The sequence below is a fragment of the Python bivittatus genome, unplaced genomic scaffold, assembly GCF_059951505.1.
Source record: "Python bivittatus isolate LINGU-HERP-01145 unplaced genomic scaffold, Pbiv_v1 ctg000070_np1212, whole genome shotgun sequence".
Classification (NCBI taxonomy): Eukaryota; Metazoa; Chordata; class Lepidosauria; order Squamata; family Pythonidae; genus Python; species Python bivittatus.
In genome coordinates, this window is record NW_028277034.1 from 7011548 (window position 1) to 7133574 (window position 122027).

Consider the following 122027-nt stretch of genomic DNA (forward strand, 5'->3'; position numbering starts at 1 on the left):
AGCTTAAACAAACTTCTTTCTCTGAGTTTCTTAAAAATGTCAAATATCAATAAATGAATATACACTTCTAAACAGAAATTTGATGATGTTATGTACCTACTCCAATATCTGCTTAGAAGTCAAGGAAAGGATTGTATTGTTCAGGAAGCATGTTCTATGTAATTTGGAATGGTTTTAGCATTCTTGGTTTAGCTTTTATTTGCTACTCCAAGAGAAATATTGTTAGTGTTCTATAAGATCTAGAGCCAAGTTATGAAAGTGCTTTTAGGATCTACTTTAAAAAACAACTGCAAACATTATTTAACCATTTGATTGTGCTTGCTGGGTCTTAGTGCCTGCATAATGCATTTGTTTTAAATTTATAGAAGTATTTGGTAGTCTACTTCAACAACATATTATTCATAATGTACAAATTTGTAATGTCCCATATTATGTGAAACGTACTTGGGCATACATTCCATAAATACTGCTTGCTTCTTGTTAAATAAGTGTAATGGATTGGGATGAGAAGGTTCAAGGACAGAAGCATCTCCTCAGCCCACAGCTTGAGCATGGGAAGGTGAAGAGGATGAGACTGGCACCACCCTAAGGAATTCATAGTGTTTAATTGCTGGCTTGGGGAGTTTAGAGTTAGTCTGGAAAGATTCTGTCTAGCAGGTGTCAGCTAATAAAGTAACTGAGCTGTTCCAGTACTGTCTCCTGGAGTTTCTTGGGCTTAACCTGACATCAATCTCACCAGACTCCTACTCCCATCGAGAGGGAGGAATTCTGAAGTATTGCAACAGATCCCCAGGGGGCTAATTTGACACCACAGCTTTTGGTGGTAGTGTTATTACAACATCAACAAGTCGATGCCCAGATAAATAATTTACAAGCAGCAATGGCCCAAATGGCCCAACAGCTCGGACAAGCTGGGCAGAATGTTGCAGCAGCCCCTCCATTGTTGCATTCTCCTGGAAGCATGCCTGTCAGAACCTGCATCAAGCAATAATTGTTAATTTACAAAGCATAGCAGTCAATGGGAGTTTGTTTGATTTGCTTCTGCCAATTGTGACTGGGGAGGGGGGCTAGTAGTTAAGGGTTGTAATAGGAGTAGTAAGGGGAGATGGTGAGGAGCTTAACCTTATATGGGCAATGAGGCCGGATCAGACTGCAGGCAAGGCCAGTGGGGGCTGGATGGCCAGGAAAGAGCTATGTATCCATGGGAGGAAGGGAAGAGGTCACCACCAGGTGAAGAGGAATTGAGGCACCAGGGCAATTAGGGGAGGGGGGATAAATAGAGGGAAAGGCTTTAGTTTTAGCAATGTTTTGTTCAAAGCTACATGTACCACAAAATAAAGGAGCATTTTCTAAGCCAGGCCTGGTTGCATGAGAATTCTTCGGGATTGGGGCATGGACATTGTGGACTTGACAATGCCTGAGAAGTATGGAGGTGAGGTGGAACAGATGACAACCTTCCTGGCACAGTGCGAGTTGTTCATGGATGGCAGACCAGCAGAGTTTCCTATGGACCGCACGAGGATGTCTTTTGTACTGAGTTTATTGAAAGGAGCTGCTGCCAAGTGGGCGACCCCCCTCATAGAGGCAGGCGCTCTGGTGCTCAACAATTATCAAAATTTTGTTGGTGCCTTTAGGGGGCATTTCAGGGACCCAATAAGGAGATTAACTGCCTGTCAGGACCTTTGCAAGCTCAAGCAGAGCGGCAAACCGATAAGGTTGTTCACTGCAGATTTCAAGTTGTTGGCGGGGGATGTCGAGTGGAATGGTACGGCCGTCATGGACCAATTTCGGGAGGGGTTGGACCCTGAGCTTCGGTGTGAGCTGATAAAGCAAGGCATTCCAAATACGCTGGATGATCTATATCAGCTCTGTATAGTAACTGATGCCAGGCTGGAGGACTTAAAGCAATATTTGCCTTCCAGTCCTCTGGCTGCCTCGCAGTCTCCTCTGGCAGTCCTCATGTCGCAATAGCAATAGCAGAATTGGCAAAGGGGGAGCCAATGCAAATAGGAGCTGCTAGAAGGGCAGTTTTGGGAGAGGAGGAGAGACTCAAACCTCTGTTTTTTCTGCAGAGCCCCAGGGCATATGGTGAGGAGTGCGCCAGCAGGGGCCAAGCACACGCAGCAGGCATCCACCAAGCATACATGTTCAGTCCCAGCGCCACAGCAGGGAAACTTGCTGAGCCCTTCCCTTCAGAGCCAGTGGGAGGGGCCATCACGCAATTAAGGAGAGCTCATTCTGGAGATGACAGGCAGGCATTCGTACTAGTGCCCGTCACAGTAACCTTGGATTCTGGCTCCAAAATTGAGTTGGAGGCTCTTATAGACTCAGGGGCTACCACAAGCTTCACTGACATTCAAACTGTGCATAAATGGTAGTTGCCTATGGTGGATTTGAAGAAACCCATGGAAGTAGAGACTATAGACGCCCAACCATTGCCGGCGGGTCTGGTGGTGCAGTCTACGGTACCCCTGCAGTTGACCATCAACGATCATACACAACTCTTGCCCCTGTATGTTACGGCATCTTTGCAGGTGCTGGTGGTGTTAGGTACTTCGTGGCTTAGACTGCACAACCCTAGCGTAGACTAGGCTGCGGGAACAATCTCATTTTCCTCTCCAGACTGTCAGCACCACAAGGCAGAGGGAGCCATCCTCCCATTTCACAGGGAAGCATCCAGGTGGGGGGAGGGGTTTGCTGCCAAGTATGCTGATTTTGCCGATGTTTTTGGAGAGGAGGAGGCTACAGTTCTGCCCCCCCATAGAGCCTGAGATTGCACAATTGATTTGAAGCCAGGAGCAGAGATCCCAGCCAAGCGGCAATATCCCAGGTCTGCAAAAGAGTTAGCTATTCTCAAGGACTACCTGGATGTGAATTTAAAGACAGGGTTTATCAGACCATTGAAGTCTCCAGCTCCAGCTCCCACTTTTTTTGTGCCAAAGAAACCAGACCCACAGACCTCGGGGACTGGTTGTAGCGGAGGAACTCCCATGCGCACAGTCCATGATTACAAGGAGCTAAATACAGTGGTACCTTGGGATACGAACGCCTCTACTAACAAACATTTCGGGTTACGACCAGCTTCAGCAGGAAAATTTTACCTCAGGATACGAACTTGCCTCTACTTACGAACCGGATCCGCGGCCATTTTCCCTGCTGCCACACGGTCGCGGCTTCCTGTGGGCGAGGTCGCGGTAGCAAGGAGACGTTCGGTGAGGCTTGTGGTGTGTTTTGCGGTGTTTTGCGAAGGTTTTTGGTGTGCGTGTTAGCATGGCTCCAAAGAAAATGCAGAGCAGGCTTGGCGGGAGTAAGGCTCTGAAGAGAAAATTGCCTCGGGTTGCGACCAAATTCAGGCGGAGGGCGGAACGGATTAACCGGATTTACATTGAACCCTATGGGGAAATTCGCCTCGGGTTGCGACCAAATTCGGAGGGCGGAACGGATTAACCAGATTTACATTGAACCCTATGGGAAACTTTACCTCGACTTGAGACCAACTCGAGTTGCAACCAGAGTCACGGAACGGATTAAGTTCGTATCCCGAGGTACCACTGTATAGTGACCATAAGGGATCATTGTCCACTGCCATTGATATCAGATCTCTTAGACCGGCTGCAGAAAGCCCGCATTTTTACAAAGCTAGATCTTAGAAATGCGTACAATCTCATTCATGTCAAGGAGGGGCATGAGTACCTGACTGTCTTTGATACAAGGTATGGAAAATATGAATACACAGTGATGCTGTTCGGGCTTTCTAATTGTGGGGCAGTGTTTTCCAGATTTATGAATCAGATTTTTGCTGACATAATTGATTCCTATGTGGTGATTTATTTGGATGACATTTTGATATTTTCCAGGGATGCTGAGTCGCACACGATGCACGTTAGAAATGTATTGCAGAGACTGAGAGAAAATAAGCTTTTCACCAAACTGGAGAAGTGTGCGTTTGACTTGCCTCAGTTGGATTATTTGGGGTTCAGAATTTCGACAGAAGGGCTGCAGATGGATCCAGCTAAGGGGCAGGCAGTGTTGTCTTGGCACCCACCCCGTAATGTGAAGGATGTGCAGCGTTTTCTGGGCTTTGCTAATTTCTACAGAAAGTTCATCCCAAATTTTGCAGAGCAGGTTAAGCCCCTCACGCAGCTGTTAAAGAAAGGGAAGAAATTTGCTTGGGCGGAAAGGGAACAGGCGGCTTTCCAGCAGTTAAAGCAGCTTTTTGCCTCCCAGCCTCTCCTCCTTCACCCCGACCCTTCCCGCCAGTTTGTCCTGCACACGGACGCTTCCGACATGGCGACAGGGGTGGTCCTGTTGCAAGCTGAAGAGGGAAGCGGGGGGAGGTTGCTGCCATGCGCCTTCTTCCCGCGCATACTCTCTCCCGTGGAGAGAAACTACGATATTTTCAACAAGGAGTTGCTGGCAATTAAAGCAGCCTTTCAGGAATGGACGTTTCCCGTGTGAGTGTGCACGGACCCTAAGAACTTCGAAGCGATGCAGAGCTCGCAATCTCTCACTCCTCAGCAAGTACGGTGGAGTCGGTTTTTTTCACGTTTTGGCTTTTATATTACGTACGTTCCGGGATTGCGTAACCTGTTGCCAGACACGCTTTCATGGAAGCCAGAGTACATTGCCGAGCAACCACCACCGCTGCGTGCCGCAATCTTACAGCCTCGCAACTTTAGACTTGGGGGGTGATGGGGAGGCATTGGGAGCTACTCAGCAGGCAGAGGACTTACTTGTGAGGGTAAAGGAACAACAATTACAAGACTCTTTTGCAAGGGCTCAGATGGATGACCTCCAGGGCCCCCAATGGGGCGCAGATTCCCCTTTTTCAATGGAAGGGGGACAACACTGGCACAGAGGTAGGTTATATGTCTCTGCGGGAGGAGGACTTGCAGCTTTGCCACAATAATGAGACAGTGGGCCTTGGGGGCATTTTTAAAACTGCATGGGACTCTGAGAGACTATCGGTGGCCAAAAATGGCTGAAAATATTAGAGATTATGTGGCATCTTGTCACGTGTGCAGGCGAGCTAAGCCTTTCCATGGGAGGCCCACTGGGATGTTGCAGCCTTTAGACACCCCCCCCCCCCCCAAGCCTTGGGATACAGTGTCAATGGACTTTATTAGTGATTTGCCTCCAGTGAAAGGTTATACATCTATTCTGGTGGTGGTGGACCTATTTACTAAGATAGCTCATTTTATACCATGCAAGGGGCTGCCTTCTGCTCAGGCCATAGCACAGCTCTTTTTGGATCATGTGTTCCGATTCAGAGGAATGGTTAATAGGATAATAAGTGACAGAGGCAGTCAGTTCTCTTCTAAATTCTGGAGGGCTTTTTTTGGACTGTTGAAGGTCTGCATCAACATGTCTTCCGCACACCATCCGGCTACCAATGGAGAGGCGGAGAGGACCCACCAGGTGTTGCAGCAGTATTTGCGGTGCTGCACCACATACAGGCAAGACAGTTGGACTGCACTTATTCCTTTGGCTGAGTTCTCCTATAACAATTCAGTGCACTCATTGATTGGAATGTCCCCTTTTCAGGCTTTGTACGGGGTGAACCTGCAGGTGTTGCCAGAAACTGTGCCACAAGGAGGGGTGCCAGGTGCAGTGTATTTTCTTAAAGAGCAGCAGGCAGCACAGCAGCTCTTGAAGGACCAATAGGCAAGGGCGAAAGAGGCGTATAAGAGATCTGCTGATGCCCACAAGAACCTCTATCAGGTTCTTAAATTCCACCAGGCTGTCTGAGTAATTGGATGACTGGTTCATCGGGCCTTTTAAGGTGTTGCAGCAAGTGATCCAGGTGGCTTTCTGCTTGCAGCTGCTGCCTTCAGTGAAGGTCCATCTGGTCTTTCACCACTCCTTGCTAGTTAAGGAGGCTCTGCCAAGTCCCTTGAGAACGCAGCTTTCCCCACCCCCTCCGGTTGTAGTCGAAGGAGAAGAGGAATACAAGGTGGAGGCGATTTTGGACCCTCACAGGAGAGGAAAGGGGCTTCAGTATCTGGTTCATTGTAAGGGCTCTCCTGAAGCGGAGCATTCTTGGGAGAATGCAAGGAATGTCCATGCCCCGGAGCTGGTCATTGACTTCCATAGGCGTTTCCCCAGCAAGCCGAAGCCTCAGGTGCTGCCTGGCATGCCAGCAGTTAATCAGCAAGCAAGGGCAGCGACAGCTTCCTAGAGGAAGGTTTGGTGGGGGCTTTGGGGGAGGGGAGGGGAGGGGAGGGGAGGGCTGGAGCAAGCAGCCCCCAGCCTTCCACTTCTGGTTTCCATTTTGTAGGGGGGAAGGGGGCTGATTCTACTAATGATGTAGCTGTTTTGCAGGACCAATTAGATGGATTGTGGGAGGAGCCAAGAGATACAGACAAACCATCATCACCTGCTCTTTCATCTCTGCCGCCTCTGCCCAGTTCTCGTGAGAACTCAGAGGAAGAGGATGAGGGTGGAGGGAGGGGTGATGTGATGGATTGGGATGAGAAGGTTCAAGGACAGAAGCATCTCCTCAGCCCACAGTTTGAGCATGGCAAGGCGAAGAGGATGAGACTGGCACCACCCTAAGGAATTCGTAGTGTTTAGTTGCTGGCTTGGGGAGTTTAGAGTTAGTCTGGCAAGATTCTGTCTAGCAGGTGTGAGCTAATAAAGTAACTGAGCTGTTCCAGTACTGTCTCCTGGAGTTTCTTGGGCTTAACCTGACAATAAGGGACCTATTCTTTATCATTAGATAAAATGTGTTAACTCTTTATAGCCACTTCATGTCATAAATATAATTCAAAAAAGGAAAATAGTAGGTAGAACTGGGTACACAATTCCTGTTTTGCTGTGTTAAGTTACAAAAAGCTCACAAGTTTATTCCAGAGAACCATGTACATGGAAAGAACACACTCCCTGTTGATGACTAGCAATATGCTAAATGTTACTTTAATAATCCAAGCACACTTCCCAATTACAAGGTATAAACTTTGATTTTATACAGAGTGGGAAGAAAAACAAACCAAGTGGACAACAGTAGTACTTGCTTAACAATCACAATTGAGATCAGGATTTTTGTCACTAAGCGATGCAGTCATTAAGTAAATTATCTCGTGACTGGACCCAATTTCACAGTCTTTTTTGCAGTGGGCATTAAGCAAATCACCCTAGTCATTAAATGAATCATGTGGTTTTTAAGTAAATCACACGGTTCCCCATTGATTTTGTTTGCCAGAAGCTGGCTAGGAAGGTCACAAATGGCAATCACATGACCCTGGGACACTGCAACCGTTGTAAGTATGAGCTGGTTGCCAAGCGCCCAGATTGCAATCACATGGCCACGGTGGAGCTGCAACGGTCGTAACTTCAGGCACCAGTTGTAACTTTTTTTAGCTATCATAACTTTGAATGGTTGAATGAACTTTAAGTGAAGACTATGTGCATGTGTTGAAAGTAAACAAGTATTGGGTAACAGTAGTCTGAATCCTGCAAATCATCCTGTAAATCATCACCATCATCTGTGCACACATGTGTACAATTCATACCATATGCTCTCCTTTCTCCCTAACATAGCAAGTAACTTCTAGAAATATATGAGAATTACTGTATGAAGTGTCACAAAAATATGCATAATCATCAGATGGTACAGAGAAAATGGAAGGCTCTGACTCTTCGATGTCATCAAGTGATTAACTGGATTTCTGTACCCCAGATGGTACAGTTATGCTCCATGATACAGTTCACTCATGAAGGCCTTTCTACATGCATTTCCTATTTTTCTGTATCACTTCATCAGCTTGCCTCTAAATATTAAGTTTTTTCTGGAAGATCTGTAAGAAGCAAAAATAAAATTTTAGGTACCATTAGCAGGCTTGACCTCCAGTTAGAACTTCCAGAAGTGGCATTTGCCCTGATCTTTCACCAGCCCCCAAAGTTGTCCTCCTTGGATCCAGCTAAGTGCATTTTTCCCAGCTTGGCTGCAGCACAGATGAAATCACAGAACTTATATTTTGCAGTTTGCATGCTGGAATTATGCAATGCTTGAGAACACGATATTTTCTATTCTTGCTTCATCTTGCCTTCCACTGTTGAATTCAGAGCAATTTAATTGCCAGTTTGTTTGTTGTTTGTTCAGAGCAATGAAATATTTCTCAATCATTTTAGTCAGTTTCATTGTTCCAAGAAAAAAATATGTCTGGGTTGACATTCCCTGATTATATAAGCTGCCCCACTTCTAGATTCAAATGAACCAGTTCTCCCCACCTCTACCTCCCCCATTCTCTACATAAGGTTGCAGATCTTCAGGAAAGTTGCAAAAATGTAAATTGATACTGATTAATTTTGCAACAGAGGGAGCACTTACTGGCACATAATGTTTCTTTCTGTGCCACCCAACTAGCTTCAAAATGCTTTGCAAGGATTGAGGGCCACAAATGGTGCCATGCAAAAGGCCCAGAGTTAACTTTCTACAAGTTACATCCTACAAGAACATAAAAAATTCATTTCCTTATGGTGCCATGATGTGAACAACAGCACAAAAGAGCTTGGATATGAACAAGGGACAAGTTGACTGGTAGTTTTTATATTTAACAATAGCAAGTTCATATTACAAACTGGCAATTAAGAGGCTTTATCACTGAACTTAACAGGTGTTTTATCATTTCTCAGTAAACAAATATATTCTATTTACGTATTCTCTAACATATTATTTTTAACTTTTGGTTTTTATCCTGCGGTAGCACTGAAGCAACACATTCTTAGGAGCATCTATGTAAAATCTTCCTACTTCATAGCAAGATTTTAGGATTAATTATGTTTTTACAGCCACATCCACAGTTTTTAGAAACAGACTTCTGGGATTATAGAAGGAAACATTAAGCCTCCCTGTGCGCTGTAATCCCTATGAAATCTCTATCCAATTTAAGTAACAGCAACATGCTATTAATTGGTTCTCTGTGTCTGTTAAATGTGACCAAAGATCTGTTTTTCTACCTTTCATGTGAATCTCCTGTTAATGGAGATTTGCATCAAACTCTTTCTTAGACAGAGTCCAGAGACACCCCTCAGTAATATATCTCTTGAATTTAGCCATCTCCATTTTCAAGATGAAGTATTTTTCCTCTTACTGTTCTGCTGCCTGGGAACTTTTTTCAAGGTCCAGTGATACAAGCCAAGTGCACAGCTGATCGAGGGAAAATGCTTTGCGCTCATTTCTCTATACCAGTGTTGTCCACACTTGGCCACTTTAAGATGAGTGGACTTCAACTCCCAGAATTCCCCAGACAGCATGGCTGGCTGGGGAATTCTGGGAGTTGAAGTCCATTCATCTTAAAGTGGCCAAGTGTGGACAACACTGCTCTATACAGAGATGAAAAATGCAGTAACTTACCATGTCATATTATTCTACTGGCAGTGCAGACAGCTTGATTTTCATTTCTGGGCAATCAGGAGATCAGAAGATGGAAGAAAAAAAAAAGAATGATTTCGAGGGAACTTTCCATACAGTAGTCTAACCTGCAAATTAACACACTCTCTTCATCACAGTGCTATAGGGGAGTAATCCTATTTCACCATTTTTGTCAAAACAGAGATAAAACATAATCAAGGGTATAGCTTTTGCAATCAGGCTGTTCCCTGAAATCAAGATGATGCTATTTTCCTTTTTTTTTCTTCCTCTTGGGTTAAGAAAATAGCTTCCACAAGCAAGTCCTGCTCTTTGTATTTGTGCATCCACAGAGCTCCTGTTCCATCCCTTGAACGTATTTCTCAGCCAGCCCAGCCTGCCCTCACTGAAATAGTTTCAAGCATGGGGGGCTGCAATTCACCCTCCTGAGGTTTCAAAGAGTCACAAGGTGACCCTGTCAAAAGAGGTAGGGCTGAATTTTTAAAATCTTTTTTTTTCATTTCTGATTTTGTCGTCTCAGATGGATGTGGGAGGTGTCGCAAGGTAACTGAAAACCACCATCTCCATCAACTTCCTTTGGGGCTGATAATAGAAATTGGGATATTGGGAACTTGGAAAAAATCCCAACTGATAGTCTGAAGTTGGCTTGCAAAAATGGCTGTAAATGGGGTTCTGAAGCCAGGGTTAAAAATGGGAATGGGATAGGAGCCTCTACTGTATTTTAATCATGAATGCAAAGAGAGAGATTCACATGCAAAATGTGTCTTTTGGCACAAAAATTCAGCGGTGCAATCTTAACGTATTGGGGGGGTGGCATGTGGCCCAGAGATTTTGCTCACTCCTAGTAAAGCAACAATTATTAAAATATTTTTTCTTATTTAAGAAGGCGTTTATTCCACAGAGAATGTAAATCTTATCTAAAATACTGTTACCTGCTGCAACCTTCTGTTTATTATTTATTTATTTGATTTATATAACCACTCATCTCACATATGTGACTCTAGGCAGCTTACCATTATATATATATTTTTAAATTATATCATTTTGTATCACTTTTGTTATAAGGTCCTCTGGATGCTATCAAACAGTCATTTTTTGAATCAAGATTTTCAAAGAAACACATTAGTAGTAATAGTGTATACTAAATTCAACGGGGGCTTATCTGTTTGTTTAATCAGTGACTTCAGGTTGTGCCAGAAGTGACATCATCAGGTCGCGATCGATATGACGCGCATAACCCTCCTCCCCATGTGATGCAGCCCTCACAAGGTCATAACTCTAACCAGACATGACATGTTGAACCTAACCCCATCACCAAGAAAGGTGTGACAGTCAAGCCTGGGTATTGAGCAGTACGAAGGTGGCCTGAAGGAGTAGATTTACCACTCCTTGGATTATTTCTGTGGCAGATAGCACATTGAGCCACAGCTGTTTGGCAGAGGTGCCTCAGCTTCTTGTTACTGTATCTTTGAGAAAGCCACTTGAAAAGAGGTTTGGGGCCACAATGGGCCATAGCATGACTTCTTTTGACAACCATCCATAGGATTTGAAGAGGTAACTGAACACGATTGTTAACAATCCACCATCCATCCTTCCACTTTCCTTGTGGATCAAGATGATCTCTTTGATCATAGAGAGGGGGTAGTGGGTGATCAGGCTCTATAGGAATGAGAGGTAAAAGCTGGTGAGTTTCTGCAGGCATGACATCACCCTTACGAGCAGCTTGTTTGGCCCAATAATCAGCAGCACGATTGCCTCGGGAGATTTCACCTCGATCAGTCTGGTGACCTCTGCAATGAACTATAGCTAATTGAGTAGGCAAACGCACAGCCATAGCTAGTTCTTCAAGCAGTGGTTTCATCTTCAGAGCTTTTCCATCTGCCCCCACATAGCCCCGGGCTTTCCAGAGAGCTGCGTGTGTGTGTGCAGCTAAAAAGGCGTATCTGCTGTCTGTGAAAATATTGGCTGTCTGCCCTTTGGCAAGATAACAGGCTTCTATAAGGGCTAACAGCTCAGCTGCCTGTGCTGACCAGTGAGAGGGCAGCTTACGTAACAAAATAGGTCCATCAGTGGTGACCACAGCCAAACCTGTCTGGCGGACCCCATTTTCAATAAAGGAAGAACCATCAGTCCAAAACTGACATTCTGCCAAGTTAAAAGGTTCAACTTGGAGGTCAGGGCAAATTCCAACAATAATCTCTAAAACCTGATGGCAGTCATGGGGGCCTCCCGATGAGCTAACCTCCTCTGATGGTCGAGGCAGGAGGGTGGCTGGGTTGAGCTGCTCACAGCGAAACAGTTTAACTGAATCATTTTCCAAGATCAAGCTGGCATATTTAGTCAATCGGGCTGAAGTGGCCCATGCAGGAAGTTTTTGTTCCAGTAATGTCTGTACAGAGTGGGGTGTATATACATCAACTGTTGCTCCTAAAGAAATCTTTTCTGTCTCTTGAATTAAAAGCGCTGTAGCTGCAATTGAGCGAAGGCAAGCAGGCCAACCTTTTACCACAGCATCCAGAGTTTTGGATAGATAAGCAACAGGAACCTTTTCCGGGCCTAATTTCTGGGTAAGGACTCCTAGTGCACATCCTTGCTTCTCAGTGACAAATAAATCAAAGCCTTTAGACTGATCAGGAAGAGCAAGGGCTGTAGCTCTAGCAAGAGAGTTCTTTAATTCCTGCCAAGCAGATTGATGTTCTCCAGTCCATTCCCAAGTCATATTTTTCTGTGTGAGTTGGTACAGAGGCTTGGCAAGGAGGGAATGCCCAGGGATCCAAAGTCTTGCATATCCAGTTATGCCTAGAAATGTTTGGAGTTGTTTGATGTTTGTTGGCACACTTAGGGCTTCTATAGCACTCAGGCGACTCTGATGAAGCAGCCGAAGGCCCTTCTTGAGTACAAATGATGCGTTGAACAAGATCCACATATTGCTGTGGAGACTCACGATAAGGAGGCAATCCTACTCTCCAGTTAAATAAATCACTGGTAGTGAAAGGAGTGTGAATAAAAGCCAATTGGTTGCCCATTGGTACTTGTCTAAGAGGGGCAAGGAGATTAGGGTCCTGCCCCCGTAGTGGAGCAACAAAAATATCAGGAGAGTCCGTGTTGTAAACAAGTCCTGTCCTGGTATGTGAAGGGCTACTCACAGCCACTGGTGACTGTGAAGCTGCCACTAAAAATTCTTGAGAAGCTGGCTGAAAAGCAGCTGCAGAGGTTAAAGGCAGTGGGGGGGCAGTCCCAGCTGCGGGGGTTGCTGCAGCAGCAGAGCCAGTGGGGGCTGGCGATGGAGATGCCTGAGGAGCTGATGCAGGAAGCGGAGGAGGGGCCATTGGAGTACAATAAGGGGGGGGAAATTCCTCCTCCTCCTCCTCCGTTTTGTGCTTTAGCTTTGTTTCTGTGTCCTGCTCAGCTCTCGGCTGCAGGGAAAAAAGTTTTACAGGGTTGGTTTTCAGCCCACATAGAACTTGAAGGTCTGGGCGAAGGAAGAGGTTAAAGAAAAATTTAGCATATATCTCTTCCTCAATTCTGCCACTTGAAGCCAAAAAGCTGGCAAAAATATTTATGAACTCTCCATCAACAGTACCTTCTGGTGGCCAAAATCCTCCATTTGGGCCAATATAATAATGTGGCCAAACGAGTTCACAAAAAGTTTTTAGTTTATTCTTTTTAAAACTCAATTTCATTGCAACTCTGGGTTTTAAAATGTCCCAGTGCTTAAGAACACGCTGCAGCGGCGTAGGGCTTTTTGCCGGCATAAAGCTTTCTGCCGCGGCTTCCTTCCTTGCTGTTTCACTCAGGCGGCTGTTGCTGTTCCCCATAGTGCCACCTAGTGGATTTTCTTCTTTTTCTTTTCTTTTTCCTTTTTCCTCTTTTTCTTTTTCTTTTTTCCTTTTTAAGCCTTCTATTGCTGTGAGTTATGGTGCGTGCTGCCTAGAGGATTTCTCGGGTCTTTCCATCGACTCGGGATTCTTTGAGAGGCACAGGAAAATTTCTCGGGCTGCCTACTCCCTGTTCGTCTTTCCCTCGACGCAGGGCCTCAGCTCGGGATTTCTAGGAATTTCTCGGGCTGATTTTTCCTTCAATCAGCTCGGGGTCTGGCCAGAGTACCCTCCCTAATGTGAAATCCTTTTCCATCTAATAGTGCACCCTCCTACCTTGGAATCCTCCTCTAGGACAATATATTCCAACACACACACAAATCAACCACGCGGATCGTCGTGGCCTCTATCGCCTCACATGGGTAATAAGAGGAACCGCACTAAGATCCTCACACACTCACTTCATGGGCAGATCTCTAACAGAAGTTTCCCATGTCTCATTCACGCACTCACAAGGCACCACTCCCCACCTAATAAAAGCATACTCACCCTTCCCAATCCGTCTTTATACAATGGAAGGGAGAAGCCTCAATTTTGGAGCATTCAGGCCCAGCAGGAGCGGAGTCTGCCGACGGCGATCAGCACAAGGTCACTGGAAAACTTCCCAGGCGCGCGCTTGACATTGATGGATGGTCTCCGTCGATTTTCCCCGTCCGCTGTTGTGAAGGCAATGAGGGGGGCTTAAAGCAGCCTCCCCAAGGAATCCCTGCCTTCGGGACTCCTGGCTGGCTCGCCAAAAATGTATGGCACCTTTTATTTCCCAAGTCTCAATAAAGCCAAATAAAAAGACTTGAGACGAGGCTTCTTTAAGATAACAGATGTATTTTGATCAAGACACAGCTGGGTGACCCCAATCAACACATTCACAAGAGAGGTTGATGAAATCACACCTTACAACACAAACATCAGAGACTTTATAGACATGTAAATCTGTAATCAGATAGTACATCCCCTCACACCCATACAAGGGATTTTTGGGACGGTCTGAGCAAGTGAAAGGTGGTTCTTAGGAAGGTAAACTTAAATGTAACTTATTCTTCTGGTTACCAAGAGAATGGCATACAAGATTTTTCTTATCTTTTCTCTGGAATGCAGGGCCCCACGACTGTTGCAAAAGCTTGGTAAAACAAACAACTTGTATTCATCTAATTGTTTCTTCGAAGACAATCGAGCATTCAGCAAAGAGATAAGGGGGGGGGAAGAAGAAACCAGTGCTCTTTACAAAGCAAAAGCAAGTTAACCCTTTAGAAATAAAATAGAGTGCACTGTTACAGGTATGGTTAAACATTGTGTGAAGCATATATAAAATTGTGTATATATATAGAATATAAAATTGTGTATCAAAATAATGCCCTTCATAAATAATTAATAGAACCCTAGGCTGTGCTGTCTTTGGGAAGCAAACCCTGTTTGGGCCTAGTGAAATAAAAGCCTCATGATGCTTTTAATTTTGTGGAGTTTTAAAATCAGTGCCTTGAATGCAGGAAAAGGAGATCCTAAAAAGGCTTTATTTCTATGCAGTTTTAAAATCACCCCTCGAACGCAGGAAAAAGACCTTTTTAAACCACAGCAGCCCCAGAGTGATTAACCTAACCCTAACCCCTAACCCATATCCTAAGGGAAGTGACTATCACCTTTTGTAAAAGCTAAAGACACATAGCTTGCAAATTTTAACCTGAAATACACATGCATGCGTGCATGTGCACGCACACACACACACACAGCCCCAACCCTGATTCTATATGTATTCAAATAAAATTTAAGTGAAGTGAAAACCACAGACAGCTTTACCTTTTGTGAAAGTTAAAGAAAAACTGTTTGCAAGTTTTAACCTGAAATACACATGCGTGTGTGCACACACCCACACATTTGCAAATTCAACCGATAACACAAATACACGAATACACACATACATGTAAACATTTTGAAGCATGACCTTAATAAAATTTTATTTCCACACACACACCCCAGCAAAGCCAGGAAAATTTAACAGAGGAACCAAATACTCACACAAGCAGCAGCCAACCAAGCAGCAAGTGTTCCACAGTGAAATTCATTATTGATATGTCTAGACATGTCAGAGCCATGATTCTGGGCATGCACAGGCATGTTTGCAATGGATGGGAGGGAATGTATGCATGTCCAGACATGTTCTAAGCACATGACTCAATGACTCAACTTTTAGCACATTATGGCATTCATCACTTTGTCACTCATAGTGAGACTAAAGCAGCTATTATAGAGAGGTTTAACGGTACCCTGAAAAATAAACTCTGGAGATATTTTACAGCTAGAAACACCCAGCGGTACATAGACATTTTACCTGCAATTCTTCAGGGTTACAATGACACTTACCATCATAGCATCCAGACTGCTCCTAATACCGTAAACTAGTCTAATGATAAGACTGTATGGGGATGTTTTAAAAAGTAAAAGAATGGAAAAACATCTTAAGGTGGGTGATCACATCAGGTTATCCCGAGTGAAGGAGAACTTTGAAAAGGGCTATCAGCAAACTTATACAGACGAAACATTCATCATCAAACAACTGGGGACAAGGGGGGAAAGAGTGGTATATAGAGTAAAAGATTACACCAATGACCCTGTAAAGGGGTCTTTTTATCCAGAGGAGCTCCAAAAGGTACCCGATGACCAACAATGCATATACAGAATTGAAAAAGTGATCAGAAAAAGAGGGCGTGGAAAAAATAGAGAGATTCTGGTCAAATGGGCAGGCTGGCCAGAGAAATTCAACAGTTGGGTTAAGGAGAGTGAAGTATGCCATCTCTGATATGGCGGGGTTTTGTATCACCCTTCCCAGCAACGCATCGGCTGCTGCTTTTCCCTGAAACAAAAGTTCTAATTTTACTATTCAGTTAGCGAGGGCATTGGATCTTCCAGGTTCATGGGAAGTAGGAATAGTAGAGATACAGTACCCACATCGTTGGAACACATTAACTTCAACTGGACATTACTGAGAGAAAGAGGTGGTATTTTTCTTTGAAAAGTGGGTACTATCCCAGCATTGAACAGCTGGTAGAAAATATGAACAAGCTTATATCAGACATCAAGAATGGTCCTGCAGTATGATCTAGTGGTTCAAAAAATTAGTCTTACAGGAGGTAGAACATATAGCAATCTAGTTGGTGAAGAGCTTGGTCATTTATTAGGTTTGTTCCCAGGATTCCATGCCAAAAAATTCCCCTTTGCCGCAGATGTGACCAGAGGATTCAATACCTTATACGTTTATACAGTACAGACATCGTAGAACCCCAGATAGTGGGTGACTTCCATGTACCACTACTGCATTGCGTGCCTGTGCGGGGGCAAGACAACGATTTCATTATGGTGACCTATGATCAACCACATTATGTTCTGGTCAGCAAGTATTACATCGACACCATTACTGTAGAAATCAAAACCGATCAAAACAAAAATGTCCACTTTTATCACGGGAAGATGGTTGTGAAGCTTCATTTTAGGCCTCAGAAAAGCAAAGGATGGTTATGATCAAGGAGCATGGGAGCCCCCAAGACTATGTGGCCTACTAGACGGCACAAGCTGGTCATGGCCTTGCAGGCTTCCGAGGAACCTCTGTCATGTATGGGACAGGTTTAAGGGGGCGTGTTCCATGGACTTTTTTGAAAAGCAATGCCATTTCTGAGGAAGGAATTAGAAATCATTAAACCACACATGAAATCTGCAGCCCAGAACATTGTCAGAGATGTGGCAGGGCAGCTTGTATCTTGTGTTGTTGAGAGGTGTAAGGGGGGGTTCAGGTATGGTCGTGGCCAGGAAGAATTATGCAATGGAGTCACCTATTCCAGTTAAAACTAGAAAGATTGTGAAAAAAACCCAGCATATAAAGAGGAGACGTGCATGGAGGAGGAAGTGCTGTGGCAAACGAGACATATTCTTATATAAAAAGGCATTTATCCATGAGGCTTCAGAAGAATGTATGAAAACAGAACTGGAACTTTTTCAACTGGCACCTACACAAACCACTATTGAAAACAGCATGTATGTCAAGATCTCACCTTTATCCACTCTATCACCCAACGTACCCTTGGAATTTTTTAGCACGGGACATGGTGAGCATTACACAGATTTAAACAGCACCCTGCTGTATGTGAGTTGCAAGATTGTAAAGGCTGATGGTACAGGGTGGTGTACCAGGGTGGCACTGGCCAACTACCCTATAGCATCACTGTTTAACCAGCTAGATATAACCTTGGAAGATCATCTCATTACACATTGTTATTCATTACATCATTGTTATTCTTACCATGCCATCATTGAACTGGTTCTGAATTTTGGCGGTGATGCCCTGGGAACCCAATTTACAGCTGGGAGGGTTTTACAAAGATGACTCAACCCTCATGGAGAGCACCCTGCTGACACCTGCAGGCAATTTGGGCTTCAGAGTGAGAGCGGGACACACAGCTGGAAGTCGTAAATGGGACCTGCCTGGACCTTTGCATAGCGATCTCTTTTTTCAAGACAAGCTGCTGATTAACGGGGTTGATGTGAAAGTCAAACTCACAAGAAGCAGAAATGAATTTTGTCTGATGAAGGATGGCAATGAGAATTACAAAGTGTAACTCCTGTCGGCCTCTCTCTTTGTAAAATGTGTAAAAGTAGCACCAGGAGTGCGCTTGGGTCATGCAGAAGCTTTGCTGTCCTCCAATGCCAAATATCCCATTGATTGAGTGGGAATGAAGGTTTAAAGCATTCCAGCAGGCAGCCTTGTGTGTAATCAGGAAAACCTATTTTGGGGGCAGTTACCTAAACAATTAGTGATTGGTTTTGTGGACAATGCATCCTTTAGCAGGGATTATGAAAGAAACCCATTCAATTCTCAACACTGCAGTGTCCATTTTTGTGCCCTGTATTGTGATGGTGAACAGATCCCTGCAAAGCTTCTTCAGCCTGATTATGAGCATGACATTTATGTAAGAGAATACATGCAGATGGTGCAGGCGTCAGGCAAAGGTATGAAAGACAGGCCTCTGTTAATTAGCCGGGAAGAGTTTAGCCATGGTTATACTTTGTACTGTTTTGACTTGAGCCCTGATCAGGGGTGCTCTGAGCACTATTCTTTGACCAGGAATGGTAACCTCAGAGCAGAAGTTAGATTTGCACAATCTCTCCCCAACACCAACAACATGATTCTCTATGCAATCTTTAAAACCTTATTGAAATAAATCACACAAGGAACATGCTTTTTGATTATATGTGAGAATGGACACCCTGCAGCTCCTCTGTTTGTTCTCTGGAAACACATGCTTTCTAGGGGTCTACCCTTGTAATCTGCTACCCAAGAGACAAATCTCCAAAAGACCTTTCGGATTAATTGTAAACACCCATCCTCAAACTCTACCTGGTGAACACTGGCTAGCCCTCTACTTCCCATCTCCCAGATATGGTGAATTTTTTTATTCTTATGGAAGATGCCAGATAGCCCCGACTTTCCTGGATCCGTAGTGAAGTTTTTAGAGCTGCAAGCTGAGAAGTACACATTTCCCCAACTTCAACTGCAACACCCCCATGTGGTGACTTCTGTTTTTTCTAATGAATCAGTCTAAAGGTGTGGATTATGAAAATATTTTAAGGCTGTATTCTGAAGACAATATTAAAAATGATCAAATGGTAAAGCTGTTTATAAAAAGTATAAAGTTGGGGAGGGGGGACGGTGCCTGTACCTGTTACAATTGTACACAGATGTGTCTGCCTTACTGTAAAATAAAGACAACGACTTAAACTTTTTTGCTTGTTTCATCATGTTTTTATTCATTTTACAAACTGAGCCAATCACCAAACTTGAGCATGCTTCTAGGATTTAGTATCCAAGGTCTAGAGGGGGTGCCAGGAAACAATAGTATCCATGGCCCAAAAGGGTCAGTCATAACAGAGTAAGGGGTAGTTGCGGTTTCCTCCTTAGGAGCTGTAGACTCTTTCAGTTTTTCTAACTGATCTTTAGCAGCTGTAGACTGCAGCACAGATGTAGGTACATTCAACTCTACCATAGCTTTCATAAATTCATCCCATCCTTTAGGTTTTCACTTCTCAGTAAGTGGTTGGTGTTGCGAGGCCCCTTTCACCAAGTCTAAAATATTAGTACCAGGAACAGGCACGCCCTTGTATAAAAAGGTGCTACGATTATCCCAGGATGAGATGTTCTGATGCTGTTTCATTTTGTTCAGTGAAAGTTCTGCATTTTTTCTGTAACGTGTGCTCACACAGCCTAGGACCTCATGCATTGTCGCATCCTGTGGAGATGGTCTTTCTGGCGATGTCAGAGGTGACTGAGGCTCTTCTGGGGGGTAAATGAGATTCAGCCTGTTCTTTTCAGACTCATTTTGCCTGGTCAGTCTTAGAAACCTCTGCAGCACAGAATTGTAGAGCTTAATCTTGTCCTCACTCAAATCAGATCTCTGAAGAATGGGATGCACCTCATCATCCAGCCGGTTAGTGGCCTTAGCCCCCATAGTAAGCACCCTGCCCTGTAGTTGCTCCATCTGATGACGTGACACCAAATACATTTTCTCAGCATGGTCCATGGTTTATACGGTTAATAGGCTGATCAGCAATGGAATAGCAGGCCCTAGAAAGGACCCAATAAATCCTCCTGACTGGCGAATGATCTGTTTCTTCTTTTTAAGTGAGACCTTTCTTTCACTCAACTTTTTAATGACACCTTTCTTTCTCTTTAATATGCAGAATTGTGAAGGTTTCATAGAAAGGTTTCCTCTTAAAGTGTTCAGGGCTATTTCTGCTATTGTGCCTACCAGATCATTATTAGCACTGCATAAGATGGCCTCTCTCTGTTCTGAACCAGCCATTACTAAGATTTTTAAACCCACCCAATTTCTGCGCACCCTCTCTGACATCCTGGGTGAACTAATGCTATGATGCCCGAGCTGTTGCTTTTTTATTCTTCTTTTTCTCAGTGTAAACAACAGGCCAATCAGGCAGAAAGAGGCCTGTTCTCAACCTGTAGGTTTCTGGAGTAGTGGCTGCTAAATCTACCAGCAAGTTGCATCTTGGAATACCTCTAAAAAGTACTGAGTGTTAGTGGGGTACATCTGACAAGCCAGTGTGATAATTTGCATCTGATCGCGGGGATAGTGGAATAAAACCAAATATTTGGAATTCAGAGCTATTGTTCTCATAAGGAGGAGTAAAGGTGGGTCCTAAAGAAAAAGTTAGCTCAACTCTCAAGTTAGCTCAAGTTTGGCAGATGTTTGGGCTTGATTTCTGGGGGCTGCAATTACAGTTAAACCATCAATCGTGGAAACAACAACATTTCGTATAAGGGGAATTAAATAAGGTAAAAACAAGAGTCCAACAAAGCCAATAGAATCATTAACCATATGTTAATGGTTTTCAGTCAGAAAAGCGATCACCAAACCATCCAAGATTTAGCCCTCCTGTCCAGGTCTGAACTGGAACATGGGCAATTTTACACATCTGGTCTGTAATTTTCTCATCTATTTGGAGACAATAATAAATAAGATTAAATTTACCACACACATCTTCTTTTCCTTTCCTTTCCTTTCCTTTCCTTTCCTTTCCTTTCCTTTCCTTTCCTTTCCTTTCCTTTCCTTTCCTTTCCTTTCCTTTCCTTTCCTTTCCTTTTTCTCCCTCTCTACTCCTTCCTTCCTTCTTACACACACATATACACACTCTATGGCAGTTAGCAGTCCACAGCCATTGCTCATCACACATCCTGTTGCCCGCATCTGCTTGCTCACTTGCTCTCTTTCCCTTTACATCCATAAACCTTTTCCTGTGAGCTTTCACTAAACCTCCCAGTGAAAATCTCAGTCAAATACATCCCAACCAATGGTTGCACCCCTTGTTGTGGGCTCACAGGGGCTTCCATTGATTTGTTTACTACCACTCCTGCCAGTGAAGGGTCCACAAAATATGAGGAGTCTTCCCATTGTCCCTCTTGGGACCTTTGGGGAATAGGGAAACAATTCTTTCCCTTCTTGCTCTTTAAGAGCCAAGGGGGGAGATTGAACTGGGCGTAGGCAGGTTTATCCAGACACCAGTTCTCTCTCACTTTTCCTTGCACAATAGTTACTCTGGATCCTCTAGTTAAATACACATCTTTGATCTGTTTTGTAGGTGCATACATAGCTTTCATCATCGTGAGGGTATGATTACAAACCATCAAAACCACTATAGAACAAACATTCACATCAATTCTTCAGACAAACACTCTTTGATCTGTCCCTGTGCATCCAGGGCATTGAGACATCCCCCCTCCAGTAAATAGTAATTAGCCTCATCGTTCTCTCTTTCCCAAAAGGTGTGGGGAAACCAACAACAAATGAAAAGTATTTCAAAACAAACAATCAACACAATGAAAACAATATCAGTTTCATAACTTGGTTTGTGACCAAGCCAGCACATCTAAGGATTGTGTGGCTGGTAGAGTTTATGATTTCAAATCTTCTGGTTGTTCCTAAATTAGGTCACTATCAGTGGACCTAATTAGTCCTTGAAAAGATCTGCTGGTGAAGCTAGAGAATGCTGCAATTTTAATTTGAGTCCATCGACTGAGGAAACTTGCCAAATGTCTGGGGGTTCCTTCACTTGATTGATCCTGGATCCGTGCACCCAAGCTTTGATGCCCTCGACTTTCACAGCAGTTGGCATGTTCAGTAGGACTTGCTTCGGCTCGGACCACTTCGGATCAGTGCAGGATGGGAACAGCTCCTTCACTCTGACCCACTGGCCTGGCTGGGCAATGGGTGGTACATCAGGAGCGACTGGCAAGGCATCTCGGACCTGCAGGGAAATAGAGGATAGAACGTGCACCAGCTTCTGCAAGTATTGAGAAATGTTCTTTTCACCAATCCAGGCAGTTTGCACTTCATGGGATACAAACGGTCTCCCATAAAGCATTTCAAAGGGGGACAGTAATAGTGGCCCTCTGGGCATAGCCCTGATACGTGTTAAAGCAAGGGACAGTATTTTGAGCCACGGCAACTGAGTCTCCTAACAAAGCTTTGCAAACTGAACTTTTAAAGTACGATCCATGCCTTCAGCCCGGCTGAAGCCTGAAGCTTGTAATTAGAATGTGAATGCCGAGGGATGTCCAGGAATTTACTGACTTGCTGAGTGGCTTCAGAGGTGAAGTGCCGGCCGTTATCTGATTTAACCCTTTAGGGACCGAGAATCTTGGAATGATGTACTCCACTAGGGCTCAAACCACTTTTCCTGCACGCTGAGATGAAGCTTCAGGCCATCCGGGGAACAAATCCACAAAGACCAAAAGATGATTTTTGGGTCCCTTTTTGAGAAGTTCAGTAAAGTCCACTTGCCAGGCTTCTCCTGGGTATTAAGCAGTACTAGGCTTCTCCTGGGTATTAAGCAGTACTAGGGTTGACTGTCACACCTTTCTTGGTGATGGGGTTAGGTTCAACGCATCATGTCCGGTTAGGGTTATGACCTTGTGAGGGCTGTATCACGTGGAGAGGAGAGTTATGCGCGTCATATCCGGCGTGACCTGGTGACATCACTTCCGGCACAACCTGATGGCATTACTGATTAAAGAAACAGATAAGCCTCCACTGAATTTAGTATACACTATTACTACTCACAGAATCTGGTCTGATATAAAACCTTCTTAGTAATGAAGCTGCTTAGGAGATTATTGATCAGGCACTGTCAGAAATGAGTTCATCTTAATTTCTGGTTGCCCATTTTATCACTGTATCTTTTTTTTAGTCACTTTTCACATCACTATGCAAATTTTCTTTTAAAAGTATCTATGTAAAAGTTTTATGTATTTTTATATGCATTAAAGCTAACATACGCATTTTTCACACTATATACAATTTTGAAAGCACTTTTTAAACTAATAGATATAAGCATTCATCACATTATAGCACTTGACATTTTGAAAAGCTTTTATTTCAACATATAAATTACACATATATATTTGGGAAGGGTAAATTGGGTAAGTTTTCGTGAAAATACAAATTAAAGCAGTTTTAAAGTTGAACATTTTATATACATTTTCACAGGTCCATTGGATTTTGAAGCACATTTTTAATTGGGCTGCTGAATGAGTGGACAAAAATATTTGATTTTACATTTGACATTAAAATTTTTAGAAAAGAAAAATCTGATAGTTCGGCAACAGGCTCAGTTTTTTACTATCTGAGATGTTATTCTGCATAAATAAATCCATCTGCTATTCTTTAGCTCTTGACTTATTAATAATAACTGGCAATAAGTGAAGTTGCTCTAAATCATCCTTCAATAGTTACATGCTGAATAAACAGCAAAAAATGTTCCCAACTAGGGAATACATTTAAATAAATGGCAAAGGAAATTACCTAGAATAATATGTTGTTCTATATATCTAATGAAGAATAGTGTGTTTGAAGACATTTTGCACAAGTGGTATATAGATAGGTCACAACATTTATAGCAAGGGGACTATACAGCAGAAACAAGAGGCAGGGAAGTTTAAAGAATTCTAATTCTATGTATTTAGGGATTTCTGTTTCCAAAAGGTACATCAAAATGTTTGTTGATTTTAACACTCTTCAGGAAAGAATCTTCATTCCTTTTGTGCTGGCATTTATTTATTTATTAAATTTATATGCTGCCCATCTCCCCCAGCGGGTGATTCTGGGCAGCTCACAATGGAAGTAAAACCCACAAACAGTTAAAAAATAAATACCCCCATTAATTAATTAAAATTAATTAATTAAAAAGTCAGACTACAAAAACAAGCCCTGTACATAAATTAAAAACATTCAAGATGACTGGGGAATAAAATCAATTACCCTACAAGCCACTTCCACTGGTGCAAGCCCCAATCCGTCCCCCAGGCCATCTGGCATACCCAAGATTTCACATTCTTCCTGAAGGCCATGAGAGTGGGGGCACATCGCACCTCAGGTGGTAGGTTGTTCCACAGAGTGGGGGCCATGGCAGAAAAGGCCCTCTTCCTAGATCCCATCAGTCAAAATTCCTTGCCTGGTGGAGTCTGCAACATGTCCCTTCTGCCGGACCGAGTGGGGCGGGCTGATAAAATGGGCGAGACGGCTCCTCAGATAACCTGGTCCTGTGCCATGAAGGGCTTTAAAGGTGATAACCAACACCTTGAATTGGACCCAGAAGCAAACCGGCAACCAATGCAGCTTGCGTAACAGTGGTGTTATATGGGCTCCCGGGGGGCATTCAGAATTGTCTGCGCCACTGCATTCTGTGCCAGCTTTAGCTTCTGGATACTCTTCAAGGGTAGTCCCATGTAGAGCACATTACAGTAATCCAACCAGGAGATGACCAGGGCATGAGTGACCATGCAGAGGGCCTCCTGATCGAGGAAAGGGCGTAACTGATGCACAACATGAAGTTGTGCAAAGGCCCTCCTAGCCACAACTGCCACCTGCTCTTCAAACAAGAGTTCTGAGTCCAGGAGAACCCCCAGATTATGCACCGGGTCTATCTGGGGTAGTGCAACCCTGTCAAGAACCAAAGATGATAAACTCCTAGATCTTGAGGCTCCCCGTACCCACAGCACTCCATCTTACCAGGGTTCAGTTGAAGCCTGTTGTCCCCCATCCAGGCCCATACAGCCTCCAGGCACCGTGAAAGGGTAGCCACAGCATCACTTAGGTCACCCGGGATGGAGATATATAATTATCATCTGCTTACTGATGATACCTCATCCCATGGTGTCAGATGATCTTACCCAATGGTTTCATGTAGATAGGAGCGGCGAGAGCAGTGAACCCTGAGGCACCCCACAAAGTAGGGGCTGTGGGTTGGACCTCTCGCTCCTTATCAAAACCGATTGGGTTCAGCCTTGGAGAAAGGAGCTGAACTAGCACAGAACTGTGCCACCCAGCCCCAACTCCTGCAGCCGACCCAAAAGGATACCATGGTTGATGGTATTGAAAGCCACCGAAAGGTCAAGAAGAGCAAGGATGGATGCACTACCCCCATCCCGCTCTTACCAGAGATCATCTAAAAGTGCAACCAATGTTGTTTCTGTCCCGTAACCAGGCCTGAATCCTGACTGATAGGGGTCCAGCTAATCCGTTTCCTCCAGGATCCTCTGAAGCTGCTACGCGACTACCTTTTCCACCACCCTTCCTAAAAAGGGAAGGTGGGAAACTAGACAAAAATTGTCCAGAAGGGTGGGAACTAGTGATGGTTTATTGAGGAAGGGGTGGACCAAAGCCTCCTAAAAAGGCTTCAGGAACACCCCCTCCTGCAAGGATGAATTGACTACCACCAGTGCCCACCTTAAAGTCACATCCTTGGTAGGTTTGACTAATCAGGAGGGACAGGGATCTAAAATACAGGTAGCCGCGCTAACAGCCCTGAGGACCCTGTCCACTTCCTTAGGGCCAACAGGTTCAAACCATTCCCAGATAACTGTGTAAGACCACTCCCCGCGCATCTCCACTGGACCCGCCTCAAGTTTGGCCTCCAACTGAGAATGGATCTGAACGATTTTATCTGTTAGGTGTTCAGCAAATTTCTCTGCAAGGCCCTGTAGATAGTCCTCCAAGCCCTCCCTACCCAGGAGGGACCAAGTGACCCTGAACAGAGCTGCTGGGCAACACTCTGAGGATGCAATAAGAGCAGAGAAATTTAACACTTAACTTACTAACAGAGGATCAAATTATGTCACAAGACAAGGTCCTGGTACAATGATAGGATTTAGTGCTGTGTTTTAGTCAAGATGCATGTGCTCCACCTAGGGAATCTGGAAAGAAACCGTGGCAAATTAAGCACACCCAATTTTTAATGATTGTTAGGGCTCTGCCCATAACCTCTTATGCAACCTCTCAAATCAAATCTTGGCATTGCACTGCAGTTGCAAAGGGCAGCTACACAATTCAGAGAAAAGATGCCACTGCTTTAGCAAGTGGCTGACTGGTGCTCTCCACATCAGTCATCATAACCGTAATAATTACTACTGAAAAATCACAAAAGGTTACAAAGGTGTCAGTGGGCTTGTCTAAGGGTATACACAACAGAGTTATATTAACATATTGAGTTTGGATTTTATTTTTATTCTTGTTCAGGTGTGCTTTCAGTGTATGTGTGCGTGTAACTTTAAGTGCTCTTCAAAATTTAGCTACATTTTCTCTAATCTTCGAGTCTCAAAGATGTTTAAAAGGCCCCCACAAGCATGTTTCAGGGGCTTTTGGAACAAGGGAGCTATGCAACCCCAAAACTTTCCTATCTCACGGTTCTTTTTCTGCAGAAGCAAGCTACATTTTAGCTAAGGATTCTTTGTATTAGGGCTGGACAATATTTTGTGGTAAGGGACACATTTTGTTCTGTTCTTTGTTTTCAAAAAGGTGTGTTTTGTTTTATATCAGAAGGCTTTAAGAAATACAGTGCTGTGAGATACAGAAATGTTCAGCTCTTTCAGGGAAGAAAAGCTGGAGATATTTAAAATGCAGAAGAAAGCAAAGGACCATGTCGCCAACAATAGATAGTTTCAAAGGTGCTCTGAGAGTCACAAAATGAAGCCTGGGGCCTGTATATAATCTGGCTCAGCTGTAATGGTGAATTGCATATGGTCCACATAAGAAAACAGGAATATGAAGGACACTTTCCTATTAAATTTAATAGAAATTTATACTTTTAGAAACCAAATGGCACTCCACATTCAGGCAACATGCACAGATACTGAACCCTCAGAGGCAACATTTCAGTATTCCTAAGGTTTGCTGAACTATTGATGATTCTGACTGAATGCCAATCATTTCTTCTCCTCCTCTTCCTCCTAAATGTCATCAAGCAACTTGAAATCTCCTCCTAGAGAGAGATGGATTTTTCTGGAATGATCTGGCATGCAACTGTGAGCCTGCAAGGAAAAAAGAACCAGGCAATAAAGAGATGTAAGTAGATGCAGTCCGCTGCAACCAGAAGATTGAACTCTGATTTTTTTTCAGTAGCTTACTTTCTAAAGCTAGTTCTGTACTGCAGACAAGGCCAGTTTAAACCAGGAAAGACAGCCAAGTTCTGTAACTGTTTGTCACTGGTTCTGTCACCAAGAAGCACGTTACAGGTAGTCCTTGCTTACCAGTCACTCATTCAGCGACCATTTGAAGTTGCAATGGCACTGAACAAGTGGTACTTATGACTGATCCTCGAAGTTCTAGCCATCCCAGCACCCCCGCGGTCATGTGATTGTGATTTAGGCTCTTGGCCACTAGCTCACACTTACAACAATTGTCATGTCCTGCGGTCACGGGATCACCATCTGCAACCTTCCCTGCTGATTTCTCCCAAGCAAAATCAATGGGGAAGCCAGCAGGGCTTACTTTGGTAAGTCCCCCCCGCCATGTCTTCCTGCACACCACATGGCAGGCTCCTTCCCTCAGCCTCCCTGCGCTCACATACACCTGTGGTCTCCTTCCCTCAGCTGCTGCATGCCCCTCCCCCAACTCACAGGCAGCCTGCACCAGGCCTCCCAGGGCCTTCCCCACCCCCCTGTGACAGCCCCACACTCCTTACCTGGGATTCCTGCCACTTCCTACTTAACAACCTGCACATCCTGGGGTAATGGGGATTGCCTGAATTGCTGTTGCTAAGCAACACGGTCACATGACCTCATGCTTTACGACCGCATTACTTAGTGACAGCAATCCCAGTCCCAACTGCCATCATAGCCCAAGGACTACCTGTACAGGTTTTCCACTGCTTTTGCCATACTTTTCCTGTTTTTATTCCTGGGGAGGGGGAAGCATTTTGCCTGCTAGCTGGGTTACTTGTAGGTGTTGCTGACTCTACTCCAGTGCTAGTTGCAGACATAGTTTTTCATTACTGATTCCCCCTGCACCCTCCTCCATCCCTGTAAGATGGAGAGATCACAGGTGTGGAAAAGTGGTGCAGGTTGAAGTGGACCAGAGTGCCTCTAAAGGTGCTCACAATCGCTTCTCTGTACCCCTGACTTTAGTTGAGCTATTTCTGAGCATATGTCTAGTGCTCTTTCAAAAGACCACTAATCCTATGTTTAGAAATAGCCCAGGAAACAGGTATAAAGCATCTTCTCTCCTGATACCCGTTACCGGGGCAACCTGACAGGGGGCTGAACTCACCCTGCCCTGCCCCACCCCTCTTTAAGGAGAGCAACTGAGGACTGCTTTTCCCACCGGGACAGGACCACCTGCTGGCCCCTCACTGAGACAGAATAGGGCCCGGCAGCAGCAGCAGCAGCAGCAGCAGCAGCAGCAGCAGCAGCAGCCGCCGCCGCCGCCTACCCCTGAGCCCACTTTCTTTCCACTTCACAGCATCTATTGAAAATCTTGGAGGAGAGATTCTATACAAGCAAAGGTCAAAAACACTAGTGATACAGGCAGTCCCCAGTTTAAGAAGGAGTTCCATCCCCAAGATCTGTCCTTAAGTCGAATTTGTATGTAAGCCAGAACAGTATTATTGTATAATACTGTACAAGTAGTATTGTGTAATGAACTCAAACCATTGTGTATTTAACTCGAATTTTGCTACAATAGGCTCCGTTCTTAATTATGAGTTGCCCTTAAACCGGGCGTTCTTAATCCAGGGACTACCTGTATTTTACTGTTACAAACAGACTTTGTTAATATAGAGAGACCTTTCATAAATGAGTTTATGTTTTCCTAATTATTTTTCGGTTCATTTGAGTTCAGGAAAATATGTCGGTCACATTACTGTAGTAGGCTTTCTTGGTAGCAGCCCCCGCATTACAGACACAGAGGTAAGTCTGGCCACTTCTCTTCCCACATTTCAAAGGGCTACAAAAAACATTTTGTTTCAGGAGGCTCTTGGCCTTTAATGAAGTTTTTCATTGACCTTGGCCTTTAATGAGGAAGTTGACCATCCAGTTTTTGTTTCTGCTTTTTAATGGACATAAGTGTTGTTAAATAAATAAATAGCTAGACAGAATGAGAAATACCATGCACGTGTTCATCTATAAATATTTACTTCAGTATTGCAAAATAATGGCATCTACACGCCTTCTCATCTTTCAGCACGTTGTCAGATGAATTTATTATAAAAGGAATTTTGCAGTTCACTTATTCTTTTATTTGGAAAATTGTTTTCATTTCATATATGTCTCACTAACTGGGGAGAATGTACAGTACAGTACTGGAAGGTATTCTGATGTGGTACCAGTTACGTTGCACAGATGGGCAGCTAAATTTAGAAAGTTTTAAAATAGCATTAATGAGTCTGCGGGTAGAAAGGGGAGGCCATTGTTGCTTTTCCTTCAGTCTAATCCCTAAAAAGAATGCTATTTCTGTCCAGGAGCTACAGTATGCAGAAATCTATGTCTGGTCTCAGCTTCCCTACATCAGAAAACCAACAGTTTCTCTGGAATGCATGTATCACACAGGTTCTTCTGGCTAGAGGAAGTGGTTCTGCCAGTACCTCAGCTGGTCTATAGGTTAAAACCAGCACTTTAAATTGCACCTGGAAGCATACCAGCAACCAAGACAGTGACTGCATCACAGGTCTAATGTGTTCCTGGCACCTGGTGCCAAGTAATGAGTGGACCGCTGCATTTTGCACCAATTGTAACTTCCAAATAGTCTTTAAAGGCAGCCCCACTTAGAGTCCGTTGCAGTAGCCACCCAGGTAGTGAATCAGGGCAGGAGATGTCCGTGTGAGATCCTTATTAATCTTCAATAAATGTGTGTCGCACTATAATTTGAATGGATATTGAGCTGGTAAATTGATCAGTAGTTGATGATTACACTGTATTCCTCAAACATGTATCCTTCTACCCTAAAGAAATCCATTATTGTCAGCCCTTCGAGGTAGGCAAGGTCAGGAAGCTGGAGTTGCCAAGAGTCTTGGAATGTACTTCAGCGAGGTTACAGTATTGCAGCAGAAACTTGAAAACTTGTCAAATTCTGTCTCTGCTTCACATTTCACAATCAGAGTGGAATTATTTGAATTTCTTTCTCAACTTCTCTACTTTCCCAGGCCTCTGATATCTTTTCTGTAACTGCCCAGCATTTCTCTCCCTCTTCTCTGAGTCAAAACCCCATTCTACCACAATCGTCAAAGAAATATTCCCTTGACTTAGAACTCTAAAGTGCAACATTTCTGGCTAAGGTCATCAAGAAGGTGTTATCCCTGTAATTCCCAACACATCTGAAAGAGCCTAAGCCATTTCAATCAAACTTTTGGCCAGCATATGAAACCAGGATTGATTTGGTCAGCATAGAAGATGACTTATACAAGAACTGAATGTGGATTACAGTAACATCATTTTACTGGACCGCCTAACAGGGCTGGGCCTCTTGGCACTATTCTAATATTTACCACCAGAGGACAGTGCTGGGAAATGACTTTTGGCATCTAAGCCATTGGTCTTCTGTGTTCTCTTCCTGCTGTTCAACATTTACCTAAAATCACCGATAGACATCATATGGAGCTCTGAAGTAGATGGTATCAGTATGCAAATGACACACAGTTCTGCTACACCCTGTCATTTAACTCCAAGGAAACAGCCAATTCTCAACTGATGCCTAAGTTCAATAATGCTGGATGAAGTAAACAAGCTGAAATTAAATCCAGAGGATATAAAGTTATTGTTTGTCAGATCAAGGTCCTGGATTAGAGTTCAGCTTGTACTTCCTCTGGAAAAGCAGGTTTCTAAGAGCAGTCCTTGACCACAAGCTCTCTCTAGATTTCCAGATGTCAATGGTGGCAAAGTTTGTCATTGCATAATTACATCTAGTGCGCCAGATGGACCCCCACAGCCATCGTCTGCATCTCAGTTACATCTAATTTACCTAAAGCAATGTGTTCAATGCAGGAGTAAATTTGAAATGTATTCAAAAACTTCAAGTGCTGCGAGTCATATGGCTAAGCAGTGCATAATACCAGAAACCCATGTTGAAATATTTGTATGGGTGACCACCATTTTTTTTTTCCACTTAAAAGTTTTGAGTCCTAAAGAGTATTGAGCTTGGCTTTCTGAGGGACCACCTATCTCAGCATGAACCTACCCTGACGTCAGCAGAGCAGGCCCTCTTAAACTTGCCTTCACTTTCTAAGGTCCTTTTGCTGGGCACACAGGAAAGGGCTTCATCCTGTGTTGCCCCTAATTTAGCTGCTCCACTTCCTCACGAGTTGCTCCCACTCTTTCAGCTTTTAGGAAAAGAGTTCTTATCTTCCTTTTCAGCCATGTCTTTGCAATCTGAACTCACTTGTTTTTACCATTTTAATCAAATCTTAAATACAGTGGTACCTCTACTTATGAATGCCCCTACTTACGAATTTTTCGAGATACGACCAGCTCCGGCTCCAAAAATGTACCTCTACTTATGAACTCACCTCGACTTACAAACCGGATCTGTGGCCATTTTCCACCCGTTCCACGTGGTCCGCGGCCATTTTCCGCCTGTTCCACGTGGTCCGCAGCCATTTTTCCGCCTGTGCCACGTGGTCCGCGGCCATTTTCCACCCGTTCCACGTGGTCCGCGGCCATTTTTCCGCCCGTGCCACGTGGTCCGCGGCCATTTTTCCGCCCTGCCGCATGGTCAGCAGCCGTTTTTCCGCCCCTGACGCGTGGTCCGCGGACGCCGGAACGGATTAATGGTAATTACATTGAACCTTATGGGAAAATTTACTTCGACTTGCGACCAACTCGACTTGCGATCAGAGTCACGGAACGGATTAAGTTTGTAAGTAGAGGTACCACTGTACTTCTTTACTTATTACCTCTTTAGCAAAGTGTCCTCTGGGCAGGATGGTGGGATACAAAGGAAATAGAAGTCAACAACAAGCTTGTAAAGAAAACTCAGAATTCAATTCGCTGCTGCAACTTTTTCATCTTTAGGTCATTCAGTATTAACAACTATGTGCCATTTGTTATTTGCATTTAACTTAAACATGGGATAAAAATAGATTCCTTAATTTAGACCATTCTTCAATAAATGCCAGCATGTTAAATGTCAGAATTCTGAAATCACTGATTTCTATAATCCTATAGCCTATAGTCCTATACTCATTTTTGAAAAATATATTTAATGAAATAGGTCTTACCTGTCACTACCCCTTGACCTGTCCACAACTGATTAGCAAGATCCATAGAAATCAATGACCTTTTATGAGGTGTATCTGACTGAAAGAGATACATAGATGCTTTAAATCAATCACGTTTTGCTTTTTTTGAGAATCAGTGTGGTGTAGTGATTAAGATGCCAGACTAGAAGCAGAGAGACCCAAGGTCTAGTCTTCCCCTAGTCACAGAACCCATCTCTCACTCTCAGCCCTAATTAGCAATCAGCTCTGTGATAAGTCAGCTGGTAAACAAGCGCCCTTGTCTCATCATGCTTTGATATCTTCATGGTAAGAAGAAGATTGGGAGGCTCTGGTCATGGTCTCCCATCCCTGGTCACCTCCCAGATGGACTATTGTAATGCACTCTATATGGGGCTGCCCTTGAAGAATATCCGGAAGCTTCAACTGGTGCAGAATGCAGAATGGCACATTACACTTCTGCTCCACAAGCTGCATTGATTGCCAGTATAATTCCAGGTCCAATTCAAGGCTTTAACCTTTAAAGCCCTTCATGGCATGGGGCTGGGTTATTTGAAGGACCGCCTCTTCCCGACTTCTTCCGCCCATCCCATCAGGTCGGGCAGAAGAGGTATGGCGTGGGTCCCATCTGCTAAAGAGCTACATCTGGCAGGACCCCGGAAACGGGCCTTTTCTGCCATGGCGCCCACCTTATGGAACATCATCTCCCGTCCCTCTGAGGCGAGCCTGGCTCCATCCCTATTAACTTTTCGCAAGTCCCTCAAGATTTGGCTATGTCATCAGGCTTGGGGGCCCCAAGGGCATGATTAGTTGTTGAACTGGCTCCACTGTTGTTAATATCTGTTGTTTTCTCCTTCCCTTTTTTTAAAAGTGTAATATTAATTTTTAATTCTTGATTGTTTTTTGTATTATTGTTTTTTAAATTTTTTATTGTGCGCCACCCAGAGTCACATTTTATGAGATGGGCAGCTATATAAATATGATGAATAAATAAAGATGAGTGCAGTACAAAAACAAGTAGACCCTGCCACCATGTAGGACAAATGCTGAAAACAGCAACAACATGCTTTGCTTCTTTCAAACAAATCAAGGCTAGACAGTCTCAATGCATTCACTCATAATAGTAAACCATAACATCTTGACTGCCACTGCTTACAATCCAGGGCTTATGGTTTATCATAAACCACGATTAACCATAGTTTATTAATATGCTTTGTGAACCCTTTATAAACTGCAATCAAGGGTTAATACACAATGACAAACTAAGATTAGGAGAAAATTAAGTGAATAACTGGCAAGTCCCAGTCATGTGGGAGAGAACGATAGAAGGGGATCACATGCACATGCTGAAATGTGCATATTTGTAGTCCATTATCTACCTCCAGTTTCTCATCCCACCCCACCCCTCCTCCTCCTCCTCCTTCTTCTTGTGCCTTTGAGTCAGTGTTGACTCCTGGCAACTGCCTGGACTAGTCCCTGCAGTTTTCTTGGCAAGATTTTCAGAAGTGGTTTGCCACTGCCTCCTTCCTAGGGCTGAGAGAGAGTGACTGGCCCAAGGTCACCCAGCTGGCTTTGTGCCTAAAGTGGAACTAGAACTCATAGTCTCCTGATACATTAGCCACTACACCAACCTGGCTCTCGTCCCATGTTTACAAACTTTCAGACCTACCCGGAATGTATGAGTCGTGTTGGGCCTTGAAAATTGATCTATTAGGACAGTTTGGTCTCTAAGAGGTTGTCGTTCCAGACCATCAGGTACTGCACTGGATATTCTGCTGTGAAGATGTCTTCCTCTATGCTGAAAATGGAAGAAGGGGGGGAAAAGCAAAATGTAAAGTGTTATTACCAGTTGAAGTAAGACTGTAAAACCTCGTATCCAGGGCTATGAATTATGTAACATCTGTACATCTCTTTATCTGAAAGCTTAAGGAAAAGATGCATATATACAGGTAGTCCTCGCTTAAGGACCACAATAGGGACTGGAAAATTGGTCATTAAGTGGGGCGGTTGTTAAGCAAGTCACTACATGACTGCACCTGATTTTACAACCATTTTTACGACAGATGTTAAGCGAATCACTGCAGTTGTTAAGCAAATCACATGGTCATTAAGCAAATCGAGTTTCCCCAATGGATATTTTTTGCTAGAATTCACTTAATGACCATGTGATTCATTGAATGACTGTGGTGATTCGCTTAATGATCATTGTAAAAAAAGGTCACAAATTGCAATCACATGACCGTAGGGGGGATGCAACAGTTTGCAATGGTCATAAGTGTGAGCACAGGTCATAAAGTACTTTTTCTGAGGCCGTCATAACTTCAAACCATTGTTAAACAAACTGCCATTAAGCAAGGACTACCTGTATAACATTCAGATAGATTCTATGTACAGTATCCCTTCCTGTAATACCTATCAGGGCCCGGATAGTTCCTAAAGCTAATGCACTGTATATAGTCATCTAAAACTGCAAGCTGATGAGTTCAATTCCCAAGAGAGGTTTTGAAGCCAATAGAATAAGCTCTGGCTATGTATGTACGACTATTCCTAATAAGGACAAAGCTGGTCATGTCTTGCTTCCTGGTGGTCAATGTAATCAATGGACTTTTTATTGCCTTGCCACAATAGCTAATTTTTCAGCTAGCTTCTGAGCACCTAGACAAGAGGTTCTAAAATTACCTACTTGGGCTTTTTCAGAAGGGCTTCAGATGAAGATGCCATGTGTATTAGCATGAAAAAAAAGAACTTTAATTGCATAGGGTTCTGTTCAAGACTAGAGATGATAACTGGGGTTAAAGAGTGCTATAAGTACCAAAAGCTGTGTAAATGGAACATACTAAAATCCTAATGAGCTTTTTTTCCCTCAAAAATATAGAAGTGTCACATGGAGGAAAAGACTTCTCATTGTTTTAAATTATAATTTATACAGGTAGTTCTCACCTAACAACCACAATTGGGACTGGAATCTCAGTCGCTGAGCAAACTGGTCATTAAGTGAGATGCCCACATGACTACTTCGCTCAACAACTGCAATCCAGGCACTCCCGGTTGCAGTCATTAAGTAATCTCCTGGGCCGTTTAGTGAACGGAGCAAAAGAGCTGTCTACTGAAGGATTTCAACTCAGCGCAGAGCTGAAATCCTCCCAGCAGGCAGCCTTTTCGCTCTCAAATATTCCTAAAGCCCGCCGAAGGGTTTGCCCTTCTCTCCGCAGATGGAGGGGAAATTCTTTCTGGGGCTGGAGTAACAGAGCTCAAATCTTCAGGATATGAGCTCCATTCCTGCACACTGCTGTGTCCCCTCTGCTTGCAACCTTCCCTACCGGCTTCCATTGGGGAAGCCAGCAGAGAAGATTGCAAACGGTAATTACGTGATCATGGGGTGCTTGGCAACCAGTCATAAATGCAAGCCAGTTGCCAAGCGCCTGAAACAGGGCCACATGACCACGTGGCCAGAAGTGCTTTCAAGCCCTAAAGCACCCTTTCTGAGGCCATTGTAACTTCAAACCATCATTAAATGAACGGTTGTTAAGTAAGGACTACCTGTACTTGCATCTTCCTGATTTCTCACCCACATAGCCTATTTTGCCAATGGAATAGTGTTACAAATACAGTTAAAATGAAGCAATTTGAAGTTGAATAATCTACCCAGTTTCACCACCATCCAGATCTACTTTCAGTTGTAGCTCCAAGTCCCAGCCTTTTTATTTTCTCTTTCAGAAGACCAGACTGGAAAGATAACTCTGCTGTCTTAGGCTGCACTTTGGCCGAATTTACAGTTCATGAGATTAAGGTAGTTGGCTTTTTAATTTAGACTACAATTAACTTTCTGGATTTCATAACTACAAAGCGTAAAATGCACTCCAATATTTGGCAATATGTTTTTAATGCAAAGCGTGTTGGCTCACTAGTAGGAGGAATAACAATCTTGATCTTTAATTCAGATGTTGTCGTAGGATTTGGTCTCTCTTCAATTTTTCTTTTTCCCATCAGAGAGGCTTCTTTGAGGCTTTAGCAGATCTGTTTTGTAAATCCAGTACAAAGTCATTATCCAGGTCATTGTTTTGGTTCGTCATTTGTATTTTCCCTTTGATTTTCAAAGCTTCAACCAGCTTTTGTATATCCAGTAAAAAGTCCATATCAGGGCCATTCTCTTGGCTTTTCATTTGTGACTCGACTTCAACTGTCTTCTCCATCTTGTAATCCACACTTTTTCCTGTTACTTGTATTTCTAATTTAGATGCCTTGTCTGTTTTGTAATCCATACTTTTTTTTATCCAATATTTCTGATTCCACTATCATGTACATGTGAGTGATCCCCCATCCTCTCTTTCTCCAGAGAGGTTCTGAAGAACTGGTCTACATCGTTTCTTCAGTCTTTGCCATGGTCATTGTCTCTGCAATCCATGGAGACATGTTTAGCTCGCCATGCCAACCCAACCAAAAGCTTCTCAATGAAAAGTGCATTGCTTCCTTGTCTCAGTGAGAAAAATCATGTAGCTTTGTGACGTGAAATGCTTTATCAAGGCAAAGCATAATTGCTATACATAGGTCTATTTTACATACCTGAATATTTTATATATTAGGCATAGGTTTTAGCTACACATCAATCCTATCAGGCACAGGGAAAAAGTGAGTTGTGTAAGATTACTCAAGGAAGTTTCATAACTGAAAGAAAATACAGTGGTACCTCTACTTACGAATGCCCCTACTTATGAAATTTTTGAGATACGATCAGCTCCGGCCCCAAAAATTTACCTCTACTTATGAATTAGCCTCGACTTACGAGCCATTTTCCGCCCGTTCCACGTGGTCTGCGGCCATCTTCCGCCCATTCCACGTGGTCCACGGCCATTTTTCCGCCCGTGCCACGTGGTCCGCGGCCATTTTCCGCCCGTTCCACGTGGTCCGCGGCCATTTTTCCACCCATTCCACGTGGTCCGCGGCCGTTTTTCCGCCCCTGACACGTGGTCTGCGGCCATTTTTTCTGCCCTGCCGCGTGGTCAGCGGCCGTTTTTCCGCCCCTGACGCGTGGTCCGTGGACGCCAGAACGGATTAACGGTAATTACATTGAACCTTATGGGAAAATTTACTTCGACTTGCGACCAACTCGACTTGCGATCAGAGTCACGGAACGGATTAAGTTCGTAAGTAGAGGTACCACTGTACAAATGCGTGGGTGCACGTATACCTTTTGGAATTGTACAAAGATTTGATTAAAATTTTTGATGGCATCAAATACCTGTTCACACTGAATTTGAATCAAACTGGTTTTATTTATACATTCTAGATAGAGAGAGAAAGAGATATAAAGACAAGTATATACATTCATTCATGCACACAAATAAATTAGTTATCTTACAAAGCTTAGCCGTAATCCAGGAACTGAAAGATATTGATCAATGGTGTCTGAATTTATGGGTGGCAACTTGTTCCGGACAGCAGGTGTAAACGGAGATGACAAGCGATCTAAGGTAGTGCATCTGCAGGGAAGCAGTGTGGACATAGGAGTTAACTCTTATTTCAGTTCCTTAAACTGCTACAAGAATTGTTCTTCTTAACACAGTTGGATGAATGAATAACAGTTCTGCTGCGTACACAGAAATATTAAGTCAGTCTTCCCCAATACGGTGACTTCCAAGAAACTGCACTTCTGGAAAGTCTGGATATTGTAGTCCTAGCACATCTGGAGGGTGCCAGACTGGGGAAGGCGGATTCTCTTTGAAGCACAAGACATCCACTTAAATTACACAATCTTAATAATATATATCTTCCCACTTAAAAATCTGTATCTTACTCCTTTAGTTACTCTTACCTGTTATACAGAATTCTTTCATTACTCTTACACATTCATTATTCGTCACACATCTACCCTGTGCTACAAGTACAAAAATAAAAAAACCTGCATCGAGCCAAATTTATTGCAGCGCTAAAAATGAGTAAATTTTGCAAACTCACTTATACTCTTTAGATTCATTTCTGTTTTCTAAGATCACAATGAATCTTATTTTCACACCTTGACGGATAAAATAAATAAAATTTTCAGAATATATAGTTCTCTTCCAAATGCAGTGTTTGTGTCACGTAATCACAAAAGTTTCTCAGTCCTGTCCACATCCTATCATCTGAACTCAACATGCTAATGAAGCCACAGTAGCAAAGAACAGAAATAAAGCCATACAATTTTGTTCCTCGCAGGACCTCATCACTGTAAACATTGGGAGTCTTTAAGCGTAGTTGGTCTGGAGCTATTGATGGTAACCTACGATGGCCCACTGTTTTCTTAGAGGATCCAGGTAACACTCGAGATAATGAGAAGACACTGCTGTCAGTCATTCGCCCCACTCGATTCCTTGCTGAATTAATACGGGAGCCCATGCCTTGTGGCTTGTCTTCTTGTTCAGGCCTTAAAAAGAAAGACAATTTCAACCAAACATCATTCCACCTACATAAGATTAAAGTCTTCAGCAACCAGAAGCTGAATACCAAATGGTTTAGCTTTCCCAATAAAAATGGATCATATTCAAGTCTGGTGCAATGATTCTGGCATCTGAAATAAGAAATTCAACAAGTGCCTTTCTCCGAGAGTAAAACATAACAATCATAAATTAAGTAAGGAATGGCTTCCAGTTCTAGTTATGACTGCTCGTACATCTCCGTAAGGATTGCCCCTTGGGCGGAGATGACATCCCTGCCCCTAGCACTTACTGTTATATTGGTAAAGTGAACCAAACCCCTCTGGATTAAGGGGGGGACATAAAACTTTCCTCTGGAGCCCCATATGACCACTCCTTGCAGGTAAAGCGTGGACAAATGCTCCAACATGCCTGTGGGCTGAGCAGCCAAGGGAGGAGGACTGCCATCTGTTGCAGGCTGGGATGCAATCTTACGATCATTAGAGCTGCCTACCGGTGTTTCTTAATCACTTTGGAACCACAAAAGTATTAAGATGAGAGGCTTTTCTTATGCAAAGGACAGATGCTGTCCCTTGTGCAATTTGCTTTTCCAGAGGATTACAATTGATCCTGAACTAAATAAAAACTGGCTCTCTTTTCGATAAGGGCAAAAATAAGATATATAAAAAAAATCTGAGACCAGAACTTTAACAATCTAGAAAAGGAAAAAAGAAAGGATTTAAAAATATTTCAGGGAATTATAAATAAATATTATAAATATATGTGAGTTTACTTTTGATGAACCTTTAGTCGTCAACCTTTAAACAGTTTTACTTCAACTCCCATGAGTCACCTTGCTTGCTGATATAGTGAATCTGGATAAGAATGAAAATATGTTTTGAATAGTAAATAGTGACTTTGTTTAAGACTCTTTGCTGACACCTAGTGGTGGTAGTAGCTAAATAGCAAGGTATATTTTACAGTATTTTTTTTTCATAATGGCCACACAGAAAGCCCGAATAGAGATGAGACGGTCCTCCATAGAACAGCCACTAGAGAAGAAGAAAGAAGAAACCTCAGTCACTCCCACATTGATTAAAGCCATGTCTGAGGAATTAGAAACTAAATTAACCCAAACACTGGATACACAATTAGATACTAAATTTCAGATGTTTGAAAAACAGATGGAAAAGAAATTGGACAAGATGGATAAATTTGTAAAACAAGTGAATGAAAATGTTAAACAAATATCAGGAGAAATAAAGAAAACCAACGACAGAGTCCAAACAATTGAGAACAAAATGAGAGCTACAGATATGGAACTGGAAAGAGCCCTGGACAACCTAGCAATACTGGAATTAAGACAGAAAGAATACTCTTTGAGGTTGAGAGCAATCCCTGAAGACCCAGAAGAAAATATCTATGATAAAGTAGTCCAGGCTCTGGCAGACTTAACAGATGTACAGGCAGTTGGCCTGGAACATGGCATTGATAAAATATATCGGGTGAATACACGTTTTGCAAACATAAGGTGAGTCCCAAGAGATGTATTGGTGCATTTAAGGGATCAAGTGTATTACAATGCCACTATAATAATAAATTAAAAATTGATCAAGTTGATGTAATTGTAATGAAAGAGATCCCACTTAGAATTCTTCTCAAAAGAAAAGACTATTTCTTTTTGACTGACTTATTGAAACAAAAAGGGATTCCATTTAGATGGGAGAAACTAGAGGGGATAAATTTTTTCTTTCAACAAAGGAAATATTGTTTGAATACAGTACAAAAGGCAAGAGATTTTCTGGAGAAATTTTAAAAAGAGTACATCAGACACCTGAAGAAAGTACGAGACAAACCAAGAAACAAACTGGAGAAATATTAGAGGGAGATAACCCTGATACAGAACAGGGGGATACAAGTACGAACTTTTCAAAACTATTCAAATAAATATGCATTACAGATTTCTGACATGGAACATAAATGGGGCAAATTCTCCTCAAAAAAGGAAAAAAATATTTCATCATCTGAAAAAACTAAAACACTATATTATTTGTCTCCAGGAAGCACATATTAGAAACAAAGATACAAAACATTTAATTTCTACAAAGTTAAGACAGGAATTTATCTTGGTGGGACCAAAAAAAACGAATGGAGTAGTTTTATGCATCAATCCCCTCGGTTAATAATAGTAGATCCAACTGGTGGATTTGTGGAGGTAGAAATCGAACTTCAAGAACAAAAAACTTATTTTGGGACTCTATGCACCAAATGAAAATAAGGGATCTTTTTACAAACATTTGATGGATCAACTACAATTTTCCTATCAAAGTTATTGTTTGACGGGCGACTGGAATGCTGTTGTTTTTCCATATTTGGATAGAGAAGAATATCCAAAATACTCAAGGAAAACTACCAAAACCCTTCTTTGATTTGACAGACAACTTAATATTAATCGATATTTGGAGGCATATATTGTGATGGATTGGGATGAGAAGGTTTAAGGACAGAAGCATCTCCTCAGCCCACAGCTTGAGCATGGGAAGGTGAAGAGGATGAGACTGGCACCACCCTAAGGAATTCGTAGTGTTTAGTTGCTGGCTTGGGGAGTTTAGAGTTAGTCTGGCGAGATTCTGTCTAGCAGGTGTCAGCTAATAAAGTAACTGAGCTGTTCCAGTACTGTCTTGTGGAGTTTCTTGGGCTTAACCTGACATCAATCAAGCCAGCAACCAAACATTACGAATTCCTTAGGGTGGTGCCAGTCTAATCCTCTTTGCTTTCCCATGCTCAAGCTGTGGGCTGAGGAGATGCTTCTGCCCTTGAACCTTCTCATTCCAATCCATCACATATATATAGTAATATTACAGATTATACATACTTTTCCCAAAGGCATCAATTCTTCTCTAGAATTGATATGATATAGGCTTCTAAAAATTTAGCTACCCTGACTTCAAAAGCAGAAATTCTCCCAGAGACATTTTCTGATCATAACCCTGTTAATCTGATCCTTAAAAAGAGGGCTACATTCTTTATATGGAAACTAAATGAAACTCTATTACAGAACGATCAAATAATCAATGATTGTAAAAAGTAATTAAAAGAATATTTCAAGGATAATTTAAATAAAGGTACAGGTATAAATATAGTTTGGGATACAAGCAAAGCTGTAATGAGGGACCACTTTATAAAATATAATAAAGAAGTGAAGAAGAAATCTCAAGAAAAAACTCAAGAGATTTTACAAGAAATTAAAAAAAAGAATTTAAAAAGTCACTTACTAAATCAAATATTATAAACCAAATTAAACTTTTACAACAACAATTATCCATGTTAACAATAAGTGAAATAGAGACTAAATTGAATTACGTAAAACAAAAATATTTTGAATCTGCAAATAAACCTGGAAAATGGTTGGCCTTCAAACTGCGGAAGGAGAGGGAGAAAAGGACAATTTTCAAACTTCAAGAAGGGGATACAACCATAACAGATAATGTAACTATACAAAAAATATTTCATCAGTATTATTCCATCTTGTATAAAAAAACTGAAGTTCCTACAGAAAAAATAGACTCTTATCTTAGAAAACAAAACTGACAACTTTACAAAGACAAACCTTGAATGATCTAATAATGGAGGAGGAAATTATGGAAGTTATAAAACAGATTAAAACTGGAAAATCACCAGACCCAGATGGTCTGCCAGTATCCTATTATAAACATTTTGAAAATGAAATTCTACAACCACTTCTGACTACAATGAACCATATTTTAAAATGAGGGATGATGCTAAAATCATGGAAAGGAACAAATAATGCATTAATTCCCAAAGATGGCCAAGATTTAAGTCTGACCAAAAACTATAGAGCAATATCACTATTAAATAGTGAGTATAAAATACTTACAACTATTTTGGCCAAAAGACTGAAAACAGTTCTACAGGACTTTTTCTATTTAGACCAAAGTGGGTTTTTACCAAAAGATGAAAGATAATGTGAGAACAGTTTTGAATATTATTGAATATCTATAACAACATAACGAAAAACAGGCTGCATTAATTTTTCTAGATACAGAAAAAGCATTTGACAATCTTAATTGGTCTGTCCTATTTAAAGTTCTAGAAATTATGGAATTTGGGGATAATTTTACAAAATGGGTGGGGTTAATATATAGACCACAAAAAGCTAGAATGATAGTGAATGGGGATCTAACACCACCATGCAACATTAAAAAAGGAATGAGACAAGGATGCCCTTTGTCTCCACTCCTATTTATATTGGTTCTGGAAGTTCTGAACAGAGATGTAAGAAGAGAAGATGGGATAAAAGGAATTAAGGTAAAAAGTGAGATATATAAACTAAGAGCATTTGCTGATGATGTGGTATTGATGATACAAGACCCGCTGAAAGGGGCAGAAATATTAATGAATAAATTAAAGGAATTTGGTTCATTGGTAGGCTTCAGAGTTAATAAACATAAAACAAAATTGTTAACAAAAACTATGGGATCACAAGGCCAAACTGAATTGCTGACTAAAACTGGCTTTAACATAGATTAAAAAAGTGAAATATTTAGATATTACTTTAACAAATATGAATTGTATATTGTATCAGAACAATTATGTAAAAACATGGAATGAAGTGAAAAAAGATCTTGTTAGATGGGAAAAATTACATCTGTCTTTATTGGGGAGAATTGCTGTGATAAAAATGAACATCCTACCAAGAAGGTTATTCTTATTCCAAACGATACTGGTATTACCTACAGAACTACCACTTAAACAATGGCAGCAGGAGATATCAAAATTTATTTGGCAAGGGAAAAAAACCTAGAGTGAAATTTAAAATTCTGTATGATGCAAAAGAAAGGGGAGGTTTAGCCCTACCAAACTTAAAATTATATTTTGCAGCATCTTGCTTAGTTTGGGCAAAAGAATGGTTAACATGAAGAGATACAAGACTATTTAACTTAGAAGGCTGTGACTTGAGATTTGGGTGGCATGCCTATCTGTGTTATGATATGGTTAAGGCCAATGCGGACTTCAGAAATCATTATATTAGATGGGCCATCCTAAGAATATGGAATAAATATCAATCTAGAATATATCCCAAGCTACCTCTATGGTTATCTGCACATGAAGCATATCATAGAACAGAGATGACGGGGAATTACAATTGGATAAGATATAGGGATTTGTTGAAATATCATCAAGGGGATATCAGATTGAAAACTAGAGAAAATTTGACCTCATTAGGCTTCGAGTGCCACTGGTTTTTATATATGCAATTATCAGAAAGATTCAAAGTTGATCAGAAATTATATGAATTCGAAAAGGATAAAACTACATTTGTGACTGAATTATGTTTAAATGACCATCTTATAACTAAAATGTATAAATTACTGTTAACTCTGGAAATGGAAGAGGAATTTTAATCTTTGTATATTTTTTTCCTTTTGTTTTCTCAATTTGTACATTATGAAAAATAAAAAAAATTGGTAAAAAAAAATTAAGTAAGGAACAATGTGTTATCCTTTCATGATAACCAAGATAAAAAGCTTGAAGCAACTGTGTCTAGAGACACGATTGGCCATGCATATTTTAAATCCCAAATTACTTTCTTCCCCTCTCCCCAAATGCAACTTAATCATATTTTTAGTTCAAATCAACACATTTCACCAAGCCTAAAATTAGAGAGCTGAAATTGAGAAAGCACCTATACAGAAAAATATATTGGGATAGAAGTCAAAAATGAATGTAGCCAGTTAGTTAGTTAGTTAGTTAGTTAATATTTATTGTAATCATAGACCATCAGCATAAAATGAGTAAGTTTATCCAGCAGAAGTCTACAGGGTGACCCAAAGGTCAGATCCCACGGACAATTTATTACTGTATATAAGTTACATTAAATATATATATATATATATATATATACACACACACACACACACATATATATACACACACACACACACACACACACATACATACATACATACATACATATACATGTAAAGGAAAGTAAAGGCCAAAGTGGTCCCAGTGGTGGTAGGAGCACTCAGGGCCATGACTCCTAAGCTGGGAGAATGGCTCCAACAGATCCCAGGAACTACATCTGAGCTCTCTGTGCAGAAGGGTGCAGTGCTAGGAACAGCTAAGATACTGCACAGAACCCTCAAACTCCCAGGCCTCTGGTAGAGGACCCGAGATTGAGGAAGACCCGTACCAGCCATAGGAGTGAGAATTATTTTTTTCATACATACATACATACACACACACATGCACACACACATTCAATTTATTCTTTGCCCATCTCCCCCCAATAGGGAACTCTGGGCAGCTCACAAAGTATATATAATCCTAACAGTGACTAACAATTCTTACAATTACAAATCTACAGTGCTATATATTACACTATGTGACCAGCAGTGGTCGCTAGGGGGTCATCCAGGCTTTTCCTCCTTGGTAGTTCTTTCGCACTGCTTGCATCGATCATCGCTCGTGCCGGATGCATTCGGAGTTCGGTCCAGCACCGATATTTTGCTCCCCCACGCAGCACCACCGGTTCCTCCCATCTAGACGGGAGTCCCCATTTATCTACTTGCAGATGGAATTGCTTTTGAACTGCTGGGTGAGCAGAAGCTGGGACAAGTGACGGGAGCTCACCCCGTCCCGTGGAGCCGGGCCCGAACCACTGGAGTGCCGACCATTTCTGACCGGCAAACTCCAGCCTCATTAAGCCCTGCACCACCATGTCCCCATGTTCAAATTGGTTGCCATTTTCTTCTAAACACTTCCTTACTTGCCTGACTTTTGGAATATACTGTTTATATCAACAGTGTAAAAGGAATTAAGGATATGGAACATTACATAATTGATTACAATCTGGACTTTTGCTATCCTGTTACTGATTGATGTGGTTATATGATTCAGGTTTATTGCACCATGGGTAAGTTTTATTTGCTCAGCATTTATTTAAAAAATTGTATATTTTGTAGTCTTTTTATGATCTATATTGTTGATGGATCTACTTCTATCAGTATGCTTATTCTTTTTATCATTTTATGGTGCTGGTCTATGATCATAATAAACTATATAACTAAAATAAATAAGCACAGAAATAAATAGACAAATGTAGCCTAGATAAAAGTGTAATTTCATAAAAAGGTCTTTGTAAAGCATACTTTTCTATCAAGGTTGAGTGTCTCTGTTGCAGTGGTTTAGCTTGAATTGTCATGACACCATTTAAATTGCCATGTGAACTGCTGGAGAAACGGTGGACCTAAGGAAAGCAACAGAAACAAACACAGAAGCAGATATTTCATTAAATGTCAGAGTATAATTAATCCCTAAAGTAGTCTTAATATCATAACAAAGAGAGGAGGAGGAGGAGGAGGAGGAGGAGGAGGAGGAGGAGGAGGAGGAGGAGGAAGAAATAAACTACATCCTCTCCAGAACCGAACATGGGGAAAAAATCCAAGCTCTACACAGATGTACGACATTCCGTTGCTAACTTCCTATTATTGTCCAGTTTATTCTTAGCCTTATTCTTTCCCCAAAATGTTAGGTGCAGCCATCAGCTGCATTTGCTCTCTCTGCATTAAGTTAACTACATACAGCTGAGCCTACTGAAATTTTTGATATTCTAAAGGAAGCATGCAGGACCCTCTTCTGGATGTGATCCTCTGTATGTCCCACTGGGAAATGTAAAACTTCTCTAGCAGAAGCTTTCTTCGTAAAAAAAACCCCTACGCTTAGGCACATAAAAAGATTCATGTAACAGTTCAAGACTTTGGGAACAACTTTGTCTTGCGTAATCTTTATGATGTCTCCAGCACTTGGCAAAGATGTTTTTATTTACCTTTTAAATACAGTAATGTGGGTGTTATGGTCTGGGCCTCCTGGTTCTAAAAGCCCCATTTTAAATTGGGCTTTGAGTTTTTGAGCTTTAAAGCTTATGTATATGTTTTATATAAACATATAATATTTATTTATTATAAATAAATTTATTGTAATATAAATATTATAATATGTTTATTATAATATAAAAATAGGTAAAAAATATTTAAAGCTCTAGGGACTCAAATAACTAATTTTCTGAGTACATCATGGAACAAATGTAATAATTAAATTAATTAAAATATAATTATTACATTTGTTCTGTGACATACAATTCAAATGGTGTCATGGGGCAGTTATGAAGTTCAAGAAATTAAATAAATAAATAAACATTTAATTTATTCTTATCTGTGTTAATCTCTCTTGTATGGCTTATTCACACATGCACATATTTTGAGCCTTTAGACATGTTGGTAAGTTATCCTGAATGAATACATTTTAATATTTTTCTTTCATTAAGATATGGATGATCATGATATTATGTAGTAATAACATATCCCCAAATTTCTACAATATATCTATGGCTTAAACTTAATTCAAATTTGGCAGGAAAAAAAGGCTGTTACACCTCCCAGGAAAATTATCAGATACCTACCATGCTCCTCAAGGCAAGAAAAAAGGAAAAGAAAAAGAAAAATTGTCCCAGGCTTAAACATTCAGGAACCGTGGAGACAGAAGGAATAAGGGGAAAGAGAATATTCAACTAAATACATGAAGGAGAGATTATTCATTATTAACCTGAAGACTTTTCATATGTGGATGAGAAGATATTGTTTTACCTGGGATGGGCCAAAATGCAGGCCAAAAGACATGCATCGAATGTCTGACCCTCTGGACGGAGGAACACTTGATGTATCCACCATAGCACGGGTGGTGGGAATATGTAACAACTTATTTCCAGTAACTTTTGATTTCTCCATCTGCTTGTCATTTTCTAGATCATTATTAAATGAAAATAATAAATATACATACATGAATCAGGTAGAGAAGGTTAGAGCCCTCTTAGTTTGCTTCAACATCAGAAGCAATGCATTATTAATAATAATTATTAGTAACCTATCATTCTCTCTACCTGAGCTGCCAGGATGACATGATGCTGGTTCTCAAGGCTGATAGATGGTTTTATTTGGGGGGGGGGGGCAGAGAATCCTGAAGCTATTCTGTCAAGAACAGACCAATATTCTATGACCTTCATGGCTTAAGGGTTGGGTTTTTTTCATTTTGTTAGTTTTGTTTTTGCTCAGATAGGGAGAGGGTGCTACATGTATGAAAGGGTTCAGATTTAAAGTCCTAATATCTCAAGGGTTGGAAGACCTATTAGGAATGGAATATTTTTTTGCTGCTTTGGGAGAATTTCCTGCCACCTCAATTGGCACTTTTGTCCCAGCCCTAGTAGATCTCTAGGGCAGAGATGAAAGGTAGTTGACTCAATAGCTCCTGAGGTCCCAATCCCTGTTTTGTGAGCCAAATGGACTTTTTTCATGGAGCTTAGAGCAAGGATACAGTGGGATGACAGCCATCTGATAAACTCAGGATAAAGCCCATATTAAGGTTTATGCCAAGGCTCTCAAGATGGCAAAGCAATTGTTCTTTGCCATTGCCAATGCATTGGCACAAAGTCACTCAGAAGAGCTGTTGTAGGAGGTCTGTTATCAAGGACCTACTAAAATGGAGAAGACAACTCCATTGCCTTCTGTGGCATGATGGTAGATATCTGGCAAACAGAATCGTTCATGTTTGTCCCAACGTGGATTCCTTGGTTATAACAGATCCTAGTTATGTACCTGTGGTAACTGTTATGGTAGGTTTCATTCTTCCAGCCTAAGGATATAGGCAAAATTCTTGATAGGGTAAGACCAATCCATTCATGCTTGATTCTAGTCCATCCTGCCTGATTAAGTTAACCAGGAAGGGTGGTAGAGAGGTACAGCCTGTCTATAAATGTTCTACTTACCTGTAATAGATGATTCCCAGTACTTTCTTATTAATTCTTCCAATATTTTAATTACGTTCTTCCAGATATGATCAAACACTTCAGCAGCCACAGCTTCTTTGATACAGGAATTGGGAGAAACAGGAGGAATGCCATGTTTAATCTGTTTTTGGGCAAGTTGAGACTTCCTTTGCTCCAAACCCTCATCATCACTAATGAACAAAGGAAATTAAAGCTTTATTACTAAGCACCATTAGTTATTAATAACAACCTAGTCTATCTAATCAAAATCCTTTTGGATCAAAGTCCTGCCCCACAGTTTTATTTCAGAACTTGTCAAATTATGAGCAATGATTTTATCACATTTAATTTCTACCAAGACTCAGTGACACTTTATATACTGAAAACAAAAAAGAATGCATGCTCACATAAAAGCTGCATTTTATACACACAGGAAACAAGATTCGCTTTTTTTTTCTTCCTAGTGTTTTCCCACAGGTGCAGGGTCTTCTTTTTTTGGATCAATCGAATGTTGTTCTGTTGGTTGCAACAGGAATTTACTGGCTGGCTAATCACCTGAGCCTAACATTGTGAGCTAAGAGAGGGTGACTGGCCCAAAGTCACCCAGCTGGCTTTCATGCCTAAAGCAGGACTAGAACTCCGAGTCTCCTGGTTTCTAGCCTGGTGCCTTCACCACCAGACCAAACTGGCTCTCTATGATTCTCACAATTTGTACTGTACAAATTGGCCTTCAGTCCCCATCACTTGATCATGCACTAACAGTACCAATAATATTGTAAAAGATTCTTCCCTCATTTAATTTTGAATGAAATAAATAATAAGGAATCTAATACAAAATGCCTACTATTTTTTTTACAGAAAATACACCTTTGTTACATGCACTGAACAAGTAGTACAATATTAATATCTCGGTTATGGTTAGTATTTCATATATTCTCAACAATTTTCAAGACAAAGGATTTTATGATAAAGGTTTCTGACAAATTCACTTCATGTTCTTTTGTCTTAGTTGACTGATTCCAATAAAAGTAGGAAAACCATGTATGACTGACATGAAATTCTTCAACAGCTTAATTGCTTATAAAGATATGCATAAAACAGAAAAGTGATTGGTAGTTCTTTTTACCACTGCCTTGCTCATGCAAAGAATCTATTGGGGAATAGCCTTTTAATTTTTGCCTACCTTGTCTTAAACACCGCTGTGATTGTTAAATGACAAATGACATTTGCTAGTGTCTAACCAAATGTGTTTAAATTAGCTAACTTTATCATAGAGAAAAAGCAGGTGTGGCTTTCATTTTGAAACCAGCTTCAGTCTAAAACATATTATCAATCTCAATCAGGGACATTCACTGATTAAAAAAAAAAAAATTCACTCCCCCAGTGACATTTTGCTACCAAAGATGCTGTTTGCAAATACACAGCAAAAATAAGTCAGGTATATAGGGATGATTTTATGAAAAGTCATTTTTCCTTAAAGTCATAATTACTTCTCAAGAAAGCAATTAAAATTGAACATTTACAGTTCCTTCTTGTCAAATGCAAGATATTCTTCCATTTTTCCTTCTGCATCATAAATTTCTTCCTCCAAGAATGAATATCCAGATGATTCAGATAAAGAAATCCCTGATAATTCAGAGCTGAATGCTTTGTGCACTGGAAAAGCTGCAGGGACCAGTTTTGATCCTGAGATGCATAACCTAAATTATGATAATTTTGACACACAAGAAAAAATTAATGCTAATTTTTGAAAAGGTAACAGTATAAGTTATTAAGGTAACTCATTAAAGTTACCAAGGCATAATGCAGAGAATTTTTTTTTCATCAACAGAAAAATAAGAATAAAACAACTCATAAGATAACATCCTAATAAAGATTAGCTTATTATAGTATTTAATGTGTTCTGAACACCTTATAGAACCCACCTCACCTCTACACAGATGCCTTCCAATTATATTAGTACAGATGCTAACTCATAACTTTGTTAAGCATCTCTAACATATTTCTGATTATTGTTTTGGTGGTGAGTAGCAGGACTATTCCCCATATTCCTGCCCGATCATATTATCCTGTACTCAACATAATATTTAACTTAGGAATATAATAATATACATGACAACCTTTTGTATGTCTAAGAATAACAGTTATTTCATTTCTTGCAAATTCTGCTATGTTATCACATGCATATTATTGGAATTTAATTACCATATCATCTATTACAAAAGTATCTTCCATACACACACACACACACACACAACCACACACAATTAGTGCATGAAATACCAATGTGCTGCTTCTATTCAGATGAATGTAGTGTTTAACACATTGGTAGTACTGTATATAACATAATTTTTAAATGTCAATCATATACATAAATGGATAAATATATATTAAATTGATGACAACATACTCTTTCATACTGGTGGTGATTTCACTCAAACTAGGTAGAGATTTTGAATACACAGAACTGGCACTTCTGCTCTGATAATGCTGAAAACCCTCATCTTTTGGAAAAAGAACCTGTTTTCCCAAAATCCTGCAAAAAGAATAAATGGTAATGAAGTAAGGAAATGGAAAGATAGGTAGAACAGTTTAATTCAAGCTGATATAATGTCACAGACCAGAATATAGAACCAGCACTCAGTGCCAGCTATTACTGTATAAGCCAGCAATGATTCAAACAGTAAGAGGCTTGTAATTTAAGCATATTGAGTAAAAATACATGTAGAAAATAATAATCTGATGCAGGGACCTCTGATAAAATAAGTTTTATATAGACTTGCCTTAAGTGAAGCGATCTATTTGTCCAGTCTTTGCATTCTGTCTTTAGATTCTCAGTTTGGGAGCTCACTTTTCCTTCAAACAGCATTTCATCCACATCCCAAAACAACTGATACACTCTCTGGGTATTCACTTTATCAAACTCCTATGGATTTTAAAATTAAAATTCTCAAACACTGTTTCCACACAGCTTTGAAGCTGAATAAAATTGCAGTAGATATTGGCCACTGGTGTTATGGAATTGCAGTATCATTCTGAGCCTGATGCTAGCAGCTTCAGGATGACGATACAGTATTAATCACCCTGAATCCTCCTATATGTGTGGCACTGCAATCTCATAATATCCAGTCATACATCTGGGCAGCACCAGGTTTGGATAATCTGGCAAAGCAGTAAGTTCACATAGCAAATGGGAACAAAGAAACAAAGAAGTAATAATAGGAAGGAAAGAAGGTCAAGAGAAGATATCTTTAGGGCACAAAAAACCAAAGGAGACTAGACTAAACTAGAGAAAGCATGCAGTAATGACCATAGATGGAATCTTCTTTGTAATGAAATACAGGTAGTCCTCGTTTAGCAACCACAACTGGGACCAGCCACTCAGTCATTAAGCAAAGCAGTCGCTAAGTGAAACAGTGACGATGCTTATGATCTTACTTCAGCTTTCCTTATCTTTACAGACCTGCGAAAGTCATAATCATGAGGACTGGTCACAAAGTTACTTTTTCATCGCTGTCATAATGGCCTGCCCACGGCCGCTAAACAAGGCAGTTGCTAAATAAGGACTACCTGTAACATGCAGTGTCAGTGTATGTGTGTTTCTGTGTTTTTGCTTCCCCCCTTGCAGTGTGCGTGTTTCTTGTGCATTGGATTTATCTCTGTTCTGGGTCATGTGACCAGGTGAAAGGGGAAATGGTTGAGAATAAAGCAATTAGCAGTATTCCAAGCTGATGCCACATTGCTTCTTCCACAGAGATACACTGGGGTGATTTTTTCTGGTTTTCTCAATAGTCCCAAGCCAGATCTGGCCCATTTTTTAATCTTTCTTTAGTCAGCTTCTGTCATCATACTAAATCTGGCCCCATTCTGCTTATTTTTCAGAGTTAACCTGCTGATAGACAGGCAAACACAGTAAGCCCCATTACATAATTTATTTCCAGCAGTCCATTGAGTTGGGAAGAAAAAGGGGTAAATAACAGAATGAAAGTTAAATTATGTAACATAGAAAGAAAATTAATAGGAACAATGAACTTTAATCTATTTAGAGAATGAAAAAGGGCACAAATATACAAATAGTTTTGGAAGAAGTGGATCAGAACATCAGCAAAAGGAACAAGAGTAAATGAAGGAAATGAAGAGAAGACAAAGCAAAACAAAACAAAAAAATTAAATCCCCTTTAAAAGGGCATTCCTGGAAGAACCCAGTGGTGGTATTCTTCGGCCAGAATCAGAAGCAAACTCACTTGGAATACCAGTTGCTGGGAACCAGAGCAGGAAAAGACTATTGCCTTTGTATTCTGCATATAGATTTCTACAAATTGGCCTTGGTGACAAAATGGTATGCTAGCTTAGCTAGGTCTCAGCTATTGTGACTCTTTCCTTTCTTATAAAGCTAAAAAATAATTACAAGTGAAGGAAAGAGAGAGAGAGAGAGAGAGAGAGAGAGAGAGAGAGAGAGAGAGAGAAAGAAAGAAAGAAAGAAAGAAAGAAAGAAAGAAAGAAAGAAAGAAAGAAAGAAAGAAAGAAAGATTACTGACAAAGAATGACCAAAGAAAGTACATGCACAAGATGAGTGAGATTAATTAGAAGTAGAAAAAATATATACTAAATGGGAAAGACTAGTGAAATGAATCAGCTAAAAAAAATGAGAGAGCTGCTTAGCCAAAAGCAGAATGAATGGAACAAAGTTTAAAATGAGTAAGTTCAGAATGAGTGCAGGACCTGTGCAGAAGAACAGTAGGGAAGGCAGGGATTTAACCAACACTGTGGTGCAAAACACAGGACAGGTGGAGCAAAAAGCTTTTCATCATTGATGACTATGTTTAAAAAAACAAAATTAGGACAACAACAGAATCTAAGAGGAATAATATCAGAGGAAGAAGAATTCATATTCACTAGCAATGATAATTAAGAACAAAGTAACCTTAAAAGCAGAAAGAGAGGATAAAAAAATAAAGAACAGCTCCAAAAAAGAATGGCTAAAATAACCCATTGTTTAGTCTAAGAAGCTCAAACAAGCATGGGACACATACACTCTTCTCTCAGCTCAGTAATCTTATCCTGACTTCAATACAGATAGTCCTTGCTTAATGACACTAACTGGGACTGGCAACTCCATCGCTAAGTGAAGTGGTCATTAAGTGAAACATCATGTGACCACCCCACTTATTGACAGCAGTTCTGGCAGTCCCAGTTGCAGTCATTAAATAAATCACCTGCAGTCATTAAGTGAGATATCATGTGACCATGACTTGCGACCTCCTGCCAGCTTCCCCATTGACTTTGCTTGTCAGAAGCTGTCTGAGAAGGTCACAAATGGTGATCATGTGACCACAAGATGATACAACTGTCATAAACGTGTGATGGTTGCCAAGTGCCCAAATTGTGATCATATGACTGTGGGGATACTGCAACAGTCATAAGTGCAAGGACACTTTTTTTAGTGCCATCGTAACTTCAAATAGTCACTAAATGAATGGTCATTAAACGAGGACTACATGTACATTCTTTTACTATTATGTACTTATTTTATTTCTATTCTATTTTTCTTCCTAGGTAAGAAATAAAGATTTTCAAGATAACCAAAAAAAACTTTAATACTGATATGTATAAACTATAGTCCTTCATAGTTCTTAAACAGCGAACCATGATTTAATGTTGTGGATTTTTTGATTTTGGGTTTTTTGTTGTTGTGGTTGTTTTTGTGCTTTTGAGTCAGTCTCCTGGCAACTGCCTAGACTACTCCCTGCAGTTTTCTTGGTTGGCCATTGCCTCCTTTCTATGGCTGAGAGAGAGTAACTGGCCCAAGACCACCCAGTTGGCTTTGTGCCTAAAGCAGGACTAGAACTAGGTTTCTAGCCTGGTGCCTTAACCACTACATCAATCTGGCTCTCATAATGTTGGTTTACAACCCATATCTTTTACCAGGAACAAACTGTAATATGAAAGATACTGCTTAATAAACCAACATTAAACTAGAGTTTGCCAATTAAACTTAGGGAATGGACCAAGATTAATGTACCAAAGTTGAAAATGCAAAGAGACAGTGTGTGAATCTATGTGTGAATCTAATTTAAATTTTATTCAAACTTTTGTTAAGTTTCACTGTTACTAGAAATCTACACAATATTTTTAACACATTTTACACAAACTTTACTAATGAATGTTGACCTACATCATCTCCCCAAGAGTAAACAGAACTTCTTTCAGTAGATGGGCCAGTGGTACAGCTCTGTATCCCTGACCAAGAGTTATTCAAATCTGTGGGTGTGGTTTGTCTGCTAGGTGAAAGTGATGAAACAGAAACACTGTGGAGAGAAACAAAATTCAGATGTAATGTTATGGATTATTAAAACGTCAGTAGATCCTGTGGCAATAAAACATCTGCATCTACTAGCTAGTATAGCCAATATAGATGTTATTGGCTTACATGGCAGAAGAGCAATGACTATTTCATTGATCCACTCTAATGAAATAAAAGTATGCATTTCCATATACAAAACTCAGTACAGATTAGTCTTAAAGGAACAAATTTACATAAGCCTTATGCTTACATGCTCCCCCAAGCCTCTTGGGCACCAAGAGTGGGAGAGGACCAGATGTCAGTAACACTACTCCCTGAGATCTACATTTTATGGTTCTGTAATTGGAATCATTGTTTTCCCCAATGTGGATGCTTGGCAATTTTTTTGTTGTAAGTTATTATCATTTTTTTTTTCATTTTAAAGCCATGTAGAGCTGCAGCTATGATTGAGGTGGTCTATAAGTTTGAGTAAATAAAATAAAATTCAAAAAATAAATATTTTTGCTCTTATAACATAGTCTAATATTGTCTATTGTAGATTTAAACTCAACAGTCCATATACCTAATCAAGTAGTTACATGTTGCAGTCTGCTCGGGAATAAACTAGCAAAGTTAATGGGACTTATTTCTAAACAGTGGATAGGGAGGCATCGATCCATCCAACTGTTTAGGAGTTCAGTAGGACTTTTTCTGGTAACTGGTTTGTAACTACATCTTCCAAAACAGTCTCTTCCATGTAAATAAGGCTTTCAAGGTCTCTCTTGGATCTACCTTGATTCTTGGTGGTTCTGTGGACAAGTCTGCATTATTTTCTTGACAATAATTTGAAATTGATTAGCAATTATATTCTTCTAGGATCGTTTTTCAACCTCTTAATCCCATCTACAGAAATCTTGGCTGGGGACTGCCACCTCTGTCAGCAATCACAAGTGAAGAGTTTTGTGGCATGTTAAAAGCTAACAGGTTCATGGGTCATAGGCACACATACATATTCAGGACAGATAGGAAAACATAAACATGAGCCAAAAGTGCAGAAGATGTTAATGTGCTGCTGATATTAAAGCAACAGAAACCTGCTACTTACAGGACTGTTACATGATGGAATGTGACATTGTTTTAATTTTATCTTTGTTTCTTCTTGCCTACTGGTTTCCGGGGTTGTGGTGGGGGAGTCAGGATGGGCAGGATGGGGGAAGTGGCATGGCGATCCAAGTCCTGCTGTTTTTTCATGTATCAAAATCACATGCATGTACAAAGAGCAGGTCTTGCACGATTATGCTGCATCCACCATCTTGCCCATTTTGATCCCCACTCCTACTGAGACACTAATGCTTGTACTTACTAAAGAAATGCATACTTAAATGTGTCTTGTTTGAATATTCATAGTAAAATGATATCTTGATTCCAGCACCAATTGCAAGCCTTTAAAATATACTATACATAGTACTATGATTACTCTAGCATGACCCATTTTGTCGAAGTTTCCTTTTAAGATCACTGATCAATTTTCAGTGCTAATTATACAGGGTTTCCAGCAAATGTTTTTCACATACTAACCACCTGCCACCTTTCTTCCCAGGGCTGAATTTGGAACCATCTCATGCAAAGCATATGCTTTAGTACAGAACTACCACCTCTACTACATATCAAAACCAAGCAATATTTCAATACTTATGTATTTCAAGTCACAGGAGGGAAATGACACATCCCTCTAGAGCTTGTGACTTTGCTTTGGAAATGTCACACTGTTTAAAACTGCCATGCTTCATTGAGAGTGGAGTGGGGAGGCAGAGAATGCTGAAGTGCTGTACTCTTTGAAGTCAACTGTGTTGTTATTCTCATATCAATTTACAGTACATGCATCTATCCGCTTTTTAACAATAAAAATGAGGTAAGTATTGACTAAATACTTATTGTGATTTCAAAAATTAATACATACAAGGAATAGTTGTCAATTGCTTCTTGTACACTTTTCGTAAAAGGTGCTGGAAGGCAATATTCACTCTTCGCTTGGAAGTGATGGTCTGCAAGTCCTTTTGACAGCCCTTTTCTGGAAGAATTAGATGCAATTAATTCTAATCTATGTCCTCTTTTCATTCATTGTAACTTCACAATGTCCACTTCATTTTACAGTAGATGAACACCTAAATAAAAGATTTCAAGGATCAATGACAGATGTCTGTGCTTCTCACTTACATCTATACAACCCTTGCAATTGTGGGAATTCTTGCAATTGTGGTCCCAACACATCTGCATGACTTTAGATTGGCAACACTGATATAAAGACTGAAAGCCTAATTTAAAAGCAACCTGCTTATTAACACATTTCAACTGGAACTTTTATTTGACAGGCAACAGTCAGATTTTCTGAAGGTTACTTCAGAAGGCTTCATGAACAAGAAACAGAACCAACACTACCCAACCTTTCTCTGAGATTTTAAGTGATCACCTGACAGCAATTTCTGTGAACTTTCTGTACCTCATTTTGGCTTTAGATCATGCTTAGGCAGTCTTTTTGAGATAGTGGACACATTTGGAATTTTGAGAATATGTTGTGGGTCCTTTTAAAAATGGCAGTCATGACAGGTGTGGTCAATTTCAAAACATCTATTTACCAGAAGGCAAAGTGCATAAGTTGTTCCCTGACACCTCTATAATCCCTTAGAATGCTTTCTATCAACCAAACCTATTTTTGTATTTTTTTTTTCCTAGGCAGATGGGGAATACTTCCAAACAAATCACTACAGAAGAATCTATGTAGGTCTTACGGGCACTCATGTAAATAAAGATGACTTTTATAAATGTATATATGAGAATGTAAAATCACAGGTGACTTTTTTTAAAATATTTTACTGAAAGTTTTAAGAACAAGAGTTATCATATATATAATCTGATAACTGCAGCGAGATTATTGTATGCACAAAGATGGAAAGATATGGCATTACCCACAATGGAGGAATGGTTGGTGAAGATGATGGAACTTGTTGAGATGGCCAAATTGACTTCTTTGATTAGAGAAAAGACAATACCTACATTTATTGCTGACTGGAAACCCCTTGTGGACTTTTTGCATAAAACAGAAAAAAATGAACTTATGATTTATGACTTTGATGATTAGACAGGACAGATTATAGAAAGAAAAGAGTCATGCTGTAACCTTAGAGTAAGAGATTAATTTATAATTGTACTTATAACTGCTGTAAAGAAGATCAGAAGCCACTTCTTTGTATTTCTTTTCTTTCATTTCTATTTTTCTTTTACTTTTTTCCTTTCTTGCACTTTTTGCTTTCTTTCTGATGTCTTTTTCTTTTCTTTTTACTTTATATTAGTTTGTATTCGTTTTTATCTTCCTTTTTAAAACTTTTAATAAAATTATATTAAAAAAGAAAAAAGAAAAGAAAAAGACACTTTGACACCCTTAATAAGTGTCTAAGAAGACTAAGGAAATATTTCAGTAAGTAAATATTACAGTATACCATTTTGCTAAGGAAGAAGGGGGAAGTAAGGGCATCTTCAGAATTTTGTATGTTTTTAGTTATATGAAAATCTTTGTTAAACAGCATCTAGACATAATTTTGCTTTTTATTGTCACACAAAACATAATTACATAAAAGAGTATCAACACAAGATTTGTGCTTTCAAATATAACCATGGGTATTATATCTGGACATTTTAATGCAGTCTCTACATCAACTATTCCATTTGTCAGCTCAGCATAATATGAATTTAAAGTCTGCATGAATTTTGTTTTGAAAACATAGCCCCCAAACATTTAAATAAAAGAAACAGGATAAATAAGTCCTTCCACTCATTAGATGGCTCTCTCAGCTTTAGTTCCCCAATGACTGATTGATTGATTGATTGATTGATTGATTGACTGACTGATTGGATGTATAGGGCCACCCAACTCAAATAGTGTGACTGGCAGCATATAACAATAAAAAAACAAACAATAACACAAAAGAACCACATAACATTAAAACAATAAACCAATAATAGTATGGATAGCTTTTAAAAAGTGTATATAATTCACAAGCAGTATATATATATGCAAAATAATCAAAACCAGGAAAATTTATTCTTCATGTGTTATACTGAAATGGTTAGCCTGCTTATTTTTGAAGGAGCAAAAATTCAATAATGATTGCATTTATTCCATCTTGCCCTTCCCCCTCAAAATCAAGAAATGGGTTTAGAAAAAGAACTTTAAGTACTTTTCTTTCTGCTACTTCATACATTACAAGAAACAAATGCACCAAGTATAAGGAATCAGATAGCAAGTCCTTAAAGTCAAGCCATACGAATGCACTTTAAGCAAAATGTGTGGAATCAATGGCTCTCCAGAAATTATGGGGTGACAACTCCAACTTCTCTGACATTGGCCTTGATGCATGCCCCTAAAGGGCTGTAGGTCCCCTAATTCTGTCTCCCAATATATTTTTGTTTCTCTCAGTATAGTTTTATTCTGTATCTCATCTATATATGTGCTATTCCTACATACAAAGTAAGAAATCTGGTAACATTCTTAAAGGGCAGTTATATTTATTCTTTAGAATTCTGTGCTATATAATACATATTAAGTAACTTCTCACAAAAAATAAACTTTTTACCTTTACCATTTAGATAAACATCTGTGAAGTACAAGTTGTACATTTACCATGGCCCACAAAATTGTTACTAATTAACCTATTCTTCCAGAGGACATGTTAAGAAAATATATACACTACTTCCTTATAAAATCACAACATTAGAGTCTTTTCAACAATATGTTCCCTGTATTAAAACTACTAGATAATCACAGTATAGTATATGGAAAGGAATAAAACTTAACACCATTAACCAGGCTCAAAGGTTTTCAATCAATTTTTTTCCTACATGCCTGCACTATGTGACACTGTCTACATCAGAACGGGTTTTGTTGTCATTTCTTTGGGAAGATTTGCTCTAAATAAAATTATCAATAATGCAATGAATCTGGGCCTTATACTTAAAAACTCTTAGTGAAAAATAATGCAAAATGTCCCCTAAAGCAAACTATTTTGTCTTTACACCTTTCAAGTCATATTTACAGCCTTCCTGTTTGCAGTGTGTTAACTTGCACCTTCAAAATTGCACTGTGATTATTTACCTCATTACAGCAAATGCATTGTTTACAAGCAGGCAGCGCATTGACATAAAATCTGAGCAACGACCTCAGAGAGTGCCACACAATGCACCCAGAGAAGCTGGCTCCCTTAACCCTCCCTTCAACAAGGATGGGGCATACAGGAGCTGAAATGACATGCTTAGTTATATGCAGAGAGGAGAATGAACAACCAGGGCCCTGTAGGAGAATACACACATATGTATTCACACAGATACATGCATGCATCAACACCCATCCTGAACTGACACACCGCATCCTCACCCGTTCTGACTTACCCTACAATAACCAGTTCTGCCTCCATCTCTTGCTGATGGGGGCTGGCAGCTCCAGGCAGACTGCAGGGGCATCGTACCCCACTAACAAAGCACATGAAAGACACAGCCCAAGAAGGCCCCCTGCTCCTCCCTTTTTACAAGCTCTGCTTCTTCTGTCTCACTCTCGCTCATTCCCAGAGTATCCTTTCATTTCTGCACATTGTCTTCTGTCTTCTTCCCAAAGAGAGACTAGCGTATATGCATGCATGCCAGTGCCTTAAAGTGTGATGTGGGTGTGTAAATGAAAGAGGAGGAGAAAGAAGGAATGGCTGCAGTTTTAAGCTTTCCCCAGTGTCTGCTCCAGTTCTGTTTCTACCGTATATTCTCTCCCAGTGCTTTTCAAAGCACTGTTACCAGATAGAAAGAAACACGTCTCTGAAAGATTCCAAAACAGTCCAAATCAGAGGGAATAAGCAGTGGAAAACAGCTCCACACATTTCACCATGGCCTCTGAGATCTTACTTTTCTGTAAAAAAATGATTGATTTCTATATTTCTGAAGCTAAGAATATTATCTGCTGTTTGTCTGTAATGGTCAGAAAGAAGGTAGTTTATTTCGAAAATGAGGAAGACTCTCTCATGTTCCCAGTTTTTGTTACTATTCATACCCCCTTTTTCTTTGTTCCACCCACAAAATAAGTTTGATCTTTCTAAAATTATAACACACACACACACACACACATACACACACACACATATATGCACACATACATACACACACACACACACATATACATACATACAATTCCTCTATTTATTCATCATTATTTTCTGATTAATTCAAGTTAAAGCACATAGGAAGAAAGAAATTAAAGCAGTTGGGAATTCTTTGTGGGCTCATTCTGATGTCCTGCTAACTGCAGCACAAAGTTGTCCCCTGATCATTTTTAGAGGACATGACCTCACAAGTTAGCCCTTCTCTCATGCCCAGCCCACCATGGAGGCAGCCTAAATTCATCCTTAGCTGTTACAGTTTTAAACTAAAGTGCTTTGTCTTCTCTCAACACAGAATATGACATACAAATGCTCTATGATATGGGCATATCCTCTCCTCCGGTCACTGGGAACAGCCATCCATCCCCATTTATCTTGGGCTGCAGAAAAAACGGGACATCTGGTTTCTGCAAAGACATCTGCCCATGTAATGCCTGAACATCATAAAGTGGCATTCAGGCATTATAGGGTTCCTTATATCCAGTGGCATACAGATCTTCTGGAAAATCGTTAGACTTGTTATTAAATGTGTTCGGTCCTCTTTCAAGAGGCTGGTAGATCTGTCTGTAAGAAAAACATAATTTAAAAGGGGGAAGGCTGATGACTGATACAAGCTGGACAAGAGCTGAATTGCTGGTTTTGTGCTAAATAAGGACACTAAAGATTTCCTGCTGCTTCTGCTGACAAGGGGTTCTGCATGGCTGTGCTTTCTACTCTTTATGACTCGAAGGGAGGCCATGCTACTCTAATGGCACACTGCATATTCCTTTTTTTTTTTAATAAACTTTATTAAAAGTTTTACAAAAAACATAAAAACTAACACAAACTAATAAAGAGTAAAAGGAGTAAAGAAAGAGAAGAAGAAGAAAGAAAAAGTGCATAAAGAGAAAAAAAAAAGAAGCTTCCAATTTCTTTTGCAGCAAATACAAGCCCACTTTGCATATTCCATGAGATGCTTTCAGGTGCTGCCAACTGTGGCCATGGCTGCCAAGACTTGGGGCACTTAATTGATGTGGGACATTTGAGAGCTGAGGTGAAATTGACAAAGAGTTCTGCCAGTTTCCCTTTTAGCAGAGGTAAACCTATGTCCAAAAATAGCTCATCTGACTAGCTGGACAGAGAATTGTCCAAACATGAAACAAGAGGGAGGTCTCTTGAAGTGCCATGCAAGCTTCTGCCTCCTTCATCCTGCATCTTTCCACTGCCCTACTGAGCTATTTTTTGACACAGGTCTACTAGTCTTCAAGGACATCAGTAGAGCCATATTTAGAAATCACGCAAGTGACAGGTTGCTGGAATTGAGCACTTCTGCATTGCTGACCAAAGCCAACTCAGGTAGCTTGAAAGACAGCTCTGTCTTGCCTTTGCTCCTGGCACCTCTCCACACTCACCCAGGCCTGCCTTACCACACTTTAAGACCAGCAATTGCTGTTTTTCATGCCAGCTGATGACACTGGATGGGATGGCATTATTACCACTAGAAAGTATTGTGTAGCTGTTCAGTCTTTGCATTCCTACATGTTTTTTAAAGGAAACAAAGAAAGATTGTGATAAAACACTGGAAGGTTAAAAGCAAAAAGGCAATGAACATTGGCAGTCCTTTAAAGTTCTATGAATGAGGCAAGGCAATCATACAATAACAGCCTCACTTGGAAGCACCCATTGGTTCATCCTCGATATTTTTTTGGGGGGGGAAATAAAAAAAATGTACATCCTTTTTGAGTCAGATTTGATCCATTGTGACTCAGTGAGTACATCCATATATTTTTCTAGGCAACAGTATGGAAGTGGTTAGCTACTGCCTTCTTCTGGTGTTTATTTTCCAACTTTCCAGTCCAGCTTACAGCCCTGAGATTTCCTAGGGATCTCCTATCCAAGTACTGACCAGGTCTGATCCTCCTTAGTTTTTTGAAATCCCCCTAGGTCAGCTCAGTGATGCCTCCTCTTTGGGCAACTTTGCAATATAGACTCTACATACACCAAAATACTCATTTCAACACCTGCTGCACAGTGCAGAAATAAGTGCAGTATGTATGTTTCAAGCTGTTATACTTTAAATTGTGAGTGGCATGTAATATATTTATACATGCAATGGCAATATTATAACAATGCTAATATCTATAATATATGACCTCCATTCTGCTGTGTTCTTACCCCTTCCTTAGTGTCACATTTCTTTGTGTCAAAACTGCTAAAATTCCTATTCTTCTTTCATTTTTGTAAAAACAAGGCAGTATACTCAGTTTCATGTAAGAGAGAACAATCATTTGCTGACATCCCTTTTGCAGAAATAGATAATAAAATATATGCAAAATACCTCAAGGTCAGTTATGTGAACTTAATACATTCATGGCAGATTGCAATTGGGAAATACTAATTGGTCGTTACTTTTAGAACAAATGTGCATGCAGCTTTATCACATTGGGGCATGACTGTTTCCAAATGACAGCTTTTCCATTTTGTATTCTGTGCCCAATATGGACATTTGTCCATATGTCACTGTCAATAGGGCACTGCTGCCATGGAAACTCTGAATTCTAGGCAAAAGAGCCATGTGGTAAGATACCCTATATTTTAATATAACCAACTGGAGGCGGGGGGGGGGGACCCTGTAGATGCCACCATGCCATCACCATTTACATCTTCCAGGTAATAAATGCAGAGTATAGTCCCATACCACAGCATGCGATCATATTTAAGCAATCGTCTGTTATAAGCCATCAGAAGTTGCCTGAGTCCAGCCCAGAAGCCAAGCAGGCTGCATGATACAGAAGACCTCCCCACTGCTTCCTCCAGAAGCACTAGGGTGGCTTCAATTGACACAGAGCTTTCACTAGACTAGGACAGTGTTTCTCTTTTGTTTTGTATTGCAGGCCAATATACATTTGGGTTCTTTTCAAAGCTGCCTTAGCATCACCTCAAAGGGTTGATTCAGGACTTGATGGAGATGGCAAGAAATGCTGAACTATATATTTTGGGACCCAAAAAACATTTCAACTGCTCACATTTCAGTAGAAGAACCAGAAGTCAAAACATGATGAAAAGAGAAACCTTGGCCATATCATAGGTTCCTCTATGCACTTCGATACTTCCTGAGTTTACAGAATACTTCACTGAATCTAAATCAACCAAAAATCAGAAGTATCTTTTTATTATTTTATTGTTCTCTGTATTTGTATTTGTGAACCACCCAGAGTTGCTGGGATTGAGGCGGTGTAAAAAAAATTAATAAATAAAATAAGGTTTTGTTGGATAACAATCCCTGGAAGCAAACCATCCAAATCCCCATATTTTATAGCTCTTCTTTGGTTCTTGATTTGAACACATTAAGCCTGAAAAATGAATCCTTTTGCATTTTGGAGAAGGAGGGTCAATTAGAGCAGTGCTTTTCAAATTTGGCAACTTTAAGATGTGTGGACTTCAACTCCCAGAATTCCCCAACCAACATCTGTCCACACATCTTAAAGTTGCCAAGTTTGAAGAACACTGAATTAGAGCCTAACCTGGGAGAGGGGCTAATGGGGACAAGATCAATCCCCATATTATCTTGCCTAAGAGAGCAAATTTCTCTTATATTTACCCCATTCACTTGAAAGAAAAATGCCCCTGATTTTAAAGCAACCCTTCCACAAATGAAAAATCAATCAGGAAAACATACAAAACTCTTGTCCTTCTTCACCACACATTTAGCTATTCTAGAAGGACCATCCCATTTTAAAGATTAGCATGACCCTGACCTTGGCTGGATTAAAGAAACTAATATGTAGTCAGACCTGGCTGGTCTCTGCATGGGAGAGCACCAGGAAATCCCTGGGCTGTTGGCCAGGCTGGAAAGTCAAAGCCAACATCCCAGAGGAAGATAGAGGCTCCCTCCTGTTGCTTCCCATGTGATCAACAGGACCTTAACATAAGGGAGTTTTCCCCCTTTTCTGGGCAGAGTAGTCTTTCTTTTAGGTAAATATTATTTCTGATGCTTTTATGCCCCAGGTCTCTTTGAGATAACTCCCCAAACCTCCTGTCCATGTATAGGGCAATACTGACTGTATTTATAGCTATTATGAAGCAAATGTTCAAATCTCTTTCCTCTGCAAACACAAATTCCAAAATAAACAGCATTCACTCATTCATTCATTGCTGAAATGTGAATTTAGGGAATAAATTAGCTCTGCAGGATCCATGGATGGTAAGTGCCCAAGGGTCCAGTTCAAACATATCAATCCAATGGATCCCTAATGACCTAATGCACAGACACCAGTCTTCCAATTTAGACATGGTGCCCGCCCAATGGCACTCTAAAGAGCCCCAAACAAATGCCAGCCTCCACAGTTTCACAGAATGTAAGTTGTGCCTAAGACTCAACTACAGCTTTTGCAAGGATATCTCACTTGCCTGGTGTGTTGTTTGTTAACTGAAATGAAGCAGAGCTGCACAGAGGAAAGAGAATATTCAGTTATATTCCCCATGTGACTTTTTCAGCCAGTCCCTTTTCTCTCCACTTGTTTATCACTTAAAAGAAACATAAGGCTATTGATATCTTGCCATGTGTGGCAATAGCAGTAGGAAAAGGGCAATTTTGGTTAGTAAAATATCACAAAGGGGGAAGAGTCAAAGGATCTCAGACCCAACAAGAGATTCCTCACTGCAGCTCATTTCAATTTAATCACAGTTCTGCTGCAGGGCATATAGGTAGTATTCATGGATATGGCGACACCTCTAGTGAAAACAAAATATAAAGATTCTTCAGGTGCAGAACCTAGAAATAATTCAAACAACAGTTTTCAGCCTTTCACTTGGGTTTGCATGGCTGAATTCTGTTGGTCGACTTGGCTTCTGAGGCTCGAACTGAGAATTCAGATGACAGAAATGCATTAGCAGGGGATGTGCGTGTTATGTGTGTGTGCGTCTATGTCTGCCCCACAATTAGGGACAGACAGGAGCACGTATGTGCATGAGCACGCACACACTTAATAAGCATTGTGCCCAAAGTTGGCCGCAGATATTTTTCTGGGTGACGCAAATAATAAAATGATACATTTTTCCCATTCTGATATAGATTATGATGGACATTTCTGACGGTTAGTCTTAGTACTTAAGAAAGGAAGAGGCACAGACATTTCACTGCACTTCAGATCTCTGCATCCAGATCAGGCCATCACTGAACCATGGAACTGTCCTGATGAGATAACATAATGCCACCGCTAGATGTCAGTGTTTATGTACATATTAGATTGCTGCAGAATCTCCACAGAAGAGCTATTGGAGTACAGGATAGCCGGTCTCATTTCACTCCTCTTTTTAATTAAACCAGGCCTGGCATTTCTCTTATCTGTCAGCCTTTTGATAAATTAATGTTTAAAGGCAATTCAAATAAGACTTGGATTAATCACTCTCATAATAAATATGATCTTGATAAGTTTCTGCTTCGTTAAAACGTTCATTTTTTTTAAAGCTGAGCTTATATTCTACATGAAAAAACAGCAGAAATATTAAGGGTTAATTCAACTTTGCAATTTTAGTGTCTCCTTAGAAAACAACCAATCTGACAAATGTTTTGTGTGAATTGGCTCCCTGTCTGATTTCAGTTATACAGTAATTCTCAACTTTCATGTTTTGACCTAAAGAAATGAACTTTATTTTTTTCTATCTAAATGTCAAATATTATTTTCTATCTAAATTCCGTCACATGCTTTAAAATACATACTTGAGCTACATTATATTTTTAAGCTGATCAGATGAAAAAGGATGTTTATAATAACAGTACAGGTCTACACAAATTTCAGGAACAAAATGGAATATTCAGCATCTATGTAATGCAAGGGAGAAATTAATAAAAAGGAATAAAATATTATAATTGTGATAGTTGTCTGGAACAACAAAGCTGTCTTAATACAGGTTTCCTAATCCTGTTTTCTAATTTAGACAGGAGGAGGAGAAGGTGAAAAATTATCAAATGCAAGAGCCTCTCATTTTGGGAGGGAGGGGTAGTTCAACACCTACAATACTGTATATCTAACCTTGCGATTGATTTATTACAATATGTAAATTATTGCATATTGATAAATTGCATAAATCAATTCAAAGACAACAGAGCAGCACTTTCACTTAAGTATAATTGTGGGACAGTGTTGCTCACAAAGCACCATCCAATAAGCTGTACAGCTACAGGTTAGAATTCTAACATCAATATGTCCAGCTATTAATTTTCAAAATAAGTTTATATGCCTGATTGCCAGAACCATAATTAGTTTTGCTTGAAAACCTGTATTAGAATATTGATATCTTAACTAAATACCTAAATATATTGTTACAAAAATGCAGTTAAACAGGGGTATAAAAAAGGAAAGAAAACGAAGCAATTCATATGCTACATTCAAATGAAATAAGAACATTTGAGTGTAAACTTGTGAAAGAAACAGTATTAATTGCCCAAACATAAGATGATTACACTTTTCTTGACTGATATCCATTATATATGTGTGTATTCATTTTTTTAATAATATTTATAGGTAGTACTTATATATGGAAATGTGTCAATGGAAAATGATTGCCATATATATGTAAATAATTGATAGAAGTCAAGGAAAATGCAATCAGCTTAATTAACTGTTACAAAAAGGAGACTAATTAGTGTCTTGGTAGAGGTGTTTTATTTCTTTGGGATCTGATAGGAAGCATTTACTATAACAAGGTCAAGTATCCCTGAAAGAAAAGGGATAAAAGGTTGAATAAAAATCCTGGAAAAGATCCATGTGCATCTAAGAATGGGTAAGAATCCAGCCTTATAGTAAGGTGGAAGCTCCAGGTATTAAGACTCTCTTCATTAACTCACTAATTATATGATATTAAAACCTGGGTCACAATTGGACCTTGTTTAGAGCCCATGCTAAGGTGAGGGAAGATAGGCTGGGACTAAGTGCAAACCCTTTCTCACAACAGTTATCACTTGAATGAACTAGGTTTCATACTTTCATGAAACTGAACATTGATGGATCTTATTACATCAACATTTTAAATGATACTTCCTGTTGGTGGAGCAGACTAAGCTAGTAAATGCTGTTTCACACTAAAAAAACAGAAATGTGGCACTGTAAAACTATGTATTTATTAGAGTGTAAGCTTTTGTGAATCTGAATTCTCTTCATTGTATGTATGGAGTGTAATCCTCAGTTAGGAAGGGATCTATAGAAACATAATTACTGGAGAAGTGCAGGGTGAGCTCAATTCAGGAATTCTGTACTTTAAACAGAAAAAACTACTTACTGCCTTAAGAGACAAAAAGCAAAGCAAAAGTTATCAGTTAAAGGCAAAATAAACTTAAATATTCTTCACAGCACTTTCCTATTCTATACCTCATAGCAGCTACGTTTTCAAATTGGGTTTTTATAGTTGCCACAAAAACCCAGTCATAAACAGAAGACAATGAGTTGGCAATGACATTATCTAGATTGTATTTTTTTTAAAATCTAACTGTACAGATGTCTATTCCAGATTTATAAACTGCTATGAAAGCAACAAGACTTGTGTTGCTGCTCGCAACAACTTTAAATTACAGATAAGGGAGGTATTAATACTAGATATCAAGATGCAGTACAGCCACCTGATTAATTTTGCCTGGGCTCATGATAATGCAAGTATAATAACTCACCCTTGCAGAGCTCAGACACATTTATTATTCCCTTTCAATGAAATCCAAGTTGCTCCTGCAAAACAGTACAAGTATGCTTCTCTATTACTTTCTCCTCTGTAATTATTAATAACAACACACAATTGAAATCTTGTTGCCACAGTCAAGGGAGGACATCTTGGAATAAATTTTAGAACTAATGTTAATACTTTCTTTTTTTCAAAACTGCTGAGGTCGAGCTCTAATCAGAAAACAAAATACATTATTTTCTCAGAAACAGTCCCTAAATTTCTCTTCCTTTAAGGGGAGGAAGACCAATGTTTCACAATATGAGATGCCATTAATGTATATAGCTTGTCACTCAGGGTGAGTGCAATCCTATGCACTAGGCGTGGATTGTCTGCGATCTTGGTTTAATTTCGCAAGGCTTCTGGTCATGATCAGGTCCATTCCTCTGATAAGAACTATCTGCCCTTTTGCAGCTTGTGAAGAAAGCAGTTAGGGGAAAAGGGGGGTGTTAGAACTGAAAAAAAAATGTCATCTACTGCAAGCAATTAGAAGAAAATCCTTCCTTTCCACTGCCCTCAAAATAACAAAGATGTAAATGTTTTTCTGTCTTCTTTGTGGGGACTCCTTAAATAGGCATGTACAGGATTGAAAAATGGATTACAGGGTTTTTTTCCTAATTACTATTTCTGCTCTATTAACATGCAGGTAAACCCTGTTTTCTCAGTAATCACAATAAAGATCATCAGACAGACTGGAATCAGTATAACTGGAAAACTGACATCCAGTCTCCAACCTCCTGTTTTAGAGGAACATAGCTGAAAAATAGTAGAGCTGTAATTACAGGGTTCTGTCTGAACCCATGGCAATATGACTTGAAACCTGGGTGTGGGATGGAAACCAATTTGATGGCTGTCCTGGTTGTTGAGAAGGTGGCTGGATTACAATTATAGAGTACTGTACCCTTAAGGAAATGGAGCATCTAGACCTTTGCCAGTTGAGCTTTGGGTTAGGTCATAGTATAGAGATAGCATTGATTGCATTTGTAGATGACTTGTGGAAGAGCTAGGATGTAGAAAGTGCTCTTCTTGATCTCTCAGCAGCTTTCAATACCATTGATCACGGTATCCTTCTGGACCAACTGTGGGGAGTGCAATGTTACTGTGGTTCTTTGTCTTTCTCCCTGGTTGGTTCCAGTCAGTGCTGGTAAGAGGAGAGAGGCTCTATGTGATGCCACTGATTTGCAGGGGGCCTCAGGACTCAACACTCTCATTCCTCCTATTTGACATCTATATGAGACTGCCAGTTCAGGATCATATATCATCAGTAGGCTGATGGTACTCAGTTATACTTCGCATACCTGGGCCAGCCAAGTGATGCTGTTGAAGTAATATCCTGGTGCCTGGAGGCTATACAGTGGATGGGGAGGAAGAAGCTCAGACTGAACCCTAGCAAGATGGAGTGGTTGTGGGCATACAAGCCTCTTGATGCTGGAGTTCTTCCATCTCTGGCCCTGAATAGGGTTGTACTACCTCTTTTGGGTCTAGGGTGCAATCTGGAGAGTCCTTGTGGACTCACTAGCTTGAGAAGCAGGGGGCAGCTATAGCCAGGAGGGCCTTTGCACAGGTTCTTCTTGTGTGCCAGTTGTACTCTTTCCTGGGCCCAGAGGCCTTTATTAACAGTAACTCATACCTTGGTCACCTCATAGATGGACTATTGTAATGGGCTGTACATGGGGCTGCCCTTGAAAACATTCAGAAGCTAAAGCTGGTACAGAATGCACTGGCATGAGAATGATGGTTGGGCCATGCCATGACCTGTAACACCATGTACCATAAGCAGTACTGCATCAAAACAATGTACCATTCATATGTACACTTAATTATTTTTGGCACATATTCTTACAGTCATCTTACTTTACAAGCGTTTGGGTAAAATCTATGCTACATCATCTTTTAGAGCATTTTCAGTAATATAACAGAAATTTAAATTCTACAAATTAAATTAGTTATAAATTTTAACACATTGCCAGAGGACTTTCTGAAGATCTTTTTAACCAGATGAACAGATGCCTAGCACACATAATAACTGCCAGAAGAGTATATTCTGAAGTCTAGATAAATTTGACTTGGAACCTAGGCTAAGAAGAACTATGATAATCAATATTTCATTAGGACATTTCTTCTAAAGCTTAAGTGGAATTGTCTAATTAAAAAAATGCTAATGTGACAGTATAGCCTTTCCTCTTCTGAGAGGTGTATCTTATTCCTTCTTATATATCTTTTTCTTTTAAAAAGCCGGGCAAGCATGTTCCTTACATAGAATTTTAATAATAACAAATTGGTTCTGTATATAAACCATTTTTTAAAGAAAAACAAAATCATAATAAGAACAGTACTTAGCAAAAAGACTGAAGAGCAAGTCAGTAGTTGGTATAAAATATAAAAAAGAAACTCATCCATAAATCAGCCATGTTTTAAAGGTTGGTCATATTTAGATCCACTGATATAAAGTGAGTTGTTATTAATTTAAGGGCAATTCATGTTACTAGAGCTACTGTAAGTCAAAATTCAGCTGAATGTGTTTGCTGACTGATTTAGAAATTAAATGTTGAAAATGGTTCTAAAAATATAGTGTTTCATTAAAAGATCTTTCTATTTACTGTACTGTGGGCCTAAAACAATACAAATGAACTAAAAAAACAACTTGGTTAATAAATGTGTTGTGATTAGATAACACTGGATGATTGTGACATAAGCAATCAAACAACACAATTTCACACTCACAAGCTGACCTGACTGACCCATCTGACTGACCTGACTGACCCATCTGCCACAGACTGGAATGGTTGGCAACATCAATGTGCCTACTATTACTCTACTTGGAACCTATCAAACGTCCTTATTTCTTTCAGATTCTTTAAATTTTAAATAATAAATATTGCCATGCTTCAGAGCAAATAAGCATTAAGAATGCCTCTGGACCATCCTAACAGAATTTCTTAGAATATATAAATGGTGGATGGGTACAGCCAAACAGTGGCTGTTTAGCAGTATTTTATTTATTTATGTTTCAAATTTAGATACCACCATCTCATGAAAAAGTGACTCGGGCCGTTCACAATAAAACAACAATAAATATTAATTAACATACAATAAAAACAATATAAAATACAGTAAAAATAGAATAAAACACATACACAAATAATATCTTCCAAGATGTTGATGGTCAGTAAGATGTTAACATATGGGAGCATCTTCAAGGTGCTAGCCACCCCCAGGGTTGGTTGTCCCTTTTTTCGCCCCGTGCCAGTTGGCAAAGCCAGGTCTTGACTGCTTTCCAGAAGGACAAGAGAGTTGGGGCCTGCCTCACCGCTGGAGGAAAAGGATTCCATAGGGCAGGGGCCACGGCAGAGAAGGCCTTCTTTCTGGACTCCGCCAGTCGACATTCTTTCATCAACAGGGTCTGCAGCATACCCTCTCTGCCTGACCAGGTGGGATGGGTGGATATAATGGGGGTGAGACGGTCGCTAAGGGAACCCAGTCCCATGCCAGGTAGAGCTTTAAAGGTGATAACCAACACCTTGAATTGGATCTGGAAGCAAACTGGGACCCAATGCAGCTCACGCAGTAAAGGTGTAACATCGTCAGGCCTAGCCCAAGGAACTTCTGGAGACCGTGCAGGTTCAATCAGCAAGTTTTATTAGCTAGTGCTTGTTTACAGAATCTTCTCAGACTGCCGGCTAGTTCCCAGGAACAGGAATTCACTATCTCCTGGAATATTAGGGATGCGTCAGCTTTCGCCTCTTATCTCCAGTGCGTTGCTCTGGAGACGAGATCACATTCTTTACCCCCCTTCCAGTCCCATGCCATTCCATCACGTCAATTATGGAGGAGGCGGCTGCTAACATTTGAGGGGTCAAATTAGCTCCCTGTGGATCTGTAGTCATGATGTTACTCCTTCTACTCGAAGGTAAAAATGAGTCTGAGAAGATTGATGTCAGGCCTAGCCCAAGGAACTCCTGGAGACCGTGCAGGTTCAATCAGCAAGGTTTATTAGCTAGTGCTTGCTTACAGAATCTTCTCAGACTGCCGGCTAGTTCCCAGGAACAGGAATTCACTATCTCCTGGAATGTTAGGGGTGCGTCAGCTTTCACCTCTTATCTCCAGTGTGTTGCTCTGGAGACGAGATCACGTTCTTTACCCCCCTTCCAGTCCCATGCCATTCCATCACAAACATGTACCTAAAATTGCCCTTGCGGCTGCATTTTGAACCAGCTGAAGCTTCCGGATACTTTTCAAGGGTAGCCTCATGTAGAGTGCATTGCAATAGTCTATGCAGGAGATGACCAAAGCATGAGTGACTGACTGGAAGGACTTCCGATCCAGAAAAGGGCATAACTGGTGCACAACACATAGTTGAGCAAAGGCCTTCCTGGCCACGACTGCCACCTGCTCTTCAAGCAGGAGTCGTGAGTCCAGGAGGACCCCCAGATTACGCACTGGGTCTGTCCGGGGTAGTGCGACCCCATCCAGAACCAAAGATGGTAAACTTCCAAAGGAGCCCCCAACCCACAGTCACTCCGTCTTACCAGGGCTCGGCTGAAGCCTGTTGTTCCCCATCCAGACCCCCACAGCCTCCAGGCACCGCAAAAGGGTGGAAACAGCATCACTCAGATCACCTGGGATGGAGATGTATAACTGGGTATCATCTGCATATTGATGATACCTCACTCCATGGTGGTGGATGATCTCACCCAGTGGTTTCATGTAGATATTAAAAAGAAGTGGGGAAAGTACCGAACCCTGTGGCACCCCACAAAGGAGGGGCCGTGGACTGGACCTCTCGCTCCCTATCAATTGGGACCAGCCTTGGAGCAAGGAGGTGAACCAGCACAAAACTGTGCCACCCATCCCCAACTCCCCAAGCCGACCCAAAAGGATACCAATGGTCGATGGTATCGAAAGCCACTGAGAGGTCCAGAAGAGCAAGGATGGATGCACTACCCCCATCCCGCTCCCACCAGAGATCATCCAAAAGTGCGACCAATTTAAGTATGCCCATCTGCCCAGCAATATCCAAAAGTAAATTAGGCTGATAGAGATGAGATATAGTGGGAGGGTAGAGGGAGACAAGGAACAAGGTCAGCAGTTTGCTTCCTAGTAAATAAATGTTTTCTTAATGGTCACGTCAACAAGAGTATAAGCTCTACCATGGCAGTCACTTTATGGGAGAGCCCATAACATGATCTCAAAATTATGTGTAAGACTCTCAGCCCCAAAAGATTGCCTATTTTTACACTGCTGCATTCCAAGCTTTCCCAAAACAAAAGTATCCATTGGGGTATGTGGCATAATGGGTAAATGGGTAAAATATGGTATTATTGTTTTCACTTTCATTTATTTGGATGGGAGAGCAATTATCTCCAGCACGCTGGAGCTGGTAGTTGTTTCAGAACTTATTTTAGACCTACTGTAGTATGGAGGGAGTTTGGATCCAACAGATCTCCCTATCCCATTCCAGAATGCCCCATTTTGGGTGCAGTGGCTAAGGGGTGGGACTGGCACTGGGAGATGCAGGTTTAAGCCTACCCTTAGCCCTGGAAACCCACTGGGAGCTTGGGGCCAGTCATAATCTGTCAGTCCAACCTACCTGCAGGGTTGTTGTGAGGATAATGCTAGGAAGAAGCACTATGTATGCTACTTTGAGCTCCTAAATAAAAAGCAGGATTTAAATCTAAGGAATGAATGAATGAATGAATGAATGAATGAATGAATGAATGAATGAATAAATAAATAAATAAATAAATAAATAAATGTCCTACCTTTTGGTAGGAACACAGCCAACAAGAGCCTTGCCTGTAACCAGTTCCGCAGAATCATAAGGTTGTACCTTATTGTAGTTATTGTAATATCCTGTACCAACTACAGAACAATTTCCCATTATAGCTCAAACATATTCATAATTTGCTTCATATTTTTTTCTTTTCCCATATTTTCCACTTCCTTATTACATATTTAACTACTGTTTTAGTTGTTTAATCCCACAGTTAAATAGCAGAATCTGCAGTTATGAACCAAATCTAGTAGCTTTAAAAGAGGATTAGATAAATTTATGGAGGATAAGGATTCAAAGAGCTATGTGTCAAAATGGCCAAATATTATCTCAGCTCCAGTATCATATATAGTATGCCTCTAAATACCAGTAACTGAAGAATATTCCAACAAAGCTTCTTGTACCCTTCCAAGAAGAATCTGAATGGTCACTGCAGGAGCAGAATATTTGACTAGACACACATTTGGTTTGATATAGCATGGCTCTTCGTACTTTATTTCATCTTTTGGCTATAATTCTCTTATTTATTTGCTACAGTTGTATTCTCCCTGTTTCCAGGAGCTCAAGTTCACCTACGGTATGTGGCATTCCTTCCTCCAATTTCCACTGTCAACAACCCTGCAGGTTAGGTTGGACATTGATAAGTCAACTAACAAGTCTCCATAATAATGGCAGACTTCGGCCTTAGCTACAACAGTGAATTTATGGACCAATAATGAGATTTCATAAGAACACACCAAAACTGGATTTAAAACTCACAACGTAAAAGAATTAGAATTGTTATTAACAGGACTGAACAGTCAACTTTCCCTAATCCTTGTGCCTTCCAGATGTTTACCAAGACAATATGGCCAACAACCAAGCTGATTAGAAATTCTGGCAGCAGTCCCAATCCTGTTTGTAGGAAACCAGATCGCAGGAGGCTGTGCTATGTTCACCAGATCTGTTTCCTTGGTCCATGAAAGGAAGTATGGCATTGTGTGTGTGTGATTTTCAGGATACACTAACATTGTAAAACCTAGCCCTCATCACAAAGCTACAGCTGTTCTTTACTTTGTTGTTAAAAAGCTCAACTACAAAAATATTTTGAGATACTTTAAAAAATGTTCTTCAGAAGCAATGGATCAAAGGCTGTAGAATTTCTTTTTCAGTTTGTAGAAGGCTGTTCTAAATACAGATTCCTTTTTGTGGTACATTGGCACATGTATTAGGCCAATGAGATGCAAGCACACTTCATCTCAGTAAAGTGCATCATGCTAGAAAGGTCTTGTGATTTATGTTATTGTGGCACAGCAATAACTCAGCTCATTGAACTGAACCACTTCAATTTTGCTTCTGATGCCTCTTCCAGCACATTCATTTGCAGTACATACACATAAATCTTTTTCACTATTACAAATGCTGCAGGTGGCCTCAGACACAACACAAAATGAAGTAAGATTTATAGAAGTGGGGGCACACTGTTTCATATAGAAGCACTGAAACAACATTTTCCTTGAGCATCTTCAAGATGAAGCTTCCTCCAAAGTTTTGCACAGCCTAAGAATACTCTTCTTGCCTTTCCCTTTTGGCAAACAAATTTTTGTGTTGTTTTAAAAAATCTTCAGAGACTAAGTAAAGGAGCCAACGGACCACAAGAAATATGTATACATCATAGGAAGGGACATCTTTCTCAAGTTTCCTTCAGGGTTCTTTTAAGAAAATGTCTCTATCTTAAAGAAGAAAATATATTCCTAAAGGATGTTAAGAGCAATTCAGATCACAACTGTGTTCAATTGAGAGATACAATCCTTTCAATATTTCCCTCTCAAAAACAGAGTTTCCTTTTACTTGCTAGTAATCCTCTTTCCATATATGTAATCAGCCTCCACAATCTCTGCCTGCATAGCCTTATGCCAGTATTGTCCAAACTTGGCCACTTTAAGGTGAGTGGACTTCAACTCCCAGAATTCCCCAGCCAGCCATGCTGGCTGGGAAATTCTGGGAGTTGAAGTCCACTCACCTTAAAGTGGCCAAGTTTGGATAACACTGCCTTATGCAATATACAAACACTTTGCAATGCTAACTACTTAAAAAGCCACGCACAAGAAGAATCTAGCAAGGCACGGCAAAGCACTGAAAAATGTCACTTTACAACCTGGAATGAGGGTGGAATAAAAGCTACTGGAATCAAATAATCTGTTGCTTCCTGGAGAAAGCAACAACACCACAAACACCAAGGCATTATTACAAGGCAGCAGGAGTGGCCTGAAAATGCCAGTACTTATGAATTGTGCTGCTGATTCATACCAAATGTTTTATCTAGATTATTCTTTCTCCCATTTGTCCCCAGCACTTGACAACAGCACTGTAACTTGGTCCTCACATCCCACTGAGAGATGGTTTATTTAAGCATGGATTTGTTGAAAAAACCTAAAAATGATTGCTTCACAACCACAATGGCTGAGTCTGCAGATTGTGCTAGGCCTCAAATAACCAAACAACATTGTGGCTTACTGTAAGTATGAACTGATACATCACATCAGTCTGCAGCACTGCAGATAAGGGAAAATTTGGTGATAAATTTAACAGAATAATAGCAACATTAAGTTCTCCATTGAAGTAAGAGCACACTCGTCAGAAGTGATAGGTAAAACTGGAGTCCTTTAAAGTATTTACAGTATGTCACTTCAGTTAATCCAAAATACCAAGTAGAAGCCAACATTAAAAAAAAATCTAATTTTTTAGATCTATATTTATCTAAATATATATTTTATCTATGAAATCTATATTTCATCCAGGGCCACTTCCACACCAACATTATTTCCACTCCCCAATCCTTCAAAAAACACTTGAAGACAATCCACCCATCTTCATTTTTGCAGGCCCTGAAATACTGTCAACAAGAACAAAGAATATCATTTATCATTGCTCTGCCCACAAACTGCTGTAGGCCCTCAAAAAGCAAAGATCCCTCCTCCTTCATTCATGCAAAATGAAATAAAAGGTATTATTTGCCACACATAATCCATGCGTCCAGGCCCTTACTCCACATTGTGTGCATCTGTTTGGTCATATGAAAGAAATATCTCAGTGATGCCTATGACAGGGAACAGCAGAACTGTCAATCAAACCTTCTCTCTGAAAGAGTTGTAGGATAGGAGGCAAGGTAGGCAGAAGTTCCTGCCAATGGGGAGTGGACCTACAGCATTTCAAAAAAGGAGAATAAAACCACAGTGTTTAAAAAAAAATGCTAGTTTTCTTGCAGTTTCAGATACAATGCAGCTAATCCTAAAAATGACAAAAACAAAAGCACTCTTCTTTGCTAACTTGCCGGCAGGCAGATTTTTGCAGCCCAGGAAACCCTACCAAAAATATGCTGGCCTCACTGCCAAAGAGAAGGCAGTGAGAAATCACATGGGAGTGGAGCTACATCTGGAATGGGGCCAAAAAATTCCTCATGGACCCATATGGAAATCCTCAATCCTTTTTACAGCTCTAACTTATTTGAATAAATGGAAACAACCCCATAAGGTTCAATCCAGTTTATTCTGAAAATCCACAGAATGGGAGTCTTGAGAAAAATATCATGTAAATGTATTCCAAATTAATTGAACTAGACCAGTGTTTCTGAACTTTGGCAATTTTAAGATGCATGAACATCAACTCCATAGCTGGATGGGGAATTCTGGGAGTTGAAGTCCACACATCTTAAAGTTGCTGAGGTTGAAAAACACTGTTCTATTAGAATGGCTTGCACTTCCAATGGGTTGCAGTATTGTTGGGCTGTTGTGATACTGGAATACAGGTATCACTGTAGAACTTGCAGAGAAGTTATCAATTATATATTTTACCAGAAATGCCATTCTTTGAATTATGGATTATGACCTCATAAAGTGACTACCTTAATCTTAGTTTGAGGAACAGCAGGAAAAGAGTAAGCCTTTTCCCCACTGAAAGATATACTAGAACCCAACTTTTTTGGACCTTGAGGAGCTAAAGGAGGGTTTTCAGACTGGGAAATACTAACTAGAAAAGACAAGAAGAACAGTGGCCATACACTATGTTTACCCAAGTTTCAGACATCCCCACCAATAAAAGAAATATTGGGAATCTAAGAGGACCGTCCCATTCTCAAGTTAAATTATTTGGAGGAAAAATAATCTTTGTTTCAAGTAAAGAAAAAGTTGATCCACCAAGAAAGTAGCAGGCTGAGGTTTACATCTGCACAGTGGTCTACATCTGCACATGAGACCTACATCTGCACAGAGGATGCTAGCTAACTGCACAGAAGAGCTAACTAAGTTCAATGGGATTTACTGTTTACTAATAGTTTGACAGCATCACCAGAACAGCATAGCGGTGCCAAATATGCTTTATCCCCATGACAGCCTGATCTGTTTTCCACACCATAAAGAAACACAGAGCAAAGAGAATCAGGGCAGTGCATCCAGCAGCTCTTCCATGGTCACAGCCAGGACTGGCTTTCACTTAGGAAAGACAAATACTCTGGTCTACTAATTTGAGAATTACAGTCCAATTTGCAATCTACATCCATTATGGTGGGGAGGGAGGGAGTTTCCAATAAACCAGCTACAGGTAATTTCTTTCTGCAGTAGGTTAGCTCAAAGAATTCTTCTGGATATATACCCCTGCTGAGCCAATAAAGATACACTTTCTTTTTAAACATCAAGGAATTTTAAAGGGTTTTTTTAAAAGTAAAATCTGCCAATAATAATATCAAAGTGAAAGCTAGCCCATATTGGCTCCCGCTCCACAAGGATGGGGATTTAGAAGCCAACAGACATGCCCCACGTGCAGTTTCAGTGCGATGCAGCGTCACAGATTGTTCTTCCATTTCCTGGCTCTTTTTGAGGCCCAACTCTAAATACGGTGAATGGAATACCAGGACCAGTAAGATGCCCCTCACCCTTGTGGTCTTTTGAACCATTTAAGCTTTTCCATAAGATTGGAAATCATTGCTATTGATCACCAAACAGGCTGCTAAAGCATCAGGGTTCATTTTCCCCTGCTTGGCCTTCTGGATCTTGAGTCTTAACTGGATTAATTTGGCACCTTTTCAAACCATAGTCTCCTGAGCCCACCTATGAGTCAACCTAGGGAAGACAATCGACCAAGTGGAACAGGCTGGTGAAGACTTTGGATACCATGCATCCTTAAAGGTATCCTGCAAATGATAATTTGCTATGATGGCTGGGGTAAGACACACATGTATCTGTTTCCCTCTGCCTTCTTTCCAAGCTGTGAAGGGAATGTTCCCACTTCTGGGGCTGATCAGAAGCTCAGATAAGTGCGGAAACGATTCTCCTCAGCACTTCAGAAAGTACTCAGCCGCTATTAAGTCCCCGCGCGGGGCCAGGAAACCGGGGTCCCTCAACTTGCCTGGGCACAGCAGCTTCTTCCTGGGGGTCCGCGTCCGGTGCGCCCTCCTCGCCGATGTCGGGCAGAGTGACGAAAAGCAGCGGTTTGCTCGCGGGCGCTGCCCAAGCCGCGGTCTCCCTGGCCGAGGAACCGGCCGCCGAGCGCGGGGAACTGCTGCCGCTGGCGCAGCTGCCACCCGCCAGAGGTTTCGCCGCCGCGGCCCCGATTCCGCTGCCGCCGGGAAACGCCCGCGCTGCGGCTGCTGCGCTTGTGACAGAGGATGCCCCCGCGGAGGCCAGAGCAGCGTGGCGGACGGGCAAAGACGGGGCGCCCAGCGGAGACGCCGAGGCAGAGAGGAGAGGCTGCGCCTTCGGCGGAGGGGCGCCGGGGGCGGGCGAGTACGGGGGGGACGAGGAGGAGGAGGCGGCAGGCTTGAAGAGTTTCGCAAAAACGGTGCCCAGGTCGAGGACCGCCACCTTCATGGTGCCGCCGCTTCTCGGCGCGAAGACGGACTTCGGTGGGCGCGGAGGCCAGGACAGATGCGCCGGGGCTGGGGCGGCTGTCTCGCTTCCTCTTTGCCAGGCGGGGCTTCCCTTCTGGGGGTCTGGACCGAAGGCGGGTGGAGAAGAAGCGAGACGGAGCCAGCCACCCGGCTTGCGTAGGCCTGCCTCTCTGCCTTCCCAGGCGCCTACCGAGGGAGGGAGCGGCGGTTGCTAAGCTAAACAAAAACCGAGCCGAGAGGAGGTCATTGGGCTCTGGGCAGCCCGCTCTCGGCGTCAGGAACGAAGCGGGAATGCGAGGGGCGCGAGGCTGCACTTCCAGGTTTTGAGGAAAAGACAAACGCTGCCCCGATTAGGGGGGAAAGAGAAGTCTCGCGGCGGAGCTCTTCCCCCGCCCCTGAAATGCAACCTCTTGTGGACCAGTCCCCCGTCGTTTCGCTAACGTCGGATGCTCCCGAATGCAGAAGTTCTTGGAAATAAGAAGGGCCCGAACTAGCCTAGTTCTCAGGGGGCAGAAGACGGGGCGTTGTTTTTCCTCAACTTGCGGACAAACCTTTAAACGAGCCTTCCGTTTGGGGCCGATTAGAAAACTGCATGCTGGAGTAGGAATTAGCTCCACCAGTTTCACGATTCGCTCTTCTTTCCGCCTGCGAGGCAAGGCTTTCGTGAAGTCTCAGCCTAGATAGTGCAGTTGGCAAAATGACATCCCCTCCTTTAGCACTTGTTTCCATTTTCGTGCGCATGTAATATATGCATTTATTTACTGGTGCTTTTACGCCGTTTCAATCTTTCCGACTCTCAGGGCTCATTTCACCTGAGATGAATGTAGTAGGGATTGGGGAAAATAATTCAATCATGGTAAGACTGATTAATTTGTCAGGGAGCTAGAATATTGCTGGGAGTGCCTGTGAGTAACTCTGCTGAAATAGGCGGCTGTTTCAGTATTAGGGTTTTCAGACCCTGCTGTGGGCACTCGCACAAAATGGCTGCCACAGGGTCCTCTGGCTGCTTCACAAAAGCACACCTCTCACTGCCATGGAAGCATGGCCAGTCACTTATCCTTAGACACACTCTTCAGAATGCATCCCGCCATGGACTTCTAATTTCCCAGGTGGCTCTGTATTCCCCCAATTTAGCATTTAAAAAACCCTTAAGGTAATTCTTCAGCCTGTGTGAAATTGGCACTTTGCTTCACATCTTGCCAGCTTATTTTTTATTATAAGACTCTATAAATAAGATAGCTTTCATATTTAATCATCATGAGCTAGTAGGGTATTTTTCTATTATTGCTTGTATGGAAACAAGCAGCCTACAGAAGCCTGATCTAGTCATACTTATGCTTCTGAACAAAATATGTTTAGAATAATTCACAATAAGAATGATACTACATCAGGTCACTGCTTCATCTTATATGTTGGGTTTCACAGAGAAGTTCTGTTGTCACCCCAATCCTTAAAGCTTTCCCTCCAGCAGAAGGCCTGGAAAAACGTCAGCACTGCCCTCCTGGTGACATCACCACATCACTGGATTGCTTCCTGCAGCATTTTGGGAGTTGTACTGCACCCTTCCGATATTTCCCATTTTCATATATGGGAAATCTATTTATGGCAAAACAAGATCACCATTATTTCTCCATTTTGTTCTTTCCAAATTTTATTACAAAGGTATCAGATGCACATGAAAAAGGTCAACCCTATTCAAATAAATACAAGTTATTTCATATATGTACTTTTGTATAAAGATGTTATGTACATGAATGGTAACATCATTTAAAGATTTCCTAAATCAAGCTATAAATCTTGAAGTATATCTGCTGTTGATTAGTATACATTCAATGCTAAATTTAAGCAGAAAGGACAACTAGGTACTGAGAATATATAGAAGATAATAATGGCTTTTTATCCTGTTTAGACTTCCTAAGGGAGGAAGAGAAGCAAAATGTGAAAACCACCTTGTTATTATTGGATATAGGATCTGAACATTTTACATGCTGTTTCATACACAAGAAAGTTTTGGTGCAGAAATTCCTGGTTTAACCCTATTTCTGATTTGATAAATTAAAACTGCACATAGCAACAGGTTTTTCCATTTTCATGATTTGTTTCACCCTACACCTCTACATTCTTCTTGAAACCCCATTTTCAAACAGAAAGAAAGTCCAGCACATCATGAGAAGTAATAGGGAAGAAAAACAACTGAAAGAGAAATAAGTTTTGGATCCTGGTGGGTCTCATGCATGGAAAGAATCCTGCAGTTCAAAGAAGGGCCAATCTGGGTCACCGGTAGTGTCTGAGAAGACTACCAAGATGGTACCTTATGAATACAGTGAGTCAGATTTCTTGTTAGGGAGCCACCTGTCCACAAGAGGCATGGTCAGTCCCCATCCCCTTTCAAATCCCATTGCATATGCCCCAAGACAGATAGCACACTGGGTTATGTAAACATCTTTTGTGTGTGTGTTTTGCATCACAGATTATGACTAATGTACATTCAGTTTACTATCTGCTCATAGTTTGAAAGCAGTTACTAAGATATGCAGATCATAGTGATTTTTCTTCTCTAAACTTATAGGCCATTAATGATTAATCACTGATTCTACCATCTAGTAACTCTTCAAAGCAAGTGCTTTAAAACAGCTTCTTTGCCACTTGAATGCTATGATTATCATCCTTTCAAGTTCTACAACTTGGTGCTGAGAAGTACCTTAATGGTATTCCCACTATTATTAGTATCTAATTTTATAAACAATGGCCTATGTATAATAAACATCAACTATTTACCCCTATTATTCATTTAACACAAAACTTTATTTTAAAAAATTCAGATGTGGCCTAACTTAAAGCCTGCTACCTAGGGATGTGCATGAAATAATTAATACACTTTGTATTGAATCCAAAAAAATAAAAAACCCATTGCATTCTGCAAATTATGAACTATTTCAATAGGCTTTGAAACAAAACTTGGATGTTTTAGATTTGGGATTGAACAAAATCCAAAGGAATCATGGACAGAGTGATTTTATAGGGTGAATATTGTTTTCTGAGCACCATCCCCCTGCCGCTAGGTCACTCATCCTGTCTTCCCAACACTTTCTCGTTCTTCTCTTCCTTCACCCATCACTACAGCCACCACCAATATCCTCGCATGGTACCTGCCTGCCTGCCCAATCCCCAGTCTTTACTTCCCTCCCTCTCAACTACCACTGATTTAGTAGCCTGTGCATCCGTACCTTACTGTGATGGTCTCAACAGTAAGGAACAGACCCCCCAAAGCGGCATATCTCACTAACTTATTATTATGGCTGGTCACACAGCCAGATGTTTAGACTGGATTTAGCATTTTTATCCACCTATTGAGTCCTTCCCAAGGCCCTGGGATAGGCAGATGTTTGACGGTGTTAAAGGTATCACTGCAGAATATAAGCTGTTCCAAGTAAAGCTGCCTTTTGCAATTGACTGATGGTGACTTTGTCAATGCTGATGGTCTTCAAGTGGTGGTCCAGATGTTTTGGGATTCCACCCAAGGCACCTATTATTATTGGTACTATCTTTGCTTTCTTTTGCCACAGTCGTTCTCTATTTGCAGGTCTTTATATTTTGTGATTTTCTCCAGTTCTTTCTCTTCTATCCTGCTGTCTCCAGGTATTGCAATGTCCACTATCCAGACTTTTTTGTCTTTCTTATCAACAGTTGCTAAGTCTGGAGTGTATTGTGGCAGGTGCTTGTCTGTTTGAATTCTAAAGCCCCGAGCACTTTAGCTTCTTCATTTTCTATTACTTTGTCTGTTTTGTGGTCCCACCAGTTCTTACTTGCAGGCAAATGGTATTTCTTGCAGATATTCCAATGCATAATTTTTGCTACTTTATCATGCCGTTGTTTGTAGTCAGTCTCTGCAATTTTCTTGCAGCAGCTGGCTAGGTACTCCACTGTTTCTTTAGCTTCTTTGCAGAGGTGGCATTTGCTGTCTGATGCTGCCTTCTCAATTCTTATTATTCTTATTCTTATATTTTATTTTTATCCCACCTTTTTTATATGTAACTCAAGGTGGTGTAAACATACCTAACACTCCTGCCTCTTCTTTTCCCCAACAGCAACCCTGTGAGGTGGGCTGGGCTGAAAGTGATTGGCCCAAAGTCATCCAGCTGGCTTTCATGCCTAAGGAGGGACTAGAACTCACTGTCTCCTGGTTTCTAGGCCAGCACCTGAACCACTATGCCAAATTGGCTCTCTTATCTGCCAATTTTCCCAGCATTTTCCCTTCCCTTTCTCCTTTCAGCTACCAATGCTTATAAACTTAGCTTTTTCCCATTTACTTACCTCTGCCTGAAACAACCCATATCTGGAACAGAACCATCTTACTGACCAGAATATCTAAAATGCATGGTTTTGTTCAGCACAGGGTATCCAGAAGCAGCTTTTCCATACATGGAACAATTCAGACAAGGAACATTTTGCTCTTCCCTACTAGTACGCATTATCATATTTTACTTAAAATGGTCAACCCTAGGCATGGCTGTATCAATTGCATTTTTTTTAAGCCCATGTTTTCTCGTGTAACAGATACTGGGATTTTATTCTTTTTAACATTTATTTTTTCCCATTAGATTAAGCAGCAAAGGCAGGGAGTCTGGATTCTTACCTTGTAGCTCGTATTTCTAGGTAAGAAAGTGGAGAGAGACCAAAGTATTGAGAATGTGCAAAACATTCTACGCATGAATTTTTGTGTACAGAACAGCTAGTTTTCAGCTGTCAGAAAAAGGCAAGATGGCAGCATCCCATGGTGGCTATGGGGGAACAGGAAAAGGAAGGTGTGAAGACCAGTGGGCAGGATGGTGCCCAGGAAGAGAGAGGGGGGTGAGGCCATGCGGCTAAGGCCCAGGAAAAATGGGTTGGCATGCAGCTGAAGAGGGGAGAGAGGAGCGAGCGTGCAGTGGGTAAGGAAAGTAGTGAAGGGAAGGTGCTGGGAAGTTAGGTGGACAGGCTGGAACATGGGCCATGTGGAGGAGAAGGGGAGAGACAAGCTTGGGATTTAAAGCCAAATACATTTTCTGTTTAGTATGTATCCCTAATTTCTGGTCTCATCTCCAAAATACTTTCACTGTCATATCTAGCGAACATTTGATGCTCCTGAATGCTGCTCACCATTTTTGTATGTTTTACCTATTTTGGATACAAGAAAAAAATCCTGGAAGAATGGTTTTACACTGATTTTTTTTTTCAATATCATATTTTTGGGATGGTATTTTAACCACTGAATGAAATCTCCAGAAAAGCCTACAATTATCCTCCTAAGAAATCATATTATCCTACTACTGGATTGAAGTGCTGACTTTAACTGCTGGTAAAAGGCATTCAAACGTTCTTTCTGCACGGGCCACTCCAAGATACAATGAGATTTGAACATTGCTCTTCGTAAACAAAGTGCATTCTTTAACTTATAATCAGGAATGTCATGTCGAAAAATTAGTATAATGGAATCCCGACTTTGTTCAATGGCTTGCTGTATAGCATGATACACTTTGAACCTGAAGAAAAGAAAGACATGTTTTGGCTTACTAAAGTTACTTATGATAAGTTCAGAGACACGTATCTTTATGATCTACTCCCTTGAATCATTTAAAATCAGTAATACTTTTGAAAGACTTAGGTCATTTGGTGTCATAGAATCCCAGAATTCAAAGGAACTACTTAAGCCACCAAGTCCAATTGTCTATTTAGTGCAAAAATATCCAAATTAAACCATCCTTGTTAATATCCAGGGAGAAGAATGATGAAAAGGATGTTGTAGATGCTGGAAGAATATTGAAAAATGGTAAGACTGCAGGTATAGACACTTTAAGTGAAGGAACGTTAAAATATGGGTATGGTTTGCTTTTGGACTTGCGTGACTTATCTAATGTGCAAAGACTGCATCTATGCCCGATGACTGAAGATTTCAGTTCTTGTTCCTTTTATATAAAAAAGCAACACTACACAGCAACACTACACAGAGATTGAGGGTGGGTGTTTTGCATAATTCTGATTGAAAAGTACAAGTGGTGGCAATCTATGATAATTTTTTGCATGTGTATTTTTCCTAGAATGCATTTTTAAATAATTATTTCCTTGTATGAAGTGCATTGGGTCATATTTCTTTAATATATGCTTTCTGAGTTATGAACCTTATCACAAAAGTTGTGAAAATGTAGATTTTGATAACAAGCATGTTCTAATTTACTTATACATAAAGATTTAAGAAGTGCAAATCTGTGAACCTCACATACAGATGTGAACCAGATGGACTTCCCTGCCAACTAGAAATACTATGCATGTTACTTCCACTAGAAAGCAAGCTACTGAGAGCACTTTTCTTTACATAGGTGACACAAGTTGTATGTTTCACACTGATGACTTTTAGATTTGCAGTCCTAGCCCCTGCCAAAGCCTTGATAAACCCTGAAATTTAAATTTCAGGACCTGGGAGCAAAGGAATAGAGAGGAGGTTCTTTACTGGACAAAGATCATACTCCTGCAAATATTCCTGTTTGCAAATATTTACCCAGGGCTGTTCACTTATGACGACATTACCGCTCAAATACATGTGACACCCATAATACATACTGGTTGCTATTAATAATCATACACAGTAAGTTGGAACTAAGCTATAGGAATATTGTATAAAATCTGTTATAATGCATTTCACATATCTTTTGCCTTGTCAAAATTAAATCCTCTTAAATGCAACAGAGTAGTCTTGAAATTAAAAAATTCAAGTTCTCTGCTTACATCTGTAAGGTCACTCAGCAAGATTAAAAACTAAATGCTCAATATTTTTGGAAAGCACAACCTAGTATTTTGTGAAAAATATCTGTGAAATTAAATATCCTGTGCTGTATAACGGGTACAATCTAAAGACTCAAAATTTTCAAAGTAATATATGGAATGCGTGTTTAATTGACAGGATTCCCACCCCCTTTTTTTTAAACATAAGAAAATAGGATTCCTTAGTTGGGAACCAAGGCACTTTACAGAAACAGCTTCAAAATTAAATACATATCCTAAAAACCCAAATGGAATGGCAATTATTTAAATAATTTCAACTTACCTTTTACACCAGGGATCTTTTAAGAGGTGTTCAGTTACAATAAATATGATCTTTCTGCTTCTTTGCATGCTATTGATGATGGCTTCAAACTCAGATACTCCAGCTTCAAAATCTCGTTCCTCCAAACAAAATCGAATGGCTGGTTGATTGTTTTCTTCAAGAGTAATAAAGTTCTTAGATACCCAATTCTTGTCCTTTTTGGCATGAATGATGTAGGCATCATATTCAAATTGCTGTTGTGGTCTATCTATTTCTTTGTGGCCTAATACTCTGTTTACAACCACAGTCCACATAAATTTAATCCTCCATCCTTCAAAATGAACAAGCAGGGCTATAAAGATGAGGAATGATACAAAAGTAGTGCACAAAATGTATACCAGCTTAAAGGGGACACTATCACATAGGGAAGTATCAAACTGTGCTACCATATTAAAGTGATATTTGGGTGGGGTATTGCATTGATAATTATTTAAATCTGAGATATATATTTTGCTGCTATTGAGCCAATTAACAAACCAAGCTATACTGTCACAAGTACAGTCAAATGGATTGGAACCCATATTTAGTTCTTTTAGATGTCTGAAAACAGCACCAAACACTTCTTCATCAACAGCTGTGATGAGATTCTTCTGGAGGGAGAGAAAACTCAGAGATGTCAGATTATCAAAAAGGAATTTGGGAAGCAAATTTAAGTTATTGGAATCTAAATTCAAGCTTCTCAATTGAGATAAGCCATGGAAAGCCTTGTTTGGAATCTCATCAAAGCCATTCGATTCTAAATCCAGTAGACGGAGGTTTGGAAGGTCTTTGAGAAAGAGAACAGGGCCATCTGGGTTGTCATGCTTCCAAAGTCGAGCCAGATTATTGTGCTGCAGGTCAAGAATTTCAAGCTGATGCAATCCATCAAATATACCATCCTTTATGTTAGCAATGTTGTTGTTACCCATATCCAGGATTGTCAAATTCTTTAATTTACGAAATGGTGAGGGGGTGATTGCAAGATTACTGCAACGTACCTTTCTCATTCTCAGCTTTCGAAGGCTTGGAATAAGGGTGAATGATTCACTAGTCAAATTTAACTGATAGTTATATGAAAGATAGAGAATCTCAATATTACTAAGACCTTGAAATTCCTGGCCTGTAAGGTTCTGCTTAATATTATTTAAACCTAAATCAAGCATTTTTAGTTGTCTTAGCCAAGAAAAAGCTTTGGGCTTGATGGAAGTGATTCCAGCTTTTGTTAGACTGAGAAACTGCAACGAAGAATTTGCAAGTGAAGAAAATGTCATATTTGTTATTGAACTTATATTGCATTGACTTAAAGTCAAGTTTTTCAAATTTTCTAAACCTTTAAATGTATAAGGAGTAATCTCTAAAAATTTATTACCATCCATAATAAGGTAATTCAAATGAGTTAGCCACTGGAAAGCAGAATCAATTATTCTGACATGTGAATTTTCCAAGTTCAAATAGTTCAGACTGTGAAGCCCATAGAGGGAATGAGAAAACAGTTTCGTAATATTGTTATTCATTAGATTTAGTTTTTTTAAATTTGCAAAATATATAAAAGAGACATTTTCAATAACAGACAAATAATTATTTGATAGGTTTAAGATGGTGAGGTTTGTTTTACTCATTCCACTGAAGGTCGAGTTGGAAATCCGTGAAAGTTGCACTTTACTCATTGAAAGACTCTGTATTTTTGTGCCAGATAATTCCAAACAAAGTTTCTCTGTGCCATCAGGTCCCAATGGAATGTTGTTCAGGTCAAGGCCATATAGATTTCCAATAGCATGGAAGCAGCCTGGCTGAAACTAGAAATAATAATTATAATGGTTTTAAGTTATCCTCAATGATAGAAACACTGGGCCACAGAAATGTTGTCTTTCCACCATCACCACTCCCAAATTTTGAGCCAACTCTCCCAAATTACTGAAAATTGCCCCCCCCCCCGCCACCAATTTTCACACAAACTAGCAGTCCAAATTATATACCGCATTACCTAACTCAGGCTGTAATGTAATTAGGTAATGGCTGGAGCCACATGCAATGGGGCTGGCAGAATCTGACTTTTTAAATAAGTTAAAACAAAATTAAACTTTTAAGTGGCACAACGCATACGGGTTCTCATGCAAACAATGTGAGACTTCATTTGATGGCCTACTTTGTAAGAGCCAGGCCATTTTTAATTTTAAAAGATTAACTTCAAGGCTCAGAAGGTGCTATCTAGAAGTGCTGCAGGCAGCAATTTCCACCCCAATGACAGCTTCTTTATATGGTAGTTGTTCCTTTCAGATAGCTTGCCTGTTGCTTAATTCCACACAGGTCACATTTTCCTGTGCCTTCGCAGAGAATTTGGAGAGGCAAAACAACAAATCATAAATTGTAGCTACCAGTTTGAAGTTTGACTTTTCATATTTCTTCACGTCTAGTGCACAGTCAAGAATTACAGCATGGCCAGTAATTCTGACCCCCGACTTCTACACATGGCATCATGGTTTGTTTTGTTTTGTTTTGTTTTGTTTGTTTTGTTTTACATGAGAGTGATCCTGCTTATTCATAAGTGACTTTCATCCATATTCTTTCAGCCTACCAAGATGATAGGTGTGATGATATTGTTTACCTCTTTCAGGGGGTTTAATGAGAGGTCCAATCTTTTTAATGAAGAGTTACTAAGAAAGTATAGATCTTCCTTCTTTAATTCTGAAATGTGGTTTTGAGACATCACAAGCTCTTGTAGACTCTCCAATTGTTGCTGAGACCCCAATCTTGTAGAACGTAGCTGATTATGAGAGACATCCAGGAATGTCAAATTCTGGGGAAGAACGAAATAAAGAAAGAAAACAGATTATATATTTTACATCCCACTCATGAGCTGCAGGTCTTCTATTCAATGTTAGGCTTTCTGGTTAAAGCTATGGCTGTGCAGTACTTTGGATCTGATACATCAGCACACCCAGGGCATGCATATCGCTCTTTTCAGAAAACCCGAAACCAAACTTGGAAGCCAAGAGCACAATGTCAGGAAAAAACAAGCTGCTTTAAGTAGTATCATCCATCTGCTCTGTTGCATCTTTTTTTTTCCTATTGCAAAGCACTGTACAGCCTTAATTAACTCATGTGAAACACTGACTAGAACAAATTTGGATAGTTGCTTCCAGTTATAGCAGATCTGATACTTAAAGGAAAACATTAATTGGTATTTATCTTCACATTCATGTACCCAACTCTACATATCCACTCAGGGGAAACGAAGAAACAATACATGAGAACAGGAATAGGCAGCTTGGTCACTTCATATTTTGGACCGCAACTCTCATGTGAAGCAGCCAAGACCTGGGGATTCTGGTAATTGTAGCCCAAAATATATGGAGGAACCCAGGTTGCATATCCCTGCATTAGAGCTTTATTCACTAACAACACATTGACACAACAGTCTTAGTTTTATTTCCAAATTACTGGAAAACAGAATTGTTCATTAATTGATTATCTTTCTCTCTTCCCAACTCCCTCATCTAAAGTTGAGAAAATTATGAAATTTAAGTTGATATAAACCAAACATGTTTATTGCTGATAGGCTTGTCCCTGGTTGCCATTCTTTGCTTTTCTGATGTTAGTATGTGTTTTTAATTATTTCTGTTACTTGTTATTATATTGATGTTTTCATTGTGTCCACCACCCCAAGTTGCTTTGCAAGATAGGTGGCCATCTAAATCAAATCAAATCAAATCAAATCATAATAAAACTGATCTTGAATCTATGGCTATTCAGCGAGCTGTCTTTGGCTTTAGGAAATTAACAGGACTTCTGTGGAGACTGCATTATGACCATCTCCTACAAATGAATAGCTACTATTGGTCCATGCCCATTTTCATTAGGGAAATATTTTCAGCGAATGTAGATCTCTCCAAACTTTCTCTCTCTATGTATTATTTTACTTGTTTTCCACATTTCTACCCCACTGTAATCCAGAGACCCTCAACGGCAAGTATGTCTATGCATGTTTACACGCACACACATATGCACAGTCACACCTTATTAAATCTGTTTATATAATGATCATATGTGGATAGTCATCCACAGAAAAGCATTGTGACTACATCTTTCCTCAGCATCTGATTCTTATTTGCTATGCTAGTATACTAAGCCTACTCCTCAAAATAAGCCCTACATAGTATGAGGTTTAAGAAGCCAATGTTTGAGCATGGCCAATTATTGTCTGCTTAAAAAAATGGAATATGGAACCCCTTTCCTTGGCCACAGCTAGTCTTACCTTAGGAACAAGAGAATCCCTTACCTTTGCTGTGAAACTTTGATGTAAACTGCACTCTTATGTCTTCTTAGTGGTTTACTACTTTTTCATATGAGATGACTAAGTTTGTGGAAAAGTCTAATACGTAGTCAAGGAAAACAACATCTAAGGTGGCCACCCATAAGTTGGTACATTCCAGATTTCTGGGACTGTGAACTGCAAGCCCAGCAGACCTGGTAGATACCAGGTTGAAGAAAGGTGATATGAGGCCTGAGAAGAGATCAACTGGCATCACTCACAGACTTAGATTTATTTCATTCTACCATTCTGGTGCCGCTACCTTGTTTTTGTTTGCACAATTAACGTTCAATGTATTTCTGCTACTTTTTTTGTTCTACAGATACTGTGACTGAATTTGTGGAAAACCAGACTACTAAGCTCAAGAAAGAAAAGAAAAAAAACCTTTAAGCCCTTTATTCAGAATAAGAATCCTGATGGGGTAAGAACGCAAGGAGCTGTTTTGCAGAATAATAAGTGGAAGCAGGAGAGCATCCAGTTTCCAATCGGTATCAATTTTATTCAAAATTTTATTTTTTTTATATAATTTGAATAAAATTATTCAACGTTTTATTCAAAAAAAATTACAAAATTCCAGAGAAGCAACTCTCAAGAAATTAGTGTCCTATGTGACAGGAATCTAAATCACGTACTTGCAGTATAAACACAAAAGAAAGTCACACTCAAGGTTTCCAGATATGTATGTTTGCGTTCATTCATGTACACACTCCTAATTCTGACTCAGAACAGGCAACATATATATATGCCACCCATGCAGTCATATTTTTAAAGCAGGATCTAAAATAACAGGAAGCAGTGCACAATAAAACAATGGATAAATGGAGACATTTCAGAGCAATATAACATACACTCTTATATCAGTGAGTAGCAATAGATTACAGCATTTACAGAAGGCATTAAGCCCATCTCTGTTAAAAGGATCTTTTCCCCTTCCAGAACATAGCTCCATCAGAAAACCTGGAGAATCAACATCAGTCGAAAGAATTATTATTTAGATAAAAGATGGTGGTCTGATTCAGTCGACACATATTCTCATATGCTCACGTCATACTAACCTTAACGTAGCAGAACCTTAAATCATACTGACTCACCAAACAGCAGGCCAAAGCTTGAACTTACCTTCAGATTTTTGAAAGGATCATTTTTTGCATCCAGAATGTTGAATCCCAAATTAAGTTCTCTCAGATTGGTACAGGAAGTAAAAACATCGCCATGAAATGTGTGCAACTGATTGTGTTCCAACCTCAATATCTTTAACAAAGGTAAACTGAGGCACAGTTGTCTCTCCAGCTTAGAGACGGAATTGAATCCCACATTTAAATAAACAAGCTGATTGTACTTGGTAAGGTTTGTAGGCGGCAGTGTTTTCAGCTGGTTATGTGAAATATCCAACGCTGTTATATCAGCTGGGAGATAGGAGGGAATTTGAGTCAGCTTTAAGTGAGAACAGTCTGCCATTTTATCTGTGATTTTACAGACATGCCGAACTGACCCACAATTAATTTGGACAATCCAAAGGATGAAAGGCAAGCACGTCCAGCACATCAGAAGCTTCCTCATTTTCCTGAAAGGAAAATGTACATATTTAAAATGAATGTTTCCTTTCTGAATGCACTGTGTGCATGTGTGTGCATAGATACAGACAGACAGACAGACAAACACAATTCCCTTTTGGGGTAAATGATATGCAAACCACAGAAAAGGTGTAATAAGTAACCCCAAGAAATTAAAGCATGAGATAAGGAAAATATAGCTAAACACCAGTGCTGTTTACTAAGCCTTCCCATACTTTTCTATTCTTGAATACCACACTTGCTTCTTCCATGCCATTCACTGCTTCATTTAAAGTTTTGTCCTCTCCTCTTCTTCAGGACTGCATAAATCTCATACAACTGTAAGTTTCTCAGTCTTCCTCTTCTCAACCTGTTTGCTCTTCCTTCACACTCTCCTTATGCCTATTCCATCCTCATTCCTTCATGACCAAACTACCCCAGCGTACTTCTTTCATTCTCAGTTTTGTATTCAATGTGCATTTATTCTAAACCTTATCGTTACTTGTTTAACCACACACACACTTAAAGTAACCCATTCTTCCTGCATTCTACTGACTTTTGTTTCTTCTGAAATATCCAACTCTCACTTCCATATAACAAAGAGGGTCAAAACAAGCTCTTACACACAGACATTTTCACTTCTTTCAAAATTCATTCTTCACACAGATCAGATACTACCCGTTTCCTTTCTATCAGCATTTGCATTTTCTCATTTTTATAAACAACCTACATTGGAAGACCTGAAGGACCAGGTTAAGGACAGATCATCCTGGAGAAATTCTACCTATGTGGTTTCTAAGAGTCAACACCGACTTGATGGCATGTAATCAATCAATCAGTTGTTCTAGTGTTTTGCTAGAGTATAATTTGCAACATTTTCCCTGTCAGATCCAACTATAGGAAGTCCTCAGTAAGCACCCACTTGTTCAGCGACCACTCAAACTTACAACAGCACTGAACAAGTGGTAGTAATGACCAGTCCTCGAAGTTCCAGCTGTCGCAGTGCCCCCACAGCCACATGATTGTGATCCAGGCGCTCGGCAACTGGCCTGGATTTCCAACCGTCGCAGTGTCCCTGTATCACATGATTGCAATTTGTGACCTTCCCTGCTGGCTTCCCACAAGCAAAGTTAATCCAGGGATTGCCATCGCTAAGCAGTGCAGTCATGTGACGTTGCACTTATGACCACACTGCTTAATGATGGAAATTCCAGTCCTAATTAATTACTGTTATTAAGCAAGGACTGCCTGTACCTTGATGTTTGACACAGTAGTTTTCAGACCCAGTCTCATTCCTTATGCCTATTTTCCATTCATTCTATCAAGAGAGATTAAACTATCTTTCAATATTTTTTAATTCAGGATTTCTATTCTCTCTTCTTGTGGTCACTGTAATTTCATTCTATTTCTTTCATTTCTTTTCTTCCATATCCATTTCTGCCAAACCCACTCTTGACATTAGCAAAGAGTGGTCTGCCCCATATTCAGAACCACTCATCATATCCTTTGCAAATTCTCTCAATATTTCATCATAAAGAATCAAATCAATCATGATTTTGGACTCATTCATTTTCCATGTGTGCATATGAACAGATTTATGCATCACTACAGAGTGAAATGCTCACCCAGTCACCATTCTCATTAATTCTTGGCTCTCTGAATGCCCTAATCATTTTAGTGTTCTGTCTCATCTCATTCATCCATCCATGTCACCTAACAGAATAATTTTTCTCCTGGATCATGTTTATATTCAATTTTTCCCCAAACTCATATCTGTCCCCCCCCCTTATCTTTATTTGCTGGAACTGCAGAGAACGCATGGAATAGCCTTGAAGAATAGGAGGAAGAGCCACTACCAAGGCAATGGTCAGATAAATGGGGCTTGAACTTGGCCCAAGAAAATAAAACATTTCAGATAAGCCCCTCCCTAGTTTACATGAAGATAAAGGGAGGGAGGGGGAAGGACATTCAGATTTCCAAGATTCTGTTATTATAACTGTTACAATCAAAATAGTCCTGATCTATATGGTATTGGTTATTTAGTCTGGCCTACCTTGTTGGGCTAACAAGAACATAACATGCAACTATCACAAATCTATGGATTCCCACACACCATAACATAGTGACCGTATTTCATCCTTTCTGATATACATTGCTTTCATTTTTTTCATTAATTTGTGTTCTTTACCATTTGCTCCTCTTATGTTCCAAGTCATATTTCCATATGCCATAGTCATCTCCAGATGGTCTTATACATATTAAACTTCCTCTGTCAATCCAGAAGGCGTAAATTAGGTTACCATCTTTCATCACTTTGCTACTAGTGAAGAAAGTATCTGTCAGTTTTGACTCATTTGGGCCAGAAGTCACAAGTGCAACAAAATCTTGGTTTTACTGCAAATATGCTCACTCAATTCAATGCAATGTAGGCTCTCTAACAGGGAGATTATTTTGCATATCCACATACTCATGCCTTAGCCTCAGCAACTAGGAGGAACATGCAGTATATTGACAGATGTGGGTTTTCCAGAAAATTTTGAATCAGAAAATATAATTCCAATTCCCCTATTTATCTCCATACCCAGAGTCTGCACATGTATTAGGGCTACATTATTTTATGTTATGATGTTTGAACAGTATATTCAAAGATACTAAAATCTGATGTTTGGAGAAAACAAATATTGGAATGTTAGAAACAATTTGGGGCAATAGGTAGCAAAAAAAATCTGCTATTTTAGCTTTTCAATAACCTTAAAAGCAAATATCATACAACTTTCACATTGCCAAACATCCCTAGCTCTTCAAATTTACACAAGTAGGGCTCAATAACTGTATTAATCAATCAATAATCAATAACTATAGGGTACTGTAAGGTCCTCAGCTGACTTTCCTCTTCCTGCAATATTTAGTCTTTATCCTCTTCCCGCTTGCTTCCAAGGAAAAATGAGAAAATGAGCTCGAGAAAATGAGTGCTGAGAAGAGCAAGAAATCTCTTCTCCCCACATTTTTTTACTTTAATAAGCACAAAAGAAAAACTGCTAAAACTAGATGGAAAAAACATAGTATTTGTATTTGTCTTGTCAGTCTTTAGGATTGGTACAAGCTCAGAAATCAGGAATAAAGGCCACAGTTAAATCATGATCTATAATGCTAATTTGAAAGGCTGATACAAACCATAATTTACTCATTTGAATGTACTCACAATCAATTTATTTGGTGAAAACTAGAAAGCTATCAGGTACGTCAAATGCACAAGAGAGAAGTTGGAGGAAGAATGCGCTGGACAGAGCATACAGGCACAGATCATATTCCTGTTTACAGTTAGGGGATTAGAAACATTTTATACCAATAGCTTTACTTTACTAATCTATGCAGGACACTGTAGCAACACACCATGAGTAACTGCCCCATCTGAACTTTGTAGGGCTTCTAGATCTGGGCTGAAAAAATACAGGCAACCACAAGAAGGCAGCAAAGTGTTCGCATTTTCTGCTGCAAATAGTCTTAGAACCTAAATTGTGAAGTTTAGCTACAGTGTTGTTCATTTATATATAAATGGGGAAAAAGAATCCTTCAAGTCAGTCAGGACTCCTGGTGCCTGCCTGGAGTCTGCCATTTTCTTCTTCTTAGATTTAAGAGAGAGTGACTGGCCCAAGGTCACCCAGCTGGCTTTGTGCCTAAGGCAGGATTAGAACTCACAATCTCCTGGTTTCTAGCCTGGTGCCTGTAAAAAGACTATACTGTATTATCTTTACCCTGAAAGTCAGCAGCATTTCAGTTTCTGGATGGGAAAGCAGTGGACAATAGTACCCCCCCCCCCGAAAACGTAATCTACCCAATTTCCCCTCCCCCAAATAAAAAGAATTAACTCAATTCCCGGTGACCCCTGTAGCCCCCAGAGGCCAACAACTGCTTTTAGTTAGAAAAAGCTGCTAACCCCTTTCAGCATTCATCAAATACAGTGGTACCTCGGGATACGAACTTAATGCGTTCTGTGACTCTGGGCGTATCCTGAGTTGGTCATAACCCGTCGCAAATTTCCTCATAGGGTTCAATGTAAATCCGGTTAATCCGTTCCGCCCTTCGAATTTGGTCGCACCCCGAAGCAAATTTTCCCATAAGGTTCAATGTAATTACCGTTAATCCATTCTGGCGTCCATGGACCATGCGTCAGGGGCGGGAGAACGGCCGGGCGCGGCACAGCGGGAGAACGGCCGGGCGCGGCGCGGCAGGAGAACGGCCGGGCGCCGCGCGGCGCGGCAGGAGAACGGCCGGGCACCGCGCGGCGCGGCAGGAGAACGGCCGGGCGCGGCGCGGCAGGAGAACGGCCGGGCGCCGCGCGGCGCGGCAGAACGGCCGGGCGCAGCGCCGCGTGGCGGGAAAACAGCCACGGACCACATGTCAGGGGCAGAAAAATGGCCACGGACCATGTGTCAGGGCGGAAAAATGACCGTACCCCGAGGCGGAGTTCACACATCGAGGTAAATTTTTGCAGCCAGAGCTGGTCGTAACCCGAAAAGTTCGTTAGTAGAGGCGTTCATATCCCGAGGTACCACTGTATAATCCTTTTTCAGTGTATACTGCCCAGTAAAGATGACACGTAACAGAAGCATCAGTTTTTAGCTTGCTCTATTTTAATCAATTTATGAAGATTAAAAACCTCTGTATTTTCAATAAAGTGCTTTTTTATTTAGGAATTACTATGTAATTATTCTAACAGCTTTCTTTAAGGGTGGTCCCATGCTTCCTGGGTAGATTCCTCATCCAAAGAAAAGGAAATTCAGATCAAAATCCATTTCTGTGGAGGAATATGCAAACCTGCAACTTCAATAAGCAGCTCATGAAAATGAGTTTATTGATTCTGCCCTACCCACCCACTGACCATCCTCCACTGCCCCAGATCCCAGTGACAAGAATGCAGGACACACAACTTAGTGCAGGGCAAAGACAAAGGTTTTCAGGACCAGGAGTTCTCCACATACTGATTATCAACATATAAATGCCATTTTTGTTCATCTTAAATTTTTAAAAACACTTATACTGCTGTTATTCATCTCCCTGTTTGGATCTGGTTTTGCAGACTTAGAACTTTCTGATCTGCATCCTTTAAACCAATTCTGGATATATCTTTGACCTGACAACCTGTATCTATATTTTGCTTTCTTGCTTCTTTTGAACTCCGGATTTCTTACTATTTTCTAATTGGCTTTCTCTAAGTATGTTATTACTGGAGCAGAAAATGACTCAGTGTTAATTAAACAATTGAGATAGGAACTAATTTCCGTGGTGCTTATAGTATATGTACAATGACACTATCTGCAATTTTCCAGCTTTTAAAAGAAATTTGTCTCTAAGAAGTTGGAAGCATTGCTTGGTTCTTTCTGAAAACCAGTCACATTTTCTGAGTTTTAAAAAGAAACTGAAGAGCTATGAGAAAACCCAATAGACAGTTATTTACTTACTGCCCTTATATCTCATGTTTCTCTTGGAGATCAAGGTACGTAGTACAATTTACAAAATGCATTGGTCTCTCATATTTCCCAGATACATACATAAAACTATACTTCTGCAAATTAACTGAAAAGTAATTTATCTGTACATACTTGCCTAAAAACAAATCTTTCATTCACCAGGCTCCTGTAATCAGAAGGAACAAAACCTCTTATTTTGTCCTTTTATTAGTAAATTCCATTATAAATGAGAGATATAAAATGGTTTAAGCCTTAAGAACGCTAGGTCAGAAAGCTGTTTTCAACCATATGATTTTTTCCCATTAACAAAGCCTGTCTTAATGTCCATTTCTTCTCTTCTTTATTTGGTGTAGCTGCAGTGCTAAGGCAAAAGTGGGAATGAAAATATCTTAAGCATTTTGAAAAATGTTCGCTGTTTCAAGCTGTGTCACCTGCTGTTAAATTGATTTCTCAGAGGAGGGACCTGCGCATCCCATTAGCGCACAGATGGCAAGTGCGCAGAAGAGTTCTGCTTGATTCTGGAAAAAAAACACTCTCCATACAATAGTCTTTTGAATTGTTTGACATTTGTGTCAAGTTCCTCTCCTTGTTTCACCAGAAGCTCCAACGTTCTGCTTATACAACATAAATAGGTCCTGCTTGTGTGGATCAGTAGGCAGGAATTTAAACATCCCCACCTTGCATTGTTTTGTTTGAATATTCCTACATAAAGGATGGCATTTAGTTACGTGGTAGCCTAAATGGCTATTCTTAGCTTGTAGGATTTCGCACTGGGCTACTCTATCATATACCCTTGCCACTTAGCATGCCCAAGTCACCTTTCTATCCTACCATTCAGTGCTGTTAATCATCATAGAACCTGGATTCTGTCCAATGCCATTTCCCTTGGGGACGATTTGTGTGCAAAATAAGATGCCAACAGAGTTTCTAGCAAGGGCAATAAAATGGCACTCCAGAAAGATGAAGTAGGAGACTGCATTAAGATACAGATGTTGCAAAAAGTTAGCTACTGCAATGAGGAAAAAAATTTCAAGGGAACTTATGCCAAAAGGTAGCTAAATATTCATTTAAATAAGTCCAATGTAAGCTGGAAGAGAGATGCCCCATTTCTTCCTTCCCTAACCTGATCTGTTAGAATTACAACTCCCAGAATTCCTAGCAAACTGAGTGCCCTTCTGGATGGAGAATACTCGGAATTACTGCCCCAATCCATTTAAGAGTGCAGATTGAGGAAAGCTCTCTTAATATTTCCTTGCTCCCTGGCCAAGCCCAACTTACCCAAAAGCACAGCCTCTATTTTCAGGCATTTGTCCCTGATAAATTATTATCCCTAACATACCTTCTGAGAGGGATGGTCTTTTCTTAAACAACAAACTTCCCTTCCACTATTATTAGTATGCAGATCGTAAAAGAAGAAAGTGATGCTCCCTGCTTATCAGTGCACACAGATCTGTTCATTAATCTTGCTAAGTCAAGGTTTACCACTTATAGTGTCTTGATTTATTCAACAGCCTAAGCCAAAACAAACTAGCTAGATTACAAATGTGGGAGTCAAAGAAGTGAAGATAGTGCTCATGACCCCAGAATCACAGCTCCATCCTTTCATTCGTGCTTGTGATACTGACACATGTACAAAAGGCGCACGGCTTCAACTGCGTAGCAGTGACTGCCATCTTGACTCTTTTGATCTCAGCCTGCTTTATTAGAGACAGATGCAGAAGAGACTGCTGTGGACTGAGTAAGGACTAACAGTGCGGGCTGCCAAGGTTTCAATATTCTAATAACGGTACCCGTGCCATTAACAAATGTGAGATGCACAAGTGACATTAATCCATCGTGGTGTGGAAACCACAACCTAGAGCTAAGCAGCAACCACCAGTTAACATACAGATACGTTTGCTTTCAGTAGCTTGTTTTACCAGAAAAGGATCAAATGGTCCTTGGTGGGAGAAAACAGATGAGCCCCCCAACCTCCACAGAAGAGGCAGCGTGATGGATCCAACCCTCACTTAAAGGCTGCACTGAACCACTTCCAATTAGGGCACCAGCTTATGCACCTCCTTACCCATAACTGGCTACTCCTGGGAAGAAACACCGATTTAATGACGCTGGTTTACTTTACAGCAGTGTTTTTCAACCTTGACAACTTTAAGAGGCCTCCCCTCCCCCCCCCCCGGAAGCAGAGTGAGCCAAAGGTGCTATATGCTAGCCTCAATGTCTTAAACTAAAAAACGTTTCAGCCAAACGGAGAAGCAGGGCTTTCCCTGCTGAAGAACCGAAGGCCACGTAGTCTGGGCCTGCTGGAAATTGTGGCCACAAGAAAGCTCTTAACTCGTAGCGAGATGGACAGAGGAGCAGCAAATATTGTGGAGTCCTTGGGGTTCTCTGAGCGTGGCTGCTTCCTTGCAAACGTCTCGTTACCCGGTGGGTAACGAGACGTTTGCAAGAAAGCAACCAAGCCCCGAGAGCCCAAGGTCTCCCCAACTGAACCCTGAGCTACCCATATTCTCTACTATTGGAGCAAATCTTCCCGTATTTAATCCAGGTCGCTCTTCCCCCGCCTCGGGCGGGCTGTTTTACAGCCAGCTACAAAGTGAGCGCCCGCCCCCTTCTCGCAACACCTTTTTAAAGAAGGGAAGAACAAAGAGTTAAGTTTTGATGTTTAAATAAGGAGGTGCAAAAGGAAGATAAGATCCCGAGTGAAAAATACCCAACAGCGATCTCCCTCTCCGCCCGTCTCCCCGCGCCCGAAACAAAAGCATTGAAGTGACTCTTTGAAGTCTCCAGTGAGATCGCTCTTCTCTTTAACGACTTCGGAGGCTGCGGGGCTGTCTGCACCACGCTTTTGCTTTCCCTCTCCCTCCCATGCAGCTCACCTGGAAGAGCAGGAGAAAACACCAAGGCTGGGCGCTGAACGGGCACGTACAGACAGAATTTTAAAAAAGCAGAAAAACTCTCGCCTGTTGTTTTCCCTCTAGATAAGTCACCCAGTTTGAAACCAAACCCGGCTGTCTTGATCACTTCCCGGCGCGCCCCTGCTGCGCACACACGCACGCCTGCTCTGCAAGCGCTGCCCCGCAGGCGTAAGTCAATCGATCAATGATGATGATGATGATGAAGATTGTTGCTTAAAAGAACACAAAGATTGTTTTTAAACCGTGCAAAGTGTTCACCTAACCAAGAGGAAAGACCTGCCACCATCATCCCCTTTGAGGGAAATGGCTAAGCCAGTGTTGTCCAAACTTGGCCACTTTAAGATGAGTGGACTTCAAGCATGGCTGGCTGGGGAATTCTGGGAGTTGAAGTCCACTCATCTTAAAGTGGCCAAGTTTGGACAACACTGGGCTAAGCCGTCCACAGGAAAGTAAGTAACCGTCACCTTTGGCTGAGGAGCAGCCAGGTGGTCTCCTCAGAAGGTCCTCGCGGTTCCAGGGTTGACGGGCACGGTCAACCAGCTCGGGCACGGTGCCAACACAGCAAACGTCGCCTATGAGGTTACCCTGCCCTTGGATGGATCTGGAGTGCAGCCAGAATGATTGCTTCCTAAGAGGAACCTGTTAATATGAGGAAGCTATCAGTCAGAGCAAAGCAGAGAAACTTTCATGAGAGAAATGCCAATTTTGGAAAAAGTGACAAATTGTAGAAATGGGGTTTGTTCCGCGTTAGCTTCGCTATATTTGGGGGAAAACTAGATATAGAGAACTAGTTAATAAATGAAAGGGGATTGCGCAAAATAACCTGAGACTGTGAGGAGGTCATTTCTACTAGCCCTTATTTAGTTTACTTTTGAATTCTTTGATATAAAAATCTAGAGAGAAAGGAGACACAGGTTCCATGCCTGTGTTTAATTTGCCCAATTTCACGATATAATGGGAAACAATTTCTTCTGGAAGTGAAAGTCTAATTGGTACATCTTGTAGCATCTCTTGAATGTAAAGCTCATAGCTTCAGTATAATTGAGGGAGAGAGTATTCAGGCATCATTGTTTCTTTAGAGACAGCCTACTTCTTTTAGGCTTCTTGGTAGCAAAATTACAAGGTCCAGCTCAAAAAGACAAAAGTCCAATGTTAATAGATGTTCATTATTGTTGAATAAAATATTGTTATACGTGTTATTAACACTAAGTTTAAGTTATTATAAAGATGTGAAATTGGATCTATACTTCGTTTTCTTTGCCTTCCTCATCTGGACCGCAAGCCAAAAGATATGTGAGGAAGTGATTCTTTACCCCCCCCATCCCCGCAAAAAAGTTATTTAGTGGTGGCAGAATCTTAATATTTTCTTCAACCATCATAAAAAGCTTCCAGCTACTGTCTTGTTCAGCAGTGACATTTTTACAAGATTGCACAGATAGAGCCATTCACAAATATTATTTAAAATTGCACTTGTCGCCTTGTCCCCCGTTTTCTGCAGACTCAGAGATGAGCAGACAGCACTTCAGCTTAGCAGCAGGAAAGATCCCTGCCACCTGTTGTAGCCTAGCAATACCTCACCCAAAGCAAGAGCATTCCTGGAGTAATAATGCTGGCCCAGGTAGGCTGCCACTCCCAAACAGTTGCCAAGGCTATGCTTGTGAAATCGTTAGAGCCAGATCTCATTTGCAGCCTCAAAAATAAGAATCTAATTTGGAAAGAATTCTCACCTCCTTTATTGGCTTTCAGTCACAGTGAAAGATACCCTGAAAGATAAGATATGTACACGTTTTACTTTTCTCGTCCACTTTTCTTCAACTTTGCATTCTTTGCATAAGAGTAGAAAGCCTAGAGAACTCTAGGAGATCTAAGGCACTTCTACATGAAATTCCTGAGCTGGTTTGAAAACAATGGGATACCTTTGTGTTTCCATGACATAATCAGTGTTGATCTGATTTATTTCTAACTCCACAACTGTATATCACATATTGCCAAAATTTTTCTGAGTATTTAGGAAGTAAAACTGTGATGTATTTTTTTCTCAAAAGTGACTGATTTAAGGGAAAAGTATGAAGGTCCATGTATTTTGGAACAAAAGGTCTCCATAAGCAGAGCTTTGGAGTGGCAGTTAGAACTACTTATTATGGACAAGGACATTTCTCCGAACTCTTTCAGACTGGGTCAGAAAAATGATCCAAAATGTTCTGATTTCAGAAGAGGAGATAGAGATGTCAATTAATTTTCAGATTAATCCAAGGCAAGTTTGGAAGAACATCCATTTTTAGTTGGAATTATGATATATAGAGGTGCTCTAGAAGCTTCTGTCCAATTATGTAAGACTTACTCTCAAATCTGCTGTCCCAGATGCCTGTTAGGACTTCGCATCCTGGCTCTGCCTGCTGCTTAGGTATAGTGGCTTGGCAATTCCTGTTGCCATCATTTACCTTCCATGCATTTCCTCCTCTGGCATTCTCCTTTGACATGTGAAAAAGATAAGTCTTTCACAATCCATGATATATTTCTGGCAACTAGAATGTGAAAACAGAAATAAACAATTCCACCTCCTAGCTCTATAACATCAAGACATGTGACTAAAGAATTCAGCTTCAACTTCCTCCTTTTGGGAAATGAAACCAATCTTACAAGGGATAAACAAAATTAATTTTTATTTGGGAAAAAACACAAATACAGTAAGATACAATTGTAGATAAGTTCTGCAAAAAAGGTTCCCTGAAGATTCTCAATAAACAAAATAATATTTTCAGGCATGCTCTGAGGTTTGGTTCAAGGGAGCAGAAAACCCAATTCCCTTAAATTTTTCAGAAAGATAGAAGTGATTGCAACATAAAACAAATCAACCTTAAAATAGTTTCTAACTGAAGCATTTACTTTACAAAACATAGGAAACCCTTGAATCAAATTTCCCTTTCTATTCAAATTTGCTAGACTTCCTCTTATTTTCCTGAAGTTCCAAATTTAATCTGGTGTTCAGAGAATTATGTCTGTTCTCTCTTTTTTCCCATCTTACAGCCATTTTCCTCCCTTCCATCAGGAGTTCTGCCTGTAGTTTTTAAAATAATAGTCTTTTTTTTTTTTTTTGGTCTTGGAGGGAAGGGGGGGGAATTTGTCTTTGCCTACTTGACAGAGAGATCAACTCACACACACACCCCCCAAAGATTTTGCATAAGACAGAGAAACTTGAAATGCAAGCTGGCATTCTTGTTGCAGTCAGGTTGGCACACACAACACATTGTTTAAGTCTTTGCCCTCACTAGAGTCCCTGCCTATATGAAGTACTCTATTCTTATTAGCAATTTTAAAAAATAGTATAGCTTTAACATATAGTTGGCTCTTAGTGTTTTTTTGGCTGATAACAAGATGCATGCCTGTTTCAAACGTCTTTGATTTTTTAAAAGCCATTTTATTGCAATTGATTTGTATTATTGCATTTAATTTGCAAGTATTTTTCATCAGGCAGGAAAAAAAAACCCCAAGTACTGTAACTAAAAGCATCATGTTTACAAAGAGTTTAATTTGAGAAGCTTTCAGAAGATTGGGTTGGTTCTCTACATCTATCCAAAGAAAATACAAAGCATTCCAGAATTGGAAATAAGAGGATTTAAATGGCAAACTCCAGGCTTGGTTTTCATCTAAGCAGAATGGCCATTCAGGCACCATAGAGTGAAAAGTAACTATGTGAGGAAGAGAAACAGACAGACCATGAAAGGGAAATAATTCAATAACATTATTCACTAGCAACTTCAAATAGAAATATTTGCTAATATTGTCAGTGAACATGCTTTTATCTAACAAAAAGGAAGTGAGATTTGACAGAAATTATATATGTGGTCCAGTTTTAATTGGGTCACTTGTCCAATAAGAGACATGTTGTTTAAAATGAAGGGGTGTAATTGAACTACATTAGAAACAAAAGATGAACACAATAGCTTAGTGAAAATAACTTTCATAATAATATATATCATTACATCAAAGAATGCATATCTTCTGATAATTCAGAAATGGAACTTAGAAACTGATAGGTAGAATTTGATAGGACTTGCCTCCATGGTTCAAAGATGTGCTCAATAAATCTCCAGATATTATTTATATAGCTTCCATATCGCCCTGCCTCAAAATGGCAGGACATTGAGCCATCAATTTTAAAGAACAATGGTAAGAGGTCAGAAGGAGTCTGGTAGCACCTTTTCAGACTAACAACACAGCTCTTCTCCCAGAAAAAATGAATTTGGGGGCCACACGCATCCATCTCTTTTATGTATTAAGCATTTTGCTCTAACAAGTAGTGTATGTAATTCTCTTTTTGTGATGACAAAAGAACTCTTTTAGATGCAGTTCTCTCACTAGTACATTTTAGGTAGAAATTAAAAAAAAAATCCAATGGTTCATTTCCAGGCAAGTTGAGGCAGACTGAGTTCACCTACCTGTTCTTTAAACTGCTTAGGTCTGACTGCAAAATTTAAAACAAAAGAGGGTGGTGTTTTACTTGAAAAACATGTCCTGTTATACTAAGTTGCCATAGTGAACCTTTCAAAATGAGTCTCTGGTGCTACAGTAAATGAATGGCCAGACTGTGTAGAAGTTTTTAGCATAAGGTATGAACATAGAAATAAAAAGCAATCCACTAGTACGCTAAGATCGTCAAGCCCTACACAGCTGGGCAAGGTCAAGGCTGCAAGAATTACAGAGACTTCAATCAGGTGCTTTTAATGTCAGTATTAGGGATAAACATAGACTCTTGGAAATTGCAAAAGGAGTTTGCAACCCTCATTTATTAGTGATTTCATCCAAGTGAATCTCTCAGAAAGTTTTGAATTGGTTTTTCCCAAATGTGAGAGATTGTAGGGAGGTTGAGAAAGGAACAGAATGCTGACATAAACCCCCATGAGATAAACCCCCCTATCTCATAAATGGCAACTAAACCCAGGTGGGGAAAAATCTGGGAAGAAACATTTCAAATCCCTCAAAGAGACTCCACCTTTAATCAACTCACTATAAATAAGGGTGGGAAATTCCTATTATAATTTCAAGATTCTGTATTTACTCCCAATTAGTATTAAAGATGTCTTCCTGACATCTGTGTAGTTCTTGCTTTCTCATCTTGCTCAGCTGATGGGGCTTGACTTCAGGTTTCTTGCCATGTGGACTGTTTTTTGTTTTTGAGATAACCTACCAGTGAACTTCCTTCCTATCTTTTGGTTGCTTATAGACAACATTTCTTCCATTACTCTCCCAGTCTCCCCACAGTCTCTCACGGAGACATCCCCTATTTCAGGGTTACTAAAAAGGGGGGTTGTTGCTATTAAACTCACACACATGGACCTGTACAAGTAAGTACAATTACTCTCTGCCATTGTGGCTATTAAGACTGTAAGATTCCTTTATTTCTGTTCAGTGCCAAGCTGGGAGTCTGGCTGCTTCACCAATAGCTAAAAATAGATTGAGGCCAAATAGCTTTTGTTTCCTCAAAGATAAGATGTGCTACTGTTCTTTTCACTCACTTCCTTCTTCTCAGCTAGTTTGTGGCCTCAATCATGGCCTAACCCTACTCTGTTTTAGTCTTTCCTTCCTTGCAATTCTTCCCATACGTGCAGTACCACAGGGGGAAGCAAACGGGTGAAACTGTTAATTAGCAAAAAAAAAAAAAAAATTTTTTTTCTTCCCAGCTGTGAGGCCTCTGGCCACCATAGCAATGCATCTCAACCCTCCAGACACTTGACATTGTATTCAGCAACGTGTTATACCAGAAGCTCACAAGGTGTCATGGCTAGATAAGTTGCTTCAGAGCAGACAAGAATGAAGTCATATACCAACAAAGATTTGTTTACTAGAGTACGCAGAAAGCATGGCATACTTAATGTGTATAAGTTTGTGTGTGCATGGGTGTGTCACTTTCTATCTGCTCCAGAGTTCATATTGTAGACATCTTCATCCTGGCTTTTCAGGCCATCACAAATTTAGCCATTCTTTTCACAGATAAAGAGGTATCTGCTCATCACTTATGATGGTTCTGTATCGCCTGGGAATCGCTGGTTTCATCCTCGCCATCTTCCCTTTGTATCCTAGCATGCAAAAGAGGGGGAAAAAACCCCTCTTCCCTTTGTCAGGGGACAAGCTGTCATGAAATACATCAGGCTATTTAGTTCCCCCACCTCCACCTATGTCTTCTTTTTATTTGCAAAGTTTCCAAGCTTGGATTTTAAAAATGTCTTATTTTGAAGGGAGAAATGACTTTGAAACAGAAATTTCTCATTCCCTAGAAACCACAGGGATGTCTTTGAGATTTTGTGCAATTGCAAACTCCTAATCAACATTATTTGCTCAACAGGAGTTCATTTTGTGCCAAAACCAAGACTGCATCTTCATCTAATAATCCCCATTCCTGCAAAAACTAGAGATATTCTGATGATGATGCTGATAACCACACCTTAAAAAGTGTTTCCCAAAAAAAGAGATGAAGCAACATTCCTTTCCTTCAGATAATATTTGACAAAATGGTACCCTCCATTTTCTTACCTGCACATAAGAGCAGTTCAGTTTAGCTCTTTGACCAAAGCAGAATTGTTCTTCAAGAGTTTGGAACCGACATTCCACACAATAAAATATTAAACACAATAGTTTTCATAAGACTATCCCTCAATTAGAAATAATAGGATCCTATAGCTCTAAAACAAGCACTTGAACCACTGGCTGTGCATGTCTCAAAAGATAAAAGGATGAAAATACCTGTAGTATTAGAATGTATATATGGTAGTCCTTTGGGTTTGAAGAAGACACACTGTTATGCAGTTCATCTGTGGACGCAGAGGTGGCTCTGCAGTCCCTGTCTGGAAGCTCAGAATCTAGCACAACGGGGGCACTGGAAGTCCATTGTTGTAGTAATTGTGGGTGTTATTCTGTGACACTGCTCACGGTTTTCTATCAGTTTTTGGCAGCACTGATAGAAAAGCTGGTGGAAGCTTCATTGCTCACCAACGGGTTTTCTCAGTGGCCACAGCTTCTAGTTACCTTGGCTGGATGTCACAGTGGCATAGGGTTTCTTTCACAGCATCTTTGTAGCACTTGCATGATCAACCTCAAGGTTTCTTCCCAGACTCCGGTACACTCTAGAGCAAATGGCGAGGCATACAGTGGTCATCCATTCTAGTGATGTGTCCCACCCACTGCATCTAGGCTCTGATAATCAGGGACTCAATGCTGGTGGACTTCCCATGACTCAAGACCTCCAGGTTGGAGACACAGCTTTGCCAACGAATGCCAAGGATGGAGTGGAGAGCGCGCATGTGAAATTTCTCCAGTTGTTTGATGTGCCTTCGGTATGGAGTCCAGGACTCATATCCATATAGGAGAGAAGGGATAGCCACAGCTCTGTAGACTTTCAGCTTTGTGGAGATACTGATGTTGTGTTGATTGAGCACTCTAGTATGTAGCTACCCCAGTGCCTGGCTGATCTTGCTGATTCTGGAATCAATTTCTTTGTCCAAAGACCCTTCACTCGATAGCACTGTCTACCCTCGCATGAGGGAAGGGGTTAAAACTAAAGGGGTCTAAATATTGCCTGCCCCACAATATCTGGCTAGCTAACCGCAGCTGGCAGGTCATCTCCTCAGTGGTTGAACATCAAGAAAAACAAATCAAAGAAAACTCATTTTCAGAGCATTAGGGAAAACATGGAAAGATTCTGAAAACAACATATGGACACCCTGTTAAATTTGATGATTAAATCAAGAAGGTTGCACAGTAAAAACCTTGTCTGGAAATAACGTCTGTGCCTTTTCTGAGAGCCTGAATATTGCCTGGCAACTCTATAAAGACATAGACTCATATTAAAAAGTATATCATGTGTTCATCAGCTGTGTGTCTTCTGGAGAGGATAGGCCTGTAGTTTCCAGGACTCCCAGCCAGCATAAGTAGAATTTATAAAACATCTGGAAGGAATCCAGCTGGAGAAGGCATACCTGATTTCTTAACTAATCTTGAAGCACCTGAATAAAGAATCTTGTTTTGACATGACAAACAACACAATCTATTCATTATGGAATCTGTATAAGTACACGAGTAAGCAAGTACTTTGATGATATTTCCTCCATGTTTTAGTACAGAAATGCATTAGGTTTTACTTTTCTAATCCACAACCACTAGATGGCACCCTTAGCTTCATATAGAATTCAAGCATGTTACATATTGGAGTGAACATTTGGAGGAAGTGTTTTGTTTATCCGGAAGAATATTCTTAAAGCCAAATAAATTCTGCTACAGACAGAATTAATAGAAAGATTTATTCTAAAAACAAACAAACAAGCCTCAAGACAGCCACATATTCTAATGGGGTGGATGGCCCCCCCGGGACTTCAATGGGTATTATGGGTAGACCCTCCACCCATAATAATCTGCATCTGTTCCTGTGAAAACCCTGTTGAGTATGCTGCCATAATTTCACTTTTATTCCATCTCTATCCTGTCCAGCAAGAGGAAGAAGTGGGGGAAAACACTCTCCTGCCCCAGCTTTTTCCTTTTCTTTAGTTTCCTTGAGTAGCAGGGATATAATAGGCTAAATTCCCTCTCAGAATGAGAGCACTGATTCCAAAAGAAGGCCCAAGTCTTTTATTATGTAGATTAAGTTTAACAAAGTAAATGAGAGTTGAAGACTCTGGGATATCTTGACTCCTGCTGGCTTCAACTCAATGGCTCCTCTTTCATACACAAACACACAAAATATAGATAGAATAAATGTAGGTGGAACAAAGTAGGATGCAGGCATGCAAGGGCACAGCTGAGATAATCCCTAAAATACAACAGTGAACGGATCCTAATCTGCATCTATCTCCATTATTCTGTGGATGATTCTCCAGCCCTTCTCCAAATTAGGGTGGCTTTCTTACCTGACAGAAGCAGGTAGGGGAAGAGATGCCCCACCCTCCCATGACAGAAGATAAAAAGTTCAAAGCAAAATGGAGTCGGCCGTCTCACTTTAAATTTGCCTGCTCTTTGATCGCAACAAACTGAAACTGAAATCATTGTAAAGGGTTACCTGGGAAAGAGGAAAGACTGTTCTTGATTGCTCAGTTTCCTGGACTAAGCTGGTCTCTGTCTGCTTTCTAGATCAGTGCTTCTCAACCTTGGCAACTTGAAGATGTGTGGACTTCAACTCTCAGAGCTGGGGAATTCTGGGAGTTGAAGTCCACACATCTTCAAGTTGCCAAGCTTGAGAAACTCTGGTCTAGATTATGAGGCCTACTTTGAGTTTCCTTTAACACTCTTCTGCCTAAATCTTTCTGGGGTGAAATTTTGCCTCATTCACTACCATAACATTTCTAAAACCTGTTCAGAAGGATTTACTGACAAAATTCTGTATGATTTTGAGGAAACATCCAACCAATGTTGCGCCATGTGGTGGTAATCCTATATATATTTAAATTAAGAACAAATATTATTATATTATATTATATTATATTATATTATATTATATTATATTATATTATATTATATTATATTATATTTGCGTCCAGTGTGCTCTGGATGCAACTAGTTCAAGATTAAATCCTCCTCCATCATTTGAGAAATCTGTATCCAGGCCATCTTTTCAGCCCAGAACCATTTTGGCAATTCAGAAAATAGCCTGATTTTGCCCCTGACCAATATAGAGCCCCTCAGTGGGGCTCCGATATCGGCACCCACGTTTCAGTTTGGAAATCAGAATATTTATAGTGACTAAAACAAAACACTTGGTAACTTTCTTCTCACAGACATTTTCAAAAATACTAACAATAATCTATGAGAAAATAAAATGTGCCAAATTGAAGATAAATAGGGGCAGGATTTTTTGCACTGGATGCTTTTCAATTATGTTTTTTTAAACTTTAATATTTCTAAGAAATGGATTAATTTTCAGGCAAAGTTGACCTTTACAAAAGGATCGAGTCTCCCATACCACATGCAAATATGTTCATATATGGGGATATGTAAAAGCAGCCTTTTGAGTTTCAAAAAAGAAAAAAAATGTACGTATACCACTCTGTTTTTATTATCAAAACAGCATAAAACACATAAACAGCAGAACTAAGAAAACTGAAATATTTCCAAAGCGTGTGTTTTTGTGCAAAGAGATCTTCACCATCTGTAGAGTGATGGGTAATGAAGGTCTCTGCCTTCCCCTCTCATTTAGGTTAATATCCTACAGATACCTTGAGAAGAAACCTCTACATTTGTATGAGCAGAAGTGCAGGGACTAGGTTATCACAGGGAATGAAAAACATTGTAAAGCTTTATTGTGCTCTGCTCATTTGGCACCCAAATCATAAAGAAATATAATATCACAGTGGGAGATGTTGAATATATATATACCATTCAGTGACAGGATCAGAGCGATTTGAATATTTTCCACATAAGCACACAGTTACAATATTCTACTGTACTTCAGCATCCTTCATCAAAGCAATGTGATTAGAGCACCCTGGTACAATCATCGACTATGATTAGAAAAATAAGCCATCAATCAATCACAATATTACATTTTTTCCTCTCTCTGCCCCTTCTCTCCACTCTTGACTTTTCTTTATATGGGGAGCTTGAGGAGAAATATATCAGCGTTGGCCAATGTGCTGTTTCTTTCTCCCTGCCCCTTGAAATTCTAAAGAATTAACAAATAATGGTTTGGGAAGGTTTAAAGATTCAGATTAGGGAAGCTGTCTATGATTAAACTTCTGGCTCTGACTAATCAGCCTATTTTGGTTCCTAACTTGGCTGGTTCCTAGCACTGTTTTCTCTTTCTCTTGACGGTGGTTTTCACAGAAATCAAATAGGGTAGTGAGGCAGACACAAATCTTTAACCCAGCACAATCCCAATAAGAGTCAAAGCATTTATTCTCTCTCGCTTCTCCCTTGCCTATATAGTACCATATTGTGCTGAGCGAGCAGTAGCTTACCCTAAACGTTAGAGTGAAATCTTCTTTAATGTATGGCAATTCTAAATCGATCACTGTATGTGTTGCTGTTATTTTAGTTGATTTAGGTAATGTGACCACTTTCGTCTGTTGCATATTAGGGAGGTGTGTAAAGTATCAAGAGTTGCTTCAAAATATGTGGGAGCGCAAACAAAGCCCCTCTCGTCACATCATTAAACTGCATGGATTCAAGGCTCAGGGGGATGCCCTAAAACAGTGTTTCTCAACCTTGGCAACTTGAGCACGTGTGGACGTCCCCAGCTCTGGGTGTCGAAATCCACACATCTTCAAGTTGCCAAGGTTGAGCAACACTGCTCTAAAAGCTGCCACTGCTGTTTCCTCATGCATGTCTGTGTGTGCAGCTGCTTCACGTACTTCCTAGCAAAACACAGTGGATATAAATGCACATGCATGTGGACAGAGCTGAGAATGGTGTTTGAAACAGTGTAAGCTTGAAAAAAGTCACAGCTGTTGGAAGTGTGACTTTAGTTGCACTTATACTTCAGCACCTCAGAATACCCGGACTGTAAGAGTAGTGGGACGTCAACAGTTAGGAATTTCTTCTGTGTTTCATCTTCATCTTTCACTCTGCCTACGCTTTCTCTGTGAGATTGCTAATCTCAGGATATATCTTTGCCTTCCTAGTTACTTGCTCTCCAACTCCCTACCTGATAGGATGCAGTTTGCTATAAGGTAGGCTTTGCCTATCTTTGTGTGTGTGTGTGTGTGTGTGTGTGTGTGCCTTTGAGTCAGTGTTGACTCCTGGCAACTGCCTGGCTAGTCCCTGCAGTTTTCTTGGCAAGATTTTGGAAGTGGTTTGCCACTGCCTGCTTCCTGGGGCTGAGAAAGAGTGCCTGGCCCAAGGTCACCCAGCTGGCTTTATGATTAAGGTGGGACTAGAATTCACATCTCCTGGTTTCTAGCCTGGTGCCTTAACCAATACACCAAACTGGCTCTCATTTGCCTTGCTCCCATCTATTTCCTGTAATAAAACTTCTTTCTGTTAAGGTTATAAGGAGTTACTTCACTAGTCCTTCCTCAGGTTAGAGTCTTGCTCTCCAGGAACATACTAAAACCACTTCCTCCAACAACAGCTTCCTTAATGAATTGAGAAGAGCATCATCATTTGCTTTCCTGCATGTTCTGAAGTTATGCCCAGCCCTATTATTCCCAAATCGGTGGATGGACCACTGATTTAAAAGCAGGAGAGGAAAAAAGAATGTCCAAAGAGCCTTGATCACAAATATGTCTTAGGGATCTTATAATGAAATTTGGGCCAAATAAAATGACATGAAGAATTCCAGTAGCAGCAAATGGTATGCAAGTCATCAATTACTCCAGATGAAATCACACATTTTCAGTCCCTCCCTCGGTTTATAGAATGTTTCCAATAGATTAGTAAGGAGTAAGTCATGAGTGTGCAAGAGAAAGAGAATCTGAGGTGGTGCATAAGATCTTTCTTATCCATGCATTAGACTGCAAGATTAAATGTTGTCTTTTTTGTGTGCTTTCAAACAAAATAGCTGTCAGAACAAAATTGTTTAAGAGCTTCTAACGAAAGGCTCCTTTCAAAGGGCATTTTTTTGTTGACAGTTATGATCTTAATTCCCTTCCAGCCTTTCCCACCGTTGCTTCGACAACCCTGTTTTCCCATGTCTAAAGTACTGAGTTCCACAACAACAAGCCAAGGTCAAAGCCTAAAATATTAAAATCAAAACTAATTTTGATCCTATCCATGAAAGGAAATATTATCAAAAGCACAATTACATTTATTCATTGTTTGCTTAGTGGATCTTCTCCTAAAATTGTACGTAAAGTTGCAATCTTACTCTGCAGTCTAATATTGTATATATCTATTCATCTGTAAATCCTACTACATTCAGTGAAGATTGTGATCATATTTAAATCATGAAAGAATTCGTAATATCATTTCTATTTTCCAAATTTCTGCTCCATGAAGAAATTTGATATACAGAATTAGCAGAAGCACCTTTGTCACTATACAGTAAATATCATATGATGTACAGACATGCAGATCTACATTGGAAGTCATTCCACATTTACTGCAATTATGTAGAAGTTCTGATCGTAAGTGATCTTTTTGCAGGAATCACTTCAGTGAAGCAGTGAGCTTTGCCATACCACCATCTGATTTGCAATTCATTCTAAACACCCTTGAAATCAAATCTACTCCACTGTCTCTTTGTCCTCACTATCTGCAGATATATAGTGTCTTTTGGCCAGTTGCGACTCTGGATCAATGCCAGAAGCATGCATACCCTAAAATCTACTTCTGTGTATACATTGTATTATTTATTTATTGACTGGTGGGGAGGGGCTTTCATCTGCTTTATATAAGGTGTGGGAGTTGCCATAGAAGATGTTGTTGAACTGTCAAGCCATTTCAAATTAGGGTCCCTTTCTAGTTTGAATGTGTATCAAATGACTAGCATGTAACTCTGTAAACATTTTTTTGGTAGACTGAAATCTGAGTTGCTGTTACCAGAAACATGTTTTCCCTTTAAAAATCTGCTTTAAAAAGCAACTAGAATATAAAATGGTAAGCATGTCTACCGTACTACTGTTAAGAAATTTGAGCAGCATTCCTATGACTTTTTCCATATAGTTTATCTGTGGTAACCCATGAATTATCCTATCTTACCTCAGCCCCAACATAAGACTAATCTCAGGTCTAGAGTCAAAAAACAAGGATGGTATCCTTTATCATCCCATGTTTGTCAGTAATGTCACCTCCAATCACCTATATTTCTAATTAACTGGCTGGTTTTCAAAAGCCAGATATTTTTACAAACTATTAAATAAATGTATGTACTAGGCTGCTTTAAAAAGAATGGCTGATTTTAACTTGTGCTGAAAGTCATGTGGTAGTTGTTTACAGAAGTAAAAAGTCATTTCAGAGAGAGAGAGAGATTAAACTTCTTTTACAGCTTGGTCATACTTAGAAATGAGTCATACTAAAAAGAAAAAAAATCAGTTGGATTCATTTTGTATAGATGTGCATCCTTATAACCCAGGCTTGTGCATATTTATGCAGAAACAAATCCAGTGGAGATCCCTTAGGATTACTGTTGGGTAAATATGCATAAGGTTACAGAAATCTCAAAATATATATTTTAAACCTCCCCCTTTAATATCTTTTTTACCTCTCCCTGAGTTAAAATGGCTTTACTGACCCCCACCTCCACCCAAAAGCCAGTTATCCTCTTGCAGATGAGCTGGAGAAGAGAAACGTATCTTGTTCAATCAGTAAAAGCCAACAGCTCATGGAAGGGCTTTTCTTAGTGGCAATCCTGAGAATGTATTTGCTTGGGTGGATAATGTCTTTGACATGCCCACTTCTCCACATTGTACTACTTAGGCAGAAAGGAGATGCTTGTTTTAATCAGGCCTACTTTCTCCTGCTTCTGAAGGCTGCTTCGTAGGCATACTTAGAAAGACATACCTTGTTGCATTCAGTTCACAGGAAAATGAGAAATTCACATTTCTAAATAAAGGTTGATTAGGAGGATTTTCAGCCACTCAGCGTCCCATGAGAGGAATGTGTCTGAACTGACCAAGGTGGCAGTGTTGTGAACTTTTTGAACTAGTCACTCCCTGAAACCTTAGATAGGACCCAGAAGGATTTTTTCCTCCATCTAGTCAAAAAAACTTAGAATTGTTGATACTTGTTATTGTTTTTGCTTGTACCTTTCCTTGCAGCATCTGCCTGACCTTTGCAATTGCAGACATTACTTGATGGGAAACACGCAACTGGGCAGAGATTGGTCCATTCTTCCTTTTAGGATGTGGGCAAATTCTAAAATGTTGAGGACTGCAAGCAATGTGTTACTTGACAGTGTGCCCTGGCAACAGATCAGGTTTTTAAAAGGAATATTTGGGAATACTTCCAGAAACACATCTGTGGCATCGCAAGTCAACTGACCCAGCCTACAGATCAACACCCAGTACTGTGAGAATTGTTTTTGCATGTCTGCAGATTGGAAAGACACCTTAAAAGATTATTTACAACACTGGCTTGGAGAGTTTGGAATAACAAGACTTTTAATTAATTAAAACTCTATTATTTATGGTCTTGAAATGCTGGCATGACATTGTGTCAGGTGATAGCATATTAACAAAGAGGTAATCCTATGTGATGTTAAGTCACCTTCATCCTTTGGCTGATAGGTTAAATGTGACCAATTGGACAGTAAGAAGGAGCACTAATTAAATAAGCTTGGGGGAAAGGGGAGTTTTGACATACAAATCCTGTTGCCTGGAGAAATAATACCTGGTTGGTGGGGTTTGTTCCCATGTCAGACAAATTCATTTTACAAGCCAAAAAATCTGACTGGACAGTGGGAAGGTTGGTCTGAAAGTAGGTTATTTGGAAGACAATAAGGATAAAGGCTTAGGAAAATGTACCGCCTAAGGTTCTGTGCATACGGTTATATAAGATCAGTATATTCATACTGAAGGGGAAATTAACATTATTTACAAGTGATAAAACATGTTTTCTATTTTGTTTTGTTAATCCATTTGGTTTATTAAAATATGCTACTTTTAATTTTTTCCTCAATGACAGGACATGAATGACAGGACTTCAATCAGATTGGGTTGTTCTCAGGACCATTTGCGACCTTTGAAGCATGATTTTCTACCCATTTCAAGTAGCGCTTTCATGTTTAAACCAGGGATGAGCAGGGATACAGCAGCAGTGAATGAGGTTGGAATTAAAAATGTACGGTGGCGCCTCTTGCCCTTTTATTCTCACTTTCAGATATGACACACTCACTCATCCACCTATGATTTTCTCTTATACACAAACACAGTTTTCCTCCAGGTCACCACAGTGGCAGGAGGAGCCCCAGCTGAGTGTCTCTGTTCCTTCTTGACCAGGGAAGCAGTGCCTGTAATATATATACACACATACACACACACACACACACACACACCCCCCAAAGAAAAGAACATTCCTCTTAAAGAACATTGCTTTATTCTTCCGGAATCCAAACTGTGGTAAGGAGGTCTGATTCACAGTGGCAGTAAAAGGTAGGGATGGACCTGATGCAGATCACTGCTACAACTCTTAGAGTTTGTGGTGTTCTGTGCTGGCTGGGGTGGAAGATAAGCACCTTCTCTAAAACCAACACAAAACCAGGGATCAGTGATGAGGATTGAAGAAAATGTACTCTGACCTGGGTGAGATAGAGCTATATATCTGACCCATGGAACAAAAGAACAGCTTCACATCATCTTGTAGAATTCAATATTTCTTCTAAAAAAAGTCCAACCACACATTAATCTGGGATAGGATGATCAGATATGTCTCCTTTTGAATTGAAGTTCAATACATTCCTTCCCTACTAATCACCTTCAAAATGTGAAAACAACAACAACAGGGGTTTATACATTTCTGTCCTTAAAATAAACACTGCCCTTATAAAAATAGAATATCTAAAAGAGAAAAATATTTCTTTGCCCTGGTTTATAAATAATGTTAAGTTGCAGGGCACAATCATCTTTATTTCTCAGTGATTCTGAATGAGGTCTGCATGGCATGACCTCCCATCCTTGTTTTGCAGCAATTGAAGCCTTGTAAGCTGCTCTTCAGCAACGCAATCAAAATTCCTTCCTTTTGTTCCAGGATGGAACACAACTGCAGTTGCATAATTAAGCCATTGAACTCAGATTCATGCAGAAAGAAAGGAATTTGGATGCTGTGCCCATAAAGTCTGGCTTTGAGGGGATTTGCATACCCTCTTCTCTGGCATGGTAACCATGTAAACAACTCACAGACAACATTTCCCAGGACTCATTTTCATAGATATACCTTTATAGATGCCAGGGGAAGCATTGCAATATGGATCTCACCACACCCTTCCACTTTGATATCTCTCCTATATTTCTTTTCTGTCAACCTCTGTTCTCTTATTACATTCACTGCCTAAGTTTTACAATACTCCTCAAAAATCCAACTTTTCCTAGAAACCTCTGGTCTTGTGATTCCCAGTGTGACCCCTGTAGGCCTCAATCAGTCTACACACTCCTGCCCACTCCAGTTTTTACATATTTAGCAGATTATTTCAATGTAAACATTTTTTTTTAAAAAGGCATAGTGCAAAATATCAGCCTCCAGTATCATGTTTATCTTCCAGAATACATACCTGCACATTCCTAGAAACAATGCATGGCTTGAAAATGTCCCCATTTGCCCAGAAAAAAAGACATACGAAGGTCAGCTGAGGAGTTGATAGGGAGTATTCTGAAAAATTAGAGAGGGTGACAAGGAGTAACCTTTCCAGTTGCCTTCTTACAAATGCTTTTCGTGACTAGCCTCACCTACTGTGGCAGCTGTTTTGTAAATGGACATGCCTCCATGACTGGCTTGTAAAATTTCAAGTGTGCTCACTGGCTCAGAAAAGATGGGGACACAGCACTGACACAGCCTTTTAACTTCTTCATCTTATAACTGAGTAAATGAAATTCCATATATATTGCTTCTTTGTGTAGTCCATCTGTTCAGTATACTAACAACGACATTGAACTGTAGAAATACCCGTGTTAATCAAATTTTATTCTTTTCTTCCTAGAGCCACAAACAAATGAAGGTTTACTGAGAAATGTAATTATATCCTAAATATTACCCATTTTAATCAGTAGAAGAGTAAATAGGGGTGTGCCTCATTTTTTATTGTGTGATTCTCGGGCCATTTAAATGTATTGAATTGGACATTTATATGAAGTAATGTATCTTTTTCATTTTTTTTTTCCTGACTGTTGCAGAACTTTCTGCTGTGAAGGACATTCAAACAGCTATTTAAAATATATTGCATGAATATACCGAAGATATTATGTAACTAAATTGCAGATAAGGTAGAAACATTAAAACAGGCCGTACTGTTTATAGCAGTGTTTCTCAACCTTGGCAGCTTTCAGAGGTATGGACTTCAACTCCCAGAATGTCCCAGCCAGACAGGAATGGGGGGGAATGGGCAAAGGTTAGGATGGGGATGGGAAAGTGAGAATCTAGAGTTAAATGATACCCCTTCATTTTCAAACGTACTTGTTCAGATGTCCAATATGCAGCTTCAGTGATTCACTAATACCAGCAAAAAAAGAGAAGGGGGGGGGGGAAGCAGTGTTTCTCAGTCTCAGCAACTTTAAGATGAGTGGACTTCAACTCCCAGTATTCCCTACTGCCTCTTAAAGTTGCTGAGGTTGACAAACACTGGGTTAAAGGATTAAAGTATGCAGGAATATGCAACAAGATTTCCTTTTTGAAAGAGAAAATCAGGTGACTGGGAAAATTATAGCAATGCAAGACTAGATCCTGGAAGAACATCAAAACCTGGGTGTGTGTCACAATGACCTGGCTGTGCAAGGCTGATGTATATGTACCTTTGCTCACCCACACAAACAACCTGTACAGAAAGCTTTTTCTTTCTTATTTAGGAAAGCAATCTCCAAGGCAAGGTACTGTATTTGTGAAATCTGAAACTGTGGCAGGTCAAGATGGACAAGTAATATCTACCATAGACATTACTCAGATTCTAGTCCCAAATTTAAAAAGAAGTATATTATTGAACACCCTAAGTTTTTCAGCTATGAGTTACCAAGTTTTGAAAGATGACTCGTTAATCAAGTGGAGAAGGTTGTTATGATTTAGTGGTGTGTGTGATTCTGCCTTTCCTGTATGCCTTTAGCGGATTACTTGCTACTGCAGACTAATAGCTATTCTAGATCAGTGTTTCCCAACCTCAGCAACCTCAGCTGGCTGGGGGATTCTGGGAGTTGCTCCACACATGTTAAAGTTGCTGAGGCTGAGAAACTCTGTTCTAGTTGATTAGACAGTACAATCTACTTACTGTAGCTCACCTGACATATCAATAGACACATGTTAATCTGCTTGTGCCTCGAAAATGTTAGGTAAAGATTGCCAAAATCTTCTTGTGCTCTGCTATAAGCTACAGATCATATCAACAAAATTTCCCTATCAGGAAACCACACACGTGCATGTATTAAGAAAGATACCTTAGACAACACAAATAAGGTTTGAGAAGAGGAAAGACACATAAGAAAACATTCTCAGTCTCAAGAGTGGGAATGGAAATATACACTAACATTCTAATCGTTCCAGTAAAAAGCAAAGGAAGGGTGAAAAATACCTTTGACAGAGTTCCCAAGCTAGAAAAGATTAATTTTGGAACAGCAAACTTCTTCAGCTTCTGAAGGAATGATTTCTTGATTTATATTATGTTTTGGCATACATGCATAAAACGCAAAGGAAAAATAAATATTACAACTGGAAAGAAAAATTGTATCTGAAATAATTCCCAAATAATATAGTGCTACTTGGTAAACATACACTGTTTTTACTGGCAAAATAAATAAATCAAAGTATTATAATAAAACAACTCTTGCATGGATAATATGATTACCTAACCTGAAGAAACTTGAAAATTAATTCCATAAACCTAACTGATAGAAAAAAGATACCCACTTACAAAAAGTGCCTATACCAGCTCCACAGAGAGAAAACATTAATGGATCAGAAACCTAATAAATGAATGGATAGATAGATACTTTATTGTAGTTTAGCTATAATGATTGTGCTGCATTTTAACAATCTCCCAGTCAACAACTTTCTAACTCCTATCATCAAATGATAATATTAATAGGTGTCACATAAATTCCATTGATCCATTTGCTTATTATACTTCTGTTCTTCTCATTCTCTTTGTCACCAATGTGTAAAGAATGTTTTCAAAGGCAGTGAGCACTAAGCCATAAAAGTCCTGTAGATTAGTGGTCTATTAAATGTTATTTTCACACATCATGTCATGAATGTATGGAATTCATTGCTACAACATGGAGCTCAGACACCTTGCTAGACAGATCCATGGAGGATGGAGCTAAACAGTTGTTCGTGATAGCTATATGGAACTTTATGTGGTAAAAATGTTATTTGTTGAGGAACGCACAGCATATGGAAATGATTTTCATATCCTTGTAAAGGGTTGGTGAAAATTATCATGAAAAATTTGATACTGGATTATTTCTTGTAAAATATAGAAAACATTATGCCATTAGTCTGGAGACCCTTTTGCCCTTTATTATAATTAATCTGTAGGCCATCAACTTTGACTACTACTATTAATTTACTATGTAAATTAGAATTCAACATCTGGAGTGTATACTGTAATATAACACACAGTAACATAGGCTCTCTTCATATGTTCCAGTGATCTCACAGGGAACAGAGTTCCGATGTCTGAACAGCTGCATAATACTGAAAAGATCTGTTTGTCTATAATTACTCACATGGAGACCTTTCTTTATATATTCAGGAATTATGGAGAAGCACAGTTCCTGAACATGCAGAGTATATGTAAATC

At 40.2% G+C, this 122027-nt stretch overlaps 3 protein-coding genes and 1 long non-coding RNA gene across 7 annotated transcripts; 2 read left to right on the forward strand and 2 right to left on the reverse strand.

Moving 5' to 3' along the window:
* Positions 1 to 19007: 19007 nt before the first annotated feature.
* Positions 19008 to 80301, reverse strand: FAM149A (family with sequence similarity 149 member A). 2 transcript variants are annotated; one of them, XM_088131493.1, is made up of 14 exons: positions 79841 to 80301; positions 56760 to 56870; positions 54692 to 54824; positions 51300 to 51442; positions 50927 to 51052; positions 50040 to 50216; positions 48517 to 48707; positions 47342 to 47496; positions 45848 to 45945; positions 38459 to 38683; positions 37640 to 37760; positions 33950 to 34078; positions 32284 to 32362; positions 19008 to 27106 (listed from the first exon to the last, which is right to left on the reverse strand). In XM_088131493.1, the coding sequence occupies exons 1-14, from the start codon at positions 80299 to 80301 to the stop codon at positions 27036 to 27038; spliced, it is 2220 nt and encodes a 739-aa protein (XP_087987619.1). In that variant the 3' UTR covers positions 19008 to 27035. The 2 variants fall into 2 exon arrangements, with proteins under 2 accessions (XP_087987619.1, XP_087987624.1); XM_088131498.1 differs by lacking the exon at positions 79841 to 80301 and adding an exon at positions 60242 to 60520.
* Positions 39275 to 41431, forward strand: LOC148216835 (uncharacterized). Its single transcript, XM_088130305.1, has 2 exons — positions 39275 to 40102; positions 40189 to 41431. Exons 1-2 carry the CDS (start codon positions 39671 to 39673, stop codon positions 40486 to 40488), a joined length of 732 nt encoding a protein of 243 aa, XP_087986431.1. The 5' UTR covers positions 39275 to 39670; the 3' UTR covers positions 40489 to 41431.
* A 5286-nt stretch (positions 80302 to 85587) lies between the features above and the next one.
* On the reverse strand, positions 85588 to 101818 carry TLR3 (toll like receptor 3). 2 transcript variants are annotated; one of them, XM_007439002.4, is made up of 5 exons: positions 101633 to 101818; positions 92852 to 93296; positions 90026 to 90217; positions 87403 to 89216; positions 85615 to 85843 (listed from the first exon to the last, which is right to left on the reverse strand). In XM_007439002.4, exons 2-5 carry the CDS (start codon positions 93290 to 93292, stop codon positions 85615 to 85617), a joined length of 2676 nt encoding a protein of 891 aa, XP_007439064.2. In that variant the 5' UTR covers positions 93293 to 93296; positions 101633 to 101818. The 2 variants fall into 2 exon arrangements, with proteins under 2 accessions (XP_025029436.2, XP_007439064.2); XM_025173668.2 differs by lacking the exons at positions 92852 to 93296; positions 101633 to 101818 and adding an exon at positions 91700 to 92047 and having other exon boundaries at positions 85588 to 85843.
* Positions 101819 to 113244: 11426 nt separating this feature from the next.
* On the forward strand, positions 113245 to 119392 carry LOC148216836 (uncharacterized). Of its 2 annotated transcripts, none has more exons than XR_015794655.1 (3): positions 113245 to 113322; positions 116350 to 116772; positions 117215 to 119392. It is a non-coding gene; the product is annotated as an uncharacterized LOC148216836 (long non-coding RNA). The 2 variants fall into 2 exon arrangements; XR_015794656.1 differs by having other exon boundaries at positions 116350 to 116599.
* Positions 119393 to 122027: the final 2635 nt, after the last annotated feature.

Excerpts from the sequence above, each read along its gene's own strand:
- FAM149A (XM_088131493.1), bottom strand. The coding sequence starts at position 80,301 with ATGAAGGTGGCGGTCCTCGACCTGGGCACCGTTTTTGCGAAACTCTTC. Across the intron at positions 50,217-50,926 it reads ATCACCACCAGTATGAAAGA|GTTATGCATCTCAGGATCAA; the intron begins GTATGTTGTCAT and ends ATCATAATTTAG. Across the intron at positions 48,708-50,039 it reads GCATTTGACAAGAAGGAACT|TGATGATGAGGGTTTGGAGC; the intron begins GTAAATGTTCAA and ends TTTGTTCATTAG.
- TLR3 (XM_007439002.4), bottom strand. The coding sequence starts at position 93,292 with ATGAGGAAGCTTCTGATGTGCTGGACGTGCTTGCCTTTCATCCTTTGG. Across the intron at positions 89,217-90,025 it reads CATTAAACCCCCTGAAAGAG|TTTCAGCCAGGCTGCTTCCA; the intron begins GTAAACAATATC and ends TATTATTTCTAG. Across the intron at positions 85,844-87,402 it reads AAAGATCCCTGGTGTAAAAG|GTTCAAAGTGTATCATGCTA; the intron begins GTAAGTTGAAAT and ends TCTTTTCTTCAG.
- LOC148216835 (XM_088130305.1), top strand. The coding sequence starts at position 39,671 with ATGGCCACACAGAAAGCCCGAATAGAGATGAGACGGTCCTCCATAGAA. Across the intron at positions 40,103-40,188 it reads AAGAAAATATCTATGATAAA|TTTTGCAAACATAAGGTGAG; the intron begins GTAGTCCAGGCT and ends GGTGAATACACG.